Source organism: Sus scrofa, chromosome 4 (genome assembly GCF_054392235.1).
Source record: "Sus scrofa isolate SSC_HxYL_T2T_F1_AM1 chromosome 4, Sscrofa_HxYL_maternal_Yorkshire_Landrace_v2.0, whole genome shotgun sequence".
NCBI classification, from domain to species: Eukaryota; Metazoa; Chordata; class Mammalia; order Artiodactyla; family Suidae; genus Sus; species Sus scrofa.
In genome coordinates this window covers 40321126-40464311 of record NC_139386.1, presented here as the reverse complement: position 1 = coordinate 40464311, position 143186 = coordinate 40321126, and the positions used below count along the sequence as shown (strand labels likewise).

Genomic DNA, 143186 nt, shown 5'->3' with positions numbered 1-143186 from the left:
TTGCTAGAATTCTGGCTCTACTTCAGGTGTTTTGTTTGTTTGTTTGTTTGGTTGGTTGGTTGGTTAGTTTGTTGGCTTTGCTTTTTAGGGCTGCACTCGTAGCATATGGAGATTCCCAGGCTAGGGGTTGAATCAGAGCTATAACTGCTGGCCTACAGCACAGCCACAGCAATGCAGAATCCAAGTCACATCTGCAACCTATGCCACAGCTCACAGCAATGCCAGATCCCTGACCCACTGAGTGAGGCCAGGGATGGAACCCACATCCTCATACCAGTCAGGTTCATTTCCACTGAGCCACAATAGGAACTCTTCCACTTCAGGTTTTAACTCAAAAGTTATCTTCTCAGTGAGGTTTTCCCTGGTCACCCTATCTGAAATTTAAATACCCCCTAGCATTTCACATACCCCTTTCCCTGCTTTCCTTGCCCTCCTTAGCACTTATGTTGTAGATTTTACCATTTTATCTAACTTATTCTTGATTTTACGTAATTGCTTATTGTCTGTCTTCCCCTACCAGAATGAAAGCTACCTGAGGGCAGGGGGTTTGGTCTGTCTCATCCACAAATATATCCCCAGCACCTAGAACAGTACCTAGTACAGAGTCTTTTGGTAAATTTTTGTTGAAGGAATAAAGGTATAGATCACTTAAGTACTGGCTGCACATTGTGCTAAGGGTCTTATTACTTCATTTTAATCCTCAGCATAATACAAGGTGCAAACTGTTATTCCCATTTTGCAGAGGGGGAAACTGAGGCTTCCAAATTTAGTAAGTCAGCCAAGATTGCAAGCCAGAAAAAAGCCCAGCCAGGATTCAAACCCAGTCTGCCTGACCCCAAAGCCCGTGGGCACGATGATTAGAAATACCACTTGTTTTAGTTTGCTTGGGCTGCCATAACAAAGCACCACAGATCGCATGGCTTGAACAACAGAAATTAATTTTCTCACAATTCTAGAGGTTAGGAGTCTGAGGTTAGGATGTTGGCAGTGCTGGCTTCTTCTGATCCCTCTCTCCTTGGCTTGTAGATGGCTGTTCATTCACTGTGTCTCGTGTGACATGGTCTTCCCACCATGCCTGTTTGTGTCTTAATTTCCCCTTTCCCTGTCTTTCTTATCCTTCCTTCCTTTCTTCCTTCCTTTCTTCCTTCCTTTCTTCCTTCCTTCCTTCCTTCCTTCCTTCCTTCCTTTCTTTTTTTAGGACTATACCAGCAACATACGGAAGTTCCCGGCCTAAGGATGGAATTGGAGCTACAGCTGCCAGCCACAGCCATAACAACATGGGATCTGAGCCAAGTCTGCAGCCTAAACTCACAGCAATGCCTGAATCCCTAACCCACTGAGCAAGGCCAGGGATTGAACCTGTGTCCTCATGGATACTAGTTGGGTTCATTACCACTGGACCACAACGGGAACTCCTAAATTTCTCTTTCTTCTGAGGACACTCAGTCATATTGGATTAGGGCCCTCCCATGGGACCTCACTTTACCCTAATTATCTCTTTAGTGACCCTATTTCCAAATAGTCACCTTCTGAGGTGCTAGGAAAGAGGACTTCAGCACATGAAATTTTGGGCACACAATTCAGCCCTTAGCACCGCTTGTCCATCAGACAACTGGCCAAAGGAAGGGCTCCTCTATCCTTAAATCCTTCATCATACTTCATTTCTCTCTGACATCATCAATCTTTCTATCATTAGTGGCTCTTTCTCTTCCTCCCACAAAGAAATATAAATTCATATTCCTTTTTTTTTTTTTTTTTTAATTCTGAGGTTTTCCATCCCCTTCAAGTTCATATCCACTCTCCTTCAAACTTAAAAGAAGTCTCCCTTGGTCTCTTTTCATCATTTAAATCGCTCTCCTCCCAACACCCATTGGCATTCGTTTTGCAAAAGTCGCAAAGCCCAAGCCGGTGGTTTCTTTGCAACCTGCCAAAGCACAGTGCCCAGCATGCCTCTGGCTTTCACCTCACGCCACGTGTCCATCTCTGATGAGATGATGCTCCTTGGCTGGCAAAGGGAAAATGAAGTCAGTGGGTAATTTCTGGTTGTTGGAGTAAAAGCAGTGATGTTTATTTAGGGTTTAGTATTTAGGGTTAGTACTTAGGATTGTCAGGTAAAATACAGGTTACCATGCAATATTTGGGAAATATTTATACTAGAAAATTATTCTGAGTTCCTGGGTGGCTCACTGGGTTAAGGATCTGGCATTGTCAATGCTCTGGCTGAGGTTGCTGCTGTGATTTGGATGCGATCCATGGCCTGGGAACTTCTGCATGCCATGGATGAGGTAAAAAATAAATTAATAATAAATTAAAGATAATTAAAACATTACTCATAGTTTATTTGAAATTCAAATTTTATTGACAGTCTTATGGTTTTACTTGCTAAATCTGGCAACCTCATTAGTATTTAGGTGAGTGGCCTTTGCACTTTCAGCAAAGTCTGCTCTCACAGTCAATGGTAATTTGGAAATTAATTTGCAGAATTAAGGTCTTGTCCTAAACGGGCAAGGATTTAAGGAAGGGAGAACACACTGGAAAAATTATAAATTCAGAGAGAGTGGTTGACTAGGAGAGAGGTAAGTCCACTCAACAAAGCCCCAGAGATTTAGAAAAAGGTATACCACAGTACCTACCTTATATGAAAAAGAAGTTCAAGCCCAGAGTTCCCATTGTGGCTCAGCGGAAAAGATTGCAACTAGTATCCATGAGGATGTGGGTTCGATCCCTGGCCCCACTCAGTGGGTTAAGGATGCGGTGTTGCCATGAGCTGTGGTATAGGTTGCAGACACAGCTTGGATCCCACATTGCTGTGGCTGTGGCGTAGGCTGGTGACTACAGCTCTGATTTGACCCCTAACCTGGGAACTTTCATTTGCCCAGGTGAGGCCCTAAAAAGTAAAAAAGATAAAAGTTCAAGCCAGTTGGTTTCAATATGAAAGCAAATGATCATTCATATTGTTTGTAACATAATTTAGAATAACTCAGCAAAGAGTGATCTACATGTAATCAAGTGCCCCAGGGGGACCCTATCAGAGATACTGTCAGCCTTTGGAAGACCCTATTTAGACACCTGTACTCTACAAAATAGGATTACATCCACTTTAGTAGAAACAGTTACTACAGCAGTTTCAATGTCACAATCGGATTTGTAAACTAGCATTAAGAATGCTGTAAGGAGTTCCCTTTGTGACTCAGCAGTTAATGAATTCCACCAGGATCCGTGAGGATGTGGGTTCAATCCCTAGCCTCACTCAGTGGGTTAAGAATCTGGCGTTGCTGTGAGCTGTGGTGTAGGTTGCAGATGGGGCTCAGATCCAGCATTGCTGTGCCTATGACGTAGGCTGGCAGTTGTGGTTCCAATTCACCCCGTAGCCTGGGAACCTTCATATGCCGCAAGTGTGGCCCTAAAAAGCAAAAAAAAAAAAAAAAAAAAGAATGCTATAAAATATGTTACTAGAGATAGGAGTAGTGCTCAAGATATGAGAAATGGCTTGAAATGCTGTACAGGCACCTTGTGTGAGTGGGATGTCAGATCTGGTGGATCCAGCAGCTTAGTGCCTCTGGAGGGGCCTATTTTAATCACCTCCTATTCTCCCCATTGGTGATGGAGATAACCAAGCATATGACACTCGACACTGGACAGGGAAGATGGACAGCCACAGCTTTGGAAGAGGACACCCAGCAGCCACATGCGTCCACGCGGGCATTCACACTCAGGAACAGAGTGAACAACCAGAAACTGTGGGAGGCAGCCTTTGCGGTACCAAGAGGGGGAAGTGGCCCTGGCTTCCAGCTCCCTCTGGAGGATACGGTTGGCCTATTTGCATAATTCTGTGGGCTGGCAGGGAACCGAAGCCTGATGCTTGGAAAGTCCACAGGAGCAGAGCAGGGAGAGGAACTTGCAGGCAGGCCATTCAGGACCCTCCTGATTTTATAAGATGTCAAGACAGCAGGAGTCCCCACTGTGGCTCAGTGGTTAATGAAGCCGAATAAGATCCATGAGGACACGGCTTCCATCCCTGGCCTTGCTCAGTGGGTTAAGGATCTGGTGTTGCCATGACCTGTGGTGTAGGTTGCAGATGCTGCTCGGATCTGGCATTGCTGTGGCTGTAGTGTAGGCTGGCAGCTACAGCTCCTGTTTGACCCCTTAGCCTGGGAACCTCCATATGCCGCAGGTGTGGCCCTCAAAAGACAAAAGACAAAAAAAAAAAAAAAAAAGACAACACAAAATAGAGGACCTTAATTTTAGACTGCATGGCTCTCCAGCCTTAAGGCTTCACTTGGTCCTTCTTCATGGAGGATTCATCCCTCTAAAATGTGACACAGAGGAGCTTATCTAAAAAACAGAAACAGACTGACAGCCATAAAGAATAGACTTGTGGTTGCCAAGGGAGAGAAGGGCTGAAGGGGGGATGCATTGGGAGTTTGGGATTAACAGATGCAAATGCAGAGTGGGTAAAGAAGTCCTACTATATTCAATATCCTGTGATAAACCACAATGGAAAAGAAAATGAAAAAGAACACACACACATATATAACTGAATCGATTTACTGCTATCAATACACCACTGTAAATTAAGTACATATCAATAGAATGAATTTTAGAATAAATAGGGATTCATCCCATTCACCTTGAAACCGATCCCACCACCATTGTCACCTCTGCCTCAAGAGAATATTAACATGCAAAGTATTGTTGGAGATGTAGGACCTCACCAAACTTAAAAGAAAAGGTTGTGTGTGTGTCTTTTGCTGCATCTGCTAATACACGCGTGTGTCGGAATTCATCTGAGACTCACTTTTTCTATTGTAACATACCTCCTGATGGAGATATTTTGTGGGAGATACCATATATTTCTCATGTTCTGCTAACCCTCACACTCAGATGTCTTTTTTTCTTTTTTCTTTTTCTTTTTTAGTCTTTTAAGGGCCGCATCCGAGGCATCTGGAAGTTCCCAGGCTAGCAGTGAATCGGAGATGCAGCTGCCAGCCTACACCACAGCCACAGCAAGGTGGGATCTGAGCTGCATCTGCAACCCACACCACAGCTCATGACAGTGCTGGATCTCTAACCCACTGAGTGAGGCCAGGGGTGGAACCTGCATCCTCATGGTTACTCATCAGATTCATCTCCACTGAGCCACGACAGGAACTCCTAACTCTCAGACTTCTATTTAAACTAGACTGGCAACTGTGAAAGGCCAAGAGCAACCCTTGTGGTCTGGAAGGCTTAGAGACGCCCAGGGTGCTGACCTAAGGGAAACATAGCAATCCCCCAAATCTCAGCACCCTTCTGCCCTCACTCTTCCATGTATCTGCTCCCAGGGCTCCAATTATAATTTTTCTGCAGATTTTCCCAGGATCATTAGATCATGGCCTTCTCTGGAGCATTAGGTAACTTTCCCACCTGTGTGGTGAACATTTTCACGTGGCACCATTAATGCATCGGTTCAACCATTTGTCAGACATGTATTGGATAATAAGTGTTCTAGATACAAAAATACCTGAGAGGTCTTGCTGACTCGATGGAGTTTATGTTTGACACATACACTCAACACCTCTGATATATTATTACCATCTTCTATTCCCAGATCGATTCCTTCTTTTTCAATTCCAGACATCACCACCCCACCACCTGCTACAACCCAGAGTCATCCCTATTTCCAGTCGCTCTCCATCATCCTCACAATTCCTGGTGGGGCAACAACACAGCAGTATAATGGCAATAAATACAGTCATTTTACTACAGCCCCCTAACCGCCATCTCCAAACTTCCTACTCTCATATTTTATTAAGTTATCATTCTTGGGAGTTCCCTTCGTGGCTCAGCAGAAACAAAGCTCACAAGTATCCATAAGGATACAGGTTCCATCCCTGGCCTCACTTAGTGAGTCAGGGATCTGGCGTTGCCATGAGCTGTGGTGTAGGTCACAGACTTGGCTCAGATCCCACGTTGCTATGGCTGTGGCTGTGACATAGGCCGGCCGCTGTAGGTAGCTCCAGTTCGACCCCTAGCCTGGGAACTTCCATATGCCTTGGATGTGGCCCTAAAAAAAGCAAGCAAACAAAAAAAGTTATCATTCTTAAGGTTCCCTTTTAACATAGATTATCGTCTACAAAGATTTATACTCTGTCCTTTATTAATATGTGCCTGCTATCTTTAAAACATCTTTCCATCAAGGTTCTCACTCTTTTGCAGGTGAAGCTTCGAAAACTTCAAAAAGTCTGAAAATGCTATTGTCTAGAAGACCAAAACGAGCCATCAGATTGGGTCTGGTTTTTTAAGGCCAGATCTGAAGTAGGGAAAGAAACATCTCTGCTGCTTCGAAAGATGCTGATAGTGCTATTCAGAAAGGGACTCTAAGGATTCCAGTTTTAAACAAACTCTAATAACAAAACATTGTCAGCCAAGAGAGAAAGCTGATCTCCTCAACTGAAAGGTGCCAGCGATACCACCTTCCTCCCCTCGGCGACGCTGCTGACGCCCAATGACGCACCTTCCACCCGATTTGTGGGAGAGCCAATCAGTTCCCTTTGAATGAAATCTTTCTTCAACCTTTTAAACACTCCTGGGGGAAGGGAGGGAGAGGGCAAGAGAAGTATTTCTGAAACAAATGGAGACCCCAACGCCAAGTTTCTGTTCTTGTTACTGTTCAGGTTTTGGCCCAGGGAAGCCAGTCTCAATTCCATGTTTTTCGTTCAGCTGGTTTGTTTGGCAAAATCCAATGATAAATACAAAAGTCTGAGGTCAGTCTCACCTTACTCGGAGAGCTGGAGCTGGGAAGGTCAGCTTTCTGTGGTCGGGGAAACTTTGGGAGCCACGGTTCGGCTGTTGACAACGGGAGGCAAAGATATGGGCCAGATAATTTCTTTTTTTTCCAAATGTATGAATCTAAGTCTTTTTTTTTTTTTCCCCTGAAAAACCCCACGCACAAGCAATCCTTTGTTGACAGTTCGGTACCAGTGGTTAGGTGGGGGAGGGGAAGGCAGGGTAGAGTGAAACTGTGGAATCCTTGCAGGTCAAGAGCTGTTCTTTAGTTAATAAACATCCCAGTGGACCCCTGCCTCTCCTTCCTGTTTTTCTTTTCTTTTTTTTTATTATCAAGATTTTTTATTAGAGTTGATTTACAACGTTCTGTCGATTTCTGCTGTACAGCGAAGTGACCCAGTTATATACATACATACATATATATATATATATATATATATATATATATATATGTATTTTTTTTTTTTTTGGTCTTCTTGTCTTTTTAGGGCTGCACCCTTTTTTCTTGTCTGCTTGTCTCAGGCTAGGGAAGTTAGAGTTGCCAGCCTACACCACAGTCACAGCAACACCAGATCTGAGCCACGTCTTTGACCTCCATCACAGGTCATGGCAACGCCAGATCCTTAACCCACTGAGCAAGGCCAGGGATCGAACCCACAACCTCATGGTTCCTAGTTGGATTTGTTTCCGCTGTGCCAAGACAGGAACTCCCACATACACACACACACACACACGTTTCTTCTCACACTATCCTCCATCATGTTCCATCACAAGCGACTAGATATAGTTCTCTGTGCCACACAGCAGGACTCCCTGTTTTTCTGTCCACTCATGGACAGTCACAGGCCTACAAGGGGAAAGGGAAGGGGCAGGACCAGACCGCAGCTGGTCACTCTGGGAGACTCCATGTGGATTTCGTGGGACCCAGATCCACTTTCCTGGCACTGCCCCCCAGGTCCTGGGCCTCTGCAGCTGTTTTACTCCAGGTCAGTAAAAATAAGCCCTCTTTTCTCCTCCTGCTATTGTCAGCTCCGCTGGCATAAAAATAAGAAGTTACAGGGAGTTCCCTACGTGGCTCAGTGGTTAACAAACCCAACTAGAATCCATGAGGATGGGGGTTCAATCCCTGGCCTCACTCAGGGTTAAGGATCTGGAGTTGCTGTGAGCTGTGGTGTAGGCCGGCGGCTACAGCTCCAATTTGACCCCTAGCTTGGGAACCTCCATATGCCATGGGTGTGGCCCTAAAAAAAATGTGAATGAGATTGGAGTTCCCGTTGTGGCTCAGAGAAAAGGAACCCATGAGGACAAGATCCATGAGGACAAGAGTTTGATCCCTGGCCTCGCTCAGTGGGTTAAGGATCCAGTGTTGCCATGAGCTGTGGGGTAGGTCACAGACATGGCTGATCCTGTGCTGCTGGGGCTGTGGTGTAGGTCGGCAGCTACAGCTCTGATTCAACCCCTGGCCTGGAAACTTCCATATGCCACAAGTACGGCTCAGAAAATACCAAAAAAAAAAAAAAAAAAAAAAAAAAAAGATGTGAACGAGATTGATGTGCCAATACTGGCATTTTATGTATATGTAAAATAGATATGTTTGTATGTCATCCAGTGACCACCAAAATAGGTCGCTTGGATTCTGTTTGTGGACTTGATGGTCATAATACAACCAAAGGTTCTCTTGGTTGTTGTCTTAGTTCGGGCTGCTAGAACAGAATGCATTGACATAGACTGAGCAGCTTAGACGATAAACATGCATTTCTCACAGTTCTGGAGGACTTGATGCCCAAGATCAAGGTACCAGCAGACAGTGGGTGGTGAGAAATCACTTCCTGGTTTGCAGACAGCCCTCGGAGAGCAGACAAGGAGGAAGGAAGCTCTCGGGTATTTTTTCTTAGAAAGGCACTAATCTCATGATGACGGCCCCACCCTCATGACCTAATTACCTCCCCAAAGCTCCAGCTCCAAATGCCATCACGCTGGGGATTAGGGTCCAACATATGGATGGGGCTGGGGGCGGGGATAAAAACATTTGGTCCAGAGCAGATGCCATCCTATTCATCCTGCAAGTCTTCACAGGCACCATTAAAGATTAAACACAGGAGTTCCTGTCTTGGCACGGTGGAAATGAATCCGACTAGGAACCATGAGGTTATGGGTTCGATCCCTGGTCTCACTCAGTGGGTTAAGGATCTGGCATTGCTGTGAGCTGTGGTGTAGGTCGCAGACGAGGCTTGGATCTGGCTTACACCCTGGCCGACTGCTGTAACTCTGATTAGACCCCTAGCCTGGGTACCTCCATATGCCGTGGGTAGGGCCCTAAAAGGACAAAAGACAATAAATAAATAAATAAATAAATAAATATAAACACACAGAGAATGCAAAGAGAGTTTTGCCTCACTGATGCACACCTCCCTCCACCCAACCCTCAGGCAGCCAGAAATTTAATGAATTGCCCCATTGCAGTCACAGTGTCACTGTACTATCTCCTTAATATTCCATTGCCTAGAATATAGAAGTACTCAGCTAGAGTTGTTGAATTAATTACTCAGACTTTCCCATTCCTCCACACAATCAATGTCTGTCTGTACCTTCCTCCAAAACTTCCAGTGTGTCTAGACCTCATGCACTGTCTCTAGGTTCTGACTAGAATAAGCCACTTCTGGGGACTTATCGCAGAGGTGGCTACAATTTGTAGTTATTGCTGTATATTCATAATTGAAAGGAAGTAAAGATTCCAGAGAAAAGATAATACTGGGTCAAGATGAATTTAAAGACTTTTCCAAACCAGCAGAGAAGAACCTAAAAGCACTGTATCTCTATTTTTGTGTAACTCAATCACGACCCCTACATTTAAAAAACAAATTTGTTTGTCCAGTGAAAGAATTTCTTCAAATATTTAAACAGCTGCCTTCATCAATCTCCCTATTCTCAGACCCCTATCTTAAATCTCTGGACCAAAGTCCATAGAGCCTTTTCTCCTAGGAATGATGGAGCTATGGAATTAAGGTTATAAATTCAGTCAAGCCCCAAGTCCAAGTTCCAAGTTGAAGTGTTAAGGTCTGATGTTGATATTTTACTTTTTAAATCAACCAAGTCATAATTTGAAACAGTTGTTCATCGGCAATTTGATTTTCTGACATTCCCCCCCCCCCCGATCATCAGATAACGGTCTCCACAATTAAAAGATTAAAATGTGGGTCAGTGAGCTGAGCTATGTTTTAAGGGCTCCATACTCCAGTGAGTTAACTAACAGAATTTTATACCAAAGTTTCAGTGTGGGTTGGAAAGAAAAGCAACGAGAAGAGAAAAAAGAAAAATGAACAACTGCCCAAAAATGTCTGTTCCTTCTTTTGGCTCACCCATTTGTGCTGTAAATATTTGAATAAGGTAAAGACATGAGGTACTCTCTCTAACCCCAGAGACAGGTTCCAGCCAATGAGTCAGCATACTCTTTGCCTTCTCAATCAATTTCCAGTAGGGAGCTTTCCCTCTGAGAAAAGGCATCTGACGGTGTTGCTTTCATGCCAAATCTTGCTCACCAAGTTAAGTAAGTGGGTCTTGCAATTTTCCAGTTAAAGGCAGTAAGAGATGACCTCTGCTCTGGAGGGCAACTTATGACTTATTCTTTCTGCTGTTGGCAAACTTCCAAGGAGGGACTACGAAAGCACCTTTGTCCTAGTTGGGTATTAAACATCATAGAAATGGTGGCAAAGCAGCAATGGCTTATATACTGAGAGCTCTGCCAGCAAGTTCAATCCAAAATACTTCATAGATGATAACAGTGACACAAGACTTATTAAAGGGTGAGAGATTTCCAAGATTTAAGTTAGGATAGTGCTTTCTGGTAAGATGCATGCTATTAAGAGGTAAAAGAGAGGTGAAGAAATGAAACTAAGGACTGGAGAATCATCAAATAGCTTATGAAAAAAGGAAGAGAGAGAAGGCACTACTGCTGAGGGAGGTTTGGAGTTTGCTTTTTCGTATGGGAAACACATATACATACGTGTCTGAAACTGATGATCCTTAAGTGGGGCACCCAGATAACTTTGAGGTTTTTTTGTTTTGTTTCGTTTTTTGGGTTTTTTTGTTTTGTTTTGTTTTTTTAACACACTGAATCATCAGAATCTCTGGGGAGGGCTCGGGATAGATGTGTATTGTGTGTACTGTGGAAAAAGCACTCTAGGAATTTTTTTTTTTTTCTTGTCTTTTTAGGGCCGGACCCATGGCATATGGAGGTTCCCAGGCTAGGGGTCAAATCGGAGCTGTAGCTGCCTGTCTACACCACAGCCATAGCAATGGCGTGTCTGAGCCTCGTCTGTGACCTACACCACAGCTCACGGCAGCGCTGGATCCTTAACCTACTGATCGAGGTCAGGGATCAAACCCACGTCCTCATGGTTACCAGTCGGGTGTGTTAACCACTGTGCCACGACGGGAACTCCTAGGAATTTCTAACATACACCCCTGGTTAAGAAAATTCATGCTGGGAGTTCCCCTCGTGGCTCAGCAAAAACAAATCTGACTAGCATCCATGAGGATGCAGGTTCAATCCCTGACCTCACTCAGTGGGTTCAGGATCTGGCATTGCTGTGAGTTGTGGTGTAGGTCGAAGATGTGGCTCAGATCCCGCTTTGCCGTACCTGAGGTGTAGGCCAGCAGCTACAGCTCTAATTTGACCCCTAGCCTCGGAACCACCATATACTGAAGGTGTGGGCCCCCCGCCCCCAAAAAATTTGTGCTGCTTACCCATTTTTCTTCCTTATTTTCTCCTAAACTATGGCTTAATTTTTCCAATGCCAGGCAATTTTTTTAAATGTTCAGATTATAAAAACAATTCCTTGAAAATTTGGAAAACATGAAAAATGCACATTTAAAGCTAACATCTCCAAACCCATTAGCCAGAGATATGATTTTTAGTCCAGGGAATCTAAATCCAGAACTCCTTGATGGGTTTCAGAGGGTCCATGGCCTAAACCTCTGAAAATTTATGGAAAATTACTCTTTCCTTTTTTGCAAGCATATATATGGCTTTTAAAAATATTAGTAGCTTGGAATTTCTGTTGTAGCTTAGCGGGTTAAGAACCCGACATAATATCTGTGAGAATGCGGGTTCAATCCCTGCCCTCGCTCAGTGGGTTAAGGATCTGGTGTTGCTGAAAGCTGCAGTGCAGGTCACAGATGTGGCTCGGATCCATTGTTGCTGTGGCTGTGGCATAGGCCGGCAGCTGCACCTCCCATTCAACCCCTAGCCTGGGAACTTCCATATGCTGAAGGTTCGGCCCTAAAAAGAAAAAAATTAAAATTAAAATAAAATATTAGTGCAAATTACATATTTTGAAATGGCTTGGAGTTCCTGTCATGGCTCAGTGGAACCATGAGGTTGGAACTATGAGGTTGCGGGTTCCATCCCTGGACTCGCTCAGTGGGTTAAGGATCTGGTGTTGCCATGAGCTGTGGCGTAGGTCGCAGACATGGCTTGGATCCCGAGTTGCTATGGCTGTGGTGTAGGCCAGCGGCTACAGCTCTGTTTAGACCCCTACTCTGGGAACCTCCATATGCCGCTGGTGTGGCCCTAGAAAAGACACAAAAGACAAAAAAAAAGAAATTGCTTTTCTTCAGTCAACATATTCTTTTTTTTTTTTTTTAGCCAAGCCCAAAGCATGCAGAAGTTCTCAGGCCAGGCATTGAACCCATGTCACAGTAGTGACAACATTGGATTCTTAACCCACTAGGCCACTAGGGAACACTATACAAAACATATTCCTTTTTTAATTAATTTTTTTTGCATTTTAGGGCAGCATCTACAGTATATGGAATTTCCCAGGCTAGGGGCTGAATTAGGGCTGCAGCTGCCAGACTATGCCACAGCCTGGATCTGAGCCACATCTTCAAACTACACTGCAGCCTGCTGCATTGCTGGATCCTTAACCTACTGACCGAGGCCAGGGATTGAATCTTCATACGCATGGATACCAGTCAAGTTCTTAACCCACTGAGCCACACTGGAAACTCCAAGACATATTTTTAATACCCCATATCCTCAAGTCCCCTTTGAGAATATCACTTTTAAACAGTGAATAAAATTCCAACAGCCACCTTGTCAGACACTGATATTATCCATATTTTCTAGTATAAACAAGGCTGGAATTACCACTTGTGTACAGAAATCTCCACCTGTTTGTCTGTTTCCTTTTTCTCCCATTCTGAGATGTATCTGAGATGCCCCAGAATCACTGAGTAGTTCCTTTTAAAGACCCTGACATCTATTGCTTTTGGGCAAAGATCCTGTCAATCTGCACACCCACCAGGAGTGAATGAAAGTGTGAGTGACTCCAGTTTTCCATTTGTAAGCTTTTAAAAGAGATTGTACTCTCTGACATCAACATCATGAATATTTTCTCAGGTCAGTCTCCCAAAGCAATAGAAATTAGAGCAAAAATAAACCCATGGGACCTCATCAAACTGAAAAGCTTCTGCACAGCAAAGGAAACCAAAAAGAAAACAAAAAGACAACTTACAGAATGGGAGAAAATAGTTTCAAATGATGCAACTGACAAGGGCTTAATCTCTAGAATATATAAGCAATTTATACAACCCAACAGCAAATAAACCAATCAATCAATGGAAAAATGGGCAAAAGACCTGAATAGACATTTCTCCAAAGAAGATATACAGATGGCCAACAAACACATGAAAAAATGCTCAACATCGCTGATTATAAGAGAAATGCAAATCAAAACTACCATGAGATACCACCTCACACCAGTCAGAATGGCCATCATTAATAAATCCACAAATAACAAGTGCTGGAGGGGCTGTGGAGAAAAGGGAACCCTCCTGCACTGCTGGTGGGAATGTCAACTGGTACAGCCACTATGGAGAACAGTTTGGAGATACCTTAGAAATCTATACATAGAACTTCCATATGACCCCGCAATCCCACTCTTGGGCATCTATCCGGACAAAGCTCTACTTAAAAGAGACACATGCACCCGCATGTTCCTTGCAGCACTATTCCCAATAGCCAGGACATGGAAACAACCCAAATGTCCATCGACAGATGACTGGATTTGGAAGATGTGGTATATATACACAATGGAATACTACTCAGCCATAAAAAAGGATGACATAATGCCATTTGCAGCAACATGGATGGAACTAGAGAATCTCATCCTGAGTGAAATGAGCCAGAAAGACAAAGACAAATACCATATGATATCACTTATAACTGGAATCTAATATCCAGCACAAATGAACATCTCCTCAGAAAAGAATATCATGGACTTGGAGATGAGACTTGTGGTTGCCTGATGGGAGGGGGAGGGAGTGGGAGGGATCGGGAGCTTGGGCTTATCAGACACAACCTAGAATAGATTTACAAGGAGATCCTGCTGAATAACTTTAAGAACTATGTCTAGATACTCATGTCGCAACAGAAGAAAGGGTGGGGGAAAAACTGTAACTGCAATGTATACATCTAAGGATAACCTGACCCCCTTGCTGTACAGTGGGAAAATAAAATAAATAAATAAATAAATAAATAAATAAATAAATAAATAAATAAATAAAAGAGATTGTGTGTCTTTGATTTCTTTTCAAGTCTTTCATTAATAAAGTTCATTTGGAAAATGGCAGCCTAATCCAGGGCCCAAGAGTTCTTAACTGAACCACCTGAGCAGCAAGGACAGACAAACTCCCCTGAGTTATTCCTACACCTTCTTCAGGGGTCCAGTCCAGGCTTCTCTTCCTCGAGGGTGATGCCCCTTGGTGATTAGTTCCTTCCTGTGGTGTAGACGTGGTCCTGTGGCCATATCATAGCTCCCAGCATCTGAACACGTTCCTGGCAGGTGGTGGGAGGGAATCCTCTAGTGTGAGTCCTGGAGAAAGGCAACCTCTGCTTCTTGTCACCAGAGCATCAAGGCAATACGCCCTCTCCTAGCAGTCAGCCTGGGGGGTGGTGGGGGGTAGGGGCGAGTAAGTCAGGCTCCACCAACTGGATGTTCCAACTCATGAAGTCTTGTAGGGGGGTTCCCATTGTGGCTCAGCAGAAATGAATCTGACTAGTATCCATGAGGATGCAGGTTTGATTCCTGGCCTCACTCAGTGGGTGAAGGATCCGGCGGTGGGGTGAGCTCCCGTGTAGGTCCCAGATGCAGTTCGGATCCCACGTTGCTGTGGCTGTGGTGTAGGCTGGCAGCTACAGCTCCAATTCGACCCCTAGCCTGGGAACATCAGTATCATAAGTGCAGCCCTAAAAAAAAAAAAAGAAAAGAAAAAAAAGGAATCTTGAGATGGGGAGATTTTCCAGGATTATCTAGGGGAGCCCAATGGAATCACAAGTGTTCCTGTAGGAGGAGGTGGCGGGGTGGAGGTGGGGGGCGGTCAAAGTTAGGAGAAGGCTTTGAGCTGATAGCAGTGGAGATGGGAGTGATGTGGCCACAAACGTGGCAATGCCGGCTGCCTCTGAAAACTGGAAGAGGAAAGGAATATATTCTTGCCCAGAACCTCCAGAAGGAACCAGCCCTGATGACACCTTGACTTTAGATCCCGGAGAATTATGGGCTTCTGACCTCCAGGATGATGAGACAATAAATTCGGGGGTGTTTTGTTTGTTTTTGTTTTGCTTTTTTAGGGCTGCACCTGCAGCATATGGAAGTTCCCAGGCTAGGGGTCCAACTGGAGCTTCAGTGGCCCACCTACACCACAGCCTCAGCAAAGTGGGATCCCAGGCAAGTCTATGACCTACACCACAGCAGCTCACAGCAATGCCAGATCCTTAACCCACCGAGCAAGGCCAGGGATCGAACCCACATCCTTATGGATACTAGTCGGGTTCTTAACTCACTGAGCCACAAGGGGAGTTCCCAAATTTGGGTTGCTTTAAGCTAGGTTTGCCATGATTTGTTACAACAGCAAGAGGAAACTAATATACCTTCCATTGATTCCATGCTACTCTCCCAGTACAAACATCTGCTTAATTAGCCACAATTCACTCCAGTTGCCTTTCACTCACCTTCAGCTCTTAGTGCAGGGCTATGTTTGTCCTCTGGGCTCCCACTTCACCCCCTGCTTTCCACAATGAAGCTCTGCTCGCCCTGAGTTGTGACTCTCTACCAGCTGGGTACCTCTCCCTCCAGACTGCGAACTTAACAAGGGCAAGTGTTGGAGATTCCGCTGTGGCGAAATGGGGTCAGGAGCATCTCTGGAGCACAGGTTCTATTCCCCGCCGGGCACACCAGCACAGTGGATTGAGGATCTAGTGTTGCTGCAGCTGTGATGTGAGTCACAATTGTGGCTCAGATCTAATCCCTGACCCGGGTTAGGGTTAGGGGTTAGGAGTTAGGGTTAGGGTTAGGGTTATGCCTTGAGGTGGCCAAAAACAAACAAACAAGCAAGGGTAAGGGTCGAAGTTGCCCCTAGTACAATCTATGAATAAACATTAGTGACAGGAACAGATCAGAATTTGTTTGTATACATGAGTTCCCGTCCTGGCACAGCAGAAACAATTCTGCCTAGGAACAATGAGGTCGCGGGGTCGATCCCTGGCCTTGATGAGTGGGTTAAGGATCTGGTGTTGCCATGACCTGTGGTGTAGGTGAAGATGAGGCTTCAATTCTGCGTTGCTGTGGCTGGGGTGTAGGCTGGCAGCTGAAGCTCTGATTCAACCCCTAGCCTGGGAACCAACGTATATATCTCGGGTATGGGCCTAAAAACAAAACCAAACCAAAAAATTTATTTGTATACAAACATGTGCCCCAAAGGTGAAAATGCCTTGATAAAAATTTTTTAGAAGATTCGCATAGATAGAGAAACACTTTGCATTAGGCTCCTTTTCTTTAGACCATGGAAATGATAAAAAAAAAAAAAAGTGGTGTACTTATCTAAAAGGGAAATTCTCTTCTGATTTATGACAGAATGTCTAAAAAGCTGACTTTCATGTGAACATAAAATACTAAACATACAATATGTGAGCTAAATCACTTGGATAGAACTGAAAGCAGAGCGAATGTAATCAATTTCTGATATTATTAAAACCTAAGGGGAAATGAAATGTCCGTTTCAGTAATGCTGGGTGTGTCCGCGTTTCTCCCACTTCAGTGTTATTGTAGGATACTCCAGCGGCTGTTTGCAAAATCTCGATGGTCTGCTAAGCCTGGCTTTATCCAGGCTGGTGTGGAACACACATTTGAGACACTTGGGTTTAAGAGCTCTCTCTCCCTCTCATGACAGGGAGTTTTAAAGGATTTTCTCCCTCCCCGCCACCATGTTCCCTGTCTAAATGTTTTAAGCCTCTGGACTCCATCCTACAAAAATGCAAAAGCACAAGTGCACAAGGATATTCGCTGCAGCTTTATTTGTAATAGCATTCTGTTGGAAGCAACCCAAATGTCAATCAGCTGAAAAGTGGTTGCATAAATTATGGGACATCCAGAATCTGGAAGGCTAGGCTATCCTTAAAAAGAAGGAGAGAGTTTTATATAGAGGAGTTGCTTTCAGATCATAGTTCACTGCTCTGCTCAAAACCCTCCAGGCCTCTGAGTTGCATTTACATAAACTTCAGATTCCTTCACGGGATAAAATGCCCTCCAAGGGGGCTGTGCCAGCCTTTCTGACTTCGAGGTTGGCACTCTCTCTCCTCTATTCGGATTCAACAGGGTGACCTTCTCCATCCGCTTCCCCTCACTGCTCCCCGCTCATGCTCGGTGCTACCACAGGTCCTTTGCACATAATATTTTCTCAGCTGGGAATGTTCCTCCCTTTTTTTTAAATTTTATTTTTTATTATTATATTTTTTGCAATGTTCTTCCCTTGACTACTGTTTTGCTGCCTTAGCTACACAGTAAAACCATCTGCATTCCAGGCTACATCCCAAACCAATCAATCGGAATCTCAGGAGGGGTACCCAGGCATCAATTCAGAAACTCTGGAGTGGTACCCAGGCACCCAAGGGGTTTTGGTTTGAATTGCTTGTGCGTTTTTAACCTTTTCAGGTGGTTCTGGACACAGCCCAGCTTAAGAATGAGGGTGGCTTCACCTGGTAGCTCCTCTCCAACATTCAGAGAGTTGTTCAAATGTCACCTTCTCAGAGAAAGGATGATTACACGACTTTTCTTACCAAAGATAGATAACTAGTAGAGTTAAAAAATATATAAGCAGGAGTTCCCATTGTGATTCAGCAGTTAAGAACCTGACACAGTAAGGAGTTCCTGCTGTGGTCCAGCAATAAAGAATCTGACTAGTGGAGTTCCCGTCGTGGCTCAGTGGTTAACGAATCCGACTAGGAACATGAGGTTGCAGGTTTGATCCCTGGCCTTTTTCAGTGGGTTAAGGATCTAGCGTTGCTGTGAGCTGTGGTGCAGGTTGCAGACACGGCTTGGATCCCGAGTTGCTGTGGCTATGGTGTAGGCCGGCAGCTATAGCTCCGATAAGTCCCCTAGCCTAGGAACCTCTATATGCCATGGGACCAGCCCTAGAAAATGCAAAAAAAAAAAAAAAAAAAAAAAAAAAAAGAATCTGACTAGTATCCATGAGGAGGCAAGTTCAATCCCTGGCCTCAATCAGTGGGTTAAGGACCTGGTGTTGCTGTTGCTGTTTCCACGCCAGCAGCTGCAGCTCCAGTTTGACTCCTAGCCTGGGAACCTCCATATGCCACAGGCATGACTTCCATAGTCTACAAGTGTGACTGTAAAAATGCAAAAGATGAGTAAAAAATGCATTTGTAAATGTAAAGATAGTACGTATGAGAGGGCATACATTGAAAAGACAGCAGAGCCATATAAAGGCAGGGGGAATTTAAATTTCGGTTTCCTCACTAGCTGACAGTGATCTTATAACAGTTATGATCTCTGAGCCCGTATGAAAAGCGAGAAATCGTACCCATGTTGAAGAGTTTTCTTAAGGAATAACAAGACCATAAATGGCACACAGGGAATGCTAGGTAAATATTATTAGCTATCATTAAGTAACAAACGATTTGTCAAAGCAGTAATACTTTGGAATTCAAAGAAAATAGAAATGTCAAGTGTCTGGGGATCAGAGAGGGCTTCTCCAAGTAAGTAGAATTTAATTTCTTGTCTTAAAGTAAAGCCGGAGGAGTTCCCGTTGTGGCGCAGTGGTTAACGAATCCAACTAGGAACCATGAGGTTGCGGGTTTGATCCCTGGCCTTGCTCAGTGGGTTGAGGATCTGGCGTTGCCATGAGCTGTGGTGTAGGTCACAGATGCGGCTCAGATCCCGCGTTGCTGTGGCTGTGGTGTAGGCCGGCAGCTACAGCTCCGATTCGACCCCTAGCCTGGGAACCTCTATATGCCACAGGAGCAACCCTAGAAAAGGCAAAAAGACAAAAAAAAAAAAAAAAAAAGGAAAGCTGGAACTTGGGCAAGTGGCGAGAATGGGGAGGGCAGCAGGGAGGGCGGTGGGACAGAGACTGCGAGTAGCATCTGGGGAGATAGGGAACAGGAGGGACAAAGGCAGAATCTGGCAGAGTGCGTGCGTTTGGGGAAGAGGGAGTTAAACATGAGGCAAGAGCTTGCCCGGAAAGACAGTGCAGCAGTATGTCAGGATGGGCGAACCTTCTGTTTTCTGTCATACAGCATCTTTTTAGCACTGGCATTTGCCTGAATTAAATTGTGTAGAAGAATAAGTCTCTGATTGGAAGCAGATCCATCAGGCAGAGAGGCAGAGAGGTGGGGGCGGGTAGAAGACACTGCCTTCCACAGGATCTTGTTGGTCTCTTGGAAGCTGACTCTGGGCCATGAATCAGCCCACCTCAAAGAAGCAAGCTTGTAGGGTTCCCCAGGGACAGACCACAAACCAGTTCCACAGCCCTTGGTGCTCTCATGGGAAACCCCAACTATCCTTGGGGCCGGGGGTGGGGAGCCCAGCTCTGTCTGTGTTAATCAGGGTCCTTAGTGGCCAGGTGGGGGCCTGCAACCAAGGCACATTCAATGAAGGAACAGCTAACACAAGGCAGGCAGGATTAAGGGGAACCATTGAGAGATGGATGTGGGGAGGGAGAGAGCTGCAGAGTCCTGAGAGGAACTGTCAACCCCTAGCTCAGCACAGGCAGGTGGGGGAATAAATACTCCGTCCCTCTGCTTGTCTGCCCTCTTTGGCAATTGAAGACCAAGCCAGAAGCCAGAGGGCAAAGTTGTCCACTGATGTCCATACAGGTCAGCCTCCGGCATGCAAAGCAGGTTGTATGCTGAAAGTGGATTCGGAATACCCAGCCTAGTGAATAATCTTATGGAATGACAAGCCCAGAGAGGGAGCTGATTACCAACCAGCCTGCGTTCTCCTTAAGGCATCCATCCCCCTCACTGGGTCCCCTCCTCCCCTCCCTCTCTACTTCCCACTTCCATCCCCTACACATGTAATTGATCATCCATTCTTGCCAGTTGGACCTCCTAGTATCTCTCAAAAATATACTCGGCTCACACCATATACCTAACTCTACAGGGATTGAAGATTTATGGTTTTACTTCTTACAGCTAAAAGGACTGGATAAAAACCTCACTGGATATTTATATAAACTTGGAATAAAGGGAGGACTTCTCCAACATGATCTTAAAGGCAAAAACCACAGAGGAAAAGACTGATAGATTACACTACATGAAAATGGGAAACTTCCATTTGACAAAAACCACCATGAACAAAGTTGAAAAGACATCAAAAAATAACTGAAACAAAATTCGAGCAATGAAATCAGAAATATCATTTCAGCAAATTTAAGTAAAAGAAGTGCTGTCTAAATATATAAAGTTTTCATACAAATAGATAAGAACTGACCCACATTGTGGGGGTGGAAGGGGAACTAAGAAGAAAACTAAATAAGGAAAATGCTGTGAAAATAAAAATAGATGCCTAGTCAAAGAACACGAGCAAGATAGACTGGGGAGGGAAAACAATTTGATAACAGCCTATGGGAAAATGTTTAACCACTCAATCCAAGAAATGCAAATAGCTCCTTCTCCAACCAAATTCAGGAAGATCGTTCTTGAGAATACTCACTGTAGGCACAGTTGCAATGAAAAGGGCCCTCACGAATTGCTTAGAGGAGTTTAAATTATTACGGTCTTGAAAAGCAAATTGGCAGTTCAGTATTGAGAAACTTTAACATTCATCCCCCTTAACCCAAGTTGAAAATTCGGGGAATTTTTACTTGCTAGAATCTACTCACTTTCCTACTCACAAGGTGTAGGAATCTCAACATGACATACACTTTCCAAGTTTCATATCCCATACCTCCCAGCTGACATGTGCCACCCCATCAGTGTGAAACTACTGGTTCTTCCCTAGGCATGGGCCCTGCACATTCGTGTCTCTGAGCATTTCCTGTTTATTTTCCTCTGCTTGGAAAGCCCTTCACCACTGGCTGGCTTTGCTTACTCTTTTGGAATCAGCTAAGTTGTCAGAGGGTCTGCTCTGATCACCTGCCAGGTTGAGTTAGTTTTCTCTTCTCCGTAATACCCCAATACCTGGTGCATATATAGTTTCACAGATCATTTACATATTTATTTACATATTTACATATCTATTTACATATCAGTCTCCACCATCTTGGTTTCTTGGTAGCCCCCCTGTAGAAGTAGAGGCAACTCTGGAGGCAATTCTGTCCCCCCAGAGGGACACTTAGCAACAGCTGGAGATATTTTTGGTTGTCATAACTGGGGGAAAACCAGGATGCTGCTTAACACCCTACAGTGCACAGCAAAGCCCCGGCCTAAAATGCCAATAGTGCCAACATTCAGAAATGCTATCCTATACCTAGCTTCTGTCTAGCATGAAACATAAAAAGCACATACCCAAAAAAAATTTTAGCTACATAATGAACAAGGGTAAAATGAACTTTTAAAGCCCAATTTCTTCTTCCATACAATGGGTGTAATTATATCTATGCAAGAAGGCTACAGGGAGGATTAAGACAATGGTATGAACAATGCCTGATACAAAGCTGATAACTTCATCAATCTTAGTTTATCCTAAGAATAAATGCATAAAAAATACAGCCCCAGTATGTTTCTGTCCTGAAAGAATGATTCATTTCATAAACCACTTTATTTTATAGCTGAGAAGCCCCACTCTTTAAGGGATAATGACTTGCCTAAATTGGTATCATATCCGAGTTTCTAGTTTAGCTGTGAACCATATTTTAAATGCACGCATAAGAAAGGAATTAAAAGCTGACTCTTGTAAAACAAATAATTATCCCTTTTTGGTTGGATTTATAAATACAATTTTCATAAATATGCATAAAATTTTCTTGAAAATACTTAGAATACTAACAGAGCAATGATTCAACTGAATAATGTTACCAGCAGTTTCACAGGGATTTATTTTGAAATTACATTTTTGGCATATATGCAAAAATAGGCAAATGTATTAAAATACAAAGTTAAACAAATAATGCATTCTTTCGACTATAGGAGAGACATAGAATCCAGAAAAACATTTTAAATAGTTTGTCATAATACATAAGCCATGTTAATACATATTAACAAGCTTTCTGGAATCTGTGCTAAAAAATAACGATCCTGCAATGATTGTTCCTTCTCACTGCTCATTTGTTAATACATACAATGAAATTTCTTAGCAAAATATAATTCAGAGGCACCATCTGACCTGAGATCTCAGATTCTAACATGTTATGACTTTTAATATGAACACCAGTATAACCAGAATTTAAACAAATTATGGCAAATAAATTAAAACATATATATTTTAACATCTATAGACTTTATTAGGTGTTCCTCATACAGTCATCTGGTATGTTTAAAGAGTGAGCAATCATATAAAAGGAAATATGGTCAAAACTGATTGAAGTAATAAAATCCTGAAACTAAATAGCATCTCATAATTCATCGCACAGCATATATTAGATTTCATTACATCAGTATATAGCTTAGTAGTAAATTCTCCTGATGGTCATAAACCTCTAAGGTGTTGTCATCCTGAAAAATGAAGGGGAGGGAGTTGGTGGGGGTACAGAAAGGATAAATCTTGAGCAGTGCCGGTGCAGTGCACCTTTAAGGAGTAAAGTTGTAGTGCATCGCCACCTAGTGGCTGAATTTAAAACCTTATTCTGATAAAGGGATTTTTTCCTGTTATGTCTCACTTACCCTTTAACTAACTGTATTTATCTGATACTGTGGTTCCTAAAATTCATGTTGCTCAAATGGGTAAGGCCATTTGCACTTCACCCATCAGGCTGTCAAGGATTTGGTTGTGTTTTTGTGTTCATCTAATCTTTAAATTCTAAGTATTTCGGATATTTTCAAAGCCACACAATGGATGTCAATATTAGCAAAATACCAGCCTCTGTGTGCAAAGAGAATTATTATGGCTATAGGAACCTTGGGCTTTGGATCAGTTTTTATTCTTATTACTGAATCTCTTAACAAGTCAGAATAATGCTTACTGTGTGCCAGGGACTAAGTTACATACAATGAAGCCAATTAATTTTCACAACTCTGTAAAGTAGGTCATCATTACTCCCATTTTAGGGCTGAGGAAACTGAGGCACAGAAAAGTAAACTATGTTCCTAAAGTTACCCAATTAAGTGGATGCATTTAGATGTGGGTAGTCTAACCCAGAATTAGGTCTGACTCACTCTACTATTCTGTCTACAAGATGATGAGCCAAATGGTTTGTATGAATATAATATCCACCGGCAATGTATGGGATTCAAATTCATCTGAAAAGATCTGAGAAAATAAAGAAATTGGAGCCCTAAAATTCTGGGTGGTCCTTGGTTCTGTAAGAATTTATCTTAAGTTACCTAGTTAGGTCTAATAGGGAAGCATCATGACACAGAAGTATTTACCTTAAGCACATATTCCCCAGTTTCTCTGATTTGCAATACTGTTCCAAAAGTGTAATTTGAATCGACTGCAGTCAAATCACAAATCTTACAAAAATACTAAGCATGTTAAAGAACTGCTCTTATCATGACCAAAACCATTATCAAATGAGGATCTAGGTAACTTGGAACAAACCGAAAAAAAAAAAAAAATCCCCAACAAGAATTTTGGGATAGACAGTTCAGAAAATAATCTGAATACCAAAAAGAGAGGCTCTCAGGGAACTGAATGAGGCTTCCTAATAATACTTTAGCATTTTTTTAAAAGCCTTTTTTTTTTTTTTTTTTTTTTTTTTAGGGCCGCCTCCGTGGCACATGGAGGTTCCCAGGCTAGGGGTCAAATCGGATCCTTAACCCACTAAGCAAGGTCGGGGATCAAACCGAGTCCTCATGGATACCAGTCAGGTTCGTTAACCACTGACACGACAGGAACTCCAAAGACACTTTTATGTACATGTTGCAAAAGTCAAATACAAATGTTTGTCAAAATCGCGTCTGTGAATAAAACATATGCCAAATGTGCATACACCCTCCTTTTTGTCCACACCTCAGCATGTGGAAGTTCCCAAGACAGGGATCGAACCCACACCTTTAGCAGTGACCTGAGCCAAAGCAATGATGCAAGATCCTAATAGCTAGGCCATCTGAGAACTCCCTGCTTTAGGAATTGTAACTACAGGCGTACCTTTTATTGGGCTCCTCACATATTGTTTTTTACAAATTGAAGGTCTGCGGCAACCCTGCATCCAGGGCAGTGACCTGCGCCACAGCAGTGACACCACCGGATCTTTAAACTGCTGTGCCACCAGGGAATTCCAGCAAGGTTTTGTCTTTTTAGGGCCACACCCGTGGCATATGGAGGTCCAAAAGGAGCTGTAGCCACTAGCCTACACCACAGCCACAGCCACGCCAGATCCGAGCTGCGTCTGAGACCTACACCACAGCTCACGGCAACACCGGATCCTTAACCCACTGATTGAGGCCAGGGATCAAACCTGCATCCTCATGGATGCTAGTCAGATTTGATTACACTGAGCCACGAAGGGAACTCCCCCAGCAAGAGTATTAAATGAGGTATGTACAATGCTCTTTTTAGACACAATGCTATTGAACTTGATAGACTAGTTATATTTATTTTCGTATGCACTGGGAAACCAAAAACTTCCTATGACTCACTTTATTTTGGTATTTGCTTTACTGTGGTAGTCTGGAACCAAAACTGCAGTATCTCTGGCAGATGCCTAACACAAAACTTGGTTTTTGTTCTTTTGTTCAAGGTAGACATTCCACCACACATAGCAGTGGCTTATGGAATACCATGAAGGCTGCAGTTTCAATACTGGCCCTCCCTACAGTTCCATTTTTCACTTCGACCAAAGAAAGCACTTTAGAATTTAGTGGTGGGAATGTTATTACTTTTTTGTTTTTTCTTTTTTTAGGGGCGCAACTGCAGCATACAGAAGTTCCCAGGCTAGGGGTCGAATCGGAGCTACAGCCACCTGCCTAGGCCACAGCGACAGTAATGTGGGATCCCGGCTGCATCTACAACACTGGATACTTAACCCACTGATCGAGGCCAGGGATCAAACCTGCATCTTCATAGATACTAGTCAGGTCTGTTACTGCTGAGCCACAGTAGCAACTCCAGGAATCATGACATTATTGAATAGCTCTAATTTACATTAAAAAATTAGACTATAAACTTAAAACTTTTAAACATTATTAGCATACCATGCTTACAATAGACTTTTTATTTTTTTGTCTTTTTAGCTATTTCTTGGGCCGCTCCCACGGCATATGGAGGTTCCCAGGCTAGGGGTCGAATCGGAGCTGTAGCCACTGGCCTACGCCAGAGCCACAGCAACGCGGGATCCAAGCCGCGTCTGCACCCAACACCACAGCTCATGGCAACGCCGGATCCTTAACCCACTGAGCAAGGGCAGGGACCGAACCCGCAACCTCATGGTTCCTAGTCGGATTCGTTAACCACTGTGCCACGACGGGAACTCCCGACAAAAGACTTTGACAATCATTTCCAAAGTGGAAAAGTCACTGGGGTCTATGAAGAAAGTATGATTTGACTTTACAATTTTTGCCTGTTTTTCTAGTCTACTTTTTGTTTTCTAATACATTAGCACAGGAACACAGATATATAACTTATACAGGCCCACACTGGGGTTGCATATGTAATTTTTTTAAGACAGAATGCAAAATCTATTATATTTGGACATCAGTAGCGGAAAAGGGCTGTTTCCTAATCCTGGCAAACTAGAAGGTGAATGCTCTCCCATTTCATTTGGAAACTTTTGAAGCTGCAGAGCCAGTCTGCTTGTACTATTTGCTTCAGGTAAAATAAAGTCACTGCTGCTTGTGTCTCGTTCCATTCCATCCTTGCAAGGGAGGCCTTGCTAGGGCTTTAACCCACAAAGGCAATATAAATATGACCATCCTACTGTTCTACTATTCTAAATGATTAAAGTGGCTTCTCTGAGCTCAGGACGCAGTTAACTACTAACTGAAAAGTATCCTAAAAGTTTAGAAAGAATTGTAACAGATACATAAATTCAGCAGTTATTAGGACAAGGTTTAGAATTCCAAAACTCCAATGATATTTATAATAGATATTTATTTAAAGTAATACATTTACAGCTCAGATAGGTCTACATTGTACATTTCGGGTTTAACCAAGTTCATAAAAATAGTTTGACGACTGCTGCATCCACAGATTTAGACTATACGATTATTTCTTTGCCCATTCTTCTCTTTCTTTTCTTTCCCGGATAACCTCTTTCAGATATGGTTCAAGGTAGAATTTATCCTAAAGAATGAATAAAAGAAAAATAATATAGACTCATCATATACCATAAATACTTAATAGATCTTTAACAAATCTATCAAAATTAAATTCCAACTTAAGAAACTATATTCTCAAGCAGTCTAAAAAATGTAAAAACTCATAAAAGATATTGTAATAAACTGCTTTGATAGATTATTACAAGAAAGTCTGTCAGAAAAGAAAAAAGAATGAGAATCTACAAGCTTTGGCCTCATTTCAGTGCAGTCCCAGGTTTAGGATTTTCTTCATAGAGTTCTTATTGAGCTAGAAGGCCACTCAATGGAATCACAGGAACACCATTGTTTTCATCTGAGCAGAAAGTATGCAGGAGAACAATGGCCCGGAAGGCAGAAGACCTGGATCCTAGTTCTGGATCCTCTATCAAGGACATGCTTGGCAATTTTGGAAGTCACTTCCCCTCTAAGACTCAATGTGTCCATCTCTAAAATGGAGCTAGCATTTGCTTTACTAACCTCACCAGATTGTCCTAAGGATACTGATTTGACACAACTTTAAGAACTCTAAAGCACTACACCAATGAATGTCTTCTCTGTGTCCAATACTCAATTCCTTTTCTTTCCTTTTTTTTTCTGGCTGATCCCAAAGCATATGGAAATTCCCAGGCCAGGGATCAAATCCGAGCCCTACCTGTGACCTACGCCACAGCTCCGGCAACACGGATTCTTAGCCTACTGCGCCAGCTGGAGATTGAACCCGGGCTGCCACAGAGACAATGCAGGATCCTTAATTCACTGCACCACAGCAGGAACTCCTAAGAGTCCATTCTTAACGGCCATTATCAGATACATAAAAGCTGTACTACCTCCTCATATTTTGTCCACTGCTCTTTAGGCAAGATCTGCTGTCTCATAGTCAGGTCCAGTGCTCTCTTAATGCGAAACACCCTGTCGTTATAAAGGTTCTCAGGAAGCCTTCTTATGGCTTCTTTTACATCGTCATCCTCATATATTGTATCATCTCGCATTAAGCCTATGATAAAAAAACAAGAGTGTTTGATTGAATATGCATCTTAAAAATAACGAGTAGAATATCTTTATGACTTAATAACTTAATTTCATTCACCCAACGGGCAAAATATCAAGAGTTAGGTATGATGGAAACTCAATGCATTTCATACACACTAATGGGTTATTTCTTAAATGGTACTGTGGAAACAATACAAGCTTTTTAAAATCTACTGCCATAAAATTCACACTTTATCTACAGTAATTTAAAAAACATTTAAAATGTCTACCTTGTTTTTATTTTTTTTAATTTATTTTTTATTTTTTGTTTTTTAAAGGTCACACCCGCAGCATATGGAGGTTCCCAGGCTAGTGGTCTAATTGGAGCTGCTGCTCCTGGCCTACGCCAGAGCCACAGCAACACCAGACCTGAGCCGCGTCTGTGACCTAGACCACAGCTCACAGCAACGCCAGATCCTTAACCCACTGAGCGAGGCCAGGGATTGAACCCGAAACCTCATGGTTCCTAGTAGGATTCATTAACCACGGAGCCACGATGGGAACTCCAAAAAGTGTCTACCTTGTTTTTAAACACATATCAATAAACCACATCTCTACTTTCTTTTACTTTAATTCTGAGATCAAGGTATTAAAGAATCTTAAAATGACAGTGTTAAGGAACCAGTAACATTTCATGATGCTTCAATTACAACAGATGAAGTTCATAGCAAATTATGAAATTCCAAAAAAGTTCAGGCATCAAACAATTGTAAAGATGTCAGACAATATTAACATTTGAAAAATCTCTTCTTTCAAAGTTCATATAACTTAAATTTTAAAATGCAAAGTGGAGGAATTGAGAGGGGGAGCATATAATAACAAAAAGGTTCTGCTACCATATTTCAAGAACAGAAATCATTTCCACCTCAAACATTTGAGACAATTCCATCCTTCTCTTCTCAAAATAATAAAAAAAGGAAATGGACTTAAAAAATGAAATGTAACCTATTATTTTTTGCCACACCAACATCATATGGAAGTTCCCAAGCCAGGGATCAATTCTAAGCTTCAGCTGTGACCTACACCCCAGCTGGGCAATGCTGGATCCTTAACTCACTGTGCCAGGCTGGGGTTCAAACCCACACTGCAACAGAAATAACGCCAGATTTTTAACCTGCTGTGCCACAGTGAGAACTCCCAGTGTGACCTAATTTTTTTAATTTTCTAATGTACACAGGTGCAATTAATTAGCACATTTTGGGGATCCATAATAACGCTTGCAAAAGCACTACTCTCGGGGGGGGGGGGACAGAGGAAGAAAGAAAGCACAAATACTTACCCAGTTTATTAAACCCGGCGGCATTATAATACCATTTTCGTATACCCTCCAGCCACTTGCTTGATGCTGCAACTGATTTTATCATACCATTAGTTGCTAACAATTCACGTATAGTATACAGTAAGCCAGAGAATGAAAACAGGAAGGAATTTCTTTTAAAAGCATATACTCTACATATTACAGATAACTTCTTATTTTATCTATGAGCAAGAGTGACTGCAGCCAAAAAATTGGGAAGTCATGGGAAAAAAGGGTAAACTCAAATAACTAATGTACAAAAGATCTATAGACACAATTACAGCCCCTAGATATCTACAGGGGATTGATTCCAGGACACACACACACCCCGCCAACCAATACCAAAATCCAGAGAGCCTCAAGTCCCTTATGTAAAATAGTGTAGTGATAACTAAGCACATCTCCCTGTATACTCTTTTTTTTTTTTTTTTTTTTTTTTGCTTTTTAGGGCTGCACCTGAGGCATATGGAAGTTCCCAGGCTAGGGGTCAAATCAGAGCTGCAGCTGCCTGCCTACACCACAGCCACAGCAATACAGCAACGCGGGATCTGAGCCACATCTGCAACCTACACTAAAGCCCACGGCAATGCCAGATCCTTAACCCACTGAGCAAGGCAAGGGGTCGAATTCGAAATCTCATGGCTCCTAGTCGGATTCGTTTCTGCTGTACAACGGGAACTCTGTCATGTATACTTTAAATCATCTCTAGATTGCTTATAATACTTAATGCAAAATAAATGGTACGTAGATGGTTGTAAATCCAAAGCAAATGCTATTTCTATTTCGAACTTTCTGGAATTTTTTCCCCAAAATATTTCCGATCATGAGGGTGGCTGAATCCCCAGTGTGGAACCAGTGGATGTGGAGGGCCAACTCTACTGCCGCTCCAGCTTCTCAAAGTCCATTATCCCATTCCCTTCTGTTCCCCTGTTACCATCAGAACTGAAGGGGTGGGGGATGGAAGGGAAACTGGGAACTCGGAACTTGCCCATCATTTGTAGTTTCAGAAACAGATTACAGAAAACAAATGTAAACTTTCCAAGGGAGTTGGAGCTGTATGAAAAGGTGAGATTTCAAGATACGCTGGCAGATTTAAATGAGCCCCAGCCATATTTTTATTCCATATTACCTTTATGTCACATGGCCACTCTCTTTTAAAATACATATGTATTTCTGGGAGGGCTGTGATAACATTAGTAAGTCACTTACTATTAAGGAGGACAAGTAAAACAAGCACATTATCCTCCGCCCAAGTAGCTAACTTTCCACCGAGGGAATGGATATTTGAGAACAGATGAGAAGAAACAGGTAATGTTAAAACTCTTTGGGGGTAGTTTCCATTGTGGCTCAGTGGAAACGAACCTGACTAGCATCCACGAGGATGCAGGTTCGACACCTGGCCTCACTCAGTGTTGTTATGGGCTGTGGTGTAGGTTGCAGACTCGGCTTGGATCTGGCATGGCTGTGGCTGTGGTGTAGGCCATGGCTGTGGCTGTGGTGTTGGCCAGTGGCTACAGCTCTGATTCGACCCCTAGCCTGGGAACCTCATATGCAGAGGGTGCAGCCCTAAAAAGACAAACGAACAAACCAAAAAAACTCTTTGGGAACAGGACTGTGCCTGATGGGTTACCCAGTAGGGGCGGAGAGCAATGCGAGAGTGCCTGAGGTTTCAGGAGAGGTATGATACAGAAGAGGAGGTATGGTAAGTTTAAATTTTCTTTTAAAATTCCTGTCTTGGAGTTCCCGCTGTGGTGCAGCCGGTTAAGGAATGCCGGAGGTGCAGCTTGGAATCAAGCCCTGGCCCAGAAGTGTGGCCAAAAAAGGAAAAAAAAAAAAAAAAAAAAAATGTTGTCTTAGGGCTAGCCCCTTACCAAGGAAGGAAAGCAAACTCTTTAATCTCAAACCCTCCTTATTACATCCCAGATTACACAGCTTTGGTAAATCTCTTTGCAAATTAAGCACCACATAACTGCACTGCTTCTAGGAAAACAACTACCAAAGAGTCAACAAACTACAAACATATTTGTAGGAGACAACTGTATTTACCAGTGATGGTAATAACGATTAATATTCACTGTGTGCCAGGCACTATTCTATCTGCTTTAACTCCCATTCGCTAGTTATTTACAACACTCTTGTCCTTGCATAAGAGGAGTAAGATTTATTCAAGATCAGAAGCAGCTAGTGATAGGGTTTAGGCCAGGTCTACCTAGTTTCCAAACGCAGCACAGAAGCAGAACGCCTTAAATAGCTGCCCAATTAATGAAGTAATGAATTCTTAAAAGTTTCCACCACCTCTGAAAAGCTCAATGTGATTTAGATAACCAACTTATCTGGCAATCTGATGTTTCCTTACTAGCTTCACAATTGCTGGGGCAGAGAGAAAACATTTTTTAAAAGTTAATTCCAATTCACACCGCCAGAGGGCAGCGATTGGCCAAAAAAGAGAAAAAAGAAAACCCTACCTTAGAACGTCCTGTTTTAAATATTCCGGTTGTTTCTGCATTCTATTCCATAATATACGTTCATCCCAATGCCTACAATAAATGAAAATTTCTCCAAATCCACAGATCAACTTGACGTTCCAGATAAGCCAAGGTCAACCTGAAACTTCACTATAACCCTTGCTCAGCTGCCTCTAACTCCCAGTCTGAGAAGAGCGAAAGGTGGAACAGGTTTCCAGCCCTATTTCCTCCGGTCACTTTGCCTCAGTTATCTCACCAGCCTAAAAGGAAAACTAACCACCGTCCCCCTCGCGCCGGCGGGAGAACTGATCGAGCGAACGCACATGACAGCGCTTGGCTCACAATAAGTACTCAGTTCATTTGGGTTCAAGGTCAGCCACTGATTATCTCCTGGTGCCCTTGAACTCTTTTAAGGCCGAGGGGAAGGGCTGCCGAGCACGAGAAGCCTGAACACCAGGGCTGTGGCAGCCACCGCGGGTACCTTCACCACAGCAGGTCCTATCCCAACCCTCTGGGCGAGCCCGGCCTAGCGACAGCAAGGGGGTAGGACCCAAGCGTCTTTCAGGCGGGCCGCCGCCGCCTTCCCTTATGCCGCAAACCTAGCCACTTAGAGCAAAGGAAGACGAGCAAGTTGCTGCGAAAATAGGTTAAGCGCTGCGACGTCAGCCAGGCAAGATGCCACTCACTTACCAGCAGGCCTGCTCGCCATTTTGACCCGAGACAGAAGCGTTGCCTGATGGGTAAGTCCTAAAGGACGCGCAGGGTCCAGTGCGCAGGCGCGCTACGTCACGTCGCGAGGAGAGGGAGGACGCTCGCGCAGGCGCAGTTTTGGCGGCCGGTGTTTGGTTCCTGCCCTGCACACCTCTCCAGCCCCCTGGGTTTTATCCATCCAGCGGGTCTGGAACTGGTCCCGGTTCCAAGAGGCGGTACTTGTGACCTGATGGGGGAAACACTAGGCAGGGAATTAGGACACCAGGGCTTTAGCTTGGGTTGTGTTACTGACGAGCTCTGAGAGTTGAGGCAGTATGAATTGCGCCCTTTCTGCCAAGCACCATGCTAAGCAGTTTCTGGACGTATTTTCATTTAATTCTAAATCTGTAAGATAAATACTACTGTGATCGTACCTATTGTAGGGAAGAGGAAACAGGCTCAGAAAGCTTTCATAAATTGTCCAAGGGCACACAAGGTAGGGAGAATCCAGATTCATCTTCCAGAATCTGAGACTGGATAAAACTGTGGCACTCCTTAATTGTAGGGCCATGTGCTACCCCACTAATCCAGGAGACACCTTCTCTGACCTTCAGTTTCTCCAGGTGAAGTTGTACATCAAGACTTTTTAGTGGAAATCTAGTTAAGAGAATTTGAGTGCCTTGTGATTTTTTTGTTTGTTTTTATGGCTACACCTGCGGCATATGGAAGTTCCCTGGGCCAGAGTTCTAACTGGAGCTTCAGCCAAGGCCTAGGCCACAATGGATCCGAACTGGATCTGCAATTTAGGCTGTACCTTTTGGGCAACACCAGATCCTTAACCCACTGAAGGAGGACGGAATCCTCACAGAGACAACGTTGGGTCCTTAACTCCATGAGCCACAAAGGCAACTCCTTGAATGCAATTTTAAGGTAAAATAACTACTTTCACTGTCTCAATTCCAACATGTTTCATCTGAGGTATAAAAACCCAGGGGCAGCAGTGTCACAAACTGTTAAGGGAGAAGAATTTTACTAAAGGATGCAAAGCAAAATAAATGATTAATTAGTGGGTGAGGCAGAGAGGGGACTATCCAAGTAACTTTTCCCTGCAAAAGAAGATATGCTCCACAGTGACAGCTCTCCACATATAAGCAAGTTCTCTTGCTGAACACAGTCATGAGAAGAGTCAAAGGTTAAATCCCTCTCATCATGCTATGTTTTAAAAAGAAATTTGTATTTGGGAGTTCCCATTGTGGTGCAGCAGTAACAAACCCGTCAAGTATCCATGAGGACGTGGCTTCTATCCCTGGCTTCCCTGTGGATTAAGGATCTGGTGTTGCTGTGGCTGTGGTGTAGGCCAGCAGCTATAGCTCTGATTCGACCCCTAGACTGGGAACCTCCATGTGTCTTGGATGCAGCCCTGACAATACAACAAACAACAACAACAAAATACTTGTGGTTTTAGGACTGTTCATTACAGCAACACAGATAGCCCATTCTGAGAGGGTTGTTAATAAAGGCAAAATGAGGTTCTGAGCCAAAGAAAGGCTAGGCAGGATGGCTCCATGCTTTGCCTCCTAGCTCATCCTTCTTCCTTGTTTCCTGTTATGTGATCTCATCCATTAGAGAACTCCATGAAGACACATATCCCTGCCACCCTAGGTACTGTATTTTAGGAACGCAAATGTCTGCTGGGCAAGTGAATAAAATTCCTCTAACAGGAAGGCCCTGACCCATTATAAATTTAGTTTCTCACAAGGTTTCAGGATACCCAACAGCACAAAGCCCTGATACACAATAAACTACTCCCAAAGTTAGTGGTTTAAAACACTTTCTGAATTCCCAATTCTGAATTCGGCTGGGAAATTCTGCTCCCTGTGGTACCTACTGAGGCTGGAATACACAAGACTGGCTCTCACTCACTTATCTGGTGCTCACTTGGAACAGCTGAGGTTTGGTCGGGAATCTCTTCCCGCCTCATTTCTCCAGTAGTCACCAGGCCTCTTTCCATCCTGGCCCAGGGTTCCAGGACAACTGCAGATGTGCAAGTAGCCCAGGAACCAGAGTGCACCAGTCAGTGTGGGAGGGAATAATACGAGTGCAAATACCGGATGTGGTTCCTTGGGGGTCTACTCAGTCTCGTGATCCTAAGGCAGATAACAAACCACGATGGCTCATCTTACAAATAAGCAGACTAGAGGTTAAATAATTTGCCCAGGATTACATGTTTAAATGGTAAATGGAAAAAAGGAAATATTATCTCATGCTATAAATCTTTACACCCTGCCACTAAGTCAAAGATTTATTGTGCCCTTTTATATTCTCATTGCTCACCTTCAAACGACTTTCCTTCCTTTTCCTGATTCTCAGTAACTGACTGTGGGCAATTTTTTTTTTAAATTAAAGTATTGTTGATTTACAATGTTGTGTTAGTTTCAGGGGTACAGCAAAGTGAATATATATATATATATATATATATATGTACTTTTTCAGACTCTTTTACACAAGATATTTAATATAGTTCCCTGTGCTATACAGTAGGTCCTTTTTGCTTATTTTTGCTATAGTAGTATGTATCTATTAATCCTGAATTCCAATTCATCCTTCCTCTGGCCAGCTCTGAATGTCTGTGCTCAGAAACCTAACAGTGCAGAAAATCCAAAATTGAGTAATTTTTATAGCATTATCTAAGTGAGTAGGTGGAATATAGTATGCTCCAGAAACTTTAAATAGAGCTGTCTTGTGATAAAACCCCTGTATTTATTATTTTTGGCCAGACCTGTGGCATATACTAGTTCTTGGTCCAGGGATCAAATCCAAGCTGCAGCTGTGACCTACACACCACAACTGTGGCAATGCTAGATCCTTAACTCAGCATGCTCCCAAAACTCCTTGAAAAGACTTTGAAAATAGGAGTTCCCGTCGTGGCACAGTGGTTAACAAATCCGACCAGGAACCATGAGGTTGCAGGTTGGATCCCTGGCCTCGCCCAGTGGGTTGGGGATCCAGCCTTGCCGTGAGCTGTGGTGTAGGTCGAAGAAGTGGCTTGGATCCTCCGTTGCTGTGGCTGTGGCAGAGGCTGGCAGCTACAGCTCTGATTAGACCCCTAGTCTGGGAACTTCCATATGCCTCGGGAAGTGGCCCTAGAAAAGACACACACACACACACACACAAGAAAATAGGAAAATCTTCCACTGACCTCATCTGCGCCAGGACAACATACCAGCTTCAACATACCAGCTTATACTAAAACTGACTCTGTTCTTCTAAGCTTGCTATATAATTTATTTATATGTATATATGTATTTTTTTTTCTTTTTGTCTTTTTTTAGGGCTGCGCCCATGGCATATGGAGGTTCCCAGGCTAGGGGTCTAATCAAAGCTGCCAGCCTACGCCTCAGCCACAGCAACACAGAATCCAAGCCATCCAAGACACATCTGTGGCCTACACCACAGCTTGCAGCAACATTGGATCCTTAACCCACTGAGCAAGGCCAGGGATCGAACCCACATCCTCATGGATACTAGTAGGGTTCATTTCTGCCAAGCCACAACGGGAACTCCTGAGCTTGCTATATTTTTAGTAATCTCCTTCCTAAGGAGAAAGGAATGGCTGAGTCAAAGATAAATTCAGTTACCAGGAACTTGTAAGAAACATCTACCAGAAGTATACCCAAATTTACAATGTCAGGACATTTTTTTCAGTATCAATTGAGGCTTGAGGCATTTATTTAAAAATATATTAATTTATTCATATAAACATTCACTTTACATTATTACATGGTAACATTCATCAAAAATTAAAGAGTTTTTAAGAATTTTTCAAAGTCCTGTACTGAGGCCTTGGCCATCTCTTCACAAAATATTTCATCAGGCATAGATACCAGTTTGTCCAAAGAGATGTAGTTAGGCTTTGCTGGATCATACTGTGCTCTTCCTAAATAGGCAAGAAACAAATGTCTTTCTTTGATTTTAAACAACCTTGTATTAAATACCTAGAAAAGAAAAAAAAAGTCGTTTAAAAAATATTGTGGGAATTCCCTGGTGGCTCAGTGGGTTAAGGGATCAAAATCCAAGCAGCAGCCTGGGTCGATGATGTGGCATGGGCTCAATCCATGCATGGCCCAGGAACTTCTACATGCAGTGGGCATGGCTAATAATAATAATGATAACATTTGCACTAAAAGATGAAAATGTTTATTATGTCTAAAACTATTAAAATGTTTATTTGGCCAAAAATTTAAACAGGCTGTGAAGCTTCCTATCTTTTTTTTTTCTTTCCTTCTTTTTAAATTCCTGTTGCTCTCTGTGACTAGTATCAAAAGGAAATGAACCTGGACTTCAGGGGAGCCACTCACCCACTTCGGGAGTTAAAGCTCCCAAGGAGCAGAGTGAATATAGTTTACTGTAAAAAGGAATTAGAAGCAGGCTAAGTCCCAAAAACCAGCTGCAAGAAAGAAGGTATTACTGGGAGGTCAGGCCACTTGAAATAGAGTCCTAAGCTGGATAGACATCTGTGAGGCCCCCAGGCAAGGCCCAATGGACCACATTCAGTGTTAGGTCTCAGGTTCTTCTCTTGGCTCTATTTCAGATGCACTGGGGACACTCTACATGACACATAACCCCTGGGAGTCTTTCTTTATGTTCAAGTGGAAACAAAATATTAACAGGTCATTATGAAAAACAACTGTTGAAAACTAATGTACCTTAAGAATAGTGACCAAAAAAAGTATAGTGTGCTAACTCAACATGGGTTTGGCTTGCTTTGGGAACAAAACATCTTTTTCTCTCTCTGCAGAAACAAATTACATGCTGTTCTGCCTTCATTTTGGCAACTAAATTCCCATTATCCCATTATTACTGTTCAGAAGATGCAAGATGCTTTTAGCTGTATTTCTTTAGAATGTAGGACTCCTGGCTCACAAAATTACTATCCAACATACAGACAAGACCACAAATGACTCTGAAGCACCCAAACTATCATATATTTATTTATTTATTTATTGTCTTTTTTTGCTATTTCTTGGGCCGCTCCCGCAGCATATGGAGGTTCCCAGGCTAGGGGTCAAATTGGAGCTGCAGCCACTGGCTTTCGCCAGAGCCACAGCAACGTGGGATCTGAGCTGAATCTGCAACCTACCACAGCTCACGGCAACGCCGGATCTTTAACCCACTGAGCAAGGCCAGGGATCGAACCCGCAACCTCATGGTTCCTAGTCAGATTCGTTAACCACTGCGCCACGACAGGAACTCCCCAAAGTATTATTTATTAATTTCCTAAATATAATTACACTTTGAAGCATTGATACAGCTTCTAACTAGATCATATTACTTTTCAGTGGTTCAAGGTGAATTTATTATCATAGACTTGTGTAATCTTTTTTTTTTTTTTTTTTTTTGTCTTTTAGGCCCGCACCTGTGGCATATGGAGGTTCCCAGGCTAGGGGTCTAATCGGAGCTGTGAGTGCTGACCTACACCAGAGCCACAGCAACGCCAGATCTGAGCTGCGTCTGTGAACTACACTACAGTTCACAGCAACGCCAGATCCCTGACCCACTGAGCGAGGCCAGGGATTGAACCCGCAACCTCATGGTTCCCACTTGGATTCGTTTCCACTGCACCACGACGACGACGGGAACTCCGACTTGTGTCATCTTTCAAATCCTCAAGTCATAGCTCAGATTGAGACTCTCTCTTTTTTGTTGGCGTGCTTGTGCGGTTGACTACCAGGGGCTACCTTACAGTGTCGGAAGGGTTCCATCCTGTTAATGATCCACTAAATTCTCTGGGAGTAAAACAAAAACTCCTCACTTGAGAATTACCAATCTCCTCTCGCCCTAAACATGGTCTCCAGCTCTGGCTTCAAAGAAACCCCCAGGGGAAAAGGAGAACCAAGGTTTCAGGGGATCCTGAATAGAGCCTCTTTCCTGAACTAGGGGTTTCCTCACTTGCATCACCCTCACTGCTTCCGTCATCCTTTACTTTCTGTGGTCGCTGCTTTGAAATGACTCAATCATAGTTATGAAGTTATCAGTTTCCCTGTTTTCTTTTTTCCTTTTTAAAATTATTTATTTTATGACTCAATGAATTTATTACATGTTTAGTTGTACAATGATCATCACAACCCAATTTTATAGGATTTCCATCCCACAACCCCAGCGCATCCCCCCACCCCCTCCCCATTTTTAACTAACCATAAAAATATGTACCAAGCAGATCTGTTATCTACATGAGAAAACTGTTTCACCCCATGAAGTTTTTACAGCACCAGCCAAGAATTTAAAGTCTACATCAGTTCCCTTGCAGCCTTGCCGTTAGTTAATGTGTTTTTCCATTAATGAGGGTTTTTTGTTTTGTTTTGTTTTGTTTTTTTTAAGCAATACTACCCAGACTCCTGCAAGTCTGAGAGTTCTCTCAACATGGAAGCCATACTTTCACAACTGGGCTTCCCAAAAGCTAGCTAGGATTTGGGCTGCCTGAAATCTGTTCTTAGGGTGTTCCTTGGTGGCCTAGCAGGTTAAGGATCTGGTGTTGTCTCTGCTGTAGTGTCGCATGCCTCGGATGTGGCTGAAAAAAAAGAAGCCGTGTTTCTTTGCCATCTTTACATTAAGAATACATGCAGCAAATGGAGCAGCAGGATCACCTTAATGAAATTCGACCTTTCATTTATCCAGTGAATACTCACTGAGTGTCTATTCACACGCCAAACGGGAAAGAAGGATGACTTTTATGAGATTCAGTTATTCATTTGTTCGACAAATATCTATCCAGTGCCTACTAATTGGCCCGGTATAGTTCTAGGCTCTGGGAATTCAGCAGTGTATAAATCAAACAAGATTTCTGCTTTCAGAGCTCACATCCTTGTGAACAAGCAGATAATGCCATTCACCAGGTAACGAACAGTAAAGTCTGATTACCATAGAAAATATAATTATGGTTTTGCCAAGACGGCTCACTGGAAATGTTTTATGCTTTGGCAAGAGATCATTATAATACGGCTTGTTGGTTAATGGATTTAGAGTGTGAATAAAAAAGTACATTTAGAATTGAAAGGACCTTTAAGAGAAGTGATTTATTTCAATTTTTTTGGCCATACCTATGGCATATGGATGTTCCTGGGGGTCCAGTCGGAGCTGCAGCTGAGGCCTATGCCGCAGCTTGTGGCAATGCCAGATCACTAACCCAATAAGCAAGGCCAGGGATCAAATCTGTCTTCAGGAGTTCCCATGGCGTAGGCAGGCAGCTGTAGCTCCAATTCGACCCCTAGCCTGGAGCTTCCATATGCCGCACCTACAGCCCTAAAAACAGACAAACAAACAAAAAAAACAAACCCACATCCTCATGAACACTATGTTGGATTCTTAACCACCCACTGAGCCACAATGGGGACTCTCTATTTCAAAATGAAATGGAGAAAAGCACAAGAGAGAACATGCTGGAGTCCAACAGGCAGAACGAGGACTAGGGACAAACTACAGGAAAGAGATTCATCACTTATTTCTCCTCCAGAGAGATACATGTGTGCCCTAGGAGTGGCAGACTTTTTTTTTTTTTTGTCTTTTTGCCATTTCTAGGGCCGCTCCCGTAGCACATGGAGGTTCTCCCGTAGCACATGGAGGCTAGGGGTCTAATCGGAGCTGTTGCTGCCGGCCTACACCAGAGCCACAGCAACGTGGGATCTGAGCCGAATCTGCAACCTATACCACAGCTAACGGCAACGCTGGATTCTTAACCCAATGAGCAAGGCCAGGGATAGAACCTGCAACCTCATCATTCTTAGTTGGATTCGTTAACCACTGAGCCATGACGGGAACTCCAGAAGTCGTAGACTTTTAAAGGGATGCCTCTACTACATTTCTAGATGTGTTCTTGATTAAAAAAAAAAAAAAAAAGGCAAAAAGAAATACGACCTTAATGCAACTCTCAGAACTGTAATGCCTTTGGTCTGATTCCTTCACAAATAGCAAGGGATCCTCACAGGCAGAGAGCACTGTGCACAGAGAGCATGGCAACGATGCTCCTGCAGAACAGGGAGCAGGGTGCTTCTTACCTGGGGGAACCTGACAATGACGTGGTGGGGAATTCGCATCACATTGTGCACGTAGTCGAAAGTCTCAGTAAGTTTCCTTTTATTTGCAGTTAACATCTTGGGGATTTTGGTGACCATATGTTGGATTTCATTATGTTTAAAACCTAGTTCAAGCCGATAAACCTAAAAGAAAGAGCTGCTATGAATCACAAATAGAAACAGTTATTTTGGGAGTTCCTATCATGGCTCAGCAGAATCAATCTGACTGGCATCCATGAGGATGCGGGTTTGATCCTTGGCCTCACTCAGTGGGTTAAGGATCTGTCATTGCAGGGAGCTGTGGTGTAGGTTGCAGACGCGGCTCGGATCTCGCGTTGCTGTGGCTCTGGTATAGGCCGGTGGCTGTAGCTCCGACTCGACCCCTAGCCTGGGAACTTCCATATGCTGCATATTCGGTACTACAAAGCAAAAACAATCCCAAAAAACAAACAAAGGAATGATAAAAAAAAAAACCCAAACCCAACCAAATGCATGCATCCATAGAGTCCTATGCTTCCCCACCAGTCCACTGCTTCTCTCACTCTGCAGGTGATCCCCCCACTGCATTGTAAGCTTAACAGCAGGACTGTCTCCCCAGCACACAGCATGGGCAGGTGCTCGATAAAGGTGCGCTGCGTATGAAACACTCCAAGCACCTCAGAAAACAGGCTTTGTATAATAATTTTGAATACTACTCCAGCTCAGTATGCTAAGAAGTCATCTGGCTCTCTACTGCTCTCTTGGAGGGAGGACAATAAGGAGTATCTGTCTGATGCTTTCTATGCTAAAACTAGAGCTGCCAACTTGCACAGGTTCCAGGAGAGCAATGTACCACTGGCTACTATTTTCTTTGAAGAGGCCTTTAGAGGAGTTCCCTTGTGGTGTAGCAGGTTAAGGATCTGGTGTTGTTAAAGCTCTGGTGGGGTTCAATCCCTGGCCCAGGAACTTGTGTATGTCTCAGGTGTGGCCAAAAAAAAAAAAAAAAAAAGAAGGCTTTGGTTCCAGGATCCATAGCTTATCTTCCACTTAGGAGATAAAGACACAGACCCACATATTGGGCAAAGGAAGCAGTTTCCAGGTAACACCCAGATACCTAACCTGCTACTCTTAGGGTTATGGGTGTCAATGTCTCTAAGGCATCTTACTCATGCTCAATATATGAAAATATTATAAACTAAAATAAATGGCTTGCTAGATATTTATTGTATCATTACTTGTGTCCACTTTTAATTTTGTTACTTTTATTTTTTAGCTTTTTAAGGCCACACCCATGGCATATGGAAGTTCCCAGGCTAGGGGTCGAATCGGAGCTACAGCTGCCAGCTTATGCCACAGCCGCAGCAACACGGGATCCAGGCCGAGTCTTGGACCTACACCATAGTTCAGCGCAACGCCAGATCAGATCCTTAGCCCACTGAGCCAGGCCAGGGATGGAACCTGCATCCTCATGTGTACTAGTCGGATTCATTACCACTGAGCCACCACAGGAACTCCCTTCTCCATCTTTTTAGAAATAACTTCTTTTACAACCTAGTTTTCTTTAAGATGATGGGAGTAAATCTATCATCTTCAAGGGGCTTAAGCACCTTAAAGAAGCTGATTTCTCAAAAACTTACAGTCATCCTACCTTCATATTCTCTTTCACAGGCTCCAGACTTCCGGTTAGTAGTCTTGGGAGACGAATTATCAGATCTCTAGTCTGTAGTTATAAAACAATCTATTATTAGTATATATGCATATTCAACTAGTTTGGAAAAAAAACAAGACATTACTAGGAATAGAAAACTAAAATTTAAAATATGACCCAGTAGAGAAATGCTAAGGAGCCTAGAAATATGTAAATGTAATATTGTTGGAGGAAAATAAAGGAAACAATTTGATGTAATTATTATAAAATTATACAGCTATATGATTAACCTAGCAAGAGAGTTCATTCCAGTACAGAAAATACCAGGCATTTATAGAATTCATACGACTCAGGCATTTGTTCCAAACATGAGATTTAACAGTTACTAAATGTAGCTGACAGGGAAACATACACAATCTCCCCTTTTCTTTACCTTCTTCACACTAAGTTCAAGTTCTTTTTGAAAAAATCCCAATCTGTTGTCCAATCTTTCCACGGAAAAACTCAGCAAAAATGGTGCATTTCTGACCATCTGTGCAATATCTGCCTTACTGAAATTTTTTGACTGTAGATAAGCAACCCTAGAGAAACAAAATACATGTACATAAGTATTTAGTGTGTCATGCTGTTTTCCAAAGTAGCAACTGTTTTTTGTTTTGTTCTGTTTTTGCTTTTTAGGGCCACACCTGTGGCATAGCAAAGTTCCCAGGCTAGGGGTCCAATCGGAGCTACAGCTGCCAGCCTATGCCACAGCCACAGCAACCCACGATCCCAGCTGCATCTGTGACCTACACCACAGCTCACGGCAACACCAGATCCTTAACTCAATGATTGAAGCTGGGAATTGAACCCACATCCTCATGGATACTAGTCAGATTCATTACTGCTGAGCCACAATGGGAACTCCCAACAGTTTTTAAAGATCCCACCACCTCTCCCCAAAACAAAACAAGCATCCACCCAACCGTATGATGGTTTCCATTTATATTTTGAAACAAAAAATATTTCTGAAATTCACTAACACACTCCCTTTTCAATTAATCTGCCTTATTGGTTGATAGAAAAAAAATAGCTTCTGTTTAAGTTTGTTTTGTTTTGTTTTTTACTAAGAAAACACAGAAATTAAGAGGAGATTCAGAACTCTTTTTACAAAGAAAGACCATCAAACACGGCTAAGATTGAAAAGAGGAATTTTTTTTTTCCTTTTTCAGGGCCTCACCTGAGGAATATGTAAGTTCTCAGGCTAGGGTTAAAACTGCAGCTGCAGCTCCCGGCCTACATCACAGCCACAGCAATGCCAGATCCAAGCTGAGTTTGCCACCTACACCACAGCTCATCGCAGTGCTGGATCCTTAACCCCCTTAACCCACTGAGTGAGACCAGGGATTCAACCTGTGTCCTCATGGATACTAGTCGGGTTCATTACCACTGAGCCACAGTGGGAACTCCTGAAAAGAGGAATTCTTTTTTTTTTGTCCTTTTGCCTTTTCTAAGGCCGCTCCCTAGGTATATGGAGGTTCCCAGGCTAGGGGGCCTCATCCGAGCTGTAGCTACTGGCCAACGCCAGAGCCACAGCAACTTGGGATCCGAGCCACATCTTCGACCTACACCACAGCTCACAGCAACTCGGGATCCGAGCCGCATCTGCAACCTACAGCACAGGTCACAGCAACGCCGGATCCTTAACCCACTGAGCAAGGCCAGGGATCGAACCCGCAACCTCATGGTTCCTAGTCAGATTCGTTAACCACTGCGCCACGATGGGAACTCCAGGAATTCTTTTAGTAAATTTATTGAGAGTATATTTTCATTAATAATTTTTACTATGGTCTTTCAATTGTATTTTGTTAATAACTGAGAAATTTTTTGCTAAGTTTCTGGGAATCAAAATGAGGTTGTAAAATACAGAAGTTTGACTCTTAAAAACCAGTATGGATTTTTGGGAGTTCCTACTGTGGCTCAGCAGGTTAAGAATACAACTAGTATCCATGAGGATGTGGATTCGATCCCCGGCCTCGCTCAGTGGGTTAAAGGATCAGTGTTGTGGTGAGCTGTGGTACAGGTCACAGACTTGGCTTGGATCTGACATTGCTGTGGCTGTGGTATAGGCCGGGAGATGCAGCTCTGATTGGACCCCTAGCCTGGGAACTTCCATATGCCACAGGTACAGTTGTAAAAAAGCAAAAAAATAGATAAAAAATAAAAAAAATGTGTTTTTAAAAATCTATAAACACAGTTAAAGACAGTTTAATTAAATGCCTAAAACATTCCAGGACATTATCTTCTTTAATTCTCATCAGAAAAACAAAAAAAGCAAACAAATAACCCTTGTGAGCCAGGTAAATTTCCCACATGACATTTGAAGAGACATAGATTCACAGGGAAGTTAAATAACTTGCCTTAGACCACCAGCTAATTAATGACAGAGCTGAAATGTGAAATCTGGCATGCCTACTGCTAAAGCCTACGATATTTTTAATACCATATATCAGAACTTACGTCTTATACTACAATGACTATCACTCTTTTGTCCCTTAGATACGATGAGAGAAAAGACTGATACATTTAACCACATAAAATTTTTTAATGCAAGGCAAAAAACCTCACCATCAAGAAAGTCAGACGAATGACAATCTGGGAAAAATCTTAACAACATGTCAAGGAAAAGAACTAATTTTGTTAATTTAAAAAAAAGAAAGAAAAAGGAAAAAAAAAAAAAAGAGAAAGGCCCAGTTAAAAATGTCAAAGGACATATAAATACTTTATAGAACAGAAAATGGAAATAGATATTTGATATATGAAAAGAGTCCCCCAAACCATTTGGTGTTCCAAATATCATTTCCAAAATAACAAGGCATTGTTTTTATTTTTTATTTTTTTGTCTTTCTGCCTTTTCTAGGGCCGCTTCCCGCAGCATATGGAGGTTCCCAGGCTAGGGGTCTAATCAGAGCTACAGCTGCCGGCCTACTCCACAGCCACAGCAACGTGGGATCCAAGCCGCATCTGCGACCTACACCACAGCTCACGGCAACGCTGGATCCTTAACCCACTCAGCAAGGCCAGGGATCGAACCCACAAGCTCATGGTTCCTAGTTGGATTCGTTAACCACTGCGCCATGACGGGAACTCCAAGGCATTGTTTTTAATCTATTAAAGGAACTGAAATCAGTTTGATGACACCATATTAGAGAGGATAAGAGGGGTACTGGCACTTCTGTACACTGTTGGTAGGAGTATAAACTGGAAAACCTACATGAAGGACAATTTGTCAGTATCTTTTAAAATTATAAATCCACATACCCTAGCGATCGACCTAGCAATTCTACTTCGAAAAATGTGTCCTGCAGATAGACAATAGTATATGTGAAATGAGGTATATATATATGGAGTCACTACAGCTTCTTTGTGATAATAAGGACCAGAAACTACCACGTTTCCCAAAAGGGGACTAGACAGACCCATTGTATGAACTGTAACAGGATTAAAAAGAACAGGAAGAGCCAATTCAAAAACTCTCGGCAACATACAGTGAAGGTAAGAATGGGGGATGCAGCATATAGTATGTATATATGCTACCAACTGTATGTATGTACACAGGTGCACATACATGCCTGCCTACAACAGAACAATCTCAGCAAGGTGAACAAAGAACCTGACAATAGTAGCTGCCTCCATTGATGGGTCTTGCAAGGCTGATGAGGGATGGGAAGAAAGAGGTTTGGAGGAAGATTACCATGTTTTTCTTTTTTTGGGGGGGCAGGGGTTGCAGCAAAGATCAGTATCTCATTAAAACCTCCTGAGCTAGGGGTCAAGCCACAGCCACTGTAGAAGCAACACCACGTAGTCACGTTATGAGCCACAGGGGAAGCCTGAAACTGTTACCTACACCGTGAAAATTCTCCCAATAAAAAGATATAAGGCCCAGCCAAAACCAAAACCAAAACCAAAACGAACCTCTAGTCATTTAAATGCAGATTATTCATTTGAAAATTCTTGAAAAGAACCAACCATGTAATACATTTCAAATTCTCTTCATTGAAAAGAAAACGAGTGTATGAAATAAGTGCTACTATAGAAATTCTAGAAAATAAGACTGCTGTACATATCAGAGCCAGACGCTAAGTTCAAAAAAAGATTATCATACCCACGTCTCTTCCAGGAGAAGGTTATTTTTCCTTGTATATCCTTTTGCGTACATGCGGGTAAATTACCTGTTAAAAAATTCCAAGTAATTTTGAAAAATGCTCCACAATTTAATTTGGCAGTCAGCCAGGTTTAGGAACCATTAGACTATTTTCTCATATTCTATATGAGAATATTCTTTGTTAGGAGCATGTGATTTTGAACAAGTTTATTTAACTGAAGCTCCTTTTAGAGTTCCCGTCGTGGCTCAGTGGTTAACGAATCTGACTAAGAACCATGAGGTTGTGGGTTCAATCCCTGGCCTTGCTCAGTGGGTTAAGGATCCGGCATTGCCGTGGGCTGTGGTGTAGGTTGCAGACGAGACTCAGATCCCCCGTTGCTGTGGCTCTGGCATAGGCCGGTGGCTACAGCTCCGATTGGACCCCTAGCCTGGGAACCTCCATATGCCGCGGGAGCAGCCCCATAAAAAAGACAAAAAAACCGAAAAAACCTGAAGCTCCTTTTAAGCTTCTGTTCCTTCCATAAAATTAAAAGTAGGGAGACAGAATGGTGTTGTACCAGGACTCTGGAGTTAGACTAGATGGATTTTTTTTTTTTTTTTTTTTGTCTTTTTTGTCTTTTGTTGTTGTTATTGTTACTATTTCTTGGGCCGCTCCCGCGGCATATGGAGGTTCCCAGGCTAGGGGTTGAATCAGAGCTGTAGCCACTGGCCTATGCCAGAGCCACAGCAACGCGGGATCCGAGCCACGTCTGCAACCTACACCACAGCTCATGGCAACGCCGGATCGTTAACCCACTGAGCAAGGGCAGGGACCGAACCCGCAACCTCATGGTTCCTAGTCGGATTCGTTAACCACTGCACCACGACGGGAACTCCGGATTTGTTTTGTTTTGTTTTTCCCTGCTTTATAAGGCTGCATCCCCGGCACATGGAAGTTCACAGGCTAGGGGTCGAATAGGAGCTACAGCTGCTGGCCTACGCCATGGCCACAGCAAAGCAGGATCCGAGTTGAGTCTGCAACTTATGCCACAGCTCACAGCAATGCCAGATACTTAGCCCACTGAGCAAGGCTAAGAATCAAACCCTCATCCTAATGGATACTAGTTGGGTTTGTTACCATTGAGCCACAATGGGAACTCCCACAGATGAGGTGGACTTGAATCCCAGCTCTGCCACCTATACTTGCCCGATAATCTGGGGCAAATTATTTAAACTCTCAGTGCCTCTCCTGGAAGATGAAAATACTGATAATAATGTAAGGTAGGTAGCCTGTAAAATGATTCCCAGTCATCTCCACCTCCTGGTATGGACTCTTCCTTGGACTATGTCTTGAGCAACAGGGCAGGTTGGTTTTGAAATGTGGAGAGAATTAGTGTTCCAGGCGGTCAGGAGGAGTAGAGCTAACATGTCAGACTGAGTCTCCTGGACTCATTCTCCCCTGCATGGTAACAGCCTGTCTATGTTACACTAGACTGCAAGTCACAGGAAGGGAGGGTGTGTCTATCTCCTGTGGTTTGGGTCTAGCTAAGTGCCTTGCATACATAATAAGGCTCAAATTATTCAATGTAAGAAATTCAGTTTTTTGTTCTGTTTTGACCTAGGAGAAGCTCAGAGGCAGCCCAGTGGAGACTGCTGCAGTATTTTTCGTCATGTGAAACAATGGGGACCTGAGACAGAGTATTCAAAGTGAAGACTAAGAGAAATGCATTGGCTGATTTGAGAGAGAGAAAAATAGTACCAACAGGCTGTGGAAAGCTATGGAAAGCTATTAGATGTGGATGGAAGGGAAAGCCAAAGTTAATACCAGTATTTCTTTCTTTTCTTTTCTTTTTTTTTTTTTTTTTTTTGTCCTTTTGCCTTTTCTAGGGCAGCTTCCTGTGGCATATGGAGGTTCCTAGGCTAGGGGTCCAATCGGAGCTGTAGCCACTGGCCTACGCCAGAGCCACAGCAACATGGGATCCGAGCCGCGTCTGCAACCTACACCACAGCTCACGGCAACACCGGATCCTTAACCCACTGAGTGAGGCCAGGGATTGAACCTGCAACCTCATGGTTCCTAGTTGGATTTGTTAATCACTGCGCCACGACACAGGAACTTCAATACCAGTATTTCTGATGTGGGCAATGGGGTGAAGGATGCTCTCATTCAGGGAATCTGGGAAGACCTGATTTAGGTGAGAGGTGGGGGCGATGGTACGTCCAAGACGTGAATTTGGGACACAGGGACTTTGTCTTCCTCTCCACTGCCCTGCAGGGTTCCTACCTCACACACCGATGCTCTCTCACTCTATCAGTTCTCACAGAGTCAATACATTCTTTGAATGCTGAGTGAAGTCCAAAGAGGTTTACGGAAGTGCTATTTAAGAAGGAAAAACCAAAATAACCCACAGAAATGGTTAAGCAAATTATATAACAATTTGCCAAAGAAGGTCAAATGTCTACCATCAAAAATTGGCCAGAAAGAACAACAGCGAAGGTCAGGCTTGCACAACTTTAAGTGTACTCTAGTATCATCTACACATTTACTAATGAATTAAAAAAAAAAAAAAACTAGTGAAACTAGAACACACCTTCACACCATGCACAAAAATAAACTCAAGGTGGCTTAAAGACCTAAACATAAGACAAGGCGCTATTAAACTCCTAGAAGAGAATACAGGCAAAACATTCTCTGATATTAACTGTACAAATGTTTTAAGTCTCCCAAGGCAACAGAAATAAAACAAAAATACACCAATGAGAGCTAAATACATAAGCTTTTACATAGCAAAGGAAACCACAAAAAAAAAAAGAAAGAAAGAAAAAACAATCTATGGAATGGGAGAACATAGTTGCAAACGATGCAAGCAACAAGGGCTTAATCTCCAAAATATACAAACAACTCATAAAATTCAACAGCAAAATAAAACAAAACAAACAAAAAACCCAAAGAAGACACAGGGATGGCCAATAGGCACATGAAAAAATGCTTAACATCCCTAATTATTAGAGAAATGAAAATCAAAACTACAGTAAGGTAGCACCTCACACTGGTCAGAATGGCCATCATTTATAAATCTACAAATAATGAATGGTGGAGAGGGTATGGAGAAAAGGGAACCCTCCTACACTGTTGGTGAGGAGGTAAATTGGTACAACCACTGTGGAAGAGTATGGAGGTTCCTCAGAAAACTAAATATAGAACTACCATATGATCTAGCAATTTCACTTCTGGGCATATATCAGGACAAAACTTTCATTTAAAAAGATACATGTATCCCTATGTTCACTGCCACACTATTCACAATAGGCAAGACATGGAAACAACCTAAATGTCCATTGATAGATGAATGGATTAAGAAGATATGGTACATATACACAGTGGAATACTACTCAGCCATAAAAAGTGCCATATGCAGTAACATGGATGAAACTGGAGATTTTCACACCTAAGTGAAGTTAGGTCAGAAAGAGAAAGACAAATATCATGATATCACTTATTATGTGGAAACTAAAATATATATAACACAGATGAATCTGCCTACAGAACAGAAACTGACTCACAGACATGGAGAGCAGACTTGCAGTTGCCAAGGGGGAGGGAGAGGGAGTGGGATGGACTAGGAGTTTGGGGTTAATAGATACAAACTATTACATTTAGAATGGATAAGCAATGTGTGTGTGTGTGTGTGTGTGTGTGTGTGTGTGTGTGTGTGTGTGTGTGTGTGTGTGTATGACTGGGTCACTTTGCTGTACAGCAGAAATTGAGAGAACATTGTAAATCAACTATAATAAAAAAATTAAAAAAACCCCACTTCATTTGTTTCCAAAGAGAAACAGTTAAGTATTGACTTAGCAGTAAATTGAAAACACAGAAATAATAATGGGTACTTGAGTTCCCGTTGTGGCACAGTGGTTAACAAATCCGACTAGGAACCATGAGGTTTCGGGTTCGATCCCTGGCCTTGCTCGGTGGGTTAAGGATCTGGCACTGCCGTGAGCTGTGATGTAGGTTGCAGACGTGGCTTGGATCCTGCGTTGCTGTGGCTCTGGCGTAGGCAGGCGGCTACAGCTCCAATTCAACCCCTAGCCTGGGAACCTCCATATGCCACAGGAAGCAGCCCTAGAAAAGGCAAAAGGACAAAAAACAAACAAACAAAAAACCCAAAAAACAAACAAACAAACAAAAAACAAAAAGAAATGGGTACTTGAAAAAAGAACTGATTTAGATACTTAATTTTTTCCATTATAGATGGTTTAGTGTTCTGTCAAATTTCTACTGTACAGCAAGGTGACCCAGTCACACATACATGTATATATTCTTTTTTTTTCTCACATTATCATGCTCCATCATAAGTGATGATTTAGATACTTAGTTTTGATCAAAGAAAGTCTATAACAAAAAAATAATATTCACAGTTTGTTATGTCAGTAGATCCTTGTGCCATTGAGATTTTAAAAATAACTTGCATATATATTTCCTTCATAACCACTTCTTGAGTTTCATGAAAATCATTCTAGAGGCTGTACCTGGTCTTAAGATTTTCAAGGTCTTCAGAAAAAATAGCATAGTTTTTAGTCAGGAATGTTCCCAGTTGGTTATCCTCCATACCCAAATCTTTAAGAAACAGGAGTATTTGCTTAATGTCTTTTTCAAAATCCAGCCGCAGGAGGAGGTTCGCTGCATCTGGATGTTTTTCTATCTTGGACAAGTCCACCCCTATAATAAAATACAAACACTGTTTCAAGATAACTGCTTGGCTGAGTCATTAAACTTCACATATAGAAACACAAGGAGTTCCTGCTGCGGCACAGTGGAAACAATCCAACCAGTATACATGAGGATGCAGGTTCGAGCCCTGGCCTTACTCAGTGGGTCAGGGATCCGGTGTTGCCATGAGCTGAGGTATAGGTTGCAGACGTGGCTCAGATCCTGCGTTGCTGTGGCTGTGGCTGTGGCTGGCAGCTGTAGCTCCGTTTCAACCCCTAGCCAGGGAACTGGGAACTTCCACATGCCATGGACACGGCCCTAAAAAGCCAAAAAAAAGAAAAAGAAAAGAAACGCAAGATATTACTAATGGAGATCAACAACCTATCCAAAGGAGACCTGAGACAGGCCAAAAGAACCTTCCGAGTATTTTAAAGTAATAAAAATAAATATAAAAATGTACTATTTATTTCAAAGCCAGGTGTAAAGGAGAAGAGTGCATCTGGGGCTAAATTTCCACTCAACACAAAATCACTACAGCACATTGACCTCGGATTATCATCTTTTTCTACAGTTTCTTAAATGCTGTTGGCAGGATGTTTGTGAGCCCCTCAGGATCTCCACAGTAACTGCTCACCTGGTCAGTCTACAGGGTAACAGTCCCTGTGAATAACTTGTTACTTCCTTTGAAGTTTCTAATTTCTTTAGTTACAGCATTCTTTGACTTATGATCCCCTCTTTGGAGGAATAAAGGTGACTCTAGGTCTTATTTATTGGACTGTCCAGAATTTTAGCATAAAGATAAACACCTTGAAGAAGAAATGTCTCTGTGGAACAGGTGCAACACATCCAGCCCTCAAGTACACCACAAAGCAGAAAGTATACCACCTTCACATATGCCTATAATCTTAAGTAATCTAAGTAAATGTGACAAGGGACAGGAGAAAAAGGGTTAGAAGGGGGAGAAAGCAAGTTGTCACTTTTCTTTGGTTACGGATATACACAAATATCCACATTACTTAGGCAGGGACTCTAGTAACCTTTGATTCAAAATTCTCATTAAAACTGAGTGTTTTATTCTCTTGTTTTTTTTCCCCCTTTTATCTGATTTTAAAATTTGTTTGTTTGTTTGTTGTTTTAGGGCCACACCTGTGGCATATGGAAGTTCCCAGGTTACAGGTCAAATGGGAGCTATAGGCACCAGCCTGTGCCACAGCCATAGCAGTGCCAGATTTGAACCGTGTCTTTGACCTACACCACAGCTCATCACAATGCCAGATCTTTAACCCACTAAGCGAGGCCAGGGATGGAACCTGCGTCCTCATGGATGCTAGTCAGATTTGTTTCCACTGAGCCATAACAGGAACTCCTGATTTTCAAAAATTAAACATGAATAGGAAAGGCCTAGTCCTTATCTTTAAGAATAAACATGTGGCATGGCAGTAAGGATCTCGTGTTGTCTCTGCAGCGGCTTGGGTCCCTGGCCAGGAAACTTCTACATGCTGCGGGTGCTTCCCTGCCCCGACCCCTGAAAAACACTCAAAGATGATGTAAAGCTTTCTTTTCTTTATGTTTTTGTAAATTTTATGGCTGCACCTGCAGCATATGTAAGTTCCCAGGCCAAGGATCAAATCCAAGAAGTAGTGCGACCTACACTGTAGCTACTGTGATGACAGATCCTTTAAACTGGGCCAGTGTGCCAGGCCCAGCTTTGAACCCACACCTCTGCAGCAACCTGAGCCACTGCAGTCACTGTAGTCTGGCTGTGCCACAGTGGGAACTCCTTAAATTCTGTATTTTTAAAAATATTTCTCCTAGTTAAAAAAAAAAAAAACTCTCAAATTGATTTCTAGATGCAACTTTACAGTCTTAGATATAAAAGCAATGAAATAAAAATACCTTTTTAAATGGTGTTTGCAACCAGAAAAATAAATTATAATTCCATGTATTATTAGATCCAGATATAATTCCAAAGCCAAATTTGATAGTAAACAGGTACTGATATAAGATGATCATGAACAGAAAAAAAGGTTATACAAACACACATACACAAAGAATGAAGACCAGAAAGATCCAGGATGAACTATAATAATGACATTTCAAATCAGTGTGGGAAAAGATGGACTACTCATTAATATATAATGGGATTTCTAGTTATATACTTGAAAACTAATTCAGAATTCCTTCTATATCTGATACAAAAATTAATTTCAGATAAAAAATCTAAATGGGTACTAATGCCAAAGCCACTAGAAGAAAACAAAGAATTATAAAAATATTAGGAAGATGGACAACATGAAGATATGAGACCCATTCTATGGCTTTCTGTAATATTTGCTTAGAAAAAGGTGGGGAGGAAGCCGCTCAACAAATTGGTGATGGTGGACCTTTAAAAAGCAGACCTGGAAATGCAGAGAAGGTAAGAGTTCTTTCTCTGGTAACAGTTGCATTTTCAACAACTAGATAGAATTCTTTTGTAATTTAAAATAATACTTAAAGAAAAATAAATGATTTTTGATTTGGAGGGATGGATAAATAAGACAGAAACTAGTTCCAAAAATCTGTGATAAATGTGGGAAGGGATGCTTTAAAAATAACACAAAGGGTTCAGACTTCAAATTTAACTCAATATTACAGCTGACATGTGCTGAAGTGCCTTGCTCAGCATGAGCTGTCACACCCCGACTGGGCCGAAACAGAATTCCTGAAAAGCTGCTTCTTAACAGCTATAGGAGAGCAGAATCTCACCGGGAGAGCACACTGCTGTCAGCACAAATCACTTGGGCTTACTCACGATTTCATTAACTTGAAAAAATAGTCACTGAACACCTCCTATGGACCAGGCACTTCTGGGGATATAAAAAAATGAATAATACATGATTCCAACTTCTAGGTGACCGCAGCCTAAGTTGGCTCGATGCCATCGGTTCACTAACTACAATTACCAGTGTGTTCACTTATGGTTACACATATTTAGTGTATCAAGCAGGGTCTGGCAGGCAACAGAAGTTGCCCCAGAAAGTTCAACTGAAAAGAACCTTAATGAAGGGCCTCTGTACCTCGGTGTGACAGAGTCAAGGGAACGAACAAGGGCACCCCTGGCGCTAAAGAGACAAGGAGGAAAGTGTATAACGGAACCCAGGGGGAGCTGGAAGCTATTTAAGAAAGGGCTGCTCAGTAGGAGCTGTTGTCATGGAGCGAGGCAGTTACATGACCCAGGGCAGGGAGGAACAGGGAAAAATACTCCCACCTGCCCTTCTCTCCTGCAAGTGCTTCCCACTGCGGAAGCTGCCCAGCTGGCAAAGAAGCCTGAGCGCAGACGCTAGCCTCCTGGGATACAGAACAAGCAGAGAAAGGCAGAAAACAGGTCTGAGAAGCAGAGAAGAAGCGGGTCACCCGAGTCCCCAAAAACACTGCTTGACAATGCAATCAGGGCTCCTCTAAGGTTCTGTGGTTTAAGTTCCTGCCAAGATGTGTTGCTGAAAAGTATCAGCATACAGTGAAAGGAAGGGCTGAGACACATTTCCAAGTATATTTCTAAGTACATTATCAACTATTTAAAGGTAGGGAAACACACGGGTCTAATGTTTATTGTGCACTACAACTGTCAGAGCTGGGGAAGTTGTTCCAAAGGGAAGGTGACTGGCCTTCCTGCTTGCAGCAGATGTCATCTTTTCTCTCTCCTTTGAACACACAGAAATCTTTATTTCTATATATATGTATTTTGCTTTTTAGGGCCGCACCTGAGGTATATAGAAGTTTCCAGGCTAGGGGACTAATTGGAGCTATAGCTGCTGGCCTACGCCGCAGCCACAGCAATGCCAGATCTGAGCCGCTCACCAGAGCTCACGGCAACGCCAGATCTTTAACCCCCTAAGCGAGGCCAGGGATTGAATCCACAGCCTCATGGTTCTAATCAGATTTGTTTCCACTGCGCCACGACGGGAACTCCTATTTCTATTTCTTACGTAGGATTTATCACTTTACCTTTCATTTTTGGATTTGTTATTCTTCTATATGTGTATTTCGATGCTTCTGAAGACCTGAAGCTTCTTGAGAACAAAAGCCATTCCCTATACATTTGAGTAACGTGTACAAGGACAGATGAGTAAACAATTCTAACAATGCTATTAGCGTTGGGACTGAATTAACCAGGGCATGATGCAAAGAGCCCAGAGGAGGGTCAGAGAAGACATTTGGAAAGTTACTTGAACTCAAGTTCTCCAGCTGTCAGACCTGGTCAACAGAAAGGAGGGAAGTGGCAAGCAAGTGAAGCAGAAAGGGTAAGCAAGGGCCAGACTGGGAAGAGCTTTGAAGGGTTTCAAGCGGCTCACTGACACAGGCAGATGTGCATCACAGAAAGAGCACTAATGTTAGAGAGATTACCAGGGCAATACTGCCGAAAAGAAGACGATCAAGTTAGAAAGCTCTAACTTTTCACTAAAAACTGAGGACTTAAACTAAGGCAGTGACTAGGAAATGAGAGAAACAGATGGATTTGAGACAACCCCTTACCTGACTTGTTCCTCTCAGTCCCCCAGTGGAGGTTCATTATCTGGGAAAATCAAATAAAAAAGCGCCAGATGCAGAGAGGATGGAAAAAGCAGAAAGCTGCAATAGGGAGGTCCCATTGTGGCTCAGAAGAAACGAATCTGACTAGGAACCACGAGGTGGTGGGTTCAATCCCTGGCCTCGCTCAGTGGGTTAAGGATCTGGCGTTGTTTGAGCTGTGGTATAGGTCGCAGACACGGCTTGGATCTGGGGTTGCTGTGGCTGTGGCGTAGGCTGGCAGCTGCCGTTCCTATTAGACCCCTAGCCTGGGAACCTCCATACGCCACAGGTGTGGCCCTCAAAAGACAAAAAAAACAAATATATATATATATATATAAAAGCTGCAATAATGTGCTAGACTAAAAATAAGAGGACTAATAAAAGTTTGCGGTGAGATCTCCTGGCTGCCTCCAACCATCCAGATCTAGGTGCATCCTACCAGTCAACAAGCTAAGAGAGTCACGGAGCAGGCCTAGAAAGAAACCTTCTAAACCAGGAGGATAGTGGGTTCCAGAAGGCAGGTCAGGGTAGTAGGGAAATAGACTACATCATCCGATAGCTTTGACTATAGGAAAACTGTTCTGAGAGACCACAGGAAAGCATGGGAAATTTTACAGAAGACTAATCGAATGGAAAACAAAACAATTAGGAACTCCAGGAAAACAAAAGGCTGTACAGGAAGGAAAGCAATCACAGCACACTTTCGAGAGAAGAGTGAGCAATATTTAGAATTATAATGAAATCAGTGACTAATAAGTTATCTAAAAATTATTAATTTAGCCTATTGGGAGAATTGAAATGAATTAAGGGGGAAAGTATATATAAGAGATTAACTGATGTCTAAAACTGATGAACCAAGCATTATATACAGCATTATACACAATTATATGCACATTTACAGGTTAAATGCAAACAGAAAGAGCTATAAAATTAGATACTCTGGGGAACAGGATGCAAGGTCAGGAAAGATGAAGCTGGGAGTAGGGTTTTTCACTAGAAACCTTTCACACTATTTGACGTCTATGCATAATGTATAAATACTTTGATAAAGATTTAAAATGTTAATTTTAAAAGGCAAAAAAAAAAAAAAGTGTAGGTTACTCAACTTACCTAGAAGCACTAACTTCTGCAGAGTCTCCGAATGATCCACGTAGTCTCGAAGTGTGAATGAAGAAGGGGGCAGTGGAGGGTCTGCAATAATCCGAATAGCCTCCTCCTCGGAAACCGGCTGCAATGGAGACAGTGCGGGCAAGTCGTCCAGTCCTTTGAAGCCAGGATGTGGAAGAGGAGAAGCAAGTTAGCTCTCTAGTGTGTACTTGTAAAGCTCCTTCTTCAAAGATAGCGTCTTGCCTAGTTTGCTTCTTTTTAAATCTTGGTATCGTTTCTGATTTAAACATCTAAGAATTCTGTATATTTTCTACCTTCTAAGAGGTAAGGTTAAGATTCTTTAGAGACATCAGCCACTGTTCCTCTGAGATTAGAAATTTGTTGGTGAAGTCCTCTACAGAATCCTTGCCTTTCCTTCATTTGGAATCAACAGATATGAATGCTGAAGACCAATGGACCTCCCAGGACATTCTGAGAAAGACTCTGAGTCTACAATAGCTTGTTAACTTGGCCAAAAGTACACCTTCTACCTGAATTGCATGGGTTAACCTTCATTTTGATCCAATCCTTTTTCCTCCAAGTTAATCTCAAATATGTCTATATGAAGACTCCTATGATTCTGGTTCTGTCACCCATAATCCTTTGCTAAGGATGCGACCCTCTCTAGTACACCCTTGATTCTGAGGTTTTGTTTTTAAGTCAAAAACAGTATAAAAGATGCTGGGAACTATAACCTACCTTAGGCTAAGGAATCAGGGTTTTTTGTTCTTTTTTCTCTTTCATCATTTCTCACAGCCAGCCTCCCTCCCTGTCCTCACCCCTCAGCTTGCTTTCTTCATATTCTTTTTTTTTTCTTTTCTATTTTTAGGGCTGCACCCGCAGCATATGGAAGTTCCCAGGCCAGGGATCAAATCTGAGCTAAAGCTCCGGCCTGCGTCACAGCCATAGTAACGCAGGATCTGGGCCTGGGCTACGACCTACACCACAGGTCACAATAACAACGGATCCCCAACCCATTAAACGAGGCCAGGGATCAAATCCGCATCCTCATGGATACTAGTCAGATTCATTTTCAGTGAGCCACAACAGGAACTCCTCTTTCATATTGTACTTAACCTAATAATACCTCGTTTGAGGTGAAATATTTCTTGCACAGGAATATTCCTAGAATAGGAAGCACATGAGAGTGAAGGCTGATGAAAAAATAATAACACGAGGGAACTTTGTGGGGTGTTCTATTTTTCTTTTTGTTCTATTTATTGATTGTGGTGGCTGTTACACTAAACGCATCATCAAAATTTATACAACTGTATACCTAAAAGGATGACTTTAACTTGGGTAAAATCATACCCTAATTAGCATGTAGAATAGGGAAATGAGATCCTAATAAACCTGGTTACCACCAGAAAAAAGTTTAAAGAATCTAAAAAAATAATTTAGAAAGCAGATGCTATTCATATACCTATAAAATAACCTTGTACATCTTAACCTATAAACTTCTTAGTAAAATAGAGGCATAAGAGAAGCAAATTGGGGTATTCCCACAGTGGCTCAGCAGAAACGACTCTGACTAGTATCCACGAGGGTGCAGGTTCAATTCCTGGCCTCAAACAGTGGGTTAAGGATCTGGCATTGCTGTGAGCTATGGTGTAGGTCGCAGACTCGGCTCAGATCCCTCACTGCTGTGGCTGTGGCTGTGGCCAGCGGCTACAGCTCTGACTCCACCCTTGGTCTGGGAACCTCCATGTGCCTCGGGTGTAGCCCTAAAAAGACAAAAAAAAAAAAAAAAAAAAAAAAAAAAAAAAGAAGCAAATTGGATGCAACTAGAGATCCTCATAGTAAGAGAAGTCAGAAAGAGAAAGACAAATACTACATGATATCACTTATATCTGGAAGCTAAAATATAGCACAGATGAATCTATGTATAGAACAGAACTGACTCAGACATAGAGAGCAGACGCGTGCTTGCCAGAGGAGGGGGAGGGAGGGGGATGGACTGGGAGTTTGGGGTTTGTATATGAAAACTATTACATTTAGAATGGATAAGCAGGAGTTCCCGTCGTGGCTCTGTGGTTAACGAATCCGACTAGGAACCATGAGGTTGCGGGTTCGATCCCTGCCCTTGCTCAGTGGGTTAACGATCCGGCGTTGCCGTGAGCTGTGGTGTAGGTCGCAGACATGGCTCGGATCCTGCGTTGCTGTGGCTCTGGCGTAGGCTGGTGGCTATAGCTCTGTCTAGACCCCTAGCCTGGGAACCTCCATATGCCGCGGGAGCGGCCCAAGAAAGGGCAAAAAGACAAAAAAAAACAAAACAAAAACAAAAACAAAAAAACAACAACATATATATATGTAAAACAGGGAGCTTGTTCAAACTACCAGAGTGGAATAAAGGCGAATTAACTGAAAGTTCAGATAATTCAGATTACCTTCTAGAGACAGTTCAGAATCAATGTTGGGTGTCTTTTGTGTCTTTGGTGACTCCTCATTCACGGAAGGAAGCAGAGTGCTCTGGGCAGAATTAATCTCTTGCCTACTTGAGTTGGTAGACTGGGAACTATTCCATAAGGAGGAAGTCCTGTAAGTCTTAAAACCCCACTGGAGAAAGCAATTGTCAGAGGACAGCTGAGGCTGAGCAACACAGCCATGCAACAGCGTTCTCCCTGGTCTCTGAAAACGTGCTCTGAGTTGTGCAGCAGTAATGAAGCCACTCAGCTTGAGCCATCTGGGTATCTGTTGGGCTGACAGGGCCATTTTTCTTAAAGTAGCCTGCAAAAGAAATGTAAAACCATCAAAAAAGAGAACGGTGTTCAACCAACAAGAAGATGAAGTGGAAATTATTTTTTCTAATTCAAAGTTGTTTAAAGCAGTCAGATGTTTTCAGGCACAGGAAAAGTCAAACAAGACAGTTTCAGTTACAAACCAAAAGACAGGAACTTCTGGGAATTCCCTTCACGCCTAAGTGGTAAAAACCCAACTAGTATTCATGAGGACTCGGTTTGATCCCTGGCCTCACTCAGTGGGTTAAGATCCGGCCTTGCTGTGGCTGTGGTGTACGCCAGCAGCTGTAGCTCTGATTCGACTCCTAGCATGGGAACTTCCAAATGCTGCAGGTGCAGCCCTAAAAAGACAACAACGACAACAACAAAAACAAAAACCAAAAACCCAAAAGACAGGAACTTCTGAACTGGGAAAAATAAAGATATGCTTTACAATTTAAATATGAAAAGTAAAATCAATGGTGTAAGAAAAATATTTAAAACAAAAATCTCTAAATGTTCAAATTACAGTTGAACCTGTTAACTTAATAAAGAAAATAAGATGCTGTAATTAAATGCTCTTGAAATTTGGTTTGAAGGACATTTAAGCAGATTGTTGATCAAAATAACAATGAAATATTCAAATGCATTTTATGTATACATTAGTCACAAAATAAAAACTGGAAGATTCTTAAATGAATCATCAAAATATGATTATTGCTATATAGAAGGCTGTTTCTTGCTTCATCCTCAGTGTTGAGCACTATTATTACATAATCACTTTTATAATATTATTAAATTATTACTTTCTTATAGACAAAGCTTTTCCTCAAAAGGGAATTAGACAAAACCAGTTTTGCCAATTCTGTCTGACTTAAGGAAAAAAGAAAAAGCCTTCAAAAAAATAAAACAGGGTCGGCATTTCCATTGTGGCTCAGTGGTTAATGAACCCAACTAGTATCCAAGAGGATGAGGGTTTGATCCCTGGCCTTGCTCAGTGGGTTAAGGATCCAGCATTGCTGTGAACTGTGGTGTAGGTCAGACAAGGCTGGGATCCAGTGTTGGCAACTATAGCTCCTATTCCACCCCTAGTATGGGAACCTCTACATGCCTGGGATGCAACCCTAAAAAGACCAAAAAAAAAAAAAGAGTTCAAAACTAATGAGCAAAATGGACAGAAATATATAAGCAACCAGTAATGAATGTTTATATTTTTTGACTGAAAAAGCAGTTATTTCTAAGAAGACTTTTTTATCAGGAAAAGCTGCCACTACATTAAAGTCCAGAAATATGAAGGACTTTTATATTTAGCCAGCTTAAAGGGTGAATCTGATGCACATTATTTTATATTAAATAAGATAATCCATAGTTCCTGTCTTGGCTCAGTGGTAACAAATCTGACTAGAATCCGTGAGGATGCGCCTCTGATCCTCCAAGGTTCAACGTTGCCATGAGCTGTTGTGTAGGTTGCAGACACAGCTCGGATCCTGAGTTGCTGTGGCTGTGGTGTAGGCCGGCAGCTGTAGCTCTAATTTGACCCCTAGCCTGGGAACTTCCATATGCTGCAAGTGCTGCCCTAAAAAGCAAAAAAAAAAAAAAGGGGGAAAATGCTCAGTATTAGCTATCATCATTTTTTCATTCTTATTCTTTTTTTTTTTGGCGGCGTGGGGGGGCTATGCCTGTGGCAAGTGGAAATTCCTGGGCCACTTCAGTGACAACGCTGAATCCCTAATGTGCTGAGCCACAAGGCAACTCCCATCATCGCTGATTACACAACCAAACATAAATGAATTCTGAATTAACTGTTGCATACAATTTTTGGTTTCTCTGCATACTGAAATTCAGCTTGTCATGCTCTGAATTAAATCAGATAAATACTGGAGAGTCTAACCTCCTCTGGGAGACTGGCAGTTTAGGGAAGCCTCCTAAAAGGGATTTACAAAAGTGAAATATGTTATTCCAAAATGATTTTAGAAAGGAAAAAATATTCACAATAGCCTTGTGGGATAGGTGATTTTTGTTAAAATTTTGCTAAGAAATGAGCCTCCAGATCTGTCATGATTTCCCTCAAACCTACAACATTCACTCTCTGCACAGCAATGTCTTAAGGGCATTAAGTTGGAAGCCAGCAGACTTCAGTTATGCTACCTTAAGACCATCTTTCTCATGCTGGAGCAGCACAATGATCGGCCTATGATGGGGGATTCAATAACCATTCCTTAAATGACAAATTTTAAAAGGTTATAGGTACAATAAAATGATTCTTAGGTTCCAAAATATCTTGTCTTCTAAGTTTCAGTTTGTCTAAGCAATTTGTCCTACTTCAATGCAAACTTTTCTTTTGGTCTTTTTAGGGCCATAGCCGTGGCATATAGGTTCCCAGGCTAGGGGTCGAATCAGAGACAGAGACGGGTCTTGGCCACAGCCACAGCCACACCAGATCCTTAACCCACTGAGCTAGGCCAGAGATTGAAACTGTGTCCTCTTGGATACTATCGGGGTTTGTTAACCGCTGAGCCAGGACCAGAACTCCCAAAGAAAACTCTTGAAATCCCAAATTCACTCCAAGAGCCAGGCTCAAAACTCCTCCCACATTAGACAGATCCGCTTTTGAATTCTACCCATATTTATTAAAAGATTTTTATGCAAACATCTCATGTTTATCCTTCTGTTTTTATTTGCAAGTGCACTGTCTTCTCCACATCATTCCATTGAAGTGTATACTTCTTAACAACTGATTAATTGTTCCTTCACTAGAGCCGGGCTGAGTTTCATCTCTGGATCCACCCTCCCAGTGACTATTCACCTGCTACCCCTGAGCCTTGCACTGCTCCAAAGTTTTGGGGACAGAAATCAATCAATAGCAACTATGGTTAATTCATTTGCCTACACAGTATTCAAAATCTGGGAAGGCATTTGCGCAGGTGTATAAAAGCCCTACATCGTGATTACAGTCTTCCAACACTTTTCCATCAGGGCGGTTAAAATAAAAAGCCTTACGTAATACTGAAGTCCATTAAAAACAATACACTAGTTTTCAACTGTGTGCTTTAGTATTTCGTTAGGAGGAGGAACTGGCACTTAAATATGCTTCGACACGGGTTCAAGATTTCGAACTCTGTAAGGTTACTAAATGAAATCAGGAGATGAAAAGTGGGTGGGAGAATGGCTTCGTAACAAGAGGCCCCTCATCTATTGCTCGACGCCCTCCCTAGGCCATTTTAACTAGTCTGTTTTAGTTCCCCAACCGAACTTCCGGAGGAAACCCGTTGACAGGCTGGGCCTTCTTCCGCGTCCTCCGCCAAGCGCTCTAATAATCAGGCATGGTTGCGTTTTTGTCTCATCAGCCTAGAAAACAAAACAAAATTATTCACCCTCAATTGGGCTGGTTAAGGCCTAGAGGCCATGAGGCCCGGGGGCGCGGCCTAGACACAGATGGGGTCAGACCCGAACCCCGGCCAAGAGCGCGCCCTTCGCGCTCTGGCGGCTCCCGCTTTACCTGTGCCGAGGCCTATGCCTCGTGGTCTCTCTCGCGGTGGCCACCAGACTGGCCCCCGGACTGGCCCAGCCGCGCCTTTGCCCGGCACAGCAGCTTGCCCGCTTGTCTGCCTGCCAGCCGGCGCCGCGGCGCTCCCTCGCCCACGTGGGCTGCGGCCCACGTGGGCGAGACCATCTGGGAGGTTGCGCCGGGGGGGAAGCGGGCGGCATGCCGGGGACAGAGCCGGCAGAGGCCGCAGTTTTCCTTCTCTTGCGAGCCGTCTACCTTAAGCCTCTGCTGCTAGTAATCTAAAGCCAACATGAGTCCCTAGAGATGCCCCTTCCGGAACGCCAGCCGGGTCACTGCGAGAGGCCCCCCCCGGCCCGAGGCCGCGTTGGCGGCGCCGGGACCCCGCCCTCCCGCGCCTGTCCTTCCCTCGGCTCCCAGCCTTTGCTCCGCGCCAGACCCGGCCCTGCCGTCCGCCTGCCCGCCCGCTGCGGCTCGTCATCTCCGGGGTCCCAGCCTCCACGGGCCGGGGCCGCCGCCGCCGCCGCAGGACGGGGAGGCGGGCCATGGCGTCCTGCGTGGGGAGTCGGACCCTGAGCAAAGATGATGTGAACTACAAGATGCATTTCCGGATGATCAACGAGCAGCAAGTGGAGGACATCACCATTGACTTCTTCTACCGGCCGCACACTATCACTCTGCTCAGCTTCACCATCGTCAGCCTCATGTACTTTGCCTTCACCAGGTGAGGTGGGCCGTGCTGCGCTGGAGGCGCGCCCTTGGGCAAAGGGAAGGGGCGGGTGGAAGGCGGTGGCGGGGAGCATGGCCGGGTTAGGAAGCCGGGTGACTGCTCCACGCGTGAGCTTGCAGCGCCCCCCTGCCCACTCAGCTCTTCCGCCTGCCGGTATCTCACCTAGCACACCCAGCTTTCTCCCCTGTGGCTCCTCTGGACTGGCGTTCGTCCCTACGCTCCAACCCCACTCCCACTCACCCTCCACCACTACCTCTCTCAGTACCACCTTTCCCCATACAGCGACTCGTGGGTCACCCAGCACGATCCCCGCCCCCTCCCGTTCTAGTGCTCTCAGCATCGCTCCCTACACACATCACGACACCAGCCCCCTCCTCTCCAGCCTCCGTCCCTGCCTAGCACACTTCATGAATCATCTGGTATGCAGCACTTCAGCACATACCACTACACACTGAAAACACCTCAGTCCACGGGTACAGCATCTTCCACGCATCACATACAGGCGGAGCACACAGCCTAGACCCCTTCCCGCGGAATTTCTCCGACATTCAGCACTACCGCTGCGCATACAAAACGCACACTTGTGGTGTACTCCAGTATACATTGCACACAAATCATCTAGCATCACCCTTCCCCCAGCCTCAAACACGACCGTCTATACCACAAACAAACTGCCTCTGTGGGCACACATACCACAGCGGACATTCCAGCACTGCCACACAGACAATAAACCCACCACACATCACACATGCTCTGTTCCATCATCCCCTAATATACTGCTGAAATGAGACATTGTCCGGCAAGTGTAGTGTGCCAGGTGCATCGTATATGCTGTGTAAGTGTTAAGTAAAACACACAAACCTCACACACAACTCTCTTATCCCCCTGAAAACACACACACACTTTTAACATATACCTATGCATAGGAGCTACCCCATCCAACTCTTGAGGGCATCCAACTCTTGACGCTAACCCATTATAACTCTATCTCGCTGAACACATGGTCCCTCAACCATACGCCAGGGAACTGATACTTGCCTAAATGACAGGCACACCATGGGTCCTCCTTGTAAGGATTTATATTTTCTGAATGAACCTCTTTAAAGAAAGGAAATGCGTGCCTACCACGCCACTGTGGCTTAAAAGACCAACCCAGAGTAGTTTGGGAGCCAGAGTGTTGGTCTCAAGACTATTTGTGTGACCTTGCTTAAGTTATTTAACCTTTCTCTGAGCCTCAGGATCCACCTCTGTAAAATGGGGATACTTACCTCATACGGTGTTAGGAGAATGAAGTGAATACGCGTGACTGTACTTAGCAGAGTACCTGGTGCATGATGCACAATTAGCATTAGTTACTTCTCTCCCAGTGTGTTTATCCAGCAATCCATGGTTCTTGGTCCAGATCCACAGAAACTGCGGGGGTATATTTGGTGGCGCCAGCATTAGGGAACTTCCTGGTATTTAGTGGGTAGGGGTTAACGATGCTACGTGTTTACAATGCAAGGGACGGCATTGTACAGCAAAGAATGGTCCCCTACACACAAGAACATGTGTGCACATACACGCTTGTATATGCACAAGTGCTAGTGGTGTCTCCCTTGAGAATCAAGTGCTCTTTTTCAACCAAATAATTTCCTCTTACATATCCTTGTTCCTTACCTCCATAATCCATTTGGTTCACGGTATTTTGTAAGTGTTTATCTATTTGCATGAGTCTCCCTAAGGCCATAAAACATATGTAACAATTACCCTTAATGATTAACAGATCCAGTACTAATATTGTAAAATCTTCTGCTTATGCTCTGCAGTGGCATGAGACCAGACCTTCCCACAGTATCCAACCAAGCACGTATTTCTAGCTTTGGTGAGAAATCACTCTTGTCTCTAGTTATGATTATCTTCAAATCCTTCATCATGTGATCTGGTTTTAATACCTAATAGCTGTGTGGCTACTTAATTTTGCTAAGCCTCTGTTTCCTTATCTGTACCTAAAATAAAAATATCTGGTAATACCTCCTAGGATTGTCCATCATAAGGGTTCAGTTCACTTTTTAAAAATAATCTATATTTAGCTCTGTGCATGACAGATAGTAAGTGCTCGGTAAACATTAGCTATTATCATCATTACATCATTTCATTGTTTGCTAATGCCTTCTAAATTATATTTGTCATTGAGTGAGGATGTCTTATGCTCTATAATTGAGAAAAAAGGATAAAGACCTTGGGGAAATGGACATAGATTTGCTTGGATAACATACATGCCCGTTTCATTTTAACTTCAGTTTCACTTTATCTCCTGTGGGTTGGCAAGGATGGAATTAGTGCGGGAGTTTCTTTGGAAATTAGAAAAGTAATTATAGTATTTTATTTTAAATAATGAGAAGCAAGAGTGAGCAGTTTGTGTCAACTTTTTGTCTTTAGTATTATTCTAGGCCCTTTTAACATAGGTTTCTCTTCCTCTTTTGTAATACAGAAAGTCGCATTCTTCTGGAATTTCCCCTTCACAGCATATTCTGCCAAAGCAGTCAAAAATTACAGCAGTGAAAGTATAAGAAATGAATATGAATTTTAACAGCTGTCAAAAGTAATGGAAACGGCATAATCTGAACCTCAGACTATGGCCTTTTCCAAAAATGATGATCATTTTATTTCTTCCACTAATTTCATAAAGAGACAAATCACATATTAAAGAACTGCTTAATAACAAGTTTCATCTTATGTAAAATCATGAGCACCATTAGTACAATTCGTACTTGCTGTATCTTGCTCATTTTTTGTATTGATTTGTGACCCTTTAAACTGAGACGTTACAGTGATAGCTTTGTCTCCTTCCATAAAGATGGGAACTAATGACTTCTTCGATGAAAATTATTCATTCTGTGCTCTTTTGCACTGGTTATCTCTACACTACCTTATTGTATAACAGGATTTTAGTTGGATGGCCGTTCAGTGCAGTTCTTTCAGTAAAACTTTAAAGATACGTCTTAAAGTTTGTTTTCCTAAGACCGATAGTTGAAGAGAGAAGATGATAGAATACTTTTGGGGTGTCATATTACCAGTGTGTGTGAAACTGCACCTGGGTCATGTGACATGCTGCAGAGACCCAGCAAGAATTTAGGATTGGGAAGGATTAAGTGCCTCGCACAGAAGTCTGAGACAAGTTTGAATTTGTCAAGTAGTTCTTTTGTTAAATAGCAACTAGGCCAACTCGCTGTTAAATCATAGCGTTGACATCTCCAGTCTCTATCAGTCTCATTCACAATAAAGCCAGATGGTATTGAATCATTCCCCCTAAGATGGGGAAAAGCTCTCGTTTTGCCACATTTTAGGGTAAGTATTTTGAGAAATTAAATGCTTTGGCATATGTCTTACAAGCTTGTTCAGCCAAAGTGGGGTAAGGAGAGAGCCTTTGTGTTAAGCTCAGACTGCCTCCTATTTACTCTTGTTTTCTAGGTTGGTAAACTTGGAAGTGTTGAATGGCCTTAGTTTCAAAAACTCAGGCTTTAGATTTGAAAAAACACCAATATATACTAACTCATTTGAAATTTTTTTTCTTTTTTCTTTTTTTTTTTTTTTTTTTGCTTTTTGTTTAAAGCCGTACCTGCAGCATATGGACTTTCCCAGACTAGAGGTCAAATCAGAGCTGCACCTGCCGGCCTATACCACAACCACAGCAATGCCAGATCTGAGCCACGTCTGTGACCTATACCACAGCTCATGGCAATGCCGGATCCTTAACCCACTGAGCGAGGCCAGGGATTGAACCCGCGTCCTCATGGACACAAGTTGGATTCATTTCCACTGCACCACAAAGGGAACTCCCTATACTAACTCATATTCGGAGAAGCCCATTCTCTCCTCAAGAGGCACCTGGCAGTGAAACAGAGGAATCAAAGTCAGTTCAGTGACATTTGTTTATCAAAAAAATCATCTCTTAACCCAGCAGAGATTGCCTTCCTGCCACTTCCTGCCCTCCAGGGACCATCCACTTACCTAGGTTTCTTCAGGACTTGGAACTGAGGACAAATGGACCGAGTTTTGGTTTATTGAGTTTTATTTATTTGTGATAGTGGTTTTCACTTCATTTCCTTTCGTGGCTTTGGAGCTCCAGCTCTTCATCCAATCTCGGAACCGGAGTTCTACCTTCTGTGTCTCTTTTCTCCTGGATCCCTGCCAGCCTTCCCCAGTCTTTCCCTTTAGACCATATCCATTCCCATTAGGACACGTCTCCTGATACTGCTAATTCAGTTGTCTCGAACCTATTTCCTTTATGTACATCGTGTTCTTTCTCTCCCAATAACAGAAGGCCTGGCTGTCCTAAGTCCGTGACACCAGCAATGTTAAGTGACCTTCCATAGCAGCTGTGTTCTGGGGTCACATCAACCCAGGGGGTGACCAGAGTGCATGCCCTGTGTTAGGGGATGCCCTTTAAAGAGGTCCAGAAAACAGCAGTTGTAACAGTTCTCTTCCTCACTTCTTTTGAATCGTATTTCTTATTGGATTTAAATGAGCGTCTTTTTATACCCTTTCTTATCCTTATTTCTGACATTTTATGTTCTTAACTAGAGTATATATATATTTATTTATTGTCTTTTTAGAGCCACACTCGCGGCATATGGAGGTTCCCAGGCTAGGGGTCTAATTGAAGCTGTTGCTGCCGGCCTACGCCAGAGCCGCAGCAACACCAGATCTGAGCCGCATCTGCAGCCTACACCACAGCTCACCGCAACGCCAGATCCTCAATCCACTGAGCGAGGCCAGGGATCGAACCCGCAATCTCATGGTTCCTAGTCGGATTTGTTTCCTCTGCGCCACGACGGGAACTCCCTAGAGTATACAGTTATTGAAGGGGAAAAGGTGTCTTATATTTCTTTGGGGTCTTCTGTAATAAATAAGCACCTGGGTGAGTTGCATATTTATTTGATTTAGAGGATGCTTACCTCATGTAAGCAACTGCTGCCTAGTGCTCAGCGTTTTAGATATAATTGTATTAGCAAATGCAATACCGTTTATCTTCTGATAGAATCCCTTTAGCCCCCGATTTCTGTAGGGAAGTTAACAGATTTTTTTTAGTTTCGGCAAATCCAGAAGCCAGGACTCATCCAGGCAGCTAGGACTGTGTCCTGGGCCCTAGATCCTGGCATCCCACTTAATTTAGTTCCAGCCCAGCTTTCTGCCATCCTAGAGTTCTCCTAGTTCCTCTTCACCAGTTCCAGTTGGTCCTTACTAGCTCCTAGTGCTGCGCTCCTCTGCGCACGACCAGGCTTTAGATCAGCAAACCCCCAGCTCTTTGGGGCTCTCCCAGGCCTTGACTCCGTCTCCTTCCAGCCCATCCTCTACGCTGCTTTCTTCATGACCTTTCAATGTCAAGCTCATGATCTCGAGTCAGAGCTCCACCTGCCAGCCTGCACCACAGCCACAGCAACTCAGGATTCCAAGCTGCATCTGTAACCTACACCACCGCTCACTGCAATGACGGATCCTTAAACCACCGGAGGGAAGGCAGAGATCGACCCCACATCCTCTTGGATACTTGTCGGGTTCATAACCTACTGAGCTACCACGGGAACTCCCCCAAGACACCTTTCTTAATTGTTCTAGGAAGCACAGAGGAAGAAATGTTTATATACTTCCAAACAGCTTTGATTATTGTAGCTCTCCTGTTGTATCTGTTTCTGTGTCAGTTTCTCCAGGTCACATCATTACAGAATACACACCCAGGAAGTGTTAGATGAGTCAAATATTAAAAAAAACAATAAGAAAATGTTTTAATAAAATCACTCTTTTAGTGGATAGCTGAGCTCTGATTCTTAAAAAGGATCATGACTTTCTCTAAAATGAAACGAGTGTCGTTCTCAAAAATAATTCCAAAGCTAGTCAACATCAGTCCATCTTGTAACCTGGGACTGAGGTTTCCATGGGGAGGGAGGATCGATACGACTAGCCTCATAAATATGACCCTACCTGTGTGTCTCGGTTTCAAAGATTCCTGCGAAAGAGATGGAAAGGAGAAGATGAGGTGGCTGAAGCAGGGATGGGGGGGTCGGGGGAGGGGAGGAGTCAAGTTAACAGCCTTAGGAGTCGGGATAAAGAGTTCTTACCCTGCCTGGCCTCCTGGGGACAGACAGTCTGGTCTAAAGATTGTAGGTGAAAGAATGGAGTTTGTCTCGTCCCCCTACCCCCGACCCCATCTCCTTCCTTACCCATTGTCTGTAGCCTGCTGTTCGAGGTTAAGAGTCTGAGCTCAGGAGTTCCAGTCGTGGCTCAGTGAAAATGAATCGGACTAGAATCCATGAGGACGCAGATTCGATCCCTGGCCTCACACAGTGGATTAAGGATCCGGCATTGCTTTGAGTTGTGGTGGAGGTCGTAGACGCAGATCTGGCATTCCTGTAGCTGTGGCGTAGGCCGGTGACTATAGCTTTGATTCGACCCCTGGCCTGGGAACCTCCGTATGCCACAGGCTCGGCCCTAAAAAGACAAAAAAGACCCCCCCCCCAAAAAAAAAGGGAATCTGAGTTCAGGAGTTCCCCTTGTGGCGCTGTGGAAATGAATCTGAATAGCACCCATGTAGATGTGGGTTCCATCCCTGGCCTCGGCTCTGTGGGTTAAGGATCCGGTGTTGCCATGAGCTGTGGTGTAGGTCACAGATGTGGCTCGGATCCCGATTAGCTGTTGCCTGTGGTGCAGGCTGGAAGCTGTAGCTCTGATTTGACCCCTAACCTGGGAACTTCCATATGCCTTGGGTGTGGTCCTCAAAAGCAAAAAAAGAATCTGGGTTCAGCACTTTTTCTTTTTTTTTCTTTTTTTAGGGCCACACCCGTGGCAGATGGAGGTTCCCAGGCTAGGGGGTCTAATCGGAGCTGGAGCTGCCAGCCTATGCCACAGCCTCAGAAACATGGCTGCGTCTGCAACGTACACACAGCTCACGACAACGCTGGATCCTAAACCCGCTGATCGAGGTCAGGGATCGAACCTGCAACTTCATGGTTCCTAGTCAGATTAGTTTCTGCTGCACCACGATGGGAACTCCAGCACTTTTTCTGAGTGCAAAGTTAAAAACCTCAGGGTTTTCCATCCACTTGTCCTGATTTTAGGATTCTCTCTGGATAGTGACATGTACTGAAACAGGGATGACAGGAGTTGAAGTCTTTGAGTATTTGATTGGTCCCTCAGCATGGGGACAGGAAAGTCACTGTCAGTGGACCTGCGGGCTCAGGCTGTGATTCCCCTAGCCACTTGCTCTGTCTGGCACCTCCACATGGAGAAGGTCTGCTCTGTGCCAGGTGAATTGCTGGACACCAGAGGTACCACAGGCGAATAAGACGGAACCTTAAATTACAGTCTTACTGTAATCTGTCCATGTGGTATTTTCACTTTATATGGTCAGGGCTATCCTAGCCAGCCCGCTTCTGGAGCTCCTCCTAAATTTAGCAGCACAGGGAAAAGGACTTTGCCTCTCTAAGCTCGTGTGTCTGTATCATACCAGTCAGTGTAGCAATCTTGACCTAGAGCCAGATTCCAGAAGCCCTGGCACCTGCTTGTTCTCTGCCTCTATTTGTGTGCAGCTGGGCCAGATAAAGCAAGAGCTTTATTTTCCTCATCCTTCAAGTAAAGATTATACCCCCACACAGAACGGTGGAGCAGTTAAACAGAATGCGAGCTGGGAAAAGTCTTAGGAGCATCTAGAGACCCGGAGGCTTGTTGTTAGGTGTCTCAACAGCCCTAGGAGAGAGGTCAGGGCGTTGTCACAGCATTGCGCTGGGAAGCTTGACGTTCTTGTATCGATTTATTTTTCTGTTTCTATACAGCAAAATGTCTTAGTTGAGCAAGAACGCTGAGGCTAGGGAAAGTCAAGATGGGGCCGGGGAGGCGTCTGGCGGAGTTCCTGTTGTGGCGCAGCGGAAATGAATCTGACTAGGAACCATGAGGTTGCGGGTTCGATCCCTGGCCTCGCTCAGTAGGTTAAGGATCTGGCATGGCCATGAGCTGTGGTGTAGGTCAAAGATGTGGCTTGGATCCTGTGTTGCTGTGGCTGTGGTGTAGACTGGCAGCTGTGGCTCTGATTCAGCCCCTAGCCCAGGAACTTTCGTGTGATGCAAGTGCAGCCCTAAAAAGCAAAAAAAAAAAAAAAAAAAAAAAGAGAGAGAAAGAGAGAGAGAGATGGGGGCCTGGCAGCTCTGACCGAAGGTTAGGATCTTCCTTGGGAAGTGGGAGCCACGTTGCTCCCTGGCAAAGCCTGAGGAGCAGTAATAATCCCTGAACAGGGGCCAGTCATGTGTGAACAATCGAGGTGTTTGTTTTGGGGGAGTTTGTTAGGTTAATCAGAGATTGTTCCAGCAAATTAAAAACTTTTCTCCCAGCCCAAAGTTATACTAAGATAGGGAGTTCCCCTTATGGCACAGTGGAAATGAATCTGGCTAGTATCTATGAGGATGTGGGTTCCATCCCTGGCCTCACTCAGTGGGTTAAGGATCCGGTGTTGCCATGAGCTGTGGTGTAGATCACAGATGCGGCTTGGATCCTGTGTTGCTGTGGCTGTAGCATAGACCAGCAGCCATAGCTCTGATGTGACCCCAGCCTGAAAGCTTCCATATGCTGTGGGTGCAGCCCTAAAAAAAAAAAAAAGAAAGAAAAAGTTATACTAAGATAATAATTTAATTTTATTTATAAAATTTATTTATATGTTTACTTATTTATAACATTGCTCAACATTTATAAAATTTGCAATTTCATTATCACGCTCTCAAGTTCTTATACATTGAATGTTGATGTATCATTAACTTTTTTGGAAAGTGACATGTCTACATTGCTTAAAATCCAAGGTACCCCAAAGGGTATATGGTGAAAAGTCCCCCCCCCCCCCACTCTTTGATTCTCTCTGGAGAAAACCACTGTCACCATTCGTTGGGTGGATTTTTGGAGACGCACAATGCAGCTGTGAGCACAAGTTACCAGTTATGTATACATACACATGCTCCCAGATTTTGCACAAGTGGCTTTCTGTACTCGCTCTTCTGCAACTTGCTTGGTTTACTTCATGACTACTTAAATTATTCTGTATCAGCTGATGAGCAAAATGCTTCTTTATTCTTTTTTATGGCTGCCTAATACTCATCACGAGGCAGAGCCATTACTGACTTCATTAATTCCCATTTGGGCAGACATTTAGTTGTTTCCAAGTTTTGCTGTCTACAAAGGAAGGATACGTTGTACCTATGTCACTTTTGCAAACATGACAGTATGTTGGTGAGATAAATTCCCATGTATGGAATTCCCGAGTCCCAGGGTATATGCATTTATAAATTAATATGTTGCCAGATTACCCTCCAGAAAGGTGATGTTAATTTATACTACTACCAACAGCACCTGCTTATTTCTGCATATCCCCACCAGCTCAGTCTTTAAATTGTTACTTTTGTCCATAAGGTAGATGAAAAAAATGGTCTCTCTGTGTTTTTGTTTTTTTTATTTTGTTTTTTAGGGCCACATTTGCCCCATATGGAAGTTCCTAGGCTATGGGTCAAATCAGAGCTACAGCTGCCACCCTATGCCACAGGCACAGCAAAGCAGGATCTGAGTTGAGTCTGCAACCTACACCATAGTTCACGGCAATGCTGGATCCTTAACCCACTGAGCGAGTCCAGGGATCAAACCCACATCCTCATGGATACTAGTTGGGTACGTTAACCTCTGAGCAATGAAGGGAATGCCTCTCTGTGTTGTTTTAATTTGTCCATCTCTCACCATGAACAAGGTTGAGCGTCTCTTCTTCACTCACCTGAGAGCAACTGGATTTTTCTACTCTATGAACTGTCTCTTCAAATCCTTTGCCCATTTTTCAGTTTGTTTTTCTTTGTCTATTTGTTGTTCTTTCTTTTAATTGATTTGGGGGGGGGGGTTGAAATTAGGGGAATTAACCCTTTGCCTTCGTATAAGTTGCAAACATTTTTTTCCAAGTTTATCGCTTTTCCTTTGATTTTGTTACTGACTTATTTGGCATGCAGATTTATCCACTTTTTCCTTTATGACTTCAGGTTTTGTGTCATACCTTAGAATGGTCTTCCCCACTCTGAGGTGGTTGTGTTTGAGGTTTTTTTTTAGGGGGGCACACTTAAAGCATATGGAGGTTCCCAGGCTAGGGGTCCAAACAGAGCTACAGCTGCCAACCTATGCCAAAGCCACAGCAATGCCAGATCTGAGCCACGTCTTCGACCTACACCACAGCTCGTGGCAACACCAGATCCTTAACCCACTGTGCGAGGCCAGGGATCGAACCTAAAACCTCATGGTTCCTAGTCACATTCATTTCTACTGCACCACAACAGGAACATTGAAGTTTTTGTTCTTTGTTTTATTCTTCCATCATTTCTTCTAGAATTTTGTTTTTACTTTTAATTCTTTGAATCACCTGGAGTGTGTGTGTGTGTGCGTGTGTGTGTGTGTGTGTGTGTGTGCATATTTTAAAAAATTTTTTATTACTATTTTTTTTGATGGCCACACTTGTGGCATATGGAAGTTCCTGGGCCAGGGATTGGATCTGAGCCTCCACAACACTGGATCCTTTAACTGACTATGCTGGGCTGGGCATTGAACCTGCCCTTCCACCGCCACTCGAGCCACTGTATTTGGGTTCTTAACCCACTGTGCCACAGGGGGAACTCCAAGAATATATTTTGCTATAAAGTATGAGTTATAGGACTCCCATCTTCTTTTCCTAGGCAACAGTTATTTGTATTAGCTTTGTTTTTATTTTGTAACTCACAAGTTGCGTGCCTGTCAAACTCTCTCATGCCATACCTGCGCATCTAACATGAGTCAGATTGATTTAAGATGACAGAGAGATTTTATGGAGCAGTTTGGCAGAGAGGAAAGATTGTCATCTTCAGCGTCCGGCAAGCCTGGTTTTCAGTGCTGGCTCTGCAACTTCTTACCTACACTATCTTGGGCAATTTACTCAACCCGTCTGAACCTTTGTCACCTCATCTGTTAAGATGGGGTTGATAATACCCCGTTTTGCAAATGGGTTATGACAATTAGAGATAATGTTTACTAGCTGCCTGTTCAGTGCCTGGCACACAGTAGGCATTTGATAAACAGGAGCTGTTGTTATTCCTGTCATCATTAGGTGGTGTGGGTCTGAACGAGGTCATTGCATCCCCACCCCACATGGGTAGCCGTTCTTCAGCAAAAGCTGGTGTGTCTGAAAATTGCTTATGAGTCTTCCTTGCATAAGTCCAAGGGCATGGCAGGTGCCCCACTAATGGTTGGACTGATAAGTTGCCTTCCGAACCGCTGGGCGGTTTCATTGGTAGGATGTCTGTTAAAGTAAGATTGCACTTTGCTGCAAGAGAAAGTCTTTCTGATTGTGTAGTTTGGTTTTGTAATCAGATCTTTGGCGTTAACAGTCTAGCACTATTTCACCAGAATTAGTTTAGTGCTATTTATTTGAGTGCCATATGATGATCTTAGAAATGTCTAAGAGCCGTATGATCTCTTATTGCAAGCCTTATGTTCAATCCTGCCCTAAGTTTAGAACTCATCTCATCGGATGCAGAAACTTAGCATCCTAAACAGAAATTGATATCTAAGTTAACTTCTGCTTTTTTTTTTTTTTTAGGGCCACACCCACAGAATATGGAGGTTCTCGGGCTAGGGGTCTAATCGGAGCTGTTGCTGACAGCCTATGCCACAGCAACTGGAGATCCGAGCCGCATCTGTGACCTACACCACAGCTCCCGGCAATGCCAGATCCTTAACCCACTGAGCGAGGCCAGGGATCAAACCCACAACCTCATGGTTCCTAGTCGGATTTGTTTCCTCTGCGCCACAGTGGGAACTCCAATTAACTTCTGCTTTTTAACCACCATCCCGGAACCCAGTCCTTAACTGGGTAATTCATTATTGTTTCATTCCATACCTCTTCATACATGTTTTCTGATGCTCTAGATTTTTTTTCTCTTAAGCAAACTTGGTTTTCATTTAAGATTTTGGGGACCTGTTTCTTTTACTAATATTTAATCTAAATTTAGTATCTGTCTTTTGAAAACTCTTATAGTACAGTCCTTCTCCAGATCAATCTAACTTCTTTTCTCATTTTTAAATGTATTGTGACTAGTCTCAATATTGCTAAACTATCTCCTTCCATTCTGTTTTGTCTCACATTCTCTTTCTAGTCACCTGCATCTTTTTTAACTGCAATACTGAACTTCCCTCTCCCAAACTTCTGAATAATTTAAAAGATCTTAACTGTCTTATATTTCTTACTTTCTTTCTTTTTATCTTGCTTTTTTCCTTTTTTGTCTATTTAGGGCCACACCTGCAGCATATGGATGTTCCCAGTTGGAGCTGTAACTGCTGGCCTACCTACAGCACAGCTCACGGTAACGCCGGATCCTTAACCCACTGAGCAAGGCCAGGGATCAGACCTGCGTCTTCATGGATACTGGTCAGATTTGTTTCTGCTGAGCCACGATGGGAGCTCCCAACTGTCTTATATTTCTATTTTCATACTTTTGCTTGCTTCTCTGAGCCCCAAATCTAGACTCCTTTAAATATAAATTGTCAAAGCCTAAATTTCTCACTAGCAATGTTAAGAAAATGTCTGTTTGGGAAATTTGACTTGGTTTTAAAACAATAAATTTTCTTCTGTAATCAGTAGTCAGTCCAGAAATATCTATCAGGCGCCTATTGTGTACGAGGCCCTGAGTAACTCCCTGGCTTCAGGAATTTACTTTCCACAGGGAGGACAGATAACATATAGACCAAAAAATGGAATCCTTTTGGTTACTGGGGTTAAGGAGGAGTTAAAAAAAGTAATACATTAAGAGCGACCAGGCAGGAGTTCCCTTGTGGCTCAGAGGTAACGAACCCGAGCAGTATCCATGAGGATGTGGGTTGGATCCCCCACCTCACTCAGTGGGTTAAAGATCTGGCATTACCATGAGCCATGGTGTAGGTTGCAGACACGGCTCTGATCCCGAGTTGCTGTGGCTGTGGTGTAGGGTGGCAGCTGCAGCTCCGATTCAACTCCTAGCCTAGGAACCTCCATGTGCCACAGGTGTGGCCCTTAAAAGCAAAAAATAAAAAGTAGAAATAAAAGACTAGGCAGGGAAGGAAGAAAGCGTGTCTCCTTTCTTATTGATTTTTTTTTTTTTTTTTGCTTCTGCTCTGAGTTTCAGTCTTGTATATTGTTTCCTCTTCACTTTTACCATTATTTACTGGTGCTTTCTGATTACGCTGTTTTGCCCTGCTTTCATTCATCCCTTAGGTAGCCAGCTGCCCATATGTACTATATTGACTATGTAATCTCCTTGAATTATGCCCTTCTTCCTTAAAGCCTTATCTTTCCTTTCTGATTTTCCAACAGTTTCTTTGCCACAGTCTGTATAATGAAAGTCATCTTTAGTTATCTTTTGAAACCAAAAGGCATATCTCCAAAATTAACCCTACCTTTTGACATCCTGGGTATGTATGTATGTATGTATGTAGTTATTTATTTATTTATTTTTAAAGAATGGTGACTCTTAAATACTTTGTGGAAGTAGAATATGTGTTGGTGTATAAGGCTACCAATCCCCTTTCTTATAGGAACTGGACTTTACTTTGAGATTGCATTATTTTAGGAAACGATGGCACATAGTCAATAGTGTGTATCAAAACTTAGCTCAGCCAAATCAAATTAGCCCTCCCCAGGTTTTTTTTTGGGAGGGGGGTGTTGTTCATTTTTGCTTTTTAGGGCTGCACTCGTGGCCTATGGAGGTTCCGAGGTTAGGGGTCGAATCTGAGCTATAGCTGCCAGCCTACACCACAGCCACAGCAACGCAAGATCTGAGCCGTGTCTGCAACCTACACCATAGCTCATGGCAACACCAGATCCTTAACCCACTGAGCAAGGCTGGGGATCAAACCCACAACCTCGTGGTTCCTAGTCAGATTCATTTCCGCTTCACCACAACGGGAGCTCCCATCCCCCAGTTTTTAGAACATGGAACTCTTATTCCTTCTAGGCTGACTGTTTAGATTCGAAAATGAATACTCAGTGTTCCTTTTCTGTTTTCAGGGATGACTCTGTCCCAGAAGACAACATCTGGAGGGGTATCCTCTCTGTAATTTTCTTCTTTCTTATCATCAGTGTCCTAGCTTTCCCCAATGGTAAGTGATGTCATGCTTTATCATATTTCTCATGTGCGTTGTGCCCTTGTGGGTATTTTTGACATGCATGTCATCTGGCAGGTGAAACTAGAGGGTGGAATTAAAAAAGACTCTGAGTGTTGCACGGTGCTCAGGGGCACAGGCTCTGGGGGCAGACCGCCCATTCTGCCACTTCCCAGCTCTGCCCCTCTGTCTCTCTGTGAATCAGAGAGAAGTGCTGTTGTAAGGGTGAACTAAATGAATACATGCAAAATGCTCTGACCAGTGACTGACAAACCGTAAGCTCTCAGTGGATGTCAACTGTTGTTGCTATTTTGGTTATGATCGGCCAAGTCCTAAAATACTCAATTCCGGTTCAGTTACTCCTTTTTGCTAAGGGCAGTCAGTGCTCTAATGAGCATTTAAGTAATATGTTGTCCTAAGTGATCTTCTTATCACCATAAACTTTGCTGGAATGTGAGTTTTCTTGATCAGGTAAGGAAAAAAGTGCAGTTATTACCATGAATTTTTCCCTGATCATGATCATAGAGTGAGGCAAAAGCCTTGGTTTAAGAAATTAATTTGATGGGGAGTGCCCTCTGTGGCACAGGGTTAAGGATCGGGCATTGCTGCAGCTGTGGCATAGGTTGCAGCTGCAGCTCAGATTCTCAGGATTCTCAATCACTGGCCCTCGAACTTCCATAGGTCTCAGGGGTGGCTGGAAAAAAAAAAGAAGTTAATTTGGTGGGATTTCCTGGTGGCCTAGCAGATCCAGTGTTGTCATTGATGTAACTTGGCAGGAAAAAAAAAGCAATAGAAACCAGTTTGGTGTTCTGCCGTACTTAAGATTCATCCCTTTTCTCTGAATTGTTCTTTATAGGTTGCTTTATTTTTTTCTTATTCCCCTCCCTGGAATAGTGTCTCATTATTCTCTGCAAGTGATTCCTAAATGCTCACTTTTTTGTATCCTGTTTCTTTTGCACTTAGAATGTTTTGTGACTGTTTCAGTCTTTTTTTATGAGCTGTGCTCCAGGGGCCCAACTCAAGTTTTAAATATGATTCTTTAACATGTGCTTCTTTGGAGTTCCTGTCATGGCTCAGCAGTAACGAACCTGATTAGTATCCATGAGGACACAGGTTCGATCCTTGGCCTGGCTCAGTGGGTTAAGGATCCAGCATTGCTGTGGCGTAGGCCAACAGCTGCAGCCAAAGAAAAGAAAAAGAAAAAAGGAAAAGAAAAATCGACAGCTAGATAGAGATAGGCAGGGTAAAATATGTGGGAAGGGGTGAGGTGCCTTCATGCCCTGTTCCCAGGGCCACTCTCCCCAAGTCTCCACCAACCCAGCAGCTTTCTAAACCCCACCTTTTTGGTTTCTATGGAGGCTTCGTTACATAGATTTGATTGATTAACTCTTTGGCCATTGGCAATTGATTTGACCTCCAGCTCCTACCCCTCCCCAAAGTTCAGGGATGTGGGATTTTGAGGGTTCCTGCCTTCTAATAACATAGTTGACTCCATGGCCACCAGCCCCCATCCTGAGCTGCTTTCCAAAAGTCACCTCATTAACGTAACAGAAGACACTTACCACTCTCATTACTTAGGAAATTCCAAAGATTTTGGGACTTCTGTCCAAAAAAGGAGACAGGGCCAAAGACGAAATACTTACCTCTTAATGTATAAATCACTATATCACACACGGCAAGCCCTTCAGGCTTTCCAAAATTCTGGCAGTGGGATTTTGTTCTGTATTCTTGTGGGGTTATGGGGTAGCATGATAATCTGGCCAGTAAAACTGTGACTCTGAATCCTTCAGGGAATGGCTTGTTCTTGATAGCCAAATTATTTGGCAGCTGAGTTTAGCTCTCCAACCACTCAAGCTTTTAGATTAAATTTTATTTTTATTTCTTTTTTATTTATAGTGAAAACTTCTCAAGATATGAAAAACCTCTGTCTTAGTGCAGCTGCTGTGGTAGAATACCATAGACTGGGTGGCTTAAATAGCTGTGGCAAGGATTCCTCTCTAGCTGTGAACCAGTGAAACCAAGCAAGTTCTGTGCTTAACTGAATACAATGCTGGGTGAGACATTCTCATCCCAGGAAAGAGAAACAGGAAAGAAGGAAGGGGTGACAAGTCCCAGGCAAACTCTATGAGATCTCAAGGCTCAAGAATAACCCTGTTTGGCTTGATGCTCTGCCTTCCAGACCCACTGGGGCTGTGGTCTGACTCCACAGCTCTGCTGAATGCAGGTCACACCCCCATGGCTCCAGCAGACTCTTCCTCCCTGGCTCTGCTGGGTGTTGGGTCCTTTGAAACCAAAGCAGGGGCCATTCTCCTCCCCTCCCCCGATGGCCCTGGGGTGGAAGCGACAGCCTGGATGATCTCTGAGTCACCTCGGAGTCCTTCTTCCCACATCCCTTTTTTTTTTTTTTTTGTCTTTTTGCCATTTCTTGGGCCACTGCTTAGGCATATGGAGGTTCCCAGGCTAGGGGTCTAATCGGAGCTGTAGCCACCGGCCTACACCAGAGCCATAGCAACTCAGGATCCAAGCTGTGTCTGCAACCTACACCATAGCTCACGGCAACGCCAGATCCTTAACCCACTGAGCAAGGCCAGGGATGGAACCTGCAACCTCATGGTTCCTAGTCGGATTCGTTAACCACTGAGCCATGACGGGAACTCCCCTTCTTCCCACATCTTAAAGGATAACATAGTCACAGCCAAGTAGCTCTATGTTTTGGCCCTGTAGGTTCTGGGAGGTCCAACAGTCTAACCCTTGGAAATTAGAATTTCAATGTATGGGAGTTCCCATCATGGCTCAGTGATTAATGAACCCGACGGTATCCATGAGGACTTGGGTTTGATCCCTGGCCTTGCTCTGTGGGTTAAGGATTGGGCGTTGCCGTGAGCTGCGGTGTAGGCCGCCATCTGTAGCTCTGATTTGACCCCTAGCCTGGGAACCTCCATATGCCGTGGATACAATCCTAAAAAAACAAACAAAAAAAAAACTTTCAATGTACGAATTTGGGAGGGATGCAGACACTCAGTGTATAGCATCTGCATACCTTATGCAGGTATGACCAACATAGTTTGGCCTTTCTACAGTGGTGGAGAGTTTTGATAATAACATAGTTATTGGGGTATGAAGGTCAGAGAGTCATAGTGGGACTAGGTCATGCAATGAGGGGGAATTGACTATGCTCTGGAATCCGCTTTCTAGGACACGTCCTCAGTGTTAAAAGCTTTTTTAGCTATTTGCCAGCTTTCTTTTTCCTCCTACTTCCAACACACAGCATCTCAGGATTTTAGGTTTAGGGAGAACTTGGACCTTATCGGACCCATCCGCTCCTTCAAGGGCGTCGTGTGGTAGTGCAGCCCAAGTGGCCACATGGGGCATCAAGGGAACCCCCCAGCTGCTGGTCCCCCTGAGCTGTGGAACCTGGCCTCACGAAGGTGGCCTAAGAATACAGCCCAAACAGAGCAGGGAGGAAGCTGCATCTCAGGTCGGATGCCACCTCAAGGCCTGTGGCCCCCTAAGCCCTGAGGGAGGGTGTGTAGGTGACCTTCAGGGGGTGGGGACCTCAGCCTCCTCAGCCATTCTGTACCCCGTGAAGGTCTGCTGGTACTTCCCCACCGTCACTAGATGTCATGACCGATATTGTCTGTGTCCTCTCTTCCTGTTTCTTTCTCATCTCATCTGTCCTTACTGTCCTTTTTAAAAATGTTTATCTTATTTAAATCAGCCAATTCAGAGCATAGTATGTGCTTGGGAAGGTGATCAATCCAAAGCCATCAGGTCTGTTCTTTAAGTCTGCAACTTTCTTTGGCTATGTGTTAATTGTTGCTTAGTTCTTCATGCTGCTGCCTTTGTGTGTGTGTGTGTGTGTGTGTGTGTGTGTGTCTTTAGGGCTGCACACGCAGTGTATGGAGGTTCCTAGGCTAGAGGTCGAATCAGAGCTACAGCTGCTGGCCTATGCCACAGCCACAGCAACGCCAGATCCTTAACCCACTGAGTGAAGCCAGGGATGGAACTTGCAACCTCATGGTTCCTAGTCAGATTCATTTCCGCTGCGCCATAATAGGAACTCCTCTTCATGCTTCTTGAAGGTTTCTTTTTGCTTTTTTTTTTTAAATTAAACTTTATATATATATAGAGAGAGAGAGTTGATTTTTCTATATAAACCTTATATATATGTGTGTAGTTGATTTACAGTCGTGTTACACAAATATATATATATGTACACAAATATTCTTTTGCAGATTCTTTTTGCCTATCACAACCTGTGCAATAAGTATAGTTCCTTGTGCTATTCACGAGGTCCTTGTTAAACTTGCCTTTTTTTTGAGTATAATTAATTTACAATGTCATGTTAGTTTCAGGTGTATAGCACAGTGATTCAGTTTTATATATGTATATATATATATTTTTTTTTTCTGGTTCCTTTCCCTATAGATAATTACACCTATGCTCTATCTAGTATAGTTCCCTATGTTCCCTATGCTATGCAGTAGGTCCCTTATTTTTTTTTTTTTTTTGGTCATTTTAAGGCCGCACCCACAACATATGGAAGTTCCCAGGCTCGGGGTCTAATCGGAGCTGTAGCTGCAGGCCTACACCACAGCCATAGCAGCACCAGATCTGAGCTGTGTCTACAACCTACACCACCGCAACACTGGATCCTTAACCCACTGAGTGAGGCCAGGGATCAAACCCGAAACCTCATGGTTCTTAGTCAGATGCATTTCTGCTGCGCCACGATGGGAACTCCCAGGAGGTCCTTGTTAAACAACTTGCTATTTCTAAGAAGCATTTTGGAAGTTTGAGGGTTCCCTACCATCAGTGTCTTGGTAGCTGTGATTGTATCTTCATCCCTTGCACGGAGCTTTGGCAGGAGCTGGGCTTTGGGGCTTCATTCGTGGACATTTTTCTTAAGGTTCCAAAAGCCCTGAAGGTTGGGGAGTTAAATCTGTTGGACATCATGTTTTGCATGACTTCTGCTGATGTTTTCCTCTCTTCCCCATGAAGCCCTTGTGTCTTCAAAGTCCACTTAACGGGCTCAGTCTCTCGTGGTGGGACTGGGCTTTTGCTTTCCTTTTGGAAAGATAAACCTTGTTTGTTTTATGCTCTTCTTATCCTGGCTTCCCCAGACTTTGGGAGGCACACCAAGCAGGGAGGACCCACAGGGCTCCTCCAGTTCAGCCTGCTTGGTTTCCTGCTGAGAAAACCGAACCCAAGGCCATCAGTCATCCCTGAGCACCACCTGGCCGGGGATGCCAGCCTGGTGGTGGGGCCCCAGCGCCCACCCATTCCTATAGGCACCCTGGTCTTTTCTCATAGTAGGCCCATCATGAGGTGTTTCATCGTTGCTTTCTCTATGTTTCAGTCTCCCTCTGCTTCTCCTTCTCTCGGTCACTCTCTGGCTTTTCTCATCTAGAAGCACAGTCCCAGGGCCTTAGTTGACCTGTGCCTGCTGTGCGCTGGACCCCGTGCCCAGCGACCGGTGGTTGTGCCCTGGCTTCAGAGTGCCCGCAGATTGGCAGATTGAATCCAAAGCTTGCCTGCCACCTGTGTGAGCTCACACAGCACTCGTGTCCCAGAGCGGCCAAGGCCAAGGGCTCAGATGTGGGAAAGGACAAAGTCCATTCAGTATCTGTGCACAAAGGATGAGGAGGCCAGGGCAGTGGTGCCTGGAGGGACTCTTGAGGCCACGTGTCCAAAGCAAGCACATCCTGCCTCGTTCTCTAAAGATCCCCTCGACTCCCGCTTTACCTAAGATTAGGAAAACTCTTAAGTTTTCCACATTAACGAATGCTGTGATTGAATAGTTTTAAATTGGGGGTGGCCTTGGGAGGTGCTACAGAGACGATGGGGAGAGCTGGCAGGGCCCCTGGGGAAGGATACCCCTGAGTGTGCAGCTCTCCCCCCATAGCCAGAATTTGGACTCCGGCCCTTGCAGGAGCCACTGTGCCAGGTGGCTCTGAGTGGAAGAAACACGCCTCTTCTTGTCCCAATCTTGTCACCTTGTCTTCCATGCTCCCCACCCTCGGCACGCATTCTCAAATTAAGTAATGAAATGAAGGGGAGAAAGGGAGCCCAGTGTTTACCTTCTCCTTGAAAGGCAGTGCCTTTCAAAGGCACTGGGAAAGTGCCTACAGTGGATGGTGTTCCCAGGATGGCTCTGTTTTGGCAATCTCAAATGCATTTGTCCTTGACCTGGCAAAGGCTGCCCTGAATGTGTAAGTATAGGCCTAAATTTTTTTTTTTTTTTTTTTTTTTTGTCTTTTTGCTTTTTCCAGGGCTGTACCCATAGCATATGGAGGTTCCCAGGCTAGGGGTCTAATTGGAGCTGTAGCTGCCAGCCTATACCAGAGGCACAGCAACTCGGGATACGAGCCGCATCTGTAACACACCACAGCTCACAGCAATGCCAGATGCTTAACCCACTGAGCAAGGCCAGGGATCGAACCTGCAACCTCATGGTTCCAAGTCAGATCCGTTAACCACTGCGCCACGATGGGAACTTCGCCCTCCCTCCTATTTAATCAGGATTTAGGCCACAGGCCTCTTCTCCAACCAGACCTGAGGACAAGCCTTTACAGAGCCTGGTGGGCATCAGAGGCACATCACAAATCTGCAGTGAAGAAACAATTAAAAGAGAAAATAAGATTGTACCTCCTTTGGCTTAGAATGTACCGCTTAGTTGTATGGGGGAGGAGTGGAGACTCAAACCCAAGTCCCCCCTGCCACTTTTTTTTGGGCTGTGCCTGCTGCAGGCCAGGGACCCAGCGCACACCACAGCAGTGCCTGACCCTTAACTACTAGGCCACATGGGAACTCCATAAGTATAGTGTCATTTGATAGTCTACAGGGGAAGTGGCTGGAGTGGGTTCTAGAGTTCCTTCCTTCTGTCCTATAGACAGATAAGGAAGGAGAGGCCCAGGGAAGAGTGGCCTCCGACCTACACATCTTTCCTGCCATCTTCTCTTCTATTCTCTTGGTTCCCTTGAAAAAAAAAAATTTCTGTGCTACTCCCACCTCCTTGTAGCAACTGACACTCCAGGGTCTGTGTCATTTTAACTGTACCACCAGTGCCATTGGAGTGTAATTATAACTGTATCACTCTGTCACCCGAGTGACATTTAGAAACCTGTTGGTCTCCAGTTGGCTGGGAGATTTCTTTCAACAGGTGACCTCTGGGTGCTTGTCCAGCTTCTGAGGGCCTCGTTGAACTGTTCCTCCCCCTTCCCCCGCCCAACCCTCACTGCCCTGCCCTATCCTGTACTCCCAGGTTCGCCCACAGTAGCCTCCCAATAAATGCATGTTGAATTAAGCAATGAATCTGCCAGAAAAAAAAATCACAGAATTAGCCCTCTCCTTTCCTTTGCTCCTCTGCAAGAGAAACACAGCATTTTGAAGAGAGTGAGAGAACTAGTATTTCTTTCTTTTTTTTTTTTTGTATAAAACAGAACTAGTATTTCTTGATTTCTTTCCTAAGTTTATCCTCCTATTGTCCTTTGGCCTCTTCTGGTCTCTCTGAGCCAAGATAGTGCTAATCACATCTCCCTGAGCAGGAAGGCCATCCCGAAGGGGTTCACTAAAGTAAAAAAAAAAAAGTTTTCTTCTCCCCCCACCCCACTTGCCTGCCCCTCAGCCTCCTACTCCACTATTTTTTTTTTTCTTTTTTTCTTTTTAGGGCCACACCTGCAGCACATGGAAGTTCCCAGGCTAGGGGGGTCAAATCGGAGCTGCATCTGCAACCTACACCACAGCTCACGGCAGTGCCTGCTCCTTAACCCACTGAGTGAGGCCAGGGATCAAACCCACATCCTTATGGATACTAGTCGGGTTCTTAACCTGTTGAGGCACAATGGGAACTCCTCCACTACTTTTTTGTGGAAAAAACAAAAATTCTTTCTTAGGCTTGAAATTTGCCCAGAGGTAATTTCATTCACCTTTTCTGGGTTTTTCGTAGAGGAATTTAAATTTTCAAATAATAGTCATTGAATATCCCTCAATTTTGGTTGTCAGTTACACCTCATAAAACTGAAAACGGACAACATTGTAAATCAGCTATATTTTAAATAAATTGATAAATTATAAAAAGCTGAAAAAGGGATAATAAAGAGAAGGGACAGGAGTTCCCGTCGTGGCTCAGTGGTTAACAAATCCGACTAGGAACCATGAGGTTGCGGGTTCGATCCCCGGCCTTGCTCAGTGGGTTAAGGATCTGGCGTTGCCATGAGCTGTGGTATGGGTCACAGACGCGGCTTGGATCCTGTGTTGCTGTGGCTGTGGCATAGGCTGGCGGCTACAGCTCCAATTAGACCCCTAGTCCGGGAACCTCCATATGCCACGGACGCGGCCCAAGAAATGGCAAAAAAATAATAATAATAATAAAAGATAAAAAAAATAATAAAGAGAAGGGACAGAGGAGAGGGCCCCAGGGCACAAATGTGCCATAGCTGGAGAGGCAGCTTCTGACTTTTGTTCAGAATTCCACCTCCCCAGGGTTGGCCCCCAGAACTCAGTTATTCATGGATACGTACTAGCAAGTCTCGCTGTGGTCTTATGTTTTTATTTCTGAGGAAGTGTTTTAAATGCTCCCTGTCTCATGGAAAAGACATTTGGTTTCTGTTTTCTTTTGAAATCAAACTTGCTCTGAGTGTCCGATTGCGAATGATGTATTGTAGACACAAAAACTGATAAGAAAGTAAAATGTAGTTTTTCAATGTGCCTTATAGGAAAACCGCATTTATGAACAAAACCAGCACTTGTTTCTCATTAACCACCCTAAGACACCTTCCCCATCTCTCCTGCATAGCTGAATGGAAGACCCAGACTTTTCCTCCTTTTTTTTTGTCTTTTTGCCTTTTCTAGGGCCGCTCCCATGGCATATAGAGGTTCCCAGGCTAGAGTCGAATCAGAGCTGTAGCCGCCAGCCTATGCCACAGCCACAGCAACACAGGATCCGAGCCGCGTCTATGACCCACACCACAGCTCACGGCAACGCCAGATCCTTAACCCACTGAGCAAGGCCGGGGATCGAACCCGCAACCTCATGGTTCCTAGTCGGATTTGTTAACCACTGAGCCACGACGGGAACTCTGACTTTTCTTTCTTTTTATTTGTCTTTTTAGGTCCGCACCCTCGGCATATGGAGGTTCCAAGCTAGGGGTCAAATTGGAGATGCAGCTGCCGGCCTACACCACAGCCACAGAAACTCCAGATCTAAGCCATGTCTACCACCTACACCATAGCTCATGGCAACACCAGATTCTTAACCCATTGAGTGGGGCCAGTGATGGAACCTGAGTCCTCATGGAAACTAGTTGGTTTTGTTACCGATAAGCCACTGTGGGAACCCCGACCCAGAATTCTCTAGGCCACTTTTACCAAATCAGAAATAAAGTATGGAGTTCCCGTCATGGCTCAGTGTTTAACAATCCGACTAGGAACCATAAGGTTGCGGGTTTGATCCCCGGCCTCGCTCAGTGGGTTAAGGATCCGGCATTGCCGTGAGCTGTGGTGTAGGTCACAGATGCGGCTCGGATCTCCAGTTGCTGTGGCTCTGGCATAGGCCGGCAGCTCCAGCTCCGATTCGACCCCTAGCCTGGGAAAACCTCCATATGCCACAGAAGTGGCCCTAGAAAAAAGGCAAAAAGCAAAAAAAAAAAAAAAAACAAATAAAGTACAGGCAAGAAGGACCCCCATGAGATGGAACACCCCTGCTCATCACCTGACCCTAACACTGAGCAGAGGAGGACCTCTGAGAAAATGGTCTGCTAGGGAATAAGACCTGTGCGAAGACACCACGATGAGGTCAGTGTTCCAAGAAGGCTGTCCACACCTGGGCAGGTAGATGCTGTAGAATGTATGGTTTTCAGGGTGACCTGACTGGAGCAGCCAGGTGTGGATGTCCTAGTGAGAACAAGTATCAAGGTTTATTATATAGGATGCGCTGCCTCGTCCTTGATATTTTACAAAGCAAAATAGTATTTTTAGCAATATTATTGTTTTTGACAGTGAAGAGGCGATCCTAGTGAGAAATGCTACTGGAAGGTACTTTGGAAAATACTTCGCGAGGAGTTCACATTGTGGTTCAGTGGGTTAAGAACCCAATTAGTATCCATGAGGATATGGGTTCGATCCCTGGCCTCACTCAGTGGGTTAAGTATCTGGCATTGTCACAAGCTGTGGTGTAGGTTGCAGACGTGGCTTGGATCTGGCATTGCTGTGGTTGTGGTGTAGGCTGGCAGCTGCAGCTCCGGTTGGACCCCTAGGCTGGGAACTTTCATATGCTGCAGGTATGGCCTTAAAAAGAAAAAATAAACTACATGAAGCATTCAGGGTTTCTTTTCAGGATGAAGTAGACAGTTTGATAACTGAAGTAAGGCCTCGATTGGGTTTTAAATTTCTCTACTGAGGAGTTCTCATTGTGGCTCAGCAGAAATGGTTCTGACTAGCATCCATGTGGATGTGGGTTTGATCCCTAGCCTCGCTCAGTGGGTTAAGGATCCGGCATTGCAGGGAGCTGTGGTGTAGGTTGCAGACACGGCTCAGATCCCATGTTGCTGTGGCTGTGATGTAGGCTGGCAGCTGCAGCTCTGTTTGGACCCCTAGCCTGGGAACTTCCATATGCTGCAGGAGCAGCTCTAAAAAAAAAAAAAAAAGTTTGCTACTGAAAGATCACCTGACTTTCCAGGGCCTTATCTCACATTTCATCATTAAAAGGCCCCAGTGATCTATTCCCCACTTCAAGAACCTTGGTGGTCTGCTTTCACTTCTGAAAGCCACTGCAGCAGATTTTTGAAGCCTTTCTCAGATCAAATACAAGGCAGAAAGGACACTTTTTTTTTTTTTCCTTTTTAGGGCCACACCCACAGCATATGAAAGTTCCCAGGCTAGGGGTCGAATTGGAGCTGCATCTTCCATGTTACGCCACAGCCACAGCAACATCAGATCCGAGCCACATCTGGGACCTACAGCGCAGCTTGTAGCAACACCGGATCCTTAACCTACTGAGCTAGGCCAGGGATCGAACCCGCTTCTTCACATCAGGTTCCTCCTATGTCAGGTTCTTAACCCACTGAACCGAAACGGGAACTCCAGGAAGGACACTTTTAAACATCATATTTTATGATGGAATATTATGACATCTAAATGGGATACCAATCGAAGAGGGGTAAAAATTAATGAGTTAAGATAAAAACCAAACTGCAGTGCAATGAGATGAAAATTCTCTTTCCAGTCTCTGGCACTTGGCTCTGTCTCAGGAATCACAGCTGGTCAGAGAGAAAAACCCTTGGGCAGAAGCAGTTACTCTTTAGGTGAAGGAGAGTTTGAGGCCTCATTAACCCCCAATTCCTCAACCACCGAAGCACGGTGATTAGGGTGCGATAAGGATGGGCTGAGTTCTGTTTTCACAAGGCCACTCCTAAAGTAATCACTGGCTAAGGGGAGGGACCTTGTATCAGTTCCCTGCTCTCGCGTGCGCGCGCTCTCTCTCTCTCTCTCTCTCTCTCTCTCTCTCTCTCTCTCTCTCTCTCTCTCTCGTTCTTCTGTCTTTCCTGACTTGGCTTCTCAATTCCACGTCCCAGCAACGCTAGACACCACTCACCGGCTTGCTTCTCTCTGTCCCATCTCCTGGCCCCTGGACAGTCCTGGGTCCCACTCGTGACTCGTTCCCTGCTCTGCCCCTCCTCTCCAGCTGGCCCAGTTCTGACAGAGCTGATGGGGATGGACGTGTGGGCTCTTCGACCTGAGGTGGAGTCTTTATCTGTAAAATGGGAATGGTGGCAGCATCGTCATCCCACAGTCGGGAGAACTAAGAGATAGCCTGGCTCATCCCCCGACCCAGATAAGCACTGCCGACATTAGAATTTTATGGTTACTCTTGAGCACAACACTGTAGGATTTTAAATTATTGATTGGGGATGGACTTCTCTTGTGAGCCAAATAAGAGGTCATAAAATTTCAGAGTTTTACCTTAAAAGACACCATAGATAAAGCTGGGGTCCCATGTTAGGACTGGACGGTTATTAATTCAGTGGCTTGGATGAAGTAACAGGTGCAAGCCAGATCGATACTGTGATGCAGAAGTCATTCCTGGTGACAAGTTGCGCTGTTATTACCTAACATCAGTGAAGAAGAGCATTTGGAGGAGAAAATTACTGAAAAGATGACAGTATTGGCCAACAGTTTTCCAGTAATTTGAAAAAGTTAACCAGGTTATGTTACCTAGAAGGAGATTCTAGTTTCTATGCTTGGTTGTGCCTTTTTTTTTAGAAAAAAGCAGCTGAATCAAAAGAAATTGGGTAATGGAATTCCCATTGTGGCTCAGCAGGTTAAAAACCTGACTGGTAACCATGAGGATGCGGGTTTGATCCCGGACCTCGTTCATTGGATTAAGGATCTGGGGTTGCTGCCAGCTGTGGTGTGTGGCTTGGATCCCTCATTGCTGTGGCTGTGGTGTAAGCCAGCAACTGCAGCTCAGATTCAGCTCCTAGCCTGGGAACTTTCATATGCCGCAGGCGTGGCCCTAAAAAGACAAAAAACAAAGAAGAATTCAGGTATCTCTTACTGTCTGAGCCTTTGCTGTCAGAACTCACAAATCAGATACAGATAAACTTTTAGACAAATCTCCTGCTACTGAGCTCTCACCACTTGCCATCCAGAGCTCAGACACCATGTAAATTTGGATAAAACAGAGTCCCTCATGAATTTAACTTGCTCGTCTTCTGAGCTCTCAGCATTTAAACTCAGGAGCTGAATGGATTTGGAGGGTGAGGGGTACTTGCACTTTATATCCCTGTCATGAACTTGACTCATCCCTAGAAAGCAGTTAGTAATACAATGTAGTCTTTTTAAGAAGAGATGGGCCATTTAAAATGAGTTCCAGAATACAAATTACAATGTAATGTTTGCTTCAGGGATTCTTGGTAGCAAGCAACAGAAGTGGATGATGAAAAGCATGTTAGGAGTTCCCATTGTGGCTCATTGGAGACGAATCCAACCAGTATCCATGAGGTTGAGGGTTCGATCCCCGGCTTTGCTTAGTGGGTCATGGATCCGGTGTTGCCATGAGCTGTGGTGTAGGTTGTAGACTCGGCTTGGATCCCAAGTTGTTGTGGCTGTTGTGTAGGCCGGCACCTGTAGCTCTGATTTGATCCCTAACCTGGGAACTTTCATAAGTCGCAGACGCGGCCTTAAAATGCAAAACGTGGCAGGAAGCCAGGCCCTGGGCCAGGCTTCCAGCAACTGGTCTAACAAGTGAGTGCTGGCCGTAGTCTGGTTCCTACTGTCACTTTTGCAGTGAACCCTCAATGGAACTGCCTCTGCCACAATCACTAGTACCACTTTCACTGGCGTGAGGAGTGTCACCTCCCCACTGCCCAGGGCCAGAGGGAGGGGAGAACCCGGCAGACTTAACCTCCACTGTCACCAGCTCCTGACATCGTCCGGCATGGGTGCGACTAAAGGACTGAGCCCCTCTTATAAAGAAGGCTAGGCAGCAAGCTGTGGCATCTCTCCTGGAGACGGGGGGTTCCTCTCACTGGAAGAGGAGGGCGTGGGCAGCCCCAAGTAGGTCAGGTGCAAATAGAGCAGTGGTCCCGCTTGGGAACTCCAGCCCTTTGATGGTGGCAGATCCATTTGATGGATCAAGGCCCAGCTTATTTGCTTTCTTTTTCCATTACTTTTTTTTTTAAAGGAAATAAAATAGAAGACAAAGTATTGTTGTATTACTAGCAGTAAGAGTAAGTTATGTTCTGTGAAACTTTGCTTTCCATTGTATATGGGTATCTGAATTGGGTCACCATGTAGGAAGTAATGTGTTACCACAGGTGGTGATCTAAAGCCCCACCCACCAGCATGTTCCAGTTCTCCAGGGCTTTGCCTTCAGGGTCATTCCCCACCTCACTTGTTTTCCAAGCACAGGGCTTCTCTCTGTCTCTCTCTTTTATTGTCAGAATCTCTCTCTCTCTCTCTCTCTCTCTCTCTCTCACACACACACACACACACACACACACACACACACACACGCACGCACACACACACACAGAGTCTGGTCCAGGAGACCTTCTCCTGTAGTGGCTCAGCGGAAACCAACCTGTCTAGTATCCATGAGGATGTGGGTTCGATCCCTGGCCTCTCTCAGTTTAAGGATCCAGAGTTGCCATGAGCTGTTTTGTAGGTCGAGGAACAGATCTGGCATTGCTGTGGCTATTGTGTAGGCTGGCAGCTGCAGCTCCGATGCAACCCCTAACCTGGGAACTTCCATATGTGCAAGTCCTGCCCAAAAATAAAGGACCAAAGGGAAAAAAGAAAAAAAAAAACAAACAAAAAACCCACAACAGAATACCTTTTCCTCAGGCTTCTGGGAAGCTGTGAGGTTTCTTGCTAAGTCACAGTTAAGTATTACACACAGTTAAAGGCTGGCCTCCTCACTGTTGTAACATTGTTTCCATGGGAAATAAATTATGGTCTAAGTTCTGAAGACAATGCTTACAAAACAAAGAAACAAACAAAAAAACCCCTCTGTTGTGGAGATTGGTGCCTGTTAACAATTGTGGGGATGGTTGTTACAATGTGGATAAAACATTCCAACCTTGACTCTGACCTCAGATTATTTATGGAGGAAAAATTGAAGCGTAGAGAGCTTTTTCTTTTAACCCTTTATCTCTGTGGGGATCAGGAGCACTGTCTTTATTTTAGTCTTGGTTTGAAAGCAGCCTGTTCTGACCTTGTAACATTATCTCTGCAGGTCCGTTTACTCGACCTCATCCGGCCTTGTGGCGAATGGTTTTTGGTGAGTTACGCATTAGTAGATTTAAAAATCCATTCTATTTTGAGCAAACTTTTTCTGTATATTATTATAGCCGTTTTCCTTACCACTCTACTGTAAAACTTCAGAGCTTTTTAGCTGTTGGTGTTCATAATAGCAATGTTTTATTAAAATGCACTGCCACAGTCTAAAGTGCTGGTGACAGCTGAAATTGTCGCACACATGAACTGTCCCGCCCGCCTCTCCCACAGTGGTCTGTGAATGCACACAGGATATGACTGGAGGGAACGTGGCTTGTGTTTGTGGATGTTGCTCTTCACTAGTGCAATCCATGTGCATCATATGAGCACCTTTGTCTTGTCCACATCCCAGAGAGAGACTGAAAACCTAGCCATCTCCCTAGTGTTGTGAATGGGAAAGAACTTGGAAAAGGAGGGAGTTCCCGTCGTGGCGCAGTAGTTAACGAATCCGACTAGGAACCATGAGGTTGCGGGTTCGATCCCTGGCCTTGCTCAGTGGGTTAACAATCCGGCATTGCCGTGAGCTGTGGTGTAGGTTGCAGACGCGACTCGAATCCTACATTGCTGCGGCTCTGGCATAGGCTGGCAGCAACAGCTCTAATTAGACCCCTAGCCTGGGAACCTCTATATGCTGCTGGAGTGGCCCCAGAAAAGGCAAAAAGACAAAAAAAGAAAAATTATGGGAGGTGGTTTTTAGGATACCAATTACGATATGATATGATGGTAACACAATGCCCCCAGGGTTGACGCGGGGCATGAGACGGTGATGAGTGACCCTGGGCTACCTCTGACCTTTCACACCTGTCACTAGCTGGGACTGGCCCATCCACCCAGCCTTGTCCATCTCTGGTCCATGCTCCACACAATGTCCAGAGTCCATTTCATGAACTGTCACCTAGGTTGTCTTATTTTCCCATTTGGAACTCATCAGGTGCTCCTCCTCTGACAAGTTCAAATCCGAGGTCATTGCGGTGGCCCTGAACCTTGACCTTCAGAGCCGCCTTGCTCTGTTCCCTCTCCGCCAGCGCCCATCTGCAGTCTGGCTCCTAGAGCTCCTCCTGGAACCTGCTTGTCTTCCCTGCCTGCAGGCTGCATCCACTCCCCACCCCTCGACCTTAGTCGGCCTCCCCTCCAGCTCTCAGCTTCAGCACCGTTTTCTCAGAGAGTATGACTGACTCCCCTCAATCTGAATTAGGATCATGAGTCAGACCCTCATCAAAAGAAAGACCAGCTCCTAACAGGGGTCTCTCCCCAGCCCATGTCTCTCCCCACCAGTGTCTGCTTCTGGCCGTAAGCAATTTGAGTCGAATACATCTTGTGCGCGTCTAAGGCACCTGTGCGTCTGATGCGGGCCAGGTCCCCTCTCCAACGTGAGAATGTTTTTGTGTCCCTCAGGGCTCAGCGTGCTCTACTTTCTGTTCCTGGTGTTCCTCCTCTTCCTGAACTTTGAGCAGGTTAAATCCCTGATGTACTGGCTGGATCCAAATCTTCGCTATGCCACGAGGGAGGCAGATGTCATGGTACGTACTTGTCAGCTGTCTCTGAAAGGACACGGTCGACTCTCTCGGGTGTGGGGGAAGTTGACCTCCCATGTGGAATTGCTTCTCCTCCAGGTTCTTCCGGAGCTGCCTAAACCCCACGTCTCTGGGCAGGTTGGGGTGGTCCATGATTCCCTGGGCGATCCATCCAGGGAAATGAATCTTCTCCTGGCGCAAAGGGGGTGGTAGGAAGATGGGAAAGTAGCCAGGCTTGGATGGAAATTCCATTTCTGACTCTTGTGAGCTGTGGACCTTTGGGCTATGAACTTGTAGCCTGTTCTCTTTTTTGCAGAGTGAGATTATACTTACCTTGGGAGTTTATTGTGAACTCAGTGAAGGCTCCACCCAGTGCCTCGCACACACCAGGTCCTCTGATGGTAGCTGCTCCTGCTCCATCAGGGTCACCCTTGGCGCCTCTGCTCCCCAATCCAGCCCTGACATCCTGCTTCTTCCCACCTGCTTGCGGTGAGGGGGCCCACTGTCATGATACAGGCCATTTCATTCATTATTTTTATTAAGCCACAATAAGTCAGAGTTCCTGCTGTGGCACAAAAGGATCGGGGGTGCCTTGAGGGGCGCTGGGACATAAGTTCCATCCCCCAGCCCACCACAGTGGATTAAGGACCTGGCATTGCGCAGCTGTGGCTTAGGTTGCAGCTGTGTCTCTGATCTGATCCCTGGCCTGGGAACTTCGTATGCCACAGGGTGGCAAGAAAAGAAAACACACACACACACACACACACACACACATACACAATAAGTAATTTCGTTCTTGGCTATACAAACTCTGGACTTCAGCTTTTAGGGAAGAGACTGTTTTACACTGTAATACTGTTCCTTCCTTTTTTGTTTTTTGTTTTTGTTTTTTTCTTTTTTTTTTTTTTAAGTGCCTAACATTTTAGTGCACATTGAAGAAAACCCTAGGGATGATCAGAAAAGGGGAACAGGCATTTGGGGTCTGTTTAACAAACAAACAAAAAAAGCAGTACAGAGGAATTTAATAGAACGTCCAAAAAGTGGTCATTCCAGCATCGTTGAGATGGGTCAGACCCTTTGGACGTTGTTTCCAGGTTTTATCTTTCACTTTTATGCAGGGCGAGCTAACAGCAAAAGTAAGAATGCCAAAAATGATTGAAAAGTCTGAAGGAGAAAATTCTGTAAGGAAGAGAATGGTCCAGGGTGACTTAACAGCTTCTGATGCTACTGATCTTGATGGTTGCGGTGAGGATGGCAGCATTTGCTGATTATGGATTGTCTGCTCCACCAGGCGCTGGGGGGGTTGTTATATGTAGTCTATAATATGCACTTAAAATCCCCATTTTGCTGAGGAGGAAATAGATCCCTCTGGCTCCACAACCTACACTTTCCCTTAGGACTGTGCCTCAAGCACATAGTTTTGTTTTGGTTTTTTTTTTCTTTGTCTTTTCTCGGGCTGCACCCACGGCATATGGAGGTTCCCAGGCTCAGGGTCTGATCGGAGCTGTAGCCACCAGCCTACGCCACAGCCACAGCAACACCAAATCTGAGCCGCATCTGCGACCTATACCATAGCTCACGGTGATGCTGGATCCTTAACCCACTGAGTGAGGCCAAGGATCGAACCTGCAACCTCATGGTTCCTCGTCGGATTTATTAACCACTGAGCCACGACAGGAACTCCTCAAGCACATAGTTATAATAACGACAAGTATTTGGTACAGAACCCTTATAAAATATAGATTGGGAGAAGGATATTCCAGATTATATCCCCCCACACACCATTTTGGGGGGGGGGTTAGGCAAATTTGGTCACATTATGAAGTAAACTAACGTGCTGGTGGATATGCTGCTCTGTCTCTCGATCCTGCTCTCACAGCCAGTTGTGGGAGGAGGTTGACCCCAATAATGCTCTGACATCTACCTTCCTTGGGAAGCTGACGTCATAGGGACATCTATTATCACAGTTACAGCCTCCAAAAGAGCTGAAACTGGAGTTTAGAATCTCGTTTTCAAGGATTGACTAATTCTTTCTTGCCAGGCAAAGCCAAGCCCGAGGCAGTTTTCAGCTTCCAGACTTCCAGCTGGTGCTAGACCGGTCTGTCTTCTCCACCTCTCATGCTTCAGTGCTTTTACTTCCTCCAAAACATCTTTCCCAGTCCTAAGGACCTGTTCATTGATGGCGCTAGAGAAACGCCTCCCCTTTGTAGAACTTTGGTAAGAAGAAGCGCCTGTGTGCAGGACGGAAGCCTGTGCTTCCCCAGTTTCTGGGGCCCTCAGTGGCCACCTTTTCCTAATCTTTACAGGCTCTAGTCCATGTCCAGTGTTGCACATTGAAATGGAGACTTCCTTTTCCCTTATAATTAATGTCATAACTTGGGGTTGGGGAAGGTCCCTGAAGTCCTATTAGACGTAGTCTTTTGTGTAATTGTCTAGAAAGTTTGCTATGTCTCTAAATATTTCTTCTATTCAAAAATATGTGTTCTGGGAGTTCCCGCCGTGGTGCAGCACGAACGAATCCAACTAGGAACCATGAGGTTGCAGGTTTGATCTCTGGCCTCGCTCAGTGGGTTCAGGATCTGGCGTTGCTGTGGCTGTGCAGCTGTAGCTCTGATTACACCACTAGCCTGGGAACCTCCATATGCAGCGGGTGCGGCCCTAAAAGGAAAAAAAAAAAAAGTGTCCTGGAGTTCTTGCTGTGGTGCAGTGAGATGAGGCTCTCACTCATCCCAGTCCCAGTACAATGGGTTAAGGATCTGGCATTGCTACAGCTGTGGCGTACGTAGGTCACAGCTGCAGCTTGGATTTGATCCCTAGCCCAGAAATTTCCATATGCTGTGGGTGTGGCCATAAAAGAAATGTGTTCTAAGCTTCAGATAAGGTTTTAGAGCAAATCTGATTTGTAAATTGAGTTATCTTCAAGTTCCCATTGTGGCTCAGCGATAGATAACGAATCCTTCACATACCTGAATCCTTCACATACCTGAAGGTGCAGGTTTGATCCCTAGCCTCTCTCAGTGGGTTAAGGATATGGTGTTGCCATGAGCTATGGTGTTGGTTGGAGATGTGGCTCAGATCCTGCTTTGCTGTGGTTGTGGTGTAGGCCAGCGGCTACAGCTTCAATTCGACCCCTAGCCTGGGAACTTCCATATGCTGTGGATGTGGCCCTAAAAAGCAAAATGAATAAATAAAAATAAACTGCAGTGCCCTGTGTCCCTCTCAGGACCAGGACCTCAGGATCTTCCAGATGCCATCACTGACAAATTTGCTCCTAATAAGTATAACGCCAGCAGACACATTTGGCTCTTTATGGTTTTCAGAGTGTTTTCTCTCATTTGTCAAAGCACAGGAACATTCTCATAGAGAATCCAAGGTGGTCTTCAACCCAGGGTTACTTTAAGAGCAGCCTTATGATGGAGCTCCCATTGTGGTGCAGCAAAGATGAATCTGACTAGGAACCATGAGGTTGCGGGTTCGATCCCTGGCCTCACTCAGTGGGTTGGGGTTCCGGCATTGCTGTGAGCTGTGCTGCAGGTCGCAGATGCAGCTCAGATCTGGCGTTGCTGTGGCTGTGGCGTAGGCAGCTATAACTCCGATTAGACACCTAGTCTGGAATCTCCATCTGCCGCAAGTGCCGCCCTTAAAAAAAAAAAAAGACAAAAAGCTAAGAGCAGCCTTATGAAAACAGGCCTTTCTTATCTAACCCTAAGCTGCAGGCTTGGATGTAAATCAGGGGATAGGGTGGTTCAGGAATTTGGGGCTGACCTGGCCTTAAGCTCTCCTTAACCTTTAAACTCTTCTTAACCTAAAGTGTAACTGCTTTTGCCTGCGGGTATTTCTCTCTGACTGATTCTGATTCCTGTGACAGGCACATGCCTCAGAGCCTGGAAAGAGAATGTCCATCTCATTACAGTGCACTTTGTTTTTTTTTTTTTTTCCAAGCCTTATCTTGACTTATCCCTATAGATTTTTTTCGCCTCTTTTCTCTAGATTTCCCGCTTACCCATTCATAATATCACATGGGAATGTTTCTCAAAAAATACTGTTTTAAAAAATGTCCTGGAGTTCCGGTCATGGTGCCATGGAAACAAATCCGAGTAGGAACCATGAGGTTGCGAGTTCTATCCCTGGCCTCGCTCAGTGGAGGACCCGGCTTTGCCTTGAGCTGTGGTATAGGTCGCAGACCCAGCTCGGATCTGACGTTGCTGTTGCTGCTAGGCCGTGGGTGCAGCCCTAAAAAAGCAAAATAAATAAATAAATAAATAAATAAAAATATCCTTTTAAGCTTCGCAAATTAAAATACACTTTATTTGAGAAAGCCTTCAGACATCGGCTGTGGTGGGTTTCAAAGAGATGGTGGGAGCACAAGATGCTCTTTTTTTGCTCCTTCAGAAAATATTTTTTCCGGAATTTGAAAATATCATACTTCACAGGAATTGTGTCGGCTGGCTGAAATCTTACTCCTTCCTCTCTGATTAATTTGGGGGGAAATGCATGTGGAACATAGCGCTTCCTGAGGAATGTCATATGATAACTGCTTTCATCATAAACACCAGTATAAGGAAGTTGACTTAAAATTATACTGTTAGGTTCCTGTCGTGGCTCAGCACAAACAAATCTGACTGGTATCCTTGAGGACGCAGGTTCGATCACTGCCCTCACTCAGCAGGTTAAGGATCTAGCGTTGCTGTGAGCTGTGGTGTAGGTCCAGACACGGCTCAGATCCCTCATTGCTGTGGCTGTGGCTGTGGCCAGTGGTTACAGCTCTGATTCCACCCCTAGCCTGGGAACCTCCATATGCCTCCAGTGCCCTAAAAAAAAAGACAAAAAAAAAAGTTGATGTATATTAAAAACAAAAAGATATTAGACATGAAACCTAAATTTTTAAAAGCTTTGTACTATTTTAATATTTAGATTATGTAATATTTGATACATAATCTGGGAATAATTGGGAATAATGCTGTTTTCTTCTAATTTCTTTCTTTTTTTTTTTTTTTTGTCTTCTTAGGTCCACATTGAAGGTATATGGAGGTTCCCAGGTTAGGGCTTGAATCAAAGCTGTATCATCATTTAATACTGAATATAATTTTCTATGGTGATTTCTTTTTTTATTCCATAATATTTTGGGATGTGTTATTAAATTTCTGAACCTATTTATTCTTTATTTATTGGGGATTTATTTATTTATTTATTTATTTTAGGTCCCCACTCATAGCACAGGGAAGTTACCAGGCTAGGGGTTGAATCAGAGCTGCACCTGCTGGCCTACACCACAGCCACAGCAACGCAGATCTGAGCTGTGTCTGCAACCTACACCACAGCTCGTGGCAACACCTGATCCTTAACCCACTGATGGAGGCCAGGGATTGAACCTGAGTCTTCATGGATCCCAGTCGGGTTTGTTACTGCTAAGCCACAATGGGAACTCCATTTTTTAAATTTTTTTGACTTTAACACAGTTGCCCTGTCGGCAAGCAACATGGGCTGTGTGATACCACTTTCTTAAAATGGGTTAAGGGAGTTCCTGTTGTGGCCTAGCAGCAATAAATCCAACTAGGAACCATGAGGTTTTGGGTTCCATCCCTGGGCCTTGCTCAGTGGGTTAAGGATCCGGTGTTGCTGAGAGCTGTGGTGTAGGTCGCAGACTTGGCTCAGATCTGGTGTTGCTGTGACTCTGGCGTAGGCCGGTAGCTATAGCTCCAATTAGACCCCTAGCCTGGGAACCTCCATATGCTGTGGGTGCGGCCCTAAAAAGCAAAAAAAAAACCAAAAAAAACAAAAAAAACAAAAAGATGAGTTAAGCCTTTGTAAAATGATTTTGCTTTCTCCTTTAACTAAGCCTCTGCAATTCAGAGCAAAACAGTTCTGGTTTATAAACTCTAATACTCGGTCATTTTTTCCTCAAATGTTCTCAGTTACTAAAACCTTTTTTATTGGGCAGGACATATGTTCACTGTCAAGGTCCTATCAATTCTTTCCATGATTGTCCCAATCCTGGGAGCAAGTTGATGTCTAGGGTACCACTTATCACTCCCCGTTTTGTATTTTGCACAGGAGTACGCTGTGAACTGCCACGTTATCACCTGGGAGCGGATTATCAGCCATTTTGATATATTTGCATTTGGACATTTCTGGGGCTGGGCCATGAAGGCCTTGCTGATCCGTAGCTACGGTCTCTGCTGGACAATCAGTATTACCTGGGAGCTGACTGAGGTAAGATGGGGGCGTGGGCTGCTGTCTCAAAGCTACAGTGTGGGAAGTTTCTTTTTTTCTTTTTTCTTTTTTTTTTTTTTTTTTTTTTTGTCTTTTTGCCTTTTCTAGGGCTGCTCCTGTGGCATATGGAGATTCCCAGGCTAGGGGTCTAATTGGAGCCACAGCCATCAGCCTATGCCAGAGCCACAGCAATGCGGGATCCGAGCCACATCGGCAACCACCACCACAGCTCAGGGCAACACCAGATCCTTAACCCACTGAACAAGGCCAGGGATTGAACCCGCAGCCTCATGGTTCCTAGTCGGATTCGTTAACCACTGCACCATGACGGGAACTCCAAGAGCTCTGTTCTTTAAACTATTCGCGAAATGAAATCTTGGAAACTTGTTTATTCATTGACCAGTTATATCATTCTTCGTCATTCCCAGGGAGCAGAATTTGGCCATGGGCATAGTTATTTCATGATGCCAGTTAGTGTCCTGACCCTCACCTTGAATGAAACATGCCAGGTAGATATTGGCTGCTATCCACCTGCCTCTCATGGCCCCAGAGGCTAGGAAGCCCAAGTTCAAGGTGGCGGCCGGGTTGCTTCCTTCTGAGGGCTGTGGGGAGGCTGTCCCAGGCCTCTCTTAGCTGCTCATGGATGGCTGGCCATCCTTGGTGTCCTTTGGCTTGTGGACGCGTCACCCCAACCTCTGCCTTCATCCTCATGTGGCCTCCTCACTGTGTGCACAGACAAACGAGATGTTCTTTTTCTAAGGACACCAGTCATATTGGATTCGGGATCCAGCCTGCGCCAGTACGACCTCATCTTAGCTGATTACATCTGCAGTGACAGTACCTCCAGATTAGCTCCCCTTATGAGGTACTGAGGTTGGGGCTTCCAACCAGTGGATCTGGGTGCACAATTCACCCCATAAGAGTACCCACTGAGGCACATAGGACCTCCCGAGTCTTTACCATAAACTGGAACGGCAGTGTATATCCCCGTGTGCCCTTAGGAAGCAGAGCTCAGAGCCATGCATGGATCCAGATGTTCCTGCCTGGCTCCACGCTCTGCCTCTGACTCCCAGGCGTCCCCAGACCCTCGCCGCCCTGTGGCCCCTGCACCACAGCTCACGGCAACACCAGATCCTTAACCCACTGAAGGAGGCCAGGGATCGAACCTACATCCTCAAGGATGCTAGTCAGATTTGTTTCAGCTGAGCCAGGACAGGAACTTCCAACTCGCTTTTCTAAACCTCTCTCCAGTCATCCCACTGCTCACACTCATATCTTATCCACCCTTCCCTCTTATCTGAATCCCTCATCTCCTCCTTCCACACTATCCTTTGCCAAAGTGATCCTTTCAGACCTCAACCAATCATAGCCTTCTACCAAACACTCTTCCCCATTCATCTGGTCTTCTGAACCAGCCCACAAGGCTCATGTTAGTCCAGCCTTCACCGGTGCTCCATCTGCCCTGTGCTCCAGCCAGCGTTGCTTCCTTCACTTCAGAGATGCTGTGGCCTTCCCCCCCGTAGAGCTGTCCTCCGAGTTCCACCCGCTCTGTCCTGCTCCCTCCATTGGCTAGGCTCACATCTGTACCCCTGGAAATAGAGCACCTGGTCCTTCTCCTTGGAAACACTCCACACATGTTAGATTCTTGCTTAGTGTCTCTTTTGTGCTAAACGTTCTGCTTCAAGAGGGCTGGGCCCGTTTCTGCCCATCCCAGAGCCTGGCAGATGTTCCCAGATCCTTAGTGAGTGAACGAATGTGGTCCCTTCCAGCCCCTCGACTCTGCTCTCTCCCCGCCAGTGCACCCCCAAATCCAGTACTTTCCAGGAAGTCTCCTCAGGCTGATGCATGTCCTCCAAAGCTGCTCCCTCACATAGCATTGTTCCTAGCAGCTCTGTGTCATCGGCGGCGGCGGCGGCTTCAGCTAGAGTTTGTCTTTCTGGGAGAGTTCATGCTCCTTCTCATGGCTCGGAACCTGGGAATGCAGCTCGAGGTGGTGCTCGGCCCGCCTGGGGTCAGCCCGAGCCCCTCGCCATCACATCTGGTAGCTGTCCTGTATCTTCTCGGCAGCAGACACATCAGGAAAGCAAACTCCTTGTATTTGCATTGTTTTATAGTCTATGAAATGCTTTCATGAGTAGGTTTTTTTTTTTTTTTTTTTTTTTTTTTTTTTTTATCTTTTCTAGGGCCGCTTCTGCAGCATATGGAGGTTCCCAGGCAAGGATTCAAATCAGAGCTGTAGCCTCTGGCCTAGGCCAGGGCCACAGCAACACGGGATCCGAGCCAAGTCTGAGACCTACACCACAGCTCATGGCAACGCTGGATCCTTAACCCACTGAGCAAAGGCCAGGGATTGAACCCACAACCTCATGGTTCCTAGTCGGATTTGTTAACCACTAAGCCACAACAGGAATTCCTTCAGGCTTTCTTTAATCGGGCCTTCACACACTCTGCGCTGCTCTGAATTCAGCCACAACTTCTGTTCCACGCTGAATCTCACTCTGCCCTCTTTCTAGAATGCCCATCCCTTCACCTCCGTCTCTTGAAATTCCTGTCCTTACTGACCCCACTCCAAGCTGTCTTCCTTCCAGAAATCTGCCACAATAGCTTCCTGTCCAAATGAGTCTCTCTCTTACTGGTCCCGCCCTTGCCCCATGGTGACACTTGGCACTGCTTACCTGATTTTGTGGTTCTAAATAAACGTCTGGTTCCTGCCCCCTGAGGTTAAGAACCTTGATGCATTTTGTCTCATAACCTTGCACATCACTGGCACTTGATAAAAGATGATCGTTGTGAATCAATCAATTTGTGTAAGATTTCCTATTAAGCTAATTTACAGCTTACTCACTGTTTTGCCCAAATATCTATAGACTGTTTCTAAAATGTATAGCTTCAGGAGTTCCTTGTGTGGCTCAGCGGTTAACGAACCCGACTAGGATCCATGAGGATGCAGTTTCAATCCCTGGCCTCACTCAGTGGGTGAAGGATCCGGCGGTGCCGTGAGCCATGGTGGAGGTCGCAGACGTGGCTCGGATCCTGCGTGGCTGTGGCTGTGGTGTGGGCCCGTGACTGCAGCTCCAATTCGACCCCTAACCTGGGAATTTCCATATGTCTCGGGTACGGCCCTAAAAAAAAAAAAAGCAAAATAAAATCTTGAGCAAATAAAATTAGCTCAAGCTGCTAATTTTGTGGGTTCTCTGTAGGCAAGTAGGAAAACCTTTCTCCCTTGCCCCTCCTGGATCCATGTCAAGATGTCATTAGCCAAGATTGTTTGCTGGTAGTACTTTTCAAGATGGGTCATCATTCATCATTTCTTTAAAGCCCTGTGTCCAAAAAGAAAAAAAAAGAGCTGTTGGGATTAGCAGCATTTGCAAACCATCCATGAAATCAAAAATAAGAACCTAATAATAGGCTTTGGTTTTACTTTTTTTTTTTTTTTTTTAATAAATTGGGAAAACCTGAAATGTCAACAGCTTTTGCTAAAAGAATGTACTGTTTAATGTATGTATCAGTTAAAGGCGCTTTCTGCTGAAGCCCTAGCTTTGTATTTTATAACCGTCATCTCTTGTGTCTCTCAGCTTTTCTTCATGCATCTTCTGCCCAATTTTGCCGAGTGCTGGTGGGACCAAGTCATTCTGGACATCCTGCTCTGTAACGGTGGCGGCATCTGGTTGGGCATGGTCGTCTGCCGGTTTTTAGAGATGAGAACTTACCACTGGGCAAGCTTCAAGTGAGTCATCTTCCTCCTGGTCACGAATCAGTGGCTCTCGGTGCAGATTTAACTGTCTCAGTAGCATGCACCCCGGGTACATTCCTGAGGATGAGGAATAAATTACACATTTGTAACTGGAACTCAGAAATGATTATAAGCCCAATTTTAGACATCGAGCCAACAAATGCTAAATCATTTATGATTTTCTCGAAACCACCCCTTCCTTTTTTTTTTTTTTTTTTTTTGTTTGGTTTTTAGGGCTGCACCCGAGGCATATGGAAGTTCCTGGTCTAGGGTTCAAATTGCAGCTGCAACTGCTGGCCTACACCATAGTCACAGCAATTTGGGATCTGAGCCTCATCTGGGATCTACACCACAGCTCACGGCAAGGCCAGATTTTAACCCACTGATCGAGGCCAGGGATTGAACCCCAGTCCTCACAGATACTAGTGGGGTTCATTATTGCTGAGCCGCAAGAGGAACTCCCCATCCCCTTCTTTTTTTTGTCTTTTTTGTCTTTTTGCCTCTTTTTAGGTCCACACCTGCAGCATATGGAGGTTCCCAGGCTTGGGGTCTAATCAGAGCTGTTGCTGCCAGCCTATGCCAGAGCCACAGCAACACCAGATCCGAGCTACATCTGCCACCTACACCACAGCTCATGGCAACACTGTATCCTTAACCCACTGAGCAAGGTCAAGGATCAAACCCCAAACCTCGTGGTTCTTAATTGGATTCGTTTCTGCTGCACCACGACAGGAACTCCTAAGATAAAATCTTAAATGGCTTCTTTGTATCCCATCATATGGATAAATCAAAGTATTTAACCAGTTCTCTTTTATGGTTATTTAGTTGTTTTGAAGCTTTCACTTTGCATTTATAAAGAAAGCTAGACTAAACATTCTTCAACATGTATCATTATGTGCATCTCTGATTTTTTTTTCTGTAAATGAGTTGTTAGAAGTTGAATACACCAGATTAGATTCTTGCCTACATATGTCAATGTACATATATATCCACATCACTGTTTCTTTGAATTTTATTTTAAAACCTTTGTCAATTGCATCCTACATAAGATTGTGTTACATTGAATTTCTAGTCTCTTTTGGATTTTTCCTCTTTTTTTTTTTTCCCTGCTTATTATAGATTAAAGATATTAGCACTTCATCCATTTTTTTTTTTTTTTTTTTTTTTTTAAGGGCCACACTTGAGGCATATGGAGGATCAAAGGCTAGGGGTTGAATCAGAGCTGTAGCCACTGGCCTAAACCTCAGCCACAGCAATGCCAGATCTGAGCCACGTCTGCAACCTACACAACAGCTCACAGCAATCCTGGATCTTTAACCCACTGAGTGAGACCGGAGATCAAACCTGTGTCCTCATGGATACTAGTCAGATTCATTTCTGCTGAGCCACAACAGGATTAACGTGACTATTTCCATTTTGTCATTTTCCCTTTTAATTTCATTTGTGGGAGGTTTTTTGTTTAAATTTCAGAAGCTGTTAATCTTTTTGTTTACATAAGTGTTAACCTGTATTTTCCTTGAGGTTCTTTTTTTTTCTTTTTCTTTTTAAGGGCTGGACATGTGGCATGTGGAAGTTTCCAGGCTAGGGGTCAAATTAGAGCTGCAGCTGCTGGCCTGCACCACAGCTTGTGGCAACACCAGATCCTTAACCCACTGAGTGGGGCCAGGGATCAAACCCACATCCTCATAGATACTAGTAGAGTTCGTAACTTGCTGAGCCACAACAGGAGCTCCTATCATAAGTAACTTAATTTCTCATCTGAAATTTATTTTGGTATATAGCATGAGAAGGAGATTTCACAATGTTATTATATTTCATTAACCAGTTTTCACCATCCCTTTCTTTAATAATCCTTTCTTTGGCCACTGACTTGACACTTTTTAACACATAATGTTACAAAAAAACCTCAGTTGTGCTCCAAGCAAGCTTCATAGGCAGTATCTCATTTGAGCCTTACATCAATCCTCAGGGTAGACACTACCATTCTGTTCATTTTAGGGATGATGGTACGGAGATTTCTGTTTAGGAATTGCCTAAGGACACCCAGCGAGCACCCGAGCCTGAATGCGCATCAAGCTGTCTGGCTCCTTAAACATTCCATTATGTTTCCATATTTTCATACATTTATGCTTCAAACACAACTTGAGAATTGTCAAGTTCCCAAGACATAAGCACACTGAATAAACAGAAACATCCCGCCGGCCTCTTAAAGTACATGAAACCTATGGATGGTTATAGATTAAGCTGGATTCACCTCTTCACTACATTCAGTGTTTCATTTCTCCATCACACTGTATCATTATTTAGTCCCATCTTCCTCTACCTCTTTCCATGAAGCTTCACTGATTTTTTTTTTTTTTTAAATACAGGTTTTTCATCACTCATTTATTTTTGGGTATTCTCTATATCATTGTTACCCTGGTGCCTTGAATCTTCTTGCTGGGAGATTTTCTGCTGTGTGCATGTTGATGGGTAGGTGAGTGAGTGAAGGAACAAACCTGGTTTCCTTCTACTCCCTCCCCCCTCCCCATCTCCCCCTTCCTCAAGAATGAAAGGCTTGACCTGTTCATCCTTCCCAAAAAGGCACATCCTTGTGCCTTCAGCACTTAGCACAGTGTCTGAGACCTAAAGGTCATTGATACACATCTTTGTTGAATTAAAAGATCTTTACCAGGAGTTTGCTTCCTGGCTCAGTGGTTAACGAACCCGGCTAGTATTCATGAGGATGCGGGTTCGATCCCTGGCCTCGATCAGTGGTCAGGGATCCAGTGTTGCCATGAGCTATGGTGTAGGTTACAGATGAGGCTCGGATCGGGCATTGCAGTGGCTATGGCATAGGATGGCAGCTGTAGCTCCAATTGAACCCCTAGCCTGGGAACCTCCATATGCAGCAAGTGCAGCCCTAAAAAAAAATTTTTTTTGTTAAATGCTATTACCCTTGGGTCTTGGCTCTCCTGGTCTAACACAAGAAGGCCAGGATATACCCACAGCTCTGAGGCTTTGAAGAGGAGCTGGCATCAGCCAGTTCTTCTCTGAGCCTCACTGTTCATTTGCGAAATGGGGGACTCTTTGCTTCTGTCATGGGAATGTGATTTTTTGTTGTTGTTGTTAAATTGTCTGACCTGCCGTATATGGAAGTTCCCGGCCCAGGTAGTGAATCCCCAAGACACAGCTACAGTAACAATGGATCCTTTAACCCACTCTGTGGGGCTGGGGATCGAACCCCCACCCCCACAACCACCCAAGCCATGCAATTGGATTCTTAACCCACTGTGCCACAGCAGGAACTCCTGAAATTTTTAACTGAATGATTTCTAGGATTAAAACCAAGAAAAGTTAAAGATCACTGTTCATCACCCCAAACTACTCACTGATACTTAACTGAGGAAGAAAGAGGGTAAAGAGATGCTCATGTCAAATAATATGGAGCATGTTCTCTGTTTTATACCGAAGTGCCCCATGGTGGGGGATGAACCGTGGATGGCAGTTGTGTCCTGCTGACATCCTCACTCTTCCTGGCTTTGTTCCAAGTGGTTGTCTTTTTTTTTTTCTTGCCTTTTGTCTTTTAAGGGCCACACCCACGTCATATGGAGGTTCCCAGGCTAGGGGTCCAATCGGAGCTACAGCTGCTGGCCTACACCACAGCCACAGCAACGTGGGATTCGAGTCATATCTGCGACCTACACCACAGCTCACAGCAATGCTGGATCCTTAACCCACTGAGCAAGGCCAGGGATCGAACCCGCAACCTCATGGTTCCTAATCGAATTCGTTAACCACTGAGCCACTATGGAAACTCCTTTTCTTTTTTTTTTTTTTCCCCCCCGGTCTTGTCTTTTTAAGCCTATACCTGCAGCATATGGAAGTTCCCAGGCTAGGGGTCTCATTAGAGCTATAGCTGCCCATCTACACCACAGCTCTTGGCAACACCGGATCCTTAACCCACTGAGCAAGACCAGGGATCAAACCTGCATCCTCATGGATATTAGTTCGAGTTCTTACCCTGCTGAGACACAGCAGGAACTCCCAAGCGGTCATCTTTAATGTCCCCAGCATCTTTCATCACCAGTTCACAAACTGAGGGCTGTGCTGGCCCCGCCACAGCCTGACCTCTCTCATCACTGATGCTCCCCTCTGGGTGTACTGTTCTCAGTGCTTTGCCTGTGAATAGAGACCCTCATTGGAGAGACCTTCGGATAGAAAGGAATCTGTTTGTTTTGGCACTGCTTATGAAATAGTCCATGCCAATGTGGTTTTTTGTTTTTTGTTTTTTCCGTCTTTCTAGAGCCGCACCCGCGGCATATGGAGGTTCCCAGGCTAGAGGTCTCGTCAGAGCTGTAGCCACCAGCCTACGTCACAGCCACAGCCACACCAGATCCCAGCCACGTCTGCGACCTACACCACAGCTCCCGGCAACACTGGATCCTTAACCCATTGAGCGAGGCCAGGGATCGAACCTGCAACCTCATGGTTCCTAGTCAGATTCATTAACCATGGAGCCATGACAGGAACTCCCAGTCCATGACGTTTTTTACTTTTTTCTCATGGTCCCCCTCTTCCCATCCAATCTCTCTGGATTTTCACCAGAGCCGTTTTCTTCTCACAGGGATATCCACACCACCACCGGGAAAATCAAAAGAGCCGTGCTCCAGTTCACTCCTGCTAGCTGGACCTACGTTCGATGGTTTGACCCCAAATCTTCATTTCAGAGAGTGGCTGGAGTATACCTTTTCATGATCATCTGGCAGGTATTTTGAAAGATGCTCAGAAATAGGGAGCAAACACCAAATAGCCAAAACCATCCTGAAATGTGGCGTTCATGCTCGTTGACATGACTTATCAGCTCCGTGCTTTAGAAGATGTAATATTCTTTCCGCAGCTGATAGGTAGAATAATTAAACAAAGTAATGCTATTACAGCCAAGGTCTTGCTTCATCGCGAGATGTTTTAAAATATGGATCTTTGAATTACAAATGGGAAACATTAAAATTCCTGAAACGTTGTGCTCAGCATCCTTCACCCAGTGAGTTAGGTGTTGGATTGCTTTCTCGAATGGTCATCTTTGGGACCAAGGCAGCACATGGATGGCACTTTCTTAACAGTCCGAATTCAATGTTTGATTTTTTAAAATTGTGTCTCATCTGTTACCACTTTGGGTAATTTTGTGGAGTGCTAGATAAAGCAGCCCTCTGCTGCCTGTGGGGACTGGAGCCCTTTGGGAACCCAGGTCCTCTGGAGCCATGTCAGCGGTGGAGAGAGCCTCTCTTCCAAGCAGACGGAAGTGATTCACACAGCCAGGGGTCTCGGAAAGGGATTACCAAGTGTCTGTGTTTTCCAATCCTATTTTATTATTTTATTTTTTTGCTTTTTAGGCCACACTGGTGGCATATGAAAGTTCCCAGGCAAGGGCTACGCCACAGCCAGGCCAGATCTGAGCCGCATCTGCAACCTACACCATATCTCAAGACAATGCCGGCTCCTTAACCCACAGAGCAAGGCCAGGATACTAGGCACATATTCGTGGATACTAGGCGCCTTTTTTTTGTTTTGTTTTGCTTTTTAGGGCCACACCTGAGGCATATGGAGGTTCCCAGGCTAGGCGTCGAATCAGAGCTATAGCTGGCAGCCTATGCCACAGCCACAGCAACTCAGGATCTGAGCTGCATCTGCAACGTACACCATAGCTCATGGCAACGCCAGACCCTTAACCCACCAAGCAAGGCCAGGGATCAAACCCACAGCCTCACAGTTCCTAATCGGATTCATTTCTGCTGTGTCACAACGGGAACTCCCCACCAGCCTTTTTTATTGACCCTCTTGTCCCCTGGTTAATTGCTTCAGAGCTTTGGGAAACTAACTGAGGGAAACCATCTTTCACCTGAAGGGTCTTTTAGAATCATCAGACGTTATATTTTGAACACATTTGTATCAAATACTCCCAATAGAATGAGAAAATCGGCATGTGTCACTTGAGAGACAGACAGTCCTTGCTCACAGATGGGGAATAATAACACCCATCTCAATAAATGGAGTTTGTGGCTACAGAGTGAAAGTGAATGTGAATAGTTAAATAGTTAGGATAGTTTGCAGAAGTCATTAGGTATTAAAAACGGCATGCAGGAGTTCCCACTGCAGCGCAGTGGGTTAATCTGACTGCAACAGCTCAAGTTGCTGCAGAGGTGTGCGTTTGATCACTGGCCCAGTGCTCTGGCTTAAAGGACCCTGGTGTCCTTTATCCTGAGCATAGGTGGCAGCTGCGGCTCAGATGCAGTCCCTGGCCAGGGAACTTCCACTTGCTGAGGGTGCAGCCCTAAAATCTTTTTTAAAAAGTGCATGTAATTGGATTGTGATTAAGATTTACTTTACTGGGCAATGTCAGGAAAGGTAGAGGTTTTCTTGTATTATGAGGACCTAGGAGGAATTTGGATTTGTCCTAGAGAGATGGCACTGTGCACACTGGGACAGAGGCGTTCCTCGGAACCCACTGTCCCCTCGGCTGTGGGCACTGCTGGGGTCAGCTTTCCCTGTGTGGTGATAACGAGTGAACCGTTTTTATTTTATAACCTTCAGGTCAGCACTGTGGGGAAGGGTGCACATTTTATGTCACTGAAATGCATCTACCAGTCCATGGCATGTGCTCTTAAAGCAGTGACCTTTCCTAATCTCTGCCCTTTGATTAATCTGGAGGGGACACGCAGGAGCCAACAGGCATTGTGCACATCCGGTGACATCTCTTTTGTGCTGCAAAGACTGGTCATGTGACGAGTGACCACAGGCACCATCCCTGGGGAGCAGTCCCCCTTCCGGGTGAAGGCTGGACCAAAAGTGGAGACACCGACTTTTTTTTTTATTGCTTTTTAGGGCCACATCTGCGGCATATGGAGGTTCCCAGGCTAGGGGTCACATCAGAGCTGTAGCTGCCAGTCTATGCCACAGCCACAGCAACTCAGAATTCGAGGCACACCTGCGACCTGCACCACAGCTCACAACAATACTGGATCCTTAGCCATTGAGAGAGGCCAGGGAATCGAACCCGCATCTCCATGGATACTAGTTGGGTTCTTTACTGCTGAGCCACAACGGGAACCCCTCCATACCCACTTTTAAGAGCTGCCGTTGATGGAGGATCCGCTCAGTTCCAGGCACATGCTGAGCAAGTCCACAGTCATCTCTCAGGCACATACCTCCAGCTTCCTTTGATTATTAGACAGTTTGCTTTGCTGCAGGCAGACCTCTCTTAGACCTGGCCTAATTTCCGTCAGGCTGCAGAGATGTTCCAAGGGGCATAGATTAGTTTTCGGGATTTCACTGTCCTTAAAGCATCTCTCTCCCAACTGTCCCAGCAGATCTCACACATGAGCTAAGTGACAATCATGCAGACTTGGAAACGTGGCAGATGGTTGGCGACTCCTGTGCCCCTCTCACCACCCAGCACCTCCCCCAGACCCCTGCCTCGTTGGTGCTCATGTTGTCCTGGCTGTTACCTGGTTTAAATGACAATCCTTTGAGACCCAATACCTTTTTTTTTTTTTTTTTTTTTGTCTTTTCTAGGGCCACACCCGCAGCATATGTAGGTTCTCAGGCTAGGGGTCCAGTCAGAGCGGTAGCCACTGGCCTCCACCACAGCCACAGCAATGCAGAATCCTAGCCGCATCCGGGACCTACACCACAGCTCACAGCAACGCCGGATCCTTAACCCACTGAGCGGGGCCAGGGATCAAACCCACATCCTCATGGATACCAGTCGGGTTCCCGACTAGTCGCTGAGCCTCGGTGGGAACTCCCCAGTACTTTTTCTGAAAATGCTTTGAATGTACCAGTTATTTCCAGCTATAGACTGCCCACTGGTGGACTAGGTGATCATGACTTAGCAAGAAGCATCAAGCTGACTCACGCCTCTTCTTTTGCAGCTGACTGAGTTGAATACCTTCTTCCTGAAACACATCTTTGTGTTCCAAGCCAGCCATCCGTTAAGTTGGTGTAGAATTCTCTTTATCGGTGGCATCACGGCTCCCACAGTGAGGTAATTCTGTGTTAGTCTGACCATCATTTGAGTGCGTTCACCTGCTTTGTATTCTCCTGTGTACATAAGGGAAGCCACATGAGGAGCAGATTTTTCCATGAAAATATCGTTCTAAAGAATTACGAGTCCAGGAGTTCCCATCGTGGCTCAGCAACTAGTCGGGAACCCGACTAGTCAGGTAACGAACCTGACTAGTATCCACGAGGATGCGGGTTCGATCCCAGGCCTCGCTCAGTGGGTTAAGGATCCATTGTTGCCATGATCTGTGGTGCAGGTCGCAGACGCAGCTCGGATCTCCGTTGCTGTGGCTGTGGTGTGGGCTGGCAGCTGCAGCTCCAATTAGACCCCTAGCCTGGGAACCTCCATATGCTGCGGGTGTAGCCCTAAAAAGAGAAAAAAAAAACAAAAAAAGAATTATGAGTCCAGGCTCTCAAGAAAATGTTTTGCTTCGCAGACCTCTGTAACATGAAGACCTCACACCATTATGATCTTCACTGCTGTTCTTTGTTTTTTAGGGAGGGAAGGTCGTTAGTTTCTTAGGGTTTTTTGGCTTGCATGTGTGGCATGTGGACATTCCCAGGCCAAGGGTCAAACCCCTCCCACAGAAGTGACCTGAGCTACTGCAGTGACAACAGTAGATCCTTGGAGTTCCCATTGTGGCTCAACGGTAACGAACTCAACTAGTATCCATGAGGACACGGGTTCGACCCCTGGCCTCACTTAGTGGGTTAAGGATCCCGCATTGCTGTGACCTGCAGTGTAAGTCCCAGATGCAGCTGGGATCTGGCATTGCCATGGCTGTGGTGTAGACCGGCAGCTGCAGCTTCAATTTGACCCCTAGCCTGGGAAATTCTGCATGCTGCAGGTGCAACCCTAAAAAGCCAAAACAAAAACAAAAACAAAAACAAAAAAAACACAAAAAAAACCCCACCAGATCCTTAACCAAAAGAGAACTCCCATTCTTTTTTTTTTTTAAATCTCGTAACATCCTATTTAAAATAAAATGAGTAACAGAGATCTGAGGTTTCTTTAATGAGATTATTGAAAAATACAAATGTTTTTAATGGTGGATTGAAGTCATGCATGATGTTATTTTTAGAATGAGACTTAGCTCTTTCAGAGGCAATTCAGTTCATTTCCTTTTAAAAGTGTCCTTCCTGTAGTCCTCCAGGGACAGTGGGGACATGCCTGGGTATTCATGCCACCCCTCCCCTGGCTGCATGACTCACGCAGGCCGAGGGATGAGGCGCTATTCAGAGGTGTCCCTCGTATGGACCAGTCCCTGTGAACTTCAAAGCAAAACACTTTGTTTTGTTTAATTGTTCCTATTTCAAAATGGCATTTGGGTTTTTTAACTAGTATGCAGTATTGGACTTGATTGGTACAAACGCCCTGGGTCTCTGCTCAGCTGATACAGACACAAACTCAGCAACTGAGTTCGCTCTTCAGAAGCTGTAGAAAAACTAAATTCTTTTTTTTCTTTTTTTTTTTTTTGCTTTTTAGGGCCATACCTGGCATATAGAAGTTCCCAGGCTGGGGGTCCAATCTGCGCTGCAGCTGCTGCCAGTCTACACCACAGCCACAGCAACATGGGCTCTGACCTGTGTCTGCGACCTACACTGCAGCTCATGGCAATGCTGGATCCTTAACCCACTGAGCGAGGCCAGGGATCGAACCTTCGTCTTCATGGTTCCTAGTTGGATTCATTTCCACTGAGCCATGACAGGAACTCTGACAGGTATTTTATTATATGTGTAAAAACAGCAAAGTAACAGTTGGTAAACTGCATCCTTTTGGCACTTTATAGACCAGTGGACTGTTGAAGTGGTCATCTCACAAATGCTGTTTTCCTTTGGTGGCTTGGAGCCTCTCTGCCAAATTTAAAATCTGATTTAATTTGAGGCTTACACTCATTTTCAGGAAAGATTAGCAGCCATCTCTTCATGAAATTAGGAGCAATCAACAAGTCATTAAGCAGGGAAAGAAATCACTTATTAAACGGAACAGCAGATCACATGTGATTTATCATAAAATTTCAAAACTGTTAGACATTTCATTACAAAAACTAGAGACTAAACCAGAGACTGAAAAATCCAGTGTTTGGACTTTCTGAGAGCTCCTCCAAATTTTTGCCAAACCCTATGGGTTTTCACACTATTTGTTTTTGTTGAAAAATTAGCCACTTTCTGTGTTCTTCCCCTTCTTAAGGCTCTTTATGTGTAAGGAGATCCTTTGACAAGCTTCTTGGAAAGGTGGAAGTGTGGGTTTTAACACAGCCATCCAAATAGCAAATGCCAGGCCCTAAATAAGGAGAGAAGGCTCAGTAGGCTTCAGTATAAATCGTTGCATACGCACCAAGAGTTCCTGCTGTGGCGCATTGGAAACTAGTCCAACAGGTATCCATGAGGATGCCAGTTAGATCCCTGGCCTTGGCCAGTGGGTTAAGGATCCGGCATTGCGGTGAGCTGTGGTGTAGGCTGGCAGTGTAGCTCCTATTTGACCCCTCGCCTGGGAATTTCTATATGCCACAATTACAGCCCTAAAAGGGGAGGGGGAATCATACATACGCACCATGTCTCTGTTTTCTTTCTTTTTGGTTGGACTTTTTGGCTCTGCTTTGAGAAGATCTTTGAATGAATTTTTTTTTTTGTCTTTTCTAGGGCTGTTCCCGTGGCATATGGAGGTTCCCAGGCTAGGGATCTAATTGGAGCTGTACCTGCTGGCCTACACCAGAGCCACAGCAACTCGGGATCTGAGCCGCATCTGCGACCTACTCCACAGCTCATGGCAACACCAGATCCATAACCCACTGAGCAAGGCCAGGGATCGAACCCGCAACCTCATGGTTCCTAGTCAGATTCGTTAACCGCTGAGCCACTATGGGAGCGCCAAAATACTTCTTTATAATGTTTTAAATATATTGGATATATATATAAATGAATTTCATCTGTTCCTTTTTTTTTTTTTTTTTTTTTTTGTCTTTTTTAGGACCACACCTGTGGCATATGGAAGTTCCCAGGCTAGGGGTCAAATCCGAGCTGTAGCTGCTGGTTTATGCCACAGCCACAGCAGTGCCAGATCCGAGCTGCGTCTGCAACCTACACCACAGCTCATGGCAACTCTGGATCCTTAACCCACTGAGTGAGGCCAGGACTCAAGCCCACACCCTCATGGATGCTCGTCGGGTTTGTTAACCCCGAGCCACAACAGGAAGTTCCATCTGTTCTTTTTTTTTTAACGTGGTTATTAAAGAAATCTTAAGTGGCATTTGTGGCTCATCCTGCATTTCTTTCTATTGGATGGATGCTGCAATGAGCTTTCATCTCCATGGCATCGCCCCTTTCCGGATCCTGTCAGTAACATTCAAAGTCATTGCCCTCCATGAAAGTGAGATGCAGCTCCAGTCCCATTCCAGCTTCTGAGAACCAAAAATGAGTCTATTTCTTGCCTGCTTAGGAACAGCCACCTTTGTCCTAGAGGAAAAGCCAGAGGTGACCATGCACGTGACCTTCTGAAATCACCTCCCTGGAGAGAGACAGAAGCACCCACCTGAGGTGGCTTTGGCTCAAGGCTGTGGGAGTCTGCGTCTGAATCAAGACTGCCTTTGCCAGTCATCTGGCTCTTTAAACCATGTGCCCCTCGCACCAACCCAATCCAGATTCTTAGCCTCTTACAGGAATGTTTTAACAGGCACCCGCTTCCTGCTCCCTTGACTAGAACTAGACCAGGCAGGCTGAGTATGTGGAACAAGGCAGGCATTTTTTTATATTCCTGCTGTCAGAGTGATTTAATTCTATATTGACTTGCTGGTCTTCCAGAAGCTCTCAGTGAATTCCACCTTTGTTCTTTCAGACAGTACTATGCTTACCTCACCGACACGCAGTGCAAACGCGTGGGAACACAGTGCTGGGTGTTTGGGTGAGTAATTTGTTATTGTGGGCGTTTAAATTTTAGCCTCTAAAATTCATTGGTTATACCTTGATCCTATTATATTAAGTGCCTTGGCAGTGCAGCTTTCCTGGGAAGGCTAGATGTTGCTTTTGTGTGTTTTTTGTTTGTGTTTTATGATTTGTGTTTTGCTTTTTAGAGCTACACCTGCGGCATATGGAAGTTCCCTGGCTAGGGGGTCGCATCAGAGCTATAGCCGCAGGCCTACACCACAGCCACAGAAACTCGAGATCGACACCACATCTGCAACCTACACTGCAGCTCACAGAGACGCCGGATCCTTAACCCACTGAGCGAGGCCAGGGATCAAACCCTCATCCTCATGGATACTAGTCGGATTCATTTCCACTGAGCCACAATGGGAACTCTTAGATGTTGCTTTTGTATAGCTTTCATTTTTTTTAAACATTCCTTTCCTGATTTCAGTTTAGAATAGTTAATTGTCAACTTCTAGAAAGGGTGTAGAAACTGCTTTTTTAAAAAAAAAAAAAAAAAAAAACAAAGTTAGGAAATCAAAAGATATTTCCCACATAGAACTTGGAGACCTTGTTTCTTGAAATAAATTAGACAGAAAATGAATTGTCTGAATTCCCTCTGAAATCGATGGTGAGTTTGGAATAACATCTCATGATGGGCCTTCCCACACTTCATGTTACTTTCACACCAAGAAGACCCCCCCAAAACAGCTGCTTGTTGAATACCAGAGTCTGCTTTTATTGTCCCAAAGAGAACTAACACAGTCACATGGTCGCAATTTATTGTCTCGTGACAGATAAAAATGCTGTACCTCAATTCATTAGTATTCAAATAATTTGAAGGAAACCATAGGTTATCCGGTTAAAGGCCCAGTGTTACAGGTAAGACCCTCTTCACTGTCTTAGACAAGTGGTCCTTCTCCTTAAACACCATCAACACCTTCCTATCCAGCAACCAAAGCTCCAGAGATGTCTGTATGTGAAGTTCAGTCTTCAGAGAGCTTAGATTCAGGACCTAATCTAGGTTCTAAATTGAGTGTGATCCGTATAAAGAAAATCTGATGAAAACAACAGATTTTTTTTTTTCTCTTTTTAGCCACACCTGTTGATATATTTAAGTTCCCAGGCTAGGGATCAAATCCCAGCCACATCTGCGACCTCCACCCCTGCTTGTAGCAATGCTGGATCCTCAACTCACTGAGCAAGGCCAAAGATTGAACCCACATCCTCATGGACACTGTGTTGGATTCTTAACCTACTGAGCCACAATGGGAACTCCTCCAACAGATAACTTTTCTCCCATTAAAAAGTAATACATGGAGTTCCTATTGTGGCTCAGCAGAAACAGGACTAGCATCCAGGAAGATGCAGGTTTGATCCCTGGCCTCACTCAGTGGGTTAAGGATCCGGGGTTGCCATAAGCTGTGATGTAGGTCACAGATGTGGCTCGGATCTGGCATTGGTGTGGCTATGGTGTAGGCCAGTGATTGGTGTGGCTGTGGTGTAGGCCAGTGGCTACAGCTTTGATTCAACCCCTAGCCTGGGAACCTCCATATGCTGCAGGAGAGGCCCAAGAAGCAACTGCTTGGGTTGCTGCAGAGGTGAGGCTTCGATCCCAAGTCTAGTGCAGTGGATTAAAGGATACAGCATTGCGACATTTGCAACTTAGGTTGCAGCTGTGACTCAGATTCAGTCCCTGGCCTGGGAATCCCTCAGAGGAAAAACCCTAATATCTATGAGGACACAAGTTTGACCCCTGGCCTCACTCAGTGGGTTAAGGATCTGGCCTTGCTGTGAGCTGTGATGTAGGTGGCATATGCTGCTTGGATCCTACATGGCTGTGGCCCTGGTGTAGGCTGGCAGCTGCAGCCCCAGTTTGACCCGTATGCTGGGAACTTCCATATGCTGGGGGTGCAGCCCTAAAAAGACAAAAAAAAAAAAAAAAAAGAAACAAAAGATCATCCAAAGACATCAACTATTTAGCGATAATTGCTGCTAGTATTGCATTGTTATTGCTTCCAAACATTTTTCTCTGTGTGTGTGTGTGTGTGTGTGTGTGTCCAGTTCTCATTCCAGATTCTGAGGGGTTACTCAAGTTAGATTTAGGCAAGTTTCCCACTGCTCTCTGCCCAAAAGACAAAGGGCCATTGTCACTCTTTCTCATAAATTCTGTGATGTACGCTAATTTTCCTACCCGAAGTAGCTTGAAGGGTGATAGTATGGATTGGATGTCTCTGTTTAGTGATCCAGAGGGAGAGAGAATTTTCACATCTGCTAGATTCCTAGTATATTTGTGTCATGGGGCTGCGGTGGTGGGGGGAGGCTGCGGTGGTGGTGGGGCTGCGGTGGTGGGGGGAGGCTCCCCTCTGCCTTCTGCCCTCTTACTGTCTTATCCAGGGAAGGGGGATCTTTCCTCCTTTTGAGTTCTTCTGCCACTCACATCTACCTTTTTTTCTTTTCTTTTTTTTTCTTTTTTTTTTTGTCTTTTTTTGTCTTTTTGCCATTTCTTGGGCTGCCCTTGGGGCATATGGAGGTTCCCAGGCTAGGGGTCTAATTGGAGCTGTAGACACCGGCCTACACCAGAGCCATAGCAACGCAGGACCCGAGCCACACCTGTGACCTGCACCACAGCTCACGGCAACACCGGATCCTTAACCCACTGAGCGAGGCCAGGAATCAAACCTGCAACCTCATGGTTCCTAGTTGGATTCGTTAACCACTGTGCCACGATGGGAACTCCCTCACATCTTCTTTCTACATGCATTTTCTCTTCATGTTTTAAAGTCCTTCCCTGAGTCTTCTTCGTGCTGTAAAGCTGCCTCCAGCTTCTTCTCTGATGTTTGTCCCTCAAGGCCACCACTTCTCCTCTTCTTCCCTATCCCCTCCCTCCTTCCTTGTTGCCCTCATTTTGTCTTTTTTCTTTTTCTAATGAACATTTTTATTTTATTATTATTATTATTATTCGCTTTTTAGGCCTGCACCTGCAGTACATGGAAGTTCCCAGGCTAGGAGTTGAATCAGACCTACAGCTGCCGACTTACGCCACAGCCGCTGCAACACCAGATCCGAGCCAAGTCTGTGACCTACACCACAGCTCACAGCAACTTTGGATCCTTAACCCACTGAGCAAGGCCAGGGGTGGAACCCACGTCCTCATGGATACTCGTGGTGTTCCTTACCACTGAGCTACAGCAGGAACTCCAAAAAATTTTTCTATTATACTTGAGTTAGTGTTCTGTCAAATGCTGCTGTACAGCAAAGTGACCCAGTCATACATATATATACATTCTTTTTCTCACATTTTCTTCTATCATGTTCTATCACAAGTGATTAGATGTCGTTCCCTGTGCCGGGACCTCATTGCTTATCCATTCTAAATGTAATAGTTTGCGTCTACGAACCCCAAACTCCCAGTCCACCCCACTCCCTCCCCCGCCCCCTTGGCAACCCCAAGTCTGATCCCTGTGTTGTGTCTGTGAGTCTGTTTCTATTCTATAGATAGGTTCATCTGTGCCCTATTTTAGATTCCACATATAGGTGATATCATTTGGTATTTGTCTTTCTCCTTCTGGCTTACTTCACTTTCTTTTTCTTTTTTTTTTTTTAAATTTGAATGTGAACCTGTTTTGTTTTTTTAAATGTGTCATTCCATTTATTTATTTTTTTAAGTTTTTTTTATTACTCAAATGAATTTATCACATCTGTAGTTGTATAATGATTATCACAATCCAGTTTCACAGGATTTCCATCCCACAACCCAAGCACGTTCCCCCACCCCCCAAACTGTCTCCTCCGGAGACTGTACGTTTTTCAATGTCTGTGAGTCAGCATCTGTTGTGCAAAGAAGTTCAGTCTGTCCTTTTTTCAGATTCCACATGTCAGTGAAAGCATTTGATGTTGGTGTCTCATTGTATGGCTGACTTCACTTAGCATGGTAATTTCTAGGTCCATCCATGTTGCTAAAAATGCCTGTATTTCATTCAGAGGAGTGGATCAAGAAGATGTGGTGCATATACACAATAGAATATTACTCAGCCATTAAAATGAATGAAATACGGGCATTTTTTTTTTTTAACTTCACTTTCATTTTGTCGGTTTTTTCATCCATCAAAATAGCAAGCACATAAATGTCTGATTTCCGTTAACAATTCCGTATACCTATAAAGATGCAAAGCCCTAAAGCTTTCTTTTCACTAACTTGGAAATGACTTCGGCCTTATCAGGGTGTGGAGGTAGGAGGCAGCAGAGGAGGAGCCCAGGTTGTGAGTTGGATTTTGCCTTAGGGGAGGCAGGAGGGGGAGGGGAAGGGTCAGCAGGACCCCCTGAGGCTGTGCTTCCCAAGGAGAGAATTGGGCTGCCTTCTAAAGAAAAGGTGTTGGAACCCTTGTTCCTGGAAGGAAGGCTTCCAGGCTTTGGCCTTAATAGGAGTGAGCAGACTCTTTTTCTCTTCTGGAAAGTTCTTCCTAGCCAAAGCCTCACGCCTGAATGTCTGCAACACTTCTTGGCTACTTACAGGATTGTATCCTAGTTGTGTCACATGTATAGACATCTTGGTTCTATTGTTGGAGTGCCAGCTCCTGGCTGGCAGGAGAGTGTCTGACCCATGCCCTGAGGCATCTCACCTGTGGGGCAGCATCTGTGGGATGCAGGCAGGCTGTGGCAATCGCTGAACCCCAGAGCTCATTGTGGTAGCAAATGGAAGCTTCCTCCGCTTCTCAAGGTTGGCTTTTGCACCCAGCTTACACATACCAAGCGGAACACTTTGGTACCCCAATTTTCATAATAACCTCCTCACATTCTTTTTGTTTGTGTTTTTAGGGCCACACCTGAGGCACATGGAAGTTCCCAGGCTGGAGTTCGAATCGGAGCCACAGCTGCTGGCCTACACCACAGCCACAGCAACACTGGGTCTGAGCTGCCTCTGTGACCTGCACCACAGCCGTGGCAACTGTGGATCCTTAATCCACCGAGGGAGGCCAGGGATTGAACCCACATCCTCGCAGAGACTATGTCTGAGCCTCCACAGGAACTCCCCTGCTCACATTCTTATTCCACTCACTGAGGACCTCCACACACCCGGCTCTACGTTAATGCAGACGATGATAATATCATCTTCATTCTGAGAGAGGAGCCAAGTGAGTCCACGGGCCGGCCTCACCCCTGGCAGAAGCACCTCTGGATCCCAGATGTTTGTCTGCCCTCTGCCCTTGGTGGCTCAAGATAAGGGTAGCCCCAGCACCAAAGCAGCGGGGGAGTCCTGACTCAGTCCCATCAAACCACAGCTTGGCCACCTTGCTCCGTCTGGTCAAGATCCACAATTGAAATTGGCGCTATGTTAAAAGCAAAGAGCTGTGCCGGGGGCAGCCCCGGCTCAGGGGTTGGTGTTGTCTCTGCTGACAGGCTTTGTCCAGGCTCCCACGGTGCCCAGAGCTTCCACTTCAAGCTTTAAACCAGCAGACATGTGAGTCTTGTACAGAAGTAACATTGACCTTCCAGAAGGATGTTATTTATGAGGATTCCCGCTAAGGGGTAACGGGTAGAGGGTCCCTGTGATTGTTGGCTTTAAAGACATCCTGCTTGCTGCCTCTTCCCACATCTCCATGGCTCCACCCCTGAGCCTCACCCTGGATTAGAAGCCTCCCTCCTTCACTCTAGTTCAGCTGCCAGAATGATCATCTTAAAATGTGAAATGCATCGTATTCAGCCCTCTGCTCCAAGGACTCAGGAGCTCCCATGTCCTTCAGACTAAAAGCCAAGCCCTGGTCCCATGTTACCTTAACCACACGGGGGAGGGAGCCCCTTCCCCTCCCTCCACCTGGTCTCTGCTCCAAGGTCACTTTCTCACTGAGAAGGCCACATGCATGACAGCCACCTTGGCTGATTCCTTAGCATGTGGGATCCAATCATCCTGAAGCTCCTGATGGAAAAGCGCTGGTCTTTAGGACAGACTTCAGGTCATTATGAAGTCGATTGAGTGGTTCCTGACCAGCATTTTCTGAAAATCAAATGGAGCCAAGAAAATGTCAGAGCAGGGAGACAGATGTTTTGTGTAACTTTTTTTTTTTTTTTTTTTTTTTTAGGTAGGGCTGCACACGTGGCACATGGAGGTTCCCAGGCTAGGGGTCGGATCGGAGCTGTAGCCACTGGCCTACACCACAGCCACAGCAACACAGGATCCAAGCCACATCTGTGACTTACACCACAGCTCAAGGCAACGCCAGACCCTTAACCCACTGAGCGAGGCTAGGGATCACACCCACAGTCTCATGGTTCCTAGTCAGATTCGTTAACCACTGCGCCACGACAGGAACTCCTTGTGTAACTTTTGTTTCATTGTGTGTCTGTGTGTGTCTGCTGGCTCCAATGAAAAACGTGTTTCCTGCTGCGGGTCTCAGATTCCAGAAGTTTGAGAAACACAGCTCTAGTTTGCTGGTCACCAAGCTCTTGAAAGCTGCCTCCATCAGCTGAATATCCAGAGATCTCTCAGAGTAAACTCAGGCTGTTCTGTCTGGTTAAGGGCAGGTGGGCACACAGCTTTCCTGGACGGGACACTTTGTGTTGTGGCCCTCTAGAGGCTGCCTCTGCTTCCTGCACCCGCTGCCAGCCCCCTTCCCCTCGCTCCTCTGCTGCCCTCTAGTGTCGGCTCGTGGTCTAGCCTTGAGGGGAACCGCGGACCCTGCTCTCCCAAGCCCTTGTGCATCTCAATTGAAATGGACCTTTCTTACGTGTGCTGTGCTTTGTTGGGGCCGGGAGGTGGGGCTTCTTTAAAGGTTCAGGCAACCACTCCTCAATCTTGTTTGGTTGTGGCTGGGGGACAAGACAGCCACACACTCCAGACACAGATTTGAGAGACTTTCTGCTCTGTCCAGGTGGTTCTGATTCTGGGCATTCAGTTGTTTAGAGTCATCCACCCTTTTGACCATGGCAGTGACCTCTGTGTCTGCCAGTGGGGAGGGGACCCAGGACCCTCTGGGCCCCTTCCTGCCTTGTTAAGGATGATGCTGTGGACTGGAGCTGCAGGACCAGTCTCTGATTGTCCAGATTCCATCTCGGGCAAGGAACACCTAAAATGGCATTGTCTGAAATCGCTATTCCAGAGCAGTCTTTGGGATTACATGACCAGCCATGTCCCTCTCGCCTCATCCATTCTTACTGTCAAGCCCTGAACCTTAATAAAGGGCTGATGCTAATATTCACAAATGAAGATGTCTAGTACAAGATTGGCTTTTCTCTTTGATGTCTTAATTAAAGAGTAAAATGAAGTTTTTTTATTTAGCAGAATTGCTTACAGATGAAGAGAGGATAAAGGGTTTTTTTATTGTCAGTAGAACTGGGGCACATGACATCTGGAAATTCTTAGATGCCTGGGAGGGAATGCGATTCCTGCCTTCAAGTTATTGAAAACTCACTTGCGGAGCTCCCATGGTGGCTCAGCGGGTTAAGACCCCAGCTAGTATCTATGAGGATGCAGGCTCAATCCCTGGCCTCATTCAGTGAGGGTTCAGGATCCATCATTGCCATGAGCTGCAGCATAGGGCACAGATAGGGCTCAGATCCCGAGTTACTGTGGCTGTGGCAGAGGCTGGCAGCTGCAGCTCCGATTTGACCTCTAGCCTGGGAACTTCCATATGCCATGAGTGCAGCCCAAAAAAGAAAAAAACAAAACAAAACAAACTCACTTGGAAGGTTCAGACTCTCATGTTCAAATTGCAGTGGGCAGTCAGGACCCTTGTTTAGAAGGAGGCAGATACCAGCCTGAGACAAAGAACCACTTCCCAACAGCATAAGAGATTGAGCAGCAGCAGAAGCTGCCCACAGAGGTGGGCTCCCTGTCCCTGTGAGGGTCCCAATGGAGGGGGTGACTGTCCACCCCTTTGTGATAGGCTCTCGCTTCCATGACACCAGGTGACCTCCAGCTATGAAAACGTATGACTTGAAATTGTGGTCTCTGAGGAAGGAAGATGTAAAAAAATATTTTATTTCTGGAGAAGGAAAGAGGGATGAATAGGCAGAGCACAGAAGGGCTTTAGGGTGGTAAGACTCTGCTGTAAGAGCCTATAGGGGTGGCTCTGTGTCACTAACATCTGTTCAAACCCATAGAATGTACATCACCAAGAGGGAACTCAGAGGTCACCTGTGCACTTTGGGTGATGAAAGTGTGTCAGTGCAGGTTCATCCGTTGTGACAGATGTACCCCTCTGCTGGGGGATGCTGATCCCGGGGGGGGGGGGGGGGGGGGAGTCTGTGTCAGAAAAGGGGGCAGAGGGTATAGGTACTCTATACCTTCCCCCAGGTTTGCTGTGAACCTAAAAAACTTCTCTAAACAAAAAAGTAGTCTGAAAAAAAGAAGAGAGGAGTCACCGTAAAATAAACTTTTCAAAATTAAACCTAAATATATCTAAAATATACGTAATAATAATAGTGGGCTAGACCAGTGTCTTTTTATGGGGAACCTGCTCCTAGTGTTTGGGGCAGAAATCTTCGGACCAGTAGAAGCTGTTGATGGGATTATGCAATTTCTGGTAATGCCTTTTGCTCTGGGAAGATGAATGGGTGTTTCACCTCCTGTTCTCTCTAACAGGGTCATTGGTTTCCTGGAAGCTATTGTCTGCATAAAATTTGGACAAGATCTCTTCTCTAAGACCCAGATACTCTATGTTGTACTTTGGCTTCTTTGCGTGGTAAGTCATGTCGTCTTTGCCTCAAAGTATAAAGCTAAACTCCCCGCGGTGTCTTCTAAAATAAAACAAAATTCTCTTGGGCACCAAGGTTCTTCAGAAGTTTACAGACAGGACGTTGCACGTGTAGTAACTCAAGATTGGCCCTGAGTCTGAAGCGTAAGAATAAATACAGAGAGGAGTTCCCGTTGGGGTGTAGCAGAAACAAATCCGACTAGGAACCATGAGGTTGCGGGTTCGATCCCTGGCCTCGCTCAGTGGGTTAAGGATCCAGCGTTGCCGTGAGCTGTGGTGTAGATTCCAGACACAGCTCGGATCCTGTGTTGCTGTGGCTGTGGTGTAGGCTGGCGGTGGCGGCAGCAGCTCCGATTCGACCCCTAGCCTAGGAACTTCCGTATGCTGTGGGTGCAGCCCTAAAAAGACAAAAGACCAAAATAATAATAATAATAATAACAAAGAATAAAAAAATTTAAAAAAGAATAATTAAAAAAAAAGAGTAAATAAACAGAGGACCACATGGCCCCCAAACTTGGTCACCTTTGCAGGTTCTGCTCTGATGCTCTGAGCAGGTGCATCATACTCTTATTGCTTTCACTTATAAGACTTCGTCTACACTTGCTGAGAGTTTCTGGCCTATCATGAGAGGACAAGGACAATTACAGTGCCCTGTAACGAATGTATATGTCCATATGTCCAGGTGTCCAAAGGTTTATGTACAGAATGATGGACTGTGGTTTAGAGGCCACGTGAGATGTTGAAGGTAATCAGAGCACCGTTTTTGCCCCATAAGCTGACTTTATAGGCCAAGCCTGTGCCGGATGAGTTTTTCTCTCTGAGGGGAAGAGCCGGGGGGCCTATAGCTCCACTCTTCTGGGACTTTTCCCTCATCTTTCAAATGAAGCAAGCTCTTTACCTTGCTTAAAATCCTGTGATTGTGCTTCTGTTTTGTTGATGTGGAATCTCAGTTCCCAGACCAAGGATTGAACCTGGACCGCCGTGGTGAAAGCACCAAGTCCTAACTGCTAGACCACCAGGAAACTTGCAGTGATTGCCCTTCTTACTTATTTATTGTTTTTATAACTGCACCTGTGGCACATGGAAGTTCCCAGGCTAGGGGTGGCATCGGAGCTGCGGCTGCTGGCCTACACCAGAGCCACAGCCACACGGGATCCAAGCTGTGTCTGCGACCTGCACCACAGCGCACAGTAATACTGGCTCCTTAACCCACTGAGTGAGGCCAGGGATTGAACCCACATCCTCATGAAGACTAGGTCAGGTCCTTAACTCCCTGAGCCACAACGGGAATTCCTATACCACCCTTTAATTTGTTTTGTTATTTTGGAGAAAAGTCTTATTTTTACATTTAAGATTTTCCACTTTGACTTCACTTGGTCCAGAAAATCAACTTGGGCTTTTTTTATACTCAGAGAAAATTTCAGATGTCTGGAAGTAGATAGAGTAGCTCACCCCTCCCGACCATGTCACCCAGTTTCAACAGTTATCACCTCCTGGCCAGTCTTGTGCCCTTATATTCCATACCCGCTGTCCTCACCCCAATTCTTCTGAAGCAGATCCACCTTTACTATTTCAGTATATTTCTCTAAAAGAAGGTAAGAATGCTTTTTTGTTTAATGCAGCCATCTTATTATCATGTCTGAGAAAGAATTAGTCCCTTCTTGCTGTCAAATATCTGATTGGTGTTCACATTTCTTTTTTTCTTTCCTGGGCCTCGCCTCATGGCTCATGGAAGTTCCCAGGCCAGGGAAGAAACCTGAGCCACAGCAATGACCTAAGCTGCTGCAGTGACAACACCAGATCCTTAACCCCGTGTGGCACAAGGGAACTCCAGCATTCGCATTTGTAATGCTTCCTTAAATTTTTTTTTTTTTTTTTTTGCTTTTTAGGGCCGCACCCACGGCATATGGAGGTTTCCAGGCTAGAGGTCGAATCAGAGCTACAGCTGCCAGCCTACGCCACAGTCAGAGCAATGTAGGATCCAAGCTGCATCTGCAACCTACGCCACAGCTCATGGCAACGCCAAATCCTTAACCCACTGAGTGAGGCCAGGGATTGAACCTGAAACGTCATGGTTCCTAGTTGGGTTTCCACTGCGCCATGATGGGAACTCCCTAAATTTTGTATTTTTTAACAGTTTATTGGAGTCAACTCACATTGACTTATTGTGATTGGTTGGCATGCCTTTTTTGCTTTGTTTTGTTTTTTAGGGCTGCACTCTTGGCATATGGAGGTTCTCAGGCTAGAGGTCAAATCTCAGCTATAGCCGCTGGCCTATGCCACAGCTCACAGCAGTGTTGGATCCTTTACCCCACTGAGCATGGCTAGGGCTCGAACCCCTGTCCTCATGGATGCTAGTCAGATTCGTTTCCACTGAGCCACAACGGGAACTCCAGTTGGCATGCCTTTTAAGTCTCTTTGAATCTATCCTTTTCCCTCTGTCTCTAGCTCTCTCTCCTTTACAGTTTATTTGCCAATGAAACAAGCTCTTTTGTCCCATACATTTTGCCTCACTCTGGTTTTACTGATTCCACCCTGACTGTAACTTTACAGGTTTCTTTGTCGTCTGTATTTTCTGTAAATTGGGAGCTGAATCTACAGGCTTAATAAGATCCAGGTCTTTTAAAAATTTTTTTGGCAAGACTACACTTTGTGTTTTTAAAGTGTTTTTTAAATTGCCTTTCATGGTGTCTGTTCTTAGGGTTAGGTGTTAGCAATCCTCACTATGCCAGGGCCCCTTGAACCTGTCCTGTCCTATTTTATCTTGAACATTAAAAGGGAATCATGAGCTCCTTTGTACTCAAACTCCAGCATTCATGCTCAGAGGTATCTTTCCATCGCAGAGAGACTTGACATAAGCACTAGTTAGCAGAGTGTGTCAGATGAGCCAGGAGGTCCTAACCGGCCACTCCAGACATTTCTCTCTGGCAGGTGCATCCCAGATCTGAATTGTAGCTCCGCCCATGCAGGGGGGCGGGTGGGTGCCCCCCTCACCTGGCTCCACAGGGCCTCAGGGAGGTTGAGGCAGGCGAGACACGTGGGATGGGAGCAAAAGGCCCTTCTCAGAGCAGCACGTTTCGGGCCTCCCCCTGGGGTATCAGAGGCCAGAAAGGTCTCCCTACGATTCTGTCCAAGGAGCCACCTCTGGCCCCCAGCCAGCGGGGCCCCTCTAGTCTCTCTCTAAGCTTTAGAGACTTTCTCTCTGTTTGACTGATTAGATACTTAGCATCCTCCTCCTTGTCCGGGTGACTTTTGCTCTGCCTTGGTGTCTGTGTGATGGTAACTTTACTGAGGACAGGACCCATTTCTCAGTCTCTCCATCACTCAGCGTGGTCCCCTGTGTTGCTGAGTGCTCGCCAGAGCTGCCCTGATGCTGGAGCCACACACGCAGACGGTGGTGCCCATACAGTTGCTTCATGCTTACAACGTGCCAGATACTGTTCAAAACACTTTTCACAAGTTGCGCATTTGATCTTTTTTTTCTTTTTTGCTTTTTAGGGCTGCACTCACAGCATATGGAGGTTCCCAGGCTAGGGGTCGAATCAGAGCTACAACTGCTGGCCTGCAGCACAGCCACAGCAACGCCAGATCTGAGCTGTGTCTGCGACCTACACCACAGCTCACGGCAACGCCGGATCCTTAACCCACTGAGCGAGGCCAGGGATCAAACCCGAAACCTGGTTCCTAGTCGGATTTATTTCCACTGTGCCACAGTGGAAACTCTGCATATTTAATCTTTATGCTTTGATGGGAGGTGCTTTATTATCCCTCTTTTATAGAGAAATAAAGGCGCAGGAGGTTCACTAGCCTGTCCGAGGTCATGTAGATAGTCAATGGCCGTGCCAGGGCTCAGGACCCGGATAGTCTGGCTGGAGTTTCCTGCTCCCCCTCTGAGGACCTCCGAGTCCATGTGGGAATTACATGTGCAGACTGCTCATGTTACTGTGTGATAAACACCCCGGGAGGTGTGTGCACAGAGCCTGAGGAGCCCTGGAGAGAGCAGCAGACAAGCTGGGGGGAAGTGCCCAGAGGTCACATGTGCTCAGTATCAGGGGGTTCCCCCACCCCTCAGCGCCCCACCCTGAGACCTCAGCGGCTGCCTCCTCTTCCGTCACCCTCCGAGTCAGCGGAGTTCATTCAGGCATGTGACCCACCTCCATCCCCTCCCCTCTGTTCCACTGCCTCTGCCCCTGTCCAGACACCCATTTTCCCCTGTGCTGCCCTTCAGATCCATTGTCTACACTGCTGCCTATGTGATCATCCAGAATCCAGATGGGAATCCCTTTCCCCTGCTTTGACTCGTTCCCTGTCACTGGGGCTTTGCAAGAACCCAGTAGTACAACATTCTCCCCTCCCAGGTTCAGAGCAGTTAAGAGGTAGGCAGCGTGGATGGAGGCTGCGGAGATCAACACAGCATCTTTATTACCGAGAGTCTGCATCTTTCAGTCTTAGCTTTAGATGCGTGCCAGCAGGGGCTTCAGAAAAGTAGCCCCCAAAAGCAGACCTAGGACTCTCCAGCCCCGGGCACAGGCCTCACACCCAGATGGGAAGGCAGGAAACACCCAGCTTCCTCATCTTGTGTTCCCTCATCAGTTAAGATACAGTCTTTGCCGGAGGGGGGGGGGCATGAGGGATGCAGAGAAGCACAAGTGTTAAACCAGGAAAACTCCTTCCAGAGACAGAAACAGCCAGAAACACGTAGGATCCACCCTACCCCACCCGAGACTCTGACACAAACCTCCCAGCTGCAATAGGGCGTCGTGCTTGCGTGTTTATCTCAACCATTCACCACACCCACCTCCTGTAGCAAAGTGCTCCCTGTTGCCTGGGCTCAGCATCCTCCCAGATCTGTCCTGCCTCCCTCCAGGATGCTTCCTCTGCCAGCTCGCTCTGAGTGCTTTCCCCAGCTTTCTCTACATGGTGAACCTTATCCCAAGACCAAACATCAACCCATGCCTTCCATGAGATTCGCTCTGACCTGCAAGGCAGACTAGACAACTCCTTCTTGGGGGACCAGCTGCATATGTATGTATTTCTTTGAATTCTAACCCCAGGACAATGTCAGCTCTGGTGGTTGTATCTGTCTCCTTAACATGGTGCTTCCTGCTTGCAAAGAATAGGCTTCTGTCATCCTTTTGTCCCCATGGAGTCCAGTGCAGTGCCTGGTACACAGGGAACAGGCGGCAAAGGCAGGGAGGAGAAGGGAACAGGGGCAAGAGGCAAAGACACATGGGCGGGCTGAGACAAGTGTGGGTGAGGGCGGGGGAAAGAGTGAGAGGCCAAGGAGGGGATGGGCATCTCAGGACAGGCTCTGTGTGTTGCAGTTGGAGAAGGACAGGTTTAAAGAAATCTCACAGAGCAGGTGGAGGTGAAGAGTGTGGAGGGGCAGGGCCTGGAGCAGGGGGGAGCCCAAGGGGGTGGCAGGGACCTCAGTGAGAACCTAAGCAAGGCAGCAGCTTTGAAGATGCAGAGGAAGGGCTGGATCGAGAGCCCAGCTCAAAGCTGGGTGGGGCAACTCTAGGCTTTCTTGTGTGTGCCATCAGGGTGGCTTTTGGTGCTGGGAACAGGTTGAGGGATATCAGAGAAGCCTGTTGAAAGGAGATGATTAGGTTTGAGGGACCCTTAGATTTTTTTTTTTTTTTTTTTTTTTTTTTTTTTGTCTTTTTGCCTCTTCTAGGACCACTTCCGCAGCATATGGAGGTTCCCAGGCTAGGGGTTGAATCAGAGCTGTAGCCACCGGCCTATGCCAGAGCCACAGCAATGCCAGATCCAAGCCATGTCTGCGACCTACACCACAGCTCATGGCAACGCCGGATCCTTAACCCACTGAGCAAGGCCAGGGATCGAACCCGCAGCCTCATGGTTCCTAGTCAGATTTGTTAACCACTGTGCCACCAAGGGAACTCCAGAGGGACCCTTAGATTTTACAGGTGAAGGTGTCCCTTGTCATTGGAAATTCCGGTCTGTCCAGTAGCTTTGGAAAGACTCAGCCCGTGGTGGAGATGAAGGAGTCGGGATGATCCGTGTGTAGGACGTGGTTGGAGCCATTGAGTTGGTAAGAGTCAGGGAACATAGCATGGAGAGAGCAGCTGGCTGAGAACGGGTTCTGGGGAGCAGCCACAATTTAGAGGCCAGGCTGAGGCCAAGAAACAGCCATAGGAAAGGGGACATTAAAGATGAGAATATCCCAGTGAGCAGTATCAGGGATGCGGGCCATGGAGGGGGGACCCGGCCCAAAAAGCAGCTGTTGGCTGGGATGACTAGGGATCCCCCCTGCCTTGTGCATTTCCCAGTTAGAGAAAAAGCACAAACAAGGTCCTGGCACTTTTTCATCATTGTGGCCTTTATTAATGATCAAGATTGGTCTCTGTCTCAGGAATGCCCTCTGGTGGGCAGGATGTGCAATAACATTATTCAGTAAGAGAGCCTTGAGTCAACACCACGTCTTTACCCTGAGAGAAGCAAAGCCCCCAACTCTCCGCCTTGCTTGGTATGACAGCATACACAGAATTTGAGATTAGTGTGGAAGCAAAGATCCCATATGCTGGGTAATGAGCTGCCCCAGCGCCCATTGTCCGATCCGTCTGGGTGCCTTCCAATGCTTGTTACCATGACATAGATGACACGCCCATGGCTCTGTGCCTCTTTGGCTCTCCGCCTTCACGTTTTTCTTTCCTTTTCTCCTCCCTTTTCCTCAAACAAAATCCGGACAATTGCTGTTTTAAATCCAGGCCTTGGGATTTCAAGTGGGTATGTGCCTAGATGTCCACAGGTGTGATTGCAAACCCATAAATTTCAAGCTTCTTCCTCCTGGGACCAGGGAAAAAGGGGCCTCTTGTACCCAAGCGAAGTGCTAAATTTGGCAACCGTGGCAAGCCTCTTGCATGGTGATTGTGATGAGCAGCATCTGTCGCCCAGCACCTGCCAGACTTCTCCTAGCCCAGCTGCAAAGCCAGCTCTGCCCAGCTGGCAGCAGCCAAAGAGCCTCACTTGCCTCGCCTGCCCTCCCAAGGAAAGGAAGGAAGCTGGAGAAGAAGCCCGGGCATGCTTGCCCTCTGGTGGGCAGGATGCGCAATGACAGCCAACCCAGCCCTCACTGCTACCTTGGTCTTAGCAGAATGATGTCCTTTGGCCAGCCTCCCCACCAGTACTGCCTAGCCACTGACTAGTCTTCGGAGGTAGAACTTGTCCTGCCTGCCCTCTGTGTGCAACCTAGGCCAGTCTGTTCTTCTCTTTGTAAAGGCGCTAAAACATTTGTAGGTTTCCATGTGCAGATCCTCCAGTTTTCCTACTCTTGCTCTTCTGTGAAATGATGTATTTATTTATTTATTTTATTTTTGTCTTTTTGCCTTTTCTTGAGCCGCTCCTGTGGCATATGGAGGTTCCCAGGCTAGGGGTCGAATCGGAGCTGTAGCCACCGACCTACGCCAGAGCCACAGCAACGCGGGATCCGAGCTGCGTCTACAACCTACAGCACAGCTCACGGCAACGCCAGATCCTTAACCCACTGAGCAAGGGCAGGGATCGAACCCGCAACCTCATGGTTCCTAGTCGGATTCGTTAACCACTGCGCCATGACGGGAACTCCATGAAATGGTGTATTTAATAGTGGTGTATATCAGAATCTGAACAAGTACTAGAATATGTTAAAGGTTAGAAGTGGCTTTTGTGGGAGTTCCTGGTTGTGCCTCAGCGGGTTACAAACCCAGCTAGTATCCATGAAGAAACGGGTTCAATCCCTGGCCTCGTTCAGTGAGTTAAGGATCTGGCGCTGCCATGAGCTGTAGTGTAGGTCACAGATGTGGCTTGGATCCTGCATTGCTATGGCTGTGGCATAGGCTGGCAGATGCAGCTCTGATTGGACCCCTAGTCCGGGAACTTCCCTATGCTTGCTGCAGGTGCAGCCCTAAAAAGCAAAAACCAAACAAACAAAAAATATGTAGCTTTCATTTTATAATTTTAATGTATCTATTCATTGCCCAGTATTTTGATAGAGGTATGAACTTTTTTTAATGCCCATAGTACACCAGTTTGCATACGGATTTAATATAAAATGAACTAGGGAGTCTTCTTATATTTTATGTTATCTCTCCACCATGCTGCTAGTCCCACTTCACTGATGTGGAAGAAGAATGGCCAGCTGGAGCACTCAGACGCCTTTCTTTTTTGACACTTGAGGACTCTGTGCACCCAGCAGACACTCCGTGAATATCACTGACATAAAGGAACTGGGCCAGGGCTAGATTCCAAGCTGTGGAGTTCCTATCATGGCTCAGCAGTTAACAAATCTGACTAGCATCCATGAGGATGAAGATTTGATCCATGGCCTCGCTCAGTGGGTTAAGTAAGAATACACAGCCCGGCCTTCCCTGTGCTCTTGGCTTCACCCTCCAGGCTGTGGGCTCTGCAGAGGGATGCTGCTGGGATTGAGATCTTCCCAGGATGCTTTTCTTCCTGCAGGAATGGATGCCTGGACAGATAAAGGGATAGAGCTATAAAGATGTACAGGTATAAAATCAATAGTTGTCTTAATAGCCATCCCTGAAATGTGCCAGGAATATAAAGAGACCTTCTGGCTTCAGTCTTGCCATGTACTAGCTGTGTGTCTTTGAGAAGGCCATTCACCTCTCTGAGCCTTTATTTCCCCACTGTGAAATGAGGAGAGGTGCTGACATTAATGGTCTCTGAGGCAGCGCCTCTAGATGTAAAGTTATGGCAGCTTTTGTTTTTGTTTTTGTTTTTTTGTTTGTTTGTTTTTTTGTTTTTTAGGCTAGCATGTGCAGCATATGGAAATTTCCAGGCTAGGGTTCAAATCAATGCTGCAGCTGCCATCCTACACCACAGCCTCAGCTACGCCAGCTCCAAGCAGTGTCTGCAACCCGCACCACAGCTCACAGCAATGCCAACCCACTGAGCCAGACCAGGGATCGAACCCGCATCTTCATGGATACTAGTCGGGTTCAAGCCACAATGAGAACTCCCTAAAGTTATAATTCTTAGGATTTAAATTATTTATGATGAGAAGATTCCACCATGATTTCACAGCTATTCTGGGTCAAGGTGACGGGTCCCCAGCAGAAAATGCAGTGGAAGAGATGAAAGTTAGACTTGGGGATGATTTGCTGTCAGTAGTTTCCTGCTGCAAGGAATTCTGAGGCAGTGTAACAGCAGGATGGGTGGTGGCTTGGTTTGGTTTGGTTTGGGTGAACCACTTACAGTTTCAAGGGGAAAAGAAGCCTTGGCTGGGGGCCTGGCCGAAGTTCCCTGTCCTGGCTCTCCTCACACACTGTCGTCCAGCCAAGACCTTTTGTCTGACTTAAAGGGTTTTTTTTTTACACATTTTATTATTATTATTATTATTATTATTATTTTGTCTTTTTTTTTTTTTTTTTTTTTTTGCCTTTTCCAGGGCCACTCCCGCGGCATATGGAGGTTCCCAGGCTAGGGGTCCAGTCGGAGCTGTAGCTGCCAGCCTACACCACAGCCACAGCAACACGGGATCCGGGCTGCGTCTGTGACCTACACCCCAGCTCAGGGCAATGCCGGATCCTTAACCCATTGAGCAAGGCCAGGGATCAAACCTGCAACCAATCTCATGGTTCCTAGTTGGATTCGTTAACCACTGAGTCACGACAGGAACTCTGACACATTTTTAAACTTTAGACTCTGAGATGCTATTCTCTCCTTAGAGGACAATTTAGAGTATGGGGGCTGGGGGGGGCACTAGGGGTGAAGGGGAGGTGATACCAGCCTCTGGAGAAGGACCACACCCTTCTCACACAGGGGCTCACAAGACATTTTTATTTTCTCTTTATTTCCCTATCTTTTTAAAAAATTAGAGTTAATTTATAACGCTGTACCAATTTCTGCCATACTGTGCAGCAAAGTGACCCAGTCATACATATATATACATTCCCTTTCTTATATTATCTTCAATGGTCTATCCCAAGAGACTGGATATAGCTCCCTGCGCTATACGGCAGAACCTCTAAATGTAATAGTTTGCATCTACGAACCCCAAACTCCCGGTCCAACCCACTCCCTTCCCCTCCCCCTTGGCAACCCCAAGTCTGTTGTCTATCTCTGTGAGTCTGTTTCTGTTTTGTAGATAGGCTCCTCTGTGCCCTAGTCTAGATTCCATATGTAAGTGATATCATATGGTGTTTGTCTTTCTCTTTCTGACTTATATATTTAACCGGGGGGTGGTGGGGGGAAGGCCATCAGAACTGGGGTCAGTTAGCCCACTGAGATTAAAAAGTGCCAAGCCAAAAAAACAAAACAAAACAAAACAAAAACCCACAACTCATGGACCATGGACATGGAGAACAGATTTGTGGTTGCCAGGGGGAGGGGGAAGGAGTGGGATGGACTGGGAATTTGGGGTTCATAGATGCGAATTATTGCATTTGGAGAGGATAAGCAGTGAGATCCTGCTGTATAGCCACATCTAGTCACTTGTGATGGAACATGATGGAGGATAATGTGAGAAAAAGAATGCATATGGGTGTTCTCATGGTGACTCAGTGTTTAACAAACCCAGCTAGGAACCATGAGGTTTCGGGTTCGATCCCTGACCTTGCTCAGTGGGTTAAGGATCCGGCGCTGCTGTGAGCTGTGGTGTAGGTTGCAGATGGGGCTTGGATCCTGTGTTGCTGTGGCTGTGGTGTAGGCCGGCGGCTACAGCTCTGATTTGATCCCTATTCTGGGAACCTCCATATGCCGCGGGTGCGGCCCTTTAAAAAAAAAAAAAAAAAAAAGAATGCATATATATATATATATACATATATATATATATATATGTGTGTGATTGGATCGCTTTGCTGTACAGCAGAAATTGACAGGACATTGTAAATCAACTATAATTTTTTTTTTTGGTCTTTTTGCCATTTCTTGGGCCGTTCCCGCAGCACATGGAGGTTCCCAGGCTAGGGGTGGAATTGGAGCTGTAGCCGCCGGCCTACACCACAGCCACAGCAACACGGGATCCAAGCCGCATCTGCAACCTACACCACAGCTCACAGCAACGCCGGATCGTTAACCCACTGAGCAATGTCAGGGATCGAACCCGCAACCTCATGGTTCCTAGTCGGATTCATTAACCACTGAACCACAACGGGAACTCCCAAAATCAGCTATAATTAAAAAAATTTTTTTGTATAAAAAAAATAAAAGAGCCAAGTCGAGGGTAGCGGTGTCCTGCTGGGTTCTGCCATCTCCCCGTGGGCATTTGTCCTCTGTGCCCTCCAGCACCTCTGACACTCCGGACTGAATGAAACTTTTTTGTCATTCACGAACCCTCTTCCCCTCAGGAGCTGACAAGCCAAGTCCTTTTAATTCTGTCCTGTGATGGGGGGGGGGACAGGGGAGCAAGGTGCAGAGGATGGACCATGAAAATCAGAAATACAGTATAAAGTCCTGTATGTCCTCTTAGGCACACCCTCCAGAGCCCTTCAGAAAAGGCATCTCACCTTATCCCACATCTAGAAGTGAGCTTCAGGAGTTCCCGTGGTGGCTCAGCAGTAACGAACCCGACTCATATCCATGACGTTGCAGGTTCAATCCCTGGCCCCCCGCAGTGGGTTAAGGATCCTGCCTTGCTGTGAGCTGTGGTGTAGGTTGCAGATGTGTCTCAATCCTGCGTTGCTGTGGCTTTGGCATAGGCCGGCAGGTGCAGCTCCCGTTTGACCCCTAGCCTGAGAACCTCCATATGCCACAGGTGCGGCCCTAAATTAAAAAAAAGAGTTCCCATCGTGGCTCAGTGGTTAATGAATCTGAATAGTATCCATGAGGACACAGGTTCAATCTCTGGCCTGGCTCAGTGGGTTAAGGATCTGGCATTGCTGTGGCTGTAGTGTAGGTCAGCCGCTGTAGCTCCAATTCGACCCCTAGCCTGGGAACCTCCACATGCCGTAGGTGCGGCCCTAAAAAGCAAAAAAAAAAAAAAAAAAAAAGAAGTGACCTTCACTCTGCCAAAGCCTTAGGGCTGCTTCCCTGATGCTTCCTGGGTTCACCTGTGCCGTGTCCAGCCTTTCTGTAACGGGCACCCCGGGAAGAAGGCTGAGTCCCATAGAGCCATCGTGTGTGATTCCCACTGAACCCTGAAGTTCTGGGAGATGGACTTGTTTGGGGCAACCTCACTTATCAGACGGTCTTGTGCTTGTTTTTCTCTTCCAGGCTTTCACCACCTTCCTGTGTCTGTACGGCATGGTGTGGTATGCAGAGCACTATGGGCACCGGGAAAAGGTAGAGAAAAGAAGACAGACGTCTTTTTTTTTTTTTTTTGGTCTTTTTGCCTTTTCTGGGATTGCTCCCTCGGCATACGGAGATTCCCAGGCTAGGGGTCTAATCGGAGCCATAGCCATCGGCCTACGCTACAGCCACAGCAACGTGGGATCCGAGCCATGTCTGCAACCTACACCACAGCTCATGGCAACGCCGGATCCTTAACCCACTGAGCAAGGGCAGGGATCGAACCCGCAACCTCATGGTTCCTAGTCGGATTCGTTAACCACTGCGCCACGACAGGAACTCCCAGATGTCTTTTATTTAAAAGAATCTCATCCTGCCTGGTGCTTGAGCACATTCATGCGAGGGTGCGGTGTGGACGACACCGTGAGGGCCGGGCGTAGACATGCAGCCAGTTCAGAATGCATTTCCTATCAGTTGCCTTCCACGCTTGTGACTGCCTTGTTCAGGAGGACAGTACTTTTATCCCCATTTCTTCCTCTTCTTTTTTTCTTTTTACAGCTGCACCCCCCACATATGGAAGTTCCTGGGCCAGGGATTGAATTCAAGCCGCTGCCACGACCGACACCACAGCTGTAGCAACTCCAGATCCTTTAACCTACTTGCACTGGGCCAGGGATCGAACCTGCACCCTGCACCCAAGCCACTGCAGTCAGTTCTTAACCCACTGTGCCACAGTGGGAACTCCTATCCTTATTTCGTAAGGGGTTTAAAACTTAAAATGTTGATATATATGGAAAGCTGGTTCTCTGCTTCTTCCTGCATCCCAGCCTGGGGCTTCCACCCTGAAAGTCCTGCCCGCCCACATCGTAGTAAATACGGGGATTAAGTAGACGACAGACACGAGCGAGCTTAAAATGCTATAGCTGTCTTGTCAGCTGTACTTTCTAAGTAGAAGCAGCTTTCATCCTCTATTCATGCTTCTAGTCCAAGGAGCTAGAGGCGCTTCCTGAAAGGCTTATTCTGCGTCACCAGGGAGGTAGCCTTGGCTTTATAGCTGAGAGCAGAAGCATGAGGGGTTCTGTACTTGCAGCTGGGGATCCCCAGCCTGGGAGAGGTGGGGTGGAGCCTCCACCCGCGTTTGCAGGCACCCCTCCTCCCGGCAGCATCAAAGTTCCACCGCTAAGCCTGCCTCTCTTCCCAGACCTACTCAGAGTGTGAAGATGGCACATACAGTCCAGACATCGCCTGGCCTTCCGGAAAAGGTACAAAAGGTATCTCCTCCTTGCCCCTCCTTAACCCTCCTGGGTCCTCTCCCTCCCAAGGCCCAGGAAAGGGATTTAGAATCTGTATTTATCTTTCTTTTTGTCTGTCTTTTTTAGGGCCGCACCTGTGGCACATGGAGGTTCCCAGGCTAGGGGTCGAATCGGAGCTGAAGCTACCGGCCTACACCAGAGCCACAGCAACGCTGGATCCTTAACCCATTGAGCAAGGCCGGGGGTCAAACCCGCAACCTCATGGTTCCTAGTTGAATTCGTTTCCACTGCGCCACAATGGGAACTCTTAGAATCTGTGTTTATCCTTGGAATGTTGATCAACATATGCCCCAAAGGGTCTCAACCTACCTGTTGCCTGTCTCCTGTTACCCACTGGGAAACAGGCAAAGGGCTTGCAGGTTCTGTCCAAGAAACTCGCTTTGTCTGAAGAGGTGCCCCGTGGTTCTGCCTTTTCTGAGACAGGAGGACATAAGGAAGCCCCCACTGGCTCAAGCATCCCGATGGGGGGTGTTCTTCCTCCCGGCTTTCACCGTGAGTGAAAAAGGGTCAGGAAGAGTCGGGTGCCCATGGGAGAAGCCCCTTGTGGGAGGTGGATCAATTTAATGGCATTTAGTCCAGACACAGCGCAGCCCGAGAGGGATTTCAGCAGTGTGGTCAGGGATCTCCCACTGGCCTCTGCCCGTGGAGCATTTTGCCAAGACTTGGGGCCGCCTGGTTATTTTCAAGAATTAGGCTTGTAGCCTAACGACCCCAAGGAGGCTGCACTGGACAGTAATTCCTTGTCCGTTGTGAGCTGATGGTGGGGCCTGACCGAAGCGAGAGCACTGTGAATGCCAGAGACGGTGAATTTTAACTCACAGAAGTGCTCAGAGAAGCCGTGGTGAGGACAGGGAAAGCACTGACGAGGCGGTTACTCTCCTGAGCTCCTCGGAGGTCAAGTTCGTCACAGCCTTCTCTGGGGAAAACACTCCCCCCATCCCGGTCACCCTTTCTGAGATAGTTTCTCCTGAGGCATAGATCTGTGGAGGAATGCTGATGGAGCATCCCCCTGGGCTCCAGTCCTCAGAACCTCCCTCTTAGGTCAATCCCTGGCGCTTCCAGGTTCTCCATGGAAAAGACGAAAAGAAATAGGCAATGGTGCAGACATATGTAAATGGAAGGTAGACAAATAGTTTAAAAAAACAAAAACAAAAAACAACTGAGCCCTGGAGCAGAGAACCTTTTGGCCTGGCTGCTAGGTCAGGGGTTGTCCAGTGCTCAGCCTGAAGGCAGAGCCAGCCTGGTGCCAGGAAGTCCCGAGGACCCTCTACGCCTTACCCACCCCTCCCAGGAATGCCCACCCCCACCCCGACTCCGCTGGCTCCACCCTCCACCTGGCGGATGCAGAAGGCAGACGCCAGCTAATGCAGAAGGCTTTTTCTGAGCTCCAATCAAATGACAGAGTGCAGTCCCTGTAGGCGGTGAGCATCTGGAGAGCGCCTGCGGCATCTCCGGGGCTGCGGGGCATAAGTAGCAGCGCCCTGATTTGTAAAGGTGCCTTCACATCAGACCGTAGAGGGGAAGTAAGATCTTTGATTTTTGTCCAGACAGAAATCCTTTCCAGTTTAGAGATTGAGAAACAATGGTGCATAGCAGGCAAGGCGTGGAACAACCTAGGTTTTGGGAGGTAGACCCGTGTGGGTTCCGCTTTCATCGTCCGTCCTCGGTGCTTTGATTTTTAACTGAGCTCTCACTTCCGGTCCCCCTCACCATGACCACGGTCCACGCTACGGTGTGAGTGTAAACATCCATCAGGACCCTTCCCCCTCCTCCCGACTTGGTGGGGTCGTCCCTTGCACACCCAGATCCCAACTGTGCCGGTGCGGGGGTTTCGGTGCCTTGATGTATTGATGAGGCCACTAGATGGGGTGCAAGGATCAGCGGAGGAGCAGCAGCGGGCGGGTGGCCCCGGGGCAGGGAGAGCCGGATTCAGAGGCTTCAGAGCCCGGGAACCCTGCAGCCCTCGGTGATGGTGTGTCCTGATTCCCTTGGCTAGGTTCTGAAGACGGCCCACCCAAGCACCCGGGCAACAACGAGAGCCATTCTTCCAGAAGAAGGAACCGACATTCCAAGTCAAAAGTCACCAACGGAGTGGGAAAGAAATGAAAGCCCCTGGTTAATCAAGGACGTGCCAGGGAGTGCCTAGAACTGGGAGGGGACAGAGTCGGCCGGACCTCCCTGCGAGGAGATGGAAATGCAGGGCGCAAACGGGAAGGAGCGGGGGCTGGGGGGGGGGTCATTAATCGAGAGCCTGCGTCTTGTTTCCCACAGACCCGGCCGTGTCCAGCAGGCCATTGCCTGGGGTCCTTTGCCTCTCCGGGGTCTCTTGTAACTTCAGCGCTTGGCACGCAGTCACCACAGGTAGCAGGACAGCGTAGGCGGGAGAGGGTGGCTGTTTCCTCACCGTTGCCAGGGGCAGCTTTGTGCTTGCGTGTGTGGTGGATGCACTTTAAACATCTTCCTTCAGACAGGGCATCAACCAGGCAGTTCATGGCCAGGTTTTATTTTTCCGCATCTGCCTTTCTGTTTGACAGACTGGTTTCAGTCCAGACCCCTTCTCTGTCTTTTGTTGTCCCTTGTTTTTAAGTGAGGATGCTTAAAAACCTTCAGAAGCCACGGTTAAAGTTGAGCTGGGGGGAGGGCTCCCCTCTCTTTTAGAGGACAGAAGAGGGGAGCAGTGTACCTTACTGTTTGGCAACCGCCCCCACCCTGCCCCTTTTCAGAATCTTCAACCACTGGGCGGGTGGAAACCAGGCTGAGGAAAAGTTAGCGACCCACATAGGATCCTGGGCTCCAGATCAGAACCTTTCTGTTCCCTGTCAAATGTCACACGTCCAGACTTCTCCACCATGCACAGGCCGGGGACCTGCCGAGAGGCAGGGCTCCCCTCCGCGGCACCCCCTAACCCCACCCCAGCCAGGTGCCTTTTCCATTTTGTTTGTTTTTCCTTTCATGGTGTGTTGCTGACATTGTCTTTAGTCCCATGTGAGGTGCTGGTGAGTATTACCTTCCGACTGTGCCATGCTCTAGAACATTGACCCTGGTAGTTCACCACCTCTGATGGATCCCTGTTTTAAATAAAACAATTCACATGAAAGCCCATCAAATTCTGTCTCCGTAAAAGCGCTCATTTCTTTGCATCTTATTGGTATTTTCCACTCGTTGTAGGCAATCACCGTATTTTTCAAGTGACTTTAGGGTGATGTGACTGTGTACGTGTTTTATATAGGGAGAAGAAAGAAAAAAATGAGCACTGGAGATGGCCTGCAGACACCTGTGTCTTGTTTCCTAAACTTTCTGAGTGAACAAGATAATCCTTGTTTTGTTTACTATGGTGAGGGTTACATCAACCAAGTTGGATTTATTTTCTCTAACTAGTGGCCTATACCCAGTTGATTTTCCTTTTTTTTTTGAGGGGGTCTTTTTTTGTTTGGTCTTTTTAGGGCCACACTTGGGGCATACGGAGGTTCCCTGGCTAGGGGAACCAATTGGAGCTGTAGCCACCAGCCTACGCCAGAACCACAGCAATGTGGAATCCGAGCCACATCTGCAACCTACGCCACAGCTACACCAGCAACGCCGGGTCCTTAACCCAGCAAGTAAGGCCAGGGATCGAACTGGCATCCTCATGGATGCTCGTCCGGTTTGTAACCGCTGGGCCATGATGGGAACTGCTCCCAGTTGATTTTCTTATAGATATAAATTTGCTGAAAGCAATCCTTTTGTTCCCTCATTTCACAGAGCACAAAGGTTTCCATGTCTTTTCCCCCTTTAAGGAAATCTTTAACCATGGACGTGTCATGTTTTTCTTTTTCTGCAAAAGAATTCTGGGGTGAAGAGGTTACATGAATCATACAAAGCTAGGGTCACTTCCTTTGCCCTGGGCCTCTGGCAACCACTTGGTTGACAGCCTCACACACGGGCTCCAACAGCAGATGCGTTGCTAGTAGATAAGCATCGCCAACTGCTGGGCTGGCGCGGGTGGCCGAGGGAGTTGGCTGTGCCAACCATAGTTCTGAGCTTACACATGCTGTCCCAACAGCCACATCCTTCCCGTGAAAGTCCTAGACAGAGCCAAAGAGGTGCTTGTTCCATGGACCCACTTGCACTTTTATAGCCCAGCAAAGAGGCCCTTCTTTTTTTGTCTTTTGAGGGGCCACACCTGCGGCATATGGACGTTCCCAGGCTAGGGGTCGAATCAGAGCTGTAGCTACGGGTCTGCACCATAGCCACAGCAACTCGGGATCCGAGCCACATCTGCGACCTACTTTGCAGTTTGTGGCAATCCCAGATCCTTAACCACCAAGTGAAGCCAGGGGTCAAATCCCAATCCTCATTGGATGCTCATCAGTTTCTTAACCCACTGAGCCACAACGGGAACTCCCAGTGAGGTCTTAAACAGAGGTACAGGGTAAAATTTGTTTTACTTGGACAGCAGGCGAGTTTGTTTTGTTTCGCTTCTCTGAGGCTTCTGTGTGTCACGAACATTAAGCATCATGTGTATCATCTGCCTCTGCTTCGCGCTGGGCCACATCCCTGATTGTCTCCAAGTTTGTTTTCTGGGGGGCGTTGGGCCTCGTGCCTTCACACTCTGATCAAGAGCCGGGTCCCACGAGGAGGAGGACGTGTTTCTTCTCCAAGGCTGGCCTAAAGGAGGCACGTGCCCCAGGTGCAATGTCTTGGGTTTCCTATGGGATGCTCGAAAAGCAACGAGCATAGGAGACAGTCTCTCCTCTTTGGCTTTGTCCAGAATGGCCAGGAAAGTCCTCAAGAGGCTTTCTGTGCCGTTCTCGGAGTTTAAACTTTCTTTTTTCCTTTCAGCAAGGGCTCTTGACTGCAGTGGTTCCAAACCTGGTGCTTTCCAATGACCAGCCAGAACCACAGCTGCCATTCCTTCTAGAAACCATACCCCTGGGTCTGATCTACTTTGTCCAATCATTTCTACGAAAATGGGCCTCACATGGATGGAACTAGATCAGAGTGGTCATCTAATAGCAGAAACGATTCGACTGCAAATGACCTCACATAGGACCCCATTGTTTTGGATGTCGCCGTGCACCAAGAATGCTTTACATATTTTTTTCTATAAGTAGCATCTCATCACATGTTAAGTACTTTTTCCTTTTTATCATCCTTGATCTTTCCATGGCCTCTCTCTGCTTTTCTTGTGTCTGTTTTCACCACTTGTAAAAGTCTGAGCCAAACTGCTCCCACAGCAAGAAAAGGACACTTCATAGACCTGTTTTTAAGCATTTCGATGATAAAAGGCATCCTATAAACGCCAGTCTCATTTTCACTATGACCGCTTCTGTAGTGAGCTCATGAGTAAAATACTCACCAAGGAGAAATAAAATAAAATTCTTTACCAAATACATCAGGTTCAGCCCTATGGTCTCCCGCTCCGAAGCCGCTGGACAGCGTCTCTGTGGTACCTCTTTTTGTCAGGGGTCTCCCTTTGGAATCAGACCCCTATTTAATGCACTTGGTCAAGCTCTCGTTGGGAGGGGGGTTGCTAAATGCAGGGTGGAATAGGAA

General features: G+C 45.2%; 3 protein-coding genes across 13 annotated transcripts; 1 reads left to right on the top strand and 2 right to left on the bottom strand.

The window, feature by feature from the left end:
- Positions 1-26211: 26211 nt before the first annotated feature.
- UQCRB (ubiquinol-cytochrome c reductase binding protein) lies at positions 26212-31991 on the bottom strand. 2 transcript variants are annotated; one of them, NM_001185172.1, is made up of 4 exons: positions 31940-31991; positions 28767-28838; positions 27286-27452; positions 26212-26444 (listed from the first exon to the last, which is right to left on the bottom strand). In NM_001185172.1, the coding sequence occupies exons 1-4, from the start codon at positions 31956-31958 to the stop codon at positions 26367-26369; spliced, it is 336 nt and encodes a 111-aa protein (NP_001172101.1). In that variant the 5' UTR covers positions 31959-31991; the 3' UTR covers positions 26212-26366. The 2 variants fall into 2 exon arrangements, with proteins under 2 accessions (NP_001172101.1, XP_084876688.1); XM_085020562.1 differs by lacking the exon at positions 31940-31991 and adding an exon at positions 30415-31321 and having other exon boundaries at positions 26233-26444; positions 28767-29264.
- Positions 31992-35665: 3674 nt separating this feature from the next.
- MTERF3 (mitochondrial transcription termination factor 3) lies at positions 35666-62501 on the bottom strand. Of its 4 annotated transcripts, XM_005662952.4 has the most exons (10): positions 62380-62501; positions 62129-62228; positions 58551-58890; positions 56128-56280; positions 50289-50478; positions 48043-48135; positions 42069-42216; positions 41636-41707; positions 39991-40152; positions 35666-35934 (listed from the first exon to the last, which is right to left on the bottom strand). In XM_005662952.4, exons 3-10 carry the CDS (start codon positions 58873-58875, stop codon positions 35740-35742), a joined length of 1338 nt encoding a protein of 445 aa, XP_005663009.1. In that variant the 5' UTR covers positions 58876-58890; positions 62129-62228; positions 62380-62501; the 3' UTR covers positions 35666-35739. The 4 variants fall into 4 exon arrangements, 3 of the variants coding, with proteins under 3 accessions (XP_005663009.1, XP_084878141.1, XP_001929306.1); XM_085022015.1 differs by lacking the exon at positions 48043-48135 and having other exon boundaries at positions 61029-62228; XM_001929271.8 differs by lacking the exon at positions 48043-48135.
- Positions 62502-62785: 284 nt separating this feature from the next.
- PTDSS1 (phosphatidylserine synthase 1) lies at positions 62786-140758 on the top strand. 7 transcript variants are annotated; one of them, XM_021089074.2, is made up of 13 exons: positions 62786-63109; positions 77178-77269; positions 92010-92054; positions 93446-93570; positions 99619-99777; positions 103353-103504; positions 108117-108258; positions 111421-111533; positions 115386-115451; positions 124038-124137; positions 136324-136392; positions 137540-137600; positions 139648-140758. In XM_021089074.2, exons 1-13 carry the CDS (start codon positions 62931-62933, stop codon positions 139755-139757), a joined length of 1413 nt encoding a protein of 470 aa, XP_020944733.1. In that variant the 5' UTR covers positions 62786-62930; the 3' UTR covers positions 139758-140758. The 7 variants fall into 7 exon arrangements, 2 of the variants coding, with proteins under 2 accessions (XP_020944733.1, XP_020944732.1); XM_021089073.2 differs by having other exon boundaries at positions 137540-137609; XR_014843599.1 differs by lacking the exon at positions 137540-137600 and having other exon boundaries at positions 136324-136925; positions 137749-140758.
- Positions 140759-143186: the final 2428 nt, after the last annotated feature.

What these genes read in the sequence shown, in the direction of transcription:
- UQCRB (NM_001185172.1), bottom strand. An exon ending in CGCCGGGTTTAATAAACTGG is followed by an intron (nt 27,453 to 28,766) that starts GTAAGTATTTGT and finishes TTTTTATCATAG; the next exon opens with GCTTAATGCGAGATGATACA. An exon ending in AGTGGACAAAATATGAGGAG is followed by an intron (nt 26,445 to 27,285) that starts GTAGTACAGCTT and finishes TTCATTCTTTAG; the next exon opens with GATAAATTCTACCTTGAACC.
- MTERF3 (XM_005662952.4), bottom strand. Translation starts at nt 58,875, where the DNA reads ATGGCCCTGTCAGCCCAACAGATACCCAGATGGCTCAAGCTGAGTGGC. An exon ending in TTCTGAACTGTCTCTAGAAG is followed by an intron (nt 56,281 to 58,550) that starts GTAATCTGAATT and finishes CTGGCTTCAAAG; the next exon opens with GACTGGACGACTTGCCCGCA. An exon ending in AGAGAGCATCGGTGTGTGAG is followed by an intron (nt 42,217 to 48,042) that starts GTAGGAACCCTG and finishes TTGTTTCTCTAG; the next exon opens with GGTTGCTTATCTACAGTCAA.
- PTDSS1 (XM_021089073.2), top strand. Translation starts at nt 62,931, where the DNA reads ATGGCGTCCTGCGTGGGGAGTCGGACCCTGAGCAAAGATGATGTGAAC. An exon ending in ATGTACTTTGCCTTCACCAG is followed by an intron (nt 63,110 to 77,177) that starts GTGAGGTGGGCC and finishes TTCTGTTTTCAG; the next exon opens with GGATGACTCTGTCCCAGAAG. An exon ending in ACTATGGGCACCGGGAAAAG is followed by an intron (nt 136,393 to 137,539) that starts GTAGAGAAAAGA and finishes CTCTCTTCCCAG; the next exon opens with ACCTACTCAGAGTGTGAAGA.